This window comes from Rhodamnia argentea, chromosome 2 (assembly GCF_020921035.1).
Source record: "Rhodamnia argentea isolate NSW1041297 chromosome 2, ASM2092103v1, whole genome shotgun sequence".
In the NCBI taxonomy this organism is placed as follows: Eukaryota; Viridiplantae; Streptophyta; class Magnoliopsida; order Myrtales; family Myrtaceae; genus Rhodamnia; species Rhodamnia argentea.
The window spans coordinates 22,726,141-22,832,909 of NC_063151.1; the positions used below are offsets into that span (position 1 = coordinate 22,726,141).

General features: G+C 40.4%; 11 protein-coding genes and 2 long non-coding RNA genes across 18 annotated transcripts; 9 read left to right on the top strand and 4 right to left on the bottom strand.

The window, feature by feature from the left end:
- Nucleotides 1-3,927: 3,927 nt before the first annotated feature.
- LOC125313676 lies at nt 3,928-5,366 on the bottom strand. The gene is made up of 3 exons (XM_048273489.1): nt 5,210-5,366; nt 4,384-4,826; nt 3,928-4,156 (listed from the first exon to the last, which is right to left on the bottom strand). Exons 1-3 carry the CDS (start codon nt 5,364-5,366, stop codon nt 4,040-4,042), a joined length of 717 nt encoding a protein of 238 aa, XP_048129446.1. The 3' UTR covers nt 3,928-4,039.
- A 6,582-nt stretch (nt 5,367-11,948) lies between these two features.
- LOC115750683 (protein MITOFERRINLIKE 1, chloroplastic) lies at nt 11,949-13,461 on the top strand. The gene has a single exon (XM_030688194.2). The coding sequence runs from the start codon at nt 11,999-12,001 to the stop codon at nt 13,190-13,192; it is 1,194 nt and encodes a 397-aa protein (XP_030544054.1). The 5' UTR covers nt 11,949-11,998; the 3' UTR covers nt 13,193-13,461.
- Nucleotides 13,462-14,495: 1,034 nt separating this feature from the next.
- Nucleotides 14,496-16,866, top strand: LOC115750706 (L-type lectin-domain containing receptor kinase S.6). Its single transcript, XM_030688220.2, has one exon. It carries the CDS (start codon nt 14,716-14,718, stop codon nt 16,813-16,815), a length of 2,100 nt encoding a protein of 699 aa, XP_030544080.1. The 5' UTR covers nt 14,496-14,715; the 3' UTR covers nt 16,816-16,866.
- Nucleotides 16,867-18,837: 1,971 nt separating this feature from the next.
- On the top strand, nt 18,838-25,690 carry LOC115750679 (imidazole glycerol phosphate synthase hisHF, chloroplastic-like). Its single transcript, XM_030688187.2, has 19 exons — nt 18,838-19,049; nt 19,122-19,204; nt 19,528-19,622; nt 20,076-20,179; nt 20,764-20,933; nt 21,060-21,174; nt 21,577-21,632; nt 21,721-21,759; nt 21,934-22,032; nt 22,408-22,470; nt 22,553-22,615; nt 22,736-22,818; nt 22,968-23,076; nt 23,179-23,232; nt 23,959-24,046; nt 24,415-24,452; nt 24,852-24,957; nt 25,152-25,318; nt 25,444-25,690. Exons 1-19 carry the CDS (start codon nt 18,878-18,880, stop codon nt 25,501-25,503), a joined length of 1,764 nt encoding a protein of 587 aa, XP_030544047.1. The 5' UTR covers nt 18,838-18,877; the 3' UTR covers nt 25,504-25,690.
- Nucleotides 25,691-28,236: 2,546 nt separating this feature from the next.
- Nucleotides 28,237-31,474, top strand: LOC115750680 (serine decarboxylase). Of its 2 annotated transcripts, XM_048274696.1 has the most exons (7): nt 28,262-28,339; nt 28,423-28,729; nt 29,469-29,700; nt 29,798-29,991; nt 30,110-30,246; nt 30,636-31,233; nt 31,266-31,474. In XM_048274696.1, exons 2-6 carry the CDS (start codon nt 28,444-28,446, stop codon nt 31,200-31,202), a joined length of 1,416 nt encoding a protein of 471 aa, XP_048130653.1. In that variant the 5' UTR covers nt 28,262-28,339; nt 28,423-28,443; the 3' UTR covers nt 31,203-31,233; nt 31,266-31,474. The 2 variants fall into 2 exon arrangements, with proteins under 2 accessions (XP_048130652.1, XP_048130653.1); XM_048274695.1 differs by having other exon boundaries at nt 28,237-28,729; nt 30,636-31,229; nt 31,264-31,474.
- Nucleotides 31,475-34,692: 3,218 nt separating this feature from the next.
- On the top strand, nt 34,693-37,527 carry LOC115750704 (disease resistance protein RPS5-like). The gene has a single exon (XM_030688219.2). The coding sequence runs from the start codon at nt 34,774-34,776 to the stop codon at nt 37,525-37,527; it is 2,754 nt and encodes a 917-aa protein (XP_030544079.1). The 5' UTR covers nt 34,693-34,773.
- A 6,587-nt stretch (nt 37,528-44,114) lies between these two features.
- LOC115750682 (abscisic acid 8'-hydroxylase 3-like) lies at nt 44,115-47,258 on the bottom strand. The gene is made up of 10 exons (XM_048274697.1): nt 46,565-47,258; nt 46,169-46,487; nt 45,929-46,081; nt 45,578-45,844; nt 45,407-45,493; nt 45,251-45,329; nt 45,056-45,162; nt 44,852-44,970; nt 44,404-44,591; nt 44,115-44,335 (listed from the first exon to the last, which is right to left on the bottom strand). The coding sequence occupies exons 1-9, from the start codon at nt 46,768-46,770 to the stop codon at nt 44,501-44,503; spliced, it is 1,428 nt and encodes a 475-aa protein (XP_048130654.1). The 5' UTR covers nt 46,771-47,258; the 3' UTR covers nt 44,115-44,335; nt 44,404-44,500.
- Nucleotides 44,952-45,923, top strand: LOC125313866. Its single transcript, XR_007197550.1, has 2 exons — nt 44,952-45,671; nt 45,758-45,923. It is a non-coding gene; the product is annotated as an uncharacterized LOC125313866 (long non-coding RNA).
- A 1,017-nt stretch (nt 47,259-48,275) lies between the features above and the next one.
- Nucleotides 48,276-64,147, bottom strand: LOC115750677 (exocyst complex component SEC5A-like). 2 transcript variants are annotated; one of them, XM_030688183.2, is made up of 21 exons: nt 63,542-64,147; nt 62,983-63,134; nt 62,535-62,626; nt 61,495-61,689; nt 61,201-61,328; nt 60,945-61,103; nt 60,027-60,131; nt 58,347-58,421; nt 57,859-57,996; nt 57,580-57,768; nt 56,197-56,340; nt 54,067-54,193; nt 53,783-53,993; nt 52,089-52,204; nt 51,766-51,991; nt 51,203-51,296; nt 50,886-50,963; nt 50,728-50,784; nt 50,347-50,496; nt 49,348-49,563; nt 48,276-48,865 (listed from the first exon to the last, which is right to left on the bottom strand). In XM_030688183.2, exons 1-21 carry the CDS (start codon nt 63,989-63,991, stop codon nt 48,644-48,646), a joined length of 3,324 nt encoding a protein of 1,107 aa, XP_030544043.1. In that variant the 5' UTR covers nt 63,992-64,147; the 3' UTR covers nt 48,276-48,643. The 2 variants fall into 2 exon arrangements, with proteins under 2 accessions (XP_030544043.1, XP_030544042.1); XM_030688182.2 differs by having other exon boundaries at nt 57,841-57,996.
- Nucleotides 64,148-65,079: 932 nt separating this feature from the next.
- Nucleotides 65,080-72,225, top strand: LOC115750678 (ubiquitin carboxyl-terminal hydrolase MINDY-3). Of its 2 annotated transcripts, none has more exons than XM_048275330.1 (7): nt 65,080-65,770; nt 67,138-67,216; nt 68,770-68,921; nt 69,952-70,075; nt 70,206-70,391; nt 70,871-71,037; nt 71,077-72,225. In XM_048275330.1, the coding sequence occupies exons 1-7, from the start codon at nt 65,361-65,363 to the stop codon at nt 71,912-71,914; spliced, it is 1,956 nt and encodes a 651-aa protein (XP_048131287.1). In that variant the 5' UTR covers nt 65,080-65,360; the 3' UTR covers nt 71,915-72,225. The 2 variants fall into 2 exon arrangements, with proteins under 2 accessions (XP_048131287.1, XP_030544044.1); XM_030688184.2 differs by having other exon boundaries at nt 65,083-65,770; nt 70,871-70,942; nt 71,099-72,225.
- On the bottom strand, nt 66,534-78,995 carry LOC125313954. The gene is made up of 3 exons (XR_007197667.1): nt 78,864-78,995; nt 76,220-76,230; nt 66,534-66,544 (listed from the first exon to the last, which is right to left on the bottom strand). It is a non-coding gene; the product is annotated as an uncharacterized LOC125313954 (long non-coding RNA).
- On the top strand, nt 73,508-79,778 carry LOC115750681. 2 transcript variants are annotated; one of them, XR_007197666.1, is made up of 3 exons: nt 73,508-75,469; nt 78,531-78,588; nt 79,491-79,778. XR_007197666.1 is itself a non-coding variant. In XM_030688191.2 (2 exons), exon 1 carries the CDS (start codon nt 74,114-74,116, stop codon nt 75,455-75,457), a length of 1,344 nt encoding a protein of 447 aa, XP_030544051.2. In that variant the 5' UTR covers nt 73,509-74,113; the 3' UTR covers nt 75,458-75,469; nt 79,491-79,778. The 2 variants fall into 2 exon arrangements, 1 of the variants encoding a protein (XP_030544051.2); XM_030688191.2 differs by lacking the exon at nt 78,531-78,588 and having other exon boundaries at nt 73,509-75,469.
- Nucleotides 79,779-92,825: 13,047 nt separating this feature from the next.
- LOC115750685 (trihelix transcription factor DF1-like) lies at nt 92,826-95,964 on the top strand. 2 transcript variants are annotated; one of them, XM_048274770.1, is made up of 3 exons: nt 92,826-93,362; nt 93,994-94,316; nt 94,443-95,964. In XM_048274770.1, exons 1-3 carry the CDS (start codon nt 93,118-93,120, stop codon nt 95,612-95,614), a joined length of 1,740 nt encoding a protein of 579 aa, XP_048130727.1. In that variant the 5' UTR covers nt 92,826-93,117; the 3' UTR covers nt 95,615-95,964. The 2 variants fall into 2 exon arrangements, with proteins under 2 accessions (XP_048130727.1, XP_048130726.1); XM_048274769.1 differs by having other exon boundaries at nt 92,827-93,362; nt 93,994-95,964.
- The last annotated feature ends 10,805 nt before the right edge of the window (nt 95,965-106,769 follow it).

Below are 106,769 nucleotides of genomic sequence, written 5' to 3' on the forward strand. Positions count from 1 at the left end.
CTCCTCTTCTTCTTTATGTAGCCACAGTCGTCGCGTCGTGACCCCGTCATCGGCGAGGACCTCCGGCACACTCATGTTTGGTGCCATCTCTATCGGACCGGCAACTTGTGCGGTACCCATCACCGAACTCAATGGCAACGCATTAATTGATTACTTCTTATCTCTATGAACTTCAACCGACAATCTACATTTTTATGGGGCGCCACTCCGATCTATGACACAGTTGCCTCGGACTCGAGGCACGATCTCAATCTAAGGCGAGCCACCTCCTAATCAAAGCGGGCAATCTCAAATATGAGAACGTGCATCTCTAATTGGGGGCACTATGGAATTCGGGTGCGTGTTGGTGACCTTTGGTGGTCCGATGTTGTGGCACTAGCAGCTAATCGTGTTGTCGCTATATATTTGGGCCTCGGTGGATATTAGCATATCCAGTTCAAAAGTTTAAACTTATAGATAGAAGGAAACCACTTATATATATGGAGCACATAAATCCTGCAAAGAAATAATATGAGGTATTTTAACACTTCTTAAGTGCAAGCCGGATTGGGAATGAAATAATGCGGAGTGTGTCACACATGTTTCTATAAGTTTAAACTTGAACCATTAGACACAACCAATAGAATATTTGACAAGCTTATCATGAATGTCATAGCAATAAGATTGACACGTAAAAGCCCATCGATGGCATGCTGGTGAGCTCAGCGATTTCCAATTTCTAATAAGCTGAATTTAAGTGAAATACATGGCACGGGGCCAGAAACAGGCGCATGAGCTACATATTGAGTTCCCTTAGCCAAGCAGTAACCCTGAAAAAAAATCGATCGTAGTTACAAATCATTCCTAGAGTAGCGGGCAAGTCATGAAAGTTAAGAATTATTGGGGGAGAAATTCAGAACGTGTAACATAAATCAAGACATTCACAAGCAATCAAGACATGAAAAACCCACGAAGAGCACATTAGATGTTGAAGATGAGAAGATCATTACTAAAAAATAAAATCTAAATTAGATTTTGGCTAAAATTTGGATTTGAAATGCGAGCTCGATTATGTTTCCTCGTTCAAACACTTGTCTTATATTTTAAAACCTTTCTAGTAATAGGTTGTAAGCTTTTTTTATCTTCTTCTTCATTGGTCTCCATTTATATTTCATGTTTATTTCAGTGTTCGAGCAAGCATGATATCTAATAATCTAAGTCATCCGATGTAATTTAACATAATTTTCATGCAATTTCATCGTTGTTTTCAATTGCATTTCTGCTTACCATTTAGTAATTTGAGTTTTGCAATGTCCTTGAGACTTCGAGGCATATTAAGAATCTTTTTCGTGTGATAAATTAGATACTTTAATTGGTTACGCGGTTACTAATCGTCATCGGTTGTGTTAACACCCAAAAAGACTAGCTTTTGGTTATTATTAACTGCTATCAAACTTAATAGACGAGAGTAGAGTTTGGTCAACAATGAACAGAATAATTAATAACTTGAAGGGAATCAACAACTAGCCAAGGAAGTCATTGACAATGTCCTAAAGTTATCGATGAGTTAAGACTTAGGAAGTTGATTGACAAATTCATCGACAACGAGCAATCGATACAAAAACTTAATTGTTAGATAAATATGCTTATTGCCGCTATTTTAGGATTTTTATGATTTGTTGTGGATAAGTGTTGCTAAATAACTTTATGGACAAATGCTGCATAGAGTAATTTCTCGTAACCGTGGATAAGATTATGAAGTTATTTGTTTATTTGAATTCAAAAATTGTCATTCCACGTTAAACTCTTTTATAAAAGACCCCCAATCAATCAAAAAACTCAAAGTCGTCGTAAATTTTCTATCTTTCATCTTTATTTTCATGTATTTCATATCACTTACGACTATTGTGTCATTTCTTATCATTTGCTTTTCTATCCTAAATCAGCAATGAATCGTTCACAACCTTTGTCAATCCATGATACGAAGTGGATGGCTGGTATGCTATCTCCCATTATTTTGGCTGGAAAAAAACAAAGAAAGAAAAGAAGCAAAACAAGAACCCAAACAATAAAAAATCAAATTTTTAAAATTGTTCACGTCAATGTTGACCGTATCTCATTGGATGGCTGGTATGCTATCTCCCATAGTGATTTCCAGCCAAAATTAATAAAAAGAACTAAATTGGCAAATCGTTAAAATGAATAAGACTCAATTGTCAAATTATTCAAAGATTTATGACTAAATTGGCACAATTGAAAGGTTTAGAACTAAATTGGTAAATCGTCGAAAGAATTAGGACTATTGACATAATTAAAAGGTTCAAGGTTAAATCAACCACCACACAATAGATTTGGGATTTTTTGGTTATTATCCCGAGTATTTATGCATCCGAGCTTACATATTCCTTTCACGATGAATAATTTGGACTGTGTGATTACATTTTTAATTTTGTGTTGTTTCATTTTTTATTTTGCAAAGCATCGTGTGTGCAAAAATTGTAAAAAAAAAAAGTCTTAAACTTATTGCGCTTTTGCTAGTTATGACCTAAACTTTTTTTTTATTTTGTCAATTTAATCATAAACCTTTTATATTTGTGCAAATTCAGTTCTGAACTTATTTTATGCCAATTCAGTCCTAAATATCTTGTATTTGTGCCAATTCAGTATATCCAATCAACTTTGGCAGGCTAAGGCTGATGTGAAAAATTGCTAATTATATTTTAAGATTGTTTTGGATTATTTTTTATTTTCCTATTTCTTTTCTTTTCTTTTCTTTTCTTTTCTTTTCTTATTTTTCTCTTTCCTTTTTTCTTTATTTCTTCTACCTCCAGCCGGTCGCCGGCGATGGCCAATCTCAAGCGAGGCTCGCCGGCTGCCGGTGAGGCACAACCTCGCCCGGATCTCGCCTGGGCAAGGCCAGCCGCGTCGACCTTAGTCTCTTGCCGGTCACCGACGGCAATCGGCTAGAGGCGTAAGAAAGAAAAATAAAGGAAAGAGAAAGAAAAAAATGAAAAAAAAAATTAAAATATTATTAAAGATTGTCTACGTAATCGATGGCGTGCACTCCGACCAGCATCCATGTGAGCGCTGGCCGGCCAAAGTTGGACTAAATTGACACAAATACAAAATGTTTAGGACTGAATTGACACAAAAAAAAAAGGTTTAGGACTGAATTGGTACAAATGTAAAAATTTTAGGACTGCATTAGCAAAAGTGGAATAAGTTTAGGACTTTTTTGACAAATTTTCGAAATCAGAAGAAAAGAAGGCCATTGAACATTAGGGGAGGTCCATAAACCACATAGTTTATATCATGATATATTTTGATGGTAACATTGAGTAGCATTTTGTGTGGCGAAAAAAAAATCTCAAAATTATTTGGAAAAAAATCGCCGAAAGATTGGCTAAATCATGAATTGATTACATTGTATCATTAAGTTGCCCGATTATCATGGAAATAACAAAAAGTAATGGTTATACGATCTCTAGCGTTGATTAAACTTATGGTTATTTGGTAGATATACCAATATAAAACTAGCTCTTTCTCTTCCTAACAGCACACGTATAGACGCAAATTCCTTCTAAGTCGGGAGATTAAGAAAAAGGATTAGAGAGAGAACTCGGTTTTCTTCCGGATTCGACAGAGGTGTCATTATTTACGCATTCAAGTACGTTTTTTTTTTTTTTATAATGCTTTCATCGAAATATTCAGCTTTGCAATAGCCGAAAATTTTGTGTAAAACCTTACCAAAAAAAAAAAAAAATTTGTGTAAAATGATGATATCGCAATGAGATGTTCTAACATTTTGTGCGAGAATAATGCGGAATTTATCGACTTATCGAATGTCCTCTGGCCCTCCTGGAACTGCGTTTGAAATTTAACTATCAAATCATTCTATATGGAATCGGGCAATCACCAAAAGAGATTCTGGAACTTTTCGAGGCAATATTGCACTTTCATTTCATTACAAACAAGACATTACAACGACATCGACAATCACGGTCGAAAGCGACATCATATGAAAGCCAAGATAAATGAGTCGGGACGATTGCCTCGAAGATTATGTAATGACAATACTGGTTTTTTTTTTAATCTTACTTAATGTTTTATTAGGAGCTATCCTTTCACCAGGGACCCTGAGCGTCCCCTTATTCTTGATGTTTATCGCGCCCATATCCTGCAAAAATATCAGAATAATTAGTTTTATAATTTTTCTACCATCCGATGCTCAAGAAATCAATTTCCTGTTATTTTAAACAGTGAATAATGCATGAAACGGAAGCGCGTTGCATGATGGAATAGCGAAGTCGTAATGTTGTGACTTGCGTAGCGACTAAAATGAGCTTTTGACACTGGACGTGTAAACATAGGGCTTCGATTGAGTAATTCTTTAGAGTATCTCACCTTGCGAGTGATAAAGCACGTGCATTCCCTAGTCGTCTCCACGCCGAGGAGGAGGAGGAGATCTGACCCTGGGGGATGGTGGTGGTGGAGACCTATTAACCGGAGGCAGCGGTAGGGGAGGCCTATTAACCGGTGAAGGTGGCGGGGGAGGAGGAGGAGGAGGGTTCCTAGGTGGTGGAGGTGGCGGGGGTGGAGAAGATGTGGGTGGTGGAGGTGGCGGCGGCGGAGGAGGTGTGGGTGGTGGAGGTGTCGGAGGAGGTGGTGACTTTGGCGGGGGCGATGGCGGAGGAGGCGTGTGGGGTGGTGGTGTTGGAGGAGGTGGTGACTTGGGGGCGGCGGTGGTGGAGGAGGCGTGGGATGTGGAGGTGTCGGAGGAGGTGGTGACTTGGGGGCGGCGGTGGTGGAGGAGGCGTGGGATGTGGAGGTGTCGGAGGAGGTGGTGACTTAGGGGGTGGCGGTGGTGGTGGAGGCGTGGGTGGTGGAGGCGTCGGAGGAGGTGGTGACCCAGGTGGTGGCGGTGTTGGAGGAGGTGGCGGCGGTGGCGAAGGTGGCGGAGGAGGTGGTGACCCAGGTGGTGGCGGTGTCGGAGGAGGTGGCGGCGGTGGCGAAGGTGGTGGAGGAGGTGGTGACCCAGGTGGTGGCGGTGTCGGAGGAGGTGGCGGTGGTGGCGAAGGTGGCGGTGGAGGTGGCGGAGGTGGCGGTGGAGGTGGCGTGGGTGGTGGAGGTGACGGAGGAGGCGGAGGAGGTGGAGACTTGCCAAATGGAAATGGCGGTGGCAACCATGGACGAGGAGGCCTTGTGGGCGGTGGAGGGGGTGGAGACGTACGTATCGGTGGTGGAGGCGGAGGCCGCAGCCACGGCCACCATAGAGGAGGAAGATAGATGGGCGGGAGCGGCCGGATAATACCAAGTTCTTCCGCGGCTTCCGTTGGCAAGCTAAGAGACGCCAATACCACCAGTAGAGTGGCCACCAGAGAGGCCATTGAGGACCTCATCTTTTTTTTTTTTTATCTTTTTCTCCAAGCTCGCCAAAACTTGGATTTTGGTGATGCCATTGCCAAAGCTCTCCCGCCCTTTATATAGCCTTTGCCATCACCTTCAAAATTGAGAAATGCCAAAGGGGTAGAATTACCCAATAAACCTACAAGAAGTCAACTATGATGAGAGCAAATTAAGTGCAATTAGTATCCGTAATCTCTCTCCTTTTTTTTTTCCCGTTTCTTCTTCATGTTTTAGAGGTTTGTCAATAATGTGTATTGTTATGTGTGTAATATCCTACACAAGGAAATTTAGGAAATCAAATCTCTATTCTAATGTTAATACTAGAGAAATGCATAGGCCCCGTCGAAAACACTTTCATCACATTTAACGGCTTTAATCCCAAGAAAGAAGTAAACTCTCCCTCTTATTATCATGTGGACCCCCATCATGTGACTCGATTATTGAATGGGAGATGGTATATCAACGACGCTAATGCTCTGTTAGTTTCGCAAATAAAAAAATGTGTGATTTGGAAAACATTTTCCAGAATGTGAGCACTCGCTTACAGAAATGGATGGACAAAAAATATTTTCATTGTCTATGCAAATGTTTTGACACAAATTGTCATCTGTAATGAAATTATTTTCAACTCATTAATTATTTCAAGCGATATATAGTATCATGTTTAGGAAAATATTTTCCAACTCACTCATTTTTCGCGAAATAATTGGAACCTAAATTCATTGATTGTCAAAGCTGGCTTGAGTTTTTTTTTTTTTTTGGTCGAAAGCTTGAGTTTGATAAGTACATATTATAGCTCATGCTCTTAGATATAGGAAGTTTGGGAGGACACCTATACGCTTAATTGATGAATTATAACGGGGTAAGCTGCATGTAAATGGTTGACGGGTAAAACTATAGATAAGTTTCTTTGTCTTTGACAGAATTACACTTCAGTCAAGGAAGTCATTGACAACGTCCTAAAAGTTATCAATGAGTTAAGACTTAGGAAGTTGATTGACAAATTCATCGACAATGAACAATCGATACAAAAACGTAATTGTCGGGTAAATATGCTTATTGCCGCTATTTTAGGATTTTTATGATTTGTTGTGGATAAGTATTGCTAAATAACTTTATGGACAAATGCTGCATAGAGTAATTTCTCATAACCGTGGATAAGATTATGAAGTTATTTGTTTATTTGAATTCAAAAATTGTCGTTCCACGTTAAACTCTTTTATAAAAGACCCCCAAATCAATCAAAAAGCTCAAAGTCGTCGTAAATTTTCTGTCTTTCATCCTTATTTTCATGTATTTCGTATCACTTACGACTATTGTGTCATTTCTTATCATTTGCTTTTCTATCCTAAATCAGCAATGAATCGTTCACAACCTTCGTCAATCCATGATACTTTAACAGTATTTCCCCCTTTTTTAGTGAAACGGGTTGGACTTTAATTATTGAAACCATTTTGAGATTTTTTTTTCAAATCGAAAAGTTCCCTCTTAATCGGAAAATTAAAACCCACCTGGCTCAATTTATTTTACGAAAAATGAGTGATTTGATAAATATTTTTCAAAAGATGATCGTTTATAGTCTCGCAAATTTCAAAACTTTACAGTTGAGCCCTAGTAGTATTATTTTATTTATATAACAAAATCTAATACAATCTCCAAATGTTCATGGAGCGGTAGCATCTTGTGGTGTTGAGTCTCTTAACTCAAAAATTACAACTAGCAAGGAACTTCGACAAAATTATCAACAAAAAAATATATATATCCTAAACCTATTGCACTTATGTCAATTCATTCCTAAGTCTTTCAATCATATAAAGTTAGTTCTAAAACTTTTGAGGATTTGTCAATTCAGTCATAAATCGATTGTGCCAATTTAGTTCTAAAACTTTTGACGATTTGCCAATTTAGTATTTCTATCCAATTTTTGCCAGAAATTATTAACGTGGCGATCCGGTCAGCACTAACCATCTTACGTGGCATGACCAATGATGACGTACATAATTTTTTTTATTTTAAATATTTTATCTTCTTTTCTTTTCTCTTTTTCCTAGCCCTTGCCTCGTGGCCCATGAAGGCGTGTAGGCCCTCATCTGTGGGCGGGGGGGCCACAACGCCCTCACCTAGACCAGAAGAGATTGCTATCCCTCGCCTGTGGCCAGCGAGGGTTGACCAATGGCCTCATCGGCCCAAGGTTAGACAATGAAAGAGAAAAAAATACAAAATTCAAAAAATCTAAAATAATTTAGTATAAAATTAAAAAATCGACAATGTTGGTGGTGCCATGTAAGATGGCCAATGCCGACTAGACTGTCATGTTAGCGATTTCAGGCCAAAATTAGCCGGAATGACTAAATTGACAATTCGTCAAAAAGTTTTAGGACTAAATTGGCAAGTCGTCAAAACATTTATAACTGAATTGATAAATGTTTTTGTTAAAGAATTGATAAATGTTCAAAAATGCAATTAACTTAGAACTTTTTTGGTAATTTTCCTAAAGGAACTTCGTTTCTTTAGATGAAGGAATACAGGGAATCCTAAATCCAAATTTTTGTTTAAAGAATTTTATTATTTAATTAAACAAAGATTATATAGAGTTTTTTTTTTTGCTCGAAAAAGATTACATAGAGTTTATGAGTAAACTAATTTGCTTTTCAGATTGATAAGTACTTCAGAGATGTTTTATACTCAAAACTTTAATATGAAAGTTAGGACAACAAAAATTTGCAACAGAGTATCCTACGAGGTCACAAGACATGAAAGATGAATTATCACTTAGGTAGTATTTATTTCGGGAAAAATATCATTATGAAAAACATATATACTTTCCAGAAAATTATGTTTTGAGAAAATATTTTTCCCTTTTTCCAGATTAGGGAAATAATTTTCTTAATTTCAAACATGCCTATTTTCTTAACTAGTTCGTGGAAAAATTTTCACTTATACAAGCACTTCCTAATATATAGACGATGAGAAGGCCCCCTACGTGATTAATATCAGAATGAAACTCAGATTAGTGGTCTAAGAATGAGAATGTTAGTACTTGCTAGCATAAAGAAGAAATTCGTGCCGTTTCGCTTAAATCATGCGTCAATTTCATTGTTCATTAATCACTAGAATTAACTCCCACGAATTTGGTGAATGAAAAAGGTGCAATCACGAGTATGTTTGACCTAAAAAAAAGTGTGGCGTTTGCCAGTTTTTTCTGGCAAGATTGCCAAATTATTGAAATTGAGACACCCCCAACGCGTTAATACATAGTGAAACGAAAGGATCTTATGCCATAACATATTAAATGTTGCACCCCGTCCTATCGACACATGGCGGAACGAACCTTAGTCTATGGTACTACACGGCACATTGCACAAAGGGACGGGCCTGGTGCATTCTCTAACTCTGTAGATGCCGGTCCTTTTTCTCCTAACAATTTCGCACATCTCTTATGCTAGGGCAGTGTAGATCTTATTAAGTCGAAGTAGCTTGTGGTCGCTAACTATGGATCTATCTATCTGTCTATAGATGTTATTCTCCTACTGTATGTATGTATGTATGTATGTATGTATTGTTGCTATATATGTGTTTATGTTAAAGAAAATTGGGGACTATATTTGACTTCAAAAACTAAAAATGAGGACAACACATTGGTGGCTATCATGTCACGATTCAATCTTAAGAGAACAACTATATGTCACAAAAATACCAAAAACGAAAGCCACGTGGAATGTGTCATTGCGAAAATATATGTATCTTGCTCTAGTTGGTTTCAAGGTCATCGGTATATAGATGTCAACACTAGTTAAAGCTAGGTCAAATTACGGCCTAACTGGATTTAAATACCAAGATACTAGGCTTCAGCTAGGAAGAGCCCCAAAGGAAGGTAGTTAAATTAAGGGATGATGATATCGCGAATATCTTAAATTTCGTTGGTTTTTAAAATCGAGCACCCAAATTTTATTTTCTTTCAATCACATGCCTCGATGTATCAAATCATCCTCAATGTGGTGGTTATGTTAATTCGACGGACGGAAATCACTGACTTGGCACTAACGTGCAGTTAGGTAACCGTTTAGAATGATGACGCGGCGTGCTTGCAAAGCCAAAACTGTCCAAAGATGCAAATTAGGTTGCCAAGTAAGACTAAAAATAATTAATATTTTTTTCTTTATTTTCTTTTTCCCTTCTTTCGTCTTCCTTCTCTGTCCAGACATGGCCCTCTCCTCTCCTTCTTTGTGTAGCCACAGCCGTCGCGTCGCAACCCCGTCATCGACGACGACCTCCGGCACACTCATGTTTGGTGCCATCTCCATCGGATCGGCAACTCATGCGGTACCCATCACCCCACGCAATGGCAACGCATTAATTGATTACTTCTTGTCTCTATGAACTTCAACCGACAATCTACATTTTTATGGGGCGCCACTCTGATCTATGACGCAGCTGCCTTGGACTCGAGGCACGATCTCAATCTAAGGCGATCCACCTCCTAATCAAAGCGTGCAACCTCAAATATGAGAACGTGCATCTCTAATTGGGGGCACTATGGAATTCGGGTGCATGTTGGTGACCTTTTGGGGTCGGTGGCTGTGGCAATAGCAGCTAATCGTGTTGTATCCAATTCGAAAGTTTAAACTTATAGATAGAAGGAAACCACTTGTATATATGAAGCACATAATTCCCGCAAAGAGACAATATCAGATATTTCTTACGTGCAAGCCGAATTGGGAATGGAATGTGGGGTGTATCACACATGTTTCTATAAGTTTAATCTTGAACCATAAGACTTAACCAATATAATATTTGACAAGCTTATCATGAATGTCATAGCAATAAGATTGACACGTAAAAGCCCATCGATGGCATGCTGGTGAGCTCATCGATTTTCGATTTCTAATAAGCAGAATTTAAGTGAAATACATGGCACGGGGCCAGAAACATGCGCATGAGCGACATATTGAGTTCCCTTAGCCAAACAGTAACTCTAAAAAAAAACAAATCGATCGTAGTTACGAATCATTCCTAGAGTAGCGGGCAAGTCATGAAAAAGTTAAGAATTATTGGGGGAGAAATTCAGAACGTGTAACAGAAATCAAGACATTCACGAGCAAGCAAGACATGAAAAACCCACGAAGAGCACATCAGACGTTGAAGATGAGAAGATCATTCCTAAAAATAAATTTAAATTAGATTTTGGCTAAAATTTGGATTTGAAATGCGAGCTCGATTATGTTTCCTCGTTCAAACTCTTGTCTTATATTTTAAAACCTTTCTAGTCATAGGTTGTAAGCTTTTTTAATCTTCTTCTTCATTGGTCTCCATTTACATTTCATGTTTATTTCAGTGTTCGAGCAAGCATGATATCTAATAATCTAAGTCATCCGATATAATTTAATATAATTTTCATGCAATTTCATCGTTGTTTTCAATTGCATTTCTGCTTACCATTTAGTAATTTGAGTTTTGCAAAGTCCTTGAGACTTCGAGGCATATTAAGAATCTTTTTCGTTTGACAAATTGGATACTTTAATTGGTTACCAATCGTCATCGGTTGTGTTAACACCCAAAAAGACCAGCTTTTGTCTATTATAGACTGCTATCAGACTTAATAGACGAGAATAGTGTTTGGTCAACAATGAACAGAATAATCAACGGTTGGAAGGGAATCAACAACTAGCCAAGGAAGTCATTGACAATGTCCTAAAAGTTATCGATGAGTCAAGACTTAGGAAGTTGATTGACATATTCATCGACAACGAGCAATCGATACAAAAACGTAATTCTCGGGTAAATATGCTTATTGCCGCTATTTTAGGATTTTTATGATTTGTTGTGGATAAGTGTTGCTAAATAACTTTATGGACAAATGTTGCATAGAGTAATTTCTTGTAACCGTGGATAAGATTATGAAGTTATTTGTTTATTTGAATTCAAAAATTGTCGTTTCACGTTAAACTCTTTTATAAAAGACCCCCAATCAATCAAAAAACTCAAAGTCATCATAAATTTTCTATCTTTCATCTTTATTTTCATGTAGTTCGTATCACTTACGACTATTGTGTCATTTCTTATCATTTGCTTTTCTATCCTAAATCAGCAATGAATCGTTCACAACCTTCGTCAATCCATGATACTTTAAAAGTATTTCCCCCTTTTTAGTGAAACAGGTTGGACTTTAATTATTGAAACCATTTTGAGATTTTTTTTCAAATCGAAAAGTTCGGTCTTGATCGGAAAATTAAAACTCACCTGGCTCAATTTATTTCACAAAAAATAAGTGATTTGATAAATATTTTTTAAAAGATTATTGTTTATATCGCTTATTACAAAATGTATGAACAATTAATATTTTCATCTCTACGCAAATGTTTAGACAATTTGTTATCGATGATAAAAAAAAATTATTGACTAATTATTTCAAACAATACATGTTATCATTTTTAGAAAAATAATTTTTAAATTACTCATTTTCTATAAAAACAAACTGAGGCGGTTCCTTTTTTCCACAAAGCAAAACGACTTCGTATTGCAAACCTACGAAAACGCAGCGTTTGGGTCGTACCTCCCCTGAGATGACTCCGTCCTCTCGCTTCCCACCAAACCCGAGCGCAAGAGAGAGAAAATGGAGGGAAGGCTCTCTGCATCTCTCGGCCTCCCATGTCCGAACCCCAACCGCCACCAGATTCCATCCGAGTTCACCAGCCTCTTCACTCACTTCAACTCCCTCGTTGCGCCTCCTCCCTCGAGACCCCTCGAGACCGCCGTACATTCCGCCGCCGGCTTCAATTTCTCCTCCACAACCCTTTCCCTCGACAACCCTAATCCCCTCGCTAATTTCTCGAAATGGATCAAACCCACCTCAAGAAACAGCCCCAAAGTGCAGTCCCTCATGAAGAACCTCTCCGTCCTCGAGCGAGCCCTGATCGGCGCCGGGGGAGGCGGGATCGCGGGCGCGTTCACCTACGTGTGCTTGCACCCGCTCGACACCATCAAGACCAAGCTCCAGACGAAGGGCGCCTCCGAGCTGTACAAGAGCACGTTCGACGCGATCGTTAAGACGTTCCAATCGAGAGGTATCCTGGGGTTTTACAGTGGGGTCTCTGCTGTCATCGTCGGGTCTACTGCTTCTTCCGCTGTTTATTTTGGTACTTGTGAGTTCGGGAAGTCGGTTCTGTCGAGAATAGAGGATTATCCTGCCGTGCTTATCCCGCCGACTGCTGGTGCAATGGGGAATATCGTGTCTTCTGCTATAATGGTGCCCAAAGAATTGATTACGCAGAGGATGCAAGCGGGCGCGAAGGGACGATCGTGGGAGGTACTGCTGAGGATTTTGGAGAAGGACGGTGTGTTGGGGCTTTATGCTGGGTATTCCGCTACGTTGTTGAGGAATTTGCCTGCGGGCGTTCTGAGTTACTCTTCGTTCGAATACTTGAAAGCTGCGGTTTTGAGTAAGACCAAGCAGGCCAATTTGGAGCCTTTACAGAGCGTTTGTTGCGGGGCGCTTGCCGGGGCCATATCGGCCTCATTGACCACGCCTTTGGATGTGGTTAAGACGAGGTTGATGACTCAGGTTCACGCTGAAGCCAAGAATAAGGTTGCAGCGGTGATGTACGGCGGGGTTACCACAATGGTAAAGCAGATTTTGAAGGAGGAAGGGCTGGTTGGGTTCACCCGCGGGATGGGGCCGCGTGTCGTCCACAGCGCGTGCTTTTCTGCAATCGGTTACTTTGCATTCGAGACGGCTCGGCTAACAATTTTGCATCAGTACCTCAAGCACAAGGAGTCCCTGGAGTTGGAAGCTGTGGTTCCTCCGTAGATTTGCTTGTTTTCACAAGTCAGATTTAGTCTGCAAATTTTTCCCCGGGAACACAAGTACAACAAAAGTTCAATTTAAAAATGCCAGGGCTTCTCCACTTGCTGCGAGGGGCGAGCTCTTGAGCGAATGCACTGAGAATTCGTTCGCGGCTCACGCCGCTGTCAAATGGTAGAATAAAAGGTTCTGGAGTTGTATGTCTTCCTAATTTCCTGTAAGTTAGTGTATTCAATTCTAGCTGGTTGTGACCATCTCCAATCTTTTTTTGAGTATCTGATCTCTGACCATTCCAATGTCTTTCTAGCTGTTATCTATGTTGTGGATGATCAACTAAGAACTCCATGAAAGCTACCATTCTGTTGTTCTTAAGCCACCCGGTGACCCGCTTATTCAGGGCTTCTCGCCGCCATGTTGTTGGACTTCCTCTTTCTTCCTGTTGGCCCCCAGTCTGAACATAGACGAAATGCTGCTAAAGGGGCAGTAGAGTACTGCCAACAATCTAAACAAAGAGATAATGTTGTCGAAGACTTGCAAAGCTCTTGCTTACCCTTCCCTACCTCGCCTGTTCTCAAACTAATAAGCGGTCTCACAAATTTATCCAATTCACTATGGTTATGGAATTTTGACCTAATTTAGATCGAAGATATCTCTCTCGATCGCGATATTTTCTTGCGTTGAAAAGCATTCGACTTCTAGCTTCATAGTTCGCTTTTGGGCCTATCTCGGGTCATATTTAACTATTGGAAATGGGTCTCGAATGAAACGATTCTATTTGCGGTCGCTCCGATGTCCGACACAGTACATAAATTGGAGCCACCACAATCAGCAACATAAGGCAGCTTGGAGTATATCATCTATGTAGAAGCCAAATACAATGTCCATGAAACGGAATCCATTACATACAGAAAAGCAACTGAGGAGGTTCATTATCATGTGAAGTAGTGGCGCACGTACTTATAAAGTATGTAGGCGGTAGGACTATTTAGTCGGATATGATAAAGATCGGATTGAATAGGATTTCTTATGTCCAGCACTCTATTTGATAAATGGGTGGGAGTGATAATGAAGCAAATTTAAGGTGAATCAAATTCTGGGTGTATGTAGTTGTATACGTACTTGGGAAATTTGAGGTAATTCCACTCAATCTTGTAGAAAAATTTCATCCAGACCCTTTGTTCGTACCTATGAAAATGAAATTCAGCAATTGAGTTAGAAACATATCTCCATCGATCAAGATCACGAACTGTGAGATTTCTGAGTTAGAAACATATCTCCATCGATCAAGATCACGAACTGTGAGATTTCCTATCTCTCTGTGCTCTCTAGAATAGGCGAGGGAAAGGAAATGGGATCAATCTCGAAGACTGTTTTTCTCGTTATTCTGTTTCAATTTCCCGCTCGATTCTTGCTCGTCTTCTCTCCTCTCTCTGCTTTTGTTCACGTTTTCCTTCGCTAAAACCCATCGCAGATCCAATCTTTATACATCGTTCCGCTTCTGCGTATTTCCCCTGTTTGCTGTACAAGCGATGCCTTCTTGTTTTGCCCAACCCATCTCTTTCTATCTCTTCTTCCTCGTCCTCCTCCTCTTTGCGCCGCCGCCCTCGGTTTCCAACATATCCCTGAGCGTCCACAACGTCACTCTCTATGGCGAAGCTTCCTTCGGCGACCATTCCATAATCCTCACGCAAAACCTCAGTCACTGCGCTCCTTTTTCCTCTCGCTCTCACTCTCCTGCTTCCAGCGGCATCAGCAGGGCGTTCTACGCGTACCCGGTTCGCTTTCTTGATCCTTCGTCCAACTCTTCCGCATCTTTCTTCTGCCGCTTCTCGTTCGCCATCCTCCGCAACCCCTCGTGCCCTTTCGGCGATGGCCTGGCGTTCTTGATCACGTCCGACACCGATTCTTTCAGCCCTGTGGATGGGTACTTGGGCCTCCCCGCGCCGGCATTCGGATCCCACGAATCGTCCTTCGTTGCTGTTGAGATGGACACGAGCTTCGACCCTTCGTTCGGGGACATCAATGGGAACCACATCGGCATTGACGTGAATTCGGTGTATTCCCAGGCTTCGGTCGACGCGGTCTCGAGAGGGGTCGATCTGAGAAGCGGGAAGCAGATCACTACCTGGATCGAGTACAGGAACGCGGTCAAACTGATCCGCGTTTGGATCAGTTATTCCCACATCAGGCCGGCGAGTCCTGCACTGGTCGCACAGATTGATCTATCCAAGCACTTCAAGGAGTCTATGCACGTTGGGTTCTCTGCTTCGAATGGCAAGGGTTCCGCAGTTCATATTGTTAGTCACTGGAGGTTCAGGACTTTCGGGCTTTTGCCGGCTTCGATTTCGGATAATGACAATGTCCGCGAAGGGGAGTGTTCAACGTGCTTGACCGAAGATTCAATCATTGATATGGACGGTTCTGAGTCTGATCGCCAGGACGCGGGAACAAACACGAGGGACATGGCTCTCGGACTCGGAGGTTTAGCAGCTTTCCTAGTTTCCTTGATCTTGATTTTGAGTGTGGCTAGTTATTATCTGATAAAGAACTCAGGTCAGAGAAAAATGAGAACCGAAGCAGCCCCAAGATTCCAATTGAACAAGGTCCCAACCAGACTCTCACTTGCCGAAATCAGAGCAGCCACAATGGGATTCAGCAAGAGCAAGATCATTGGCGAGGGCGCGTCGGCCACCGTCTACCAGGGGTGTCTGCCATCCGGCGGGGCTGTGGCTGTCAAGAGGTTCGACCGCGAGAATCGGGTCATGAATTGCCGGTGCCCGTTCACGACCGAGTTTGCGACCATGGTTGGTTGCTTGCGGCACAAGAATCTAGTCCAGCTTCAGGGTTGGTGCTGTGAGGGGAATGAACTGCTCCTGATATATGAATACATGCCCAATGGGAGCTTAGACACGTTCCTTCACAAGAGCTCAAAGTCAGCGAAGTTCCTCTCCTGGGAACAGCGGAACAAAGTTGTCCTTGGAGTCGCCTCGGCCCTTGCCTATCTACACGAAGAGTGCGAGAGGCAGATCATTCACAGAGATGTGAAGAGCTGCAACATTATGCTTGATTCGGAGTTCAACGCCAAATTGGGGGATTTCGGCTTGGCGGAGGTGTACGAGCACAGCTGCAGGACCCGTGCGGTGACGATACCAGCAGGGACAATGGGGTACTTGGCGCCCGAGTACGTGTACTACGGCGTGCCCACGACGAAATCCGACGTGTACAGCTTTGGGGTGGTGGTCCTGGAGGTCGCCACGGGGCGGCTGCCGGTGGACCGAGGTGGGGTCATCCTGGTCGACTGGGTGTGGGCCCTGTGGGAGAAGGGAAAACTGATCTCCTCCGTTGACCGGAGGCTGAGAGGGCAGTTCAACGAGGCCGAGATGGCGAGGATGCTGAGGGTGGGGCTCTGCTGCGTGCAGGCTGACCCCGAGAAGAGGCCTACCATGAAGGAGGCGGCTAGGATTCTGAAGGGGGAAGATCCCGTGCCACGCTTGCCACCTCGGAAGCCGACGGTCAGCATCCGGTCGGTCCTGCCGGAGCAGTCCAAGGAAATACTGACAAACGGAGGGGATCAGAGCCCCGGGTTCGACGACTTGCCGTATATGACTCCTAAAAGCCATTTTGGTTAAGTTCTTTTGCTTTGTGTCCTCTGTAACTTCCTCAAGAGAGAGAGAGAGAGAAGCAGATTGGAATGTAATACACTCGTTTCACTTTTTCATCACAAGAGCAGCAATGGACTTTCAGGAACATTACTTTGAGACGGACAGACATTGTAAGAGTTTGGCCCCTGTGGAATTGGTAAAAAAAAAGCCCAGAAACTGAAATTGAGTTAATGATCTGCAGCAATCTTCACATTACTTGGATTGTGAAGACAGACCGAGAGATTTGGATCAGTTTTCTCCATGTTTTTTCACCCTTAACGTAGGCCGGGAATACCTAATAATTCTCAATTAACTTGGCATATGTACACATTGCTTTTTACCATGCAATTATGCCTACACAACATAGGCTCCAGTCACCACATATGGAGTGAGGGCGATTCATGATAAATGTGTAAGCTGCGATCATTAACCTTAAGCGGCAACTCAAAGATTATCGAGTTTAGATATGCGAATCGCAATAATAAAGCAGAGAAATTTACAAATCTTGTTTCGGATCCATCATTCTTGACGTGAAATTGCCACGAATCAATGCTCGCTCAAGTGCTTCTTCTCTATAACCCCGCTTTAGACATTGACTTCAATGAGACGCCCCTCATGTGTTTGTTTTGCGGCGATTCTTTATGCGTGCTATAAGATCTAGAATTGTAAAGACATCCCTGTGTTTCATATCATCCAAAATGAAAATATTTCCAATAACCTTATATGCATGTCCAAAACCACCTTCATCGGGCTTGCTTTTTGATCGAGAAACTATTTGTGGATTTGGCAAGTCTGATTAGATAAAATAGTATGATAAGATCAAAAAAGAAAATCCGACACAAAATACTAGGGTAAGTATTTCATGGTCACATTGAAAGAAATAAGTAACATAAGTAAAGCATCATTACTAATAAAGACTTGCATACATCCATACAAAGACTCGTTTGGAATAATCTCTTTATCAAGAGATCCATGAAGACTTCTTGTATTCATACATATCCTGGTCGGTATCATTTAAGTCTTATTTGGGATATATAAAAAGTATCAAAATTGACTTATAATCACACCAATAAAATGAAATGAGGATTCATACTATTACAAAAAAAAATGAAGCACGTGGACCAAATTTGAACGTCCAACAATACAAGGAGAATGCAATTTTCACTTGGAAGTTTGTACAGTAAGACTCGCGTAACAATAGTTGGTGCTGTTTCAGCAATTTTCAATAAGTTCAAATGAAAATTTTTGATTTTGACCAAAAAAAATAAAGTGAAATTTTTGATGGAATCATTCAAATTGTCATCGGAGAATAGTACAAGAACTACAATTTTATTCAAAGCGAATTCTCTGACAAAGTCTTTTTTTTTTTTTTTTTGAGTCGAAAAGCTGAGCAAAATGTCTGTTTGCATCAATTAAAAGCAAATCCAACACAGGCTTCGGGTTGGGATCAAGTTCCTTCTTGCGTTAGACAGCCAATCTGCCACCGAATTTGCGTCTCTGGAACAAAAGAAAATCTCGACAAAGTCGAGTTGGGCTACAAGTGATTTGCATTCCTCAGTCCCCGTCCGCGCCTTCCAAATCGCCCATAAAATTCCGGCAATCTCTTCGTTTGCGACCAGTTTATCTCTTGCGTGGAAAATTTCTGATACCCATTTGTCTATTCGTGTCACTGACGGATTCGAGACATGGAGTTTTACTCGAGGGTCACTCCATGCGGACGGCCGTTTATGGACACAGGAGCAGGGTGTGTTCAATTGACTCTGGCATGAGATTTCCGACCGGGCATAATGGCTCAGGTAAGATTCGGCGCTTGCCGAGATTTTCTGTCGGAATTCTCCCGCAAAGTTGGAAGGATGAAAAATGCAGCTTTTCCTATTATGAATTTCGTACTTGTTTTTCCTAATGGGGCACGCGAGGAGCAAAGTGTACAGTGCCCTTTTGACCAATATATTTGCATAGTCCAACGTGACTGTTCTGCTCTTTCAAGTATACTTGAAGCAAAATCAAACCAAGCATCTCAGGGGCAGAGTCCAGACAGCTTTTACAGCAAATGGAGGCGGCGCCGTTTGGCTCAGCGTTCACATCTAAATCGCTCTCACCACCATCTTCATCCTTTTCTACTTCACAATCTCTCCTTTACTTTCGCTTCAACGAAGCCCGCCTCAAGCTTAAATCACCCGGAACCTTCGCTGTTCGCGCCTCCTCTCGGGGAGGAGATTCTGGTGCGCACAAAACATCTCTCTCTGTGACTATATGTTTCTCGGTGTTTTATGCTTGTGTTGGTGTTGTTACAGTGGTGACTCTGCTTGATTATGGTGCTGGCAACGTCCGTAGCGTTCGGAATGCAATTCGCTATCTCGGCTTCGACATTAAAGATGTAATCTTGTTGTCTTCTCTGGTTTGGTCTTTTCATTTGATGGAGATTGGGTACTTGCAGTGTTTCAAGTAGAGCGCCCCAACCGCAATTACTTGGCGTAATGTGCTAGAATTAAAGTGAAACACATCATGAATGGCCCAAAGATTTAATCTTTATCATTCTCTTCAACCTTTTTTCCTGTGTAATGTTGGGTTGCGTCGTCAGGATTCTAGTCTGCTAAATTAGGGATCACGCGAGTGCTAAATTTGGGCTTTGGTGTTGACATAATCCTTATTCTGAGACTTGCTGTGTCTTGAAATTTCTTATCCTTCTTTCATGTATAGGTGCAAACTCCTGAAGATATTTTGGGTGCAAATCGCCTCATCTTCCCGGGCGTCGGAGCATTTGCTTCCGCCATGGATGTGTTGAATATGAAAGGGTATGCACCTACTTCCACTTTATCTCCTAATAGTTATACATTGAAGATTTGAAGGACCACCGTTCTTTTTTAGCATTTCGGAGGTATAGTTTAGGTAGCTTGTGTTCTTTGTGAGAGCATTTAAATATTAGAATGCACCATAATCACTACTCCAATCTATGAGTTTAATCTTTAAGATTGATCAGCAATGGTTCGCAAATTTTTTCTTTTATTTGACGTAACAGACATAGTAAACTTTCCATTTGAAAGACTGCTATCAAGATTATCTTGACTATGGACCATTTCGTGTATTCTTTCTGGAGTTTTCTGTCTTAATTATTGTGCGAGTTGTGTGTGCGTGTGTCTTCCCAAATTTTACGCAATGAGTATTGAAGGTTAGCTTGTATTCATAAAATTACGTGACTCAGGTGTTAGGACCAGAGAACCTTTTAACATTGAGAAGTTCAATTCCAGGATGGCTGAAGCTCTCAGTACTTATATTATGGAAGATCGCCCCTTCCTAGGCATATGTCTTGGACTGCAACTACTCTTTGAGTCAAGCGAGGAGAATGGCCCAGGTCAGAATACTGTGCTTTTGTTATTTCTTTTCTCTTCCCTTATGTTTCAGATGGATTTTGTTCTTAGACAAATTATAGGGGATGGTAGTCTTGTCATTAATTGTAACGCTTTAGATTTTAAGATTGAGAGCAGCATGGCTAAACACTAGAATTCAGTTTCATTCTTGAGTTGCATTGCATAAACCGTGATAACTAAAGAGCATACCAGTTCATAGTTCATGGAACAGAGGTGAATGGTGAGGATGAAAATCAAACAGCTGTGGCGAATGTCTCAGAGAAATAAATTGGCTTAGTTGAGTATAGATATGATTATTTAACTAGATCCGAAAGTTCATAAGTTTTAGTTCATGAGGTCATTGAAGCTGTCAGGTGTAAAGCTGCATGTTGGAGGAAGATTGCTATCTTTAAACTCTTTATTCTACCTTAAACACAAAGGATTTACCCCTAAGGTATTGAGCAGCGGTGTAGCATCACTTTCCATTCCCTGAGACAGAAGATCTTTCTACCTTGTGTATTATTTTTATGGCATATTCAACGATATAATCTGTCAATACCCATCTTGATGATGGCTACTTTTACTACAGTCCGTGGTCTTGGAATAATCCCTGGAGTGGTTGGTTGCTTTGATGCTTCTAGTGGTTTGAGAGTACCTCACATTGGCTGGAATGCCTTGAAAGTTAAAGAAGGCTCTGAAATTTTGGATGATATTGGAAATCATCATGTCTATTTCGTTCACTCCTACCGTGCCATACCAGTATGCTTCTCTTCATCTTCTGATTTTTTCTGTGGTGCATGTTGCTAATTTTAAAGGGTTATTGCGTCAGATTGTCTTAACTTATTTCGCTTTCTCCATGTTTTGTTTTATGGTTTTGGTGGGTAGTCAGAAGACAACATGGATTGGGTTTCCTCTACTTGCAATTATGGAGACAATTTCATAGCCTCTGTAGGGAAGGGAAATGTGCATGCAGTGCAATTTCACCCAGAGAAAAGTGGAGGTAAATTGTAATTGGTCTTGAGTTGCTGCACTTTAATCTTTTAATTTATAGTGTCTGTATTTGCGATGAGGGAATGTCCTAAGCTGCAATCTTTCTCCTAGGAATGTGTAGGAAACTCAATATTAGGATCTTTACCTTTCATTCATATTCTTGGACTAATTTATGTGCATGGACAGAACTGAATGGCTAATTTGTGAAATTCTCTTACTAAGCTATGCTGATGACTTATCCTTCCAGCACTAGCTTCATCCATCATGGTAGTTCTAACAGCAAATAGAAGATCTCCTTAATTTTCCATATCAAACCAGCATTGACAAATTTAGTCTGCATGATGCAAAAATATGACATGGTAAAGGCAATCGCATGTGCACTTACCCTATTCCTTTGATATGGAATATTCAGATGTGGGTCTGACGGTATTGAGAAGATTCTTGTCTCCAAAGTCACACAGAACGAAGGTACGCTTGTGCCTACGAAATCCGCTCATCTAATGTGTTGACCTTATCTGTCAAATTATCTAACAACTGAATAATTATGTGAAGACAGAAGCCTACAGAAGGGAATGCCTCAAAACTTGCAAAAAGGGTAACATTCTTTGACTTGTGGATTTCTGAATGGCTTTGCTTTTCCCTCTTTGAAATGACCGGTGAACTATGCAACTTGCTGTCGCCTTAGTTTGTTGCAAATTGTGTGGTTGTTGAGCATTGTATCTCTGTTATGATTGTTTCTCTTATCTGGGTTAGTGACAACTTTTCTCAGGTAATCGCTTGTCTTGATGTGAGGGCGAATGACAAGGGAGATCTTGTCGTTACCAAAGGCGACCAATACGATGTAAGAGAGCGTACAGAAGAGAATGAGGTGTGAAAACTAATCAGCTCTCCTTTTCTGTTGATTGAAATACATATCACTTAAACGTAAGGGGGTAAATTCTTGCACAAAAATTACGAGGAGAAATAAACAAAGAAAAAAGAACCAACACATAAACAGAAGCCTAGTTCACCAAATAAAGAGTAGTATTCTCTATATTTCCATACAGACATCAAGGGTTACATTACACCTTCAAAGGGGGATACGGACTGCAAGGCAATTTGACATTCCTTATAATCTCCAGGGATTTTAGCAGAAAGTCTCACTTTGCTGAATTATACATGCATGGCACTTTTGAAGGAATTTTATGTGGTAGAAGGATCGCAGATTGCTACTTTTAGGCATTCATATTCCATTTTCTTACAGGTGAGGAACCTCGGCAAGCCTGTGGACCTTGCTGGGCAGTATTACAAGGATGGAGCAGATGAAGTATGATTTCTTAATTGACGATGCATTTTGATGCTTATAGTCCACTATTTGAGTAGTAATTCCTTTTGAATATTGGTGGCAGGTCAGTTTTCTGAATATAACTGGTTTCCGCGACTTCCCCCTGGGCGACTTACCAATGCTGCAGGTTCATTTCTTTGATATGACTCGCGGTTGCTGTATTCATATGGAATGCATGGCAGATTTCTTGTTTTCCCCCGTCTGACACTGTCTTCTTTTTTTTTTTTTTTTTCACAATGGGCTTTAGGTATTGAGATACACATCGGAAAATGTTTTTGTACCACTAACCGTTGGAGGTGGAATTAGAGATTTCACAGATGCAAATGGCAGGTAGAGTAATATACACTTTTTAGTGTGTATCCATAACTATGCATGTATTCCCAATATTCTGAATTTTGGGCCCCTGGTCCAGGCATGTTTCAGTTTTACTGCAGTTAGAAAAATGTGACATTTTATATGACATATCAACGACTTCTCAGGTACTATTCCAGTCTAGAAGTGGCTTCAGAATATTTTAGATCTGGGGCGGATAAGGTTTCTATAGGCAGTGATGCGGTTTATGCTGCTGAAGAATACCTAAGAACAGGAGTATGTGACATTTTCTAAGTTTTTTGACCTCGAGCATTCTTGGTAGAGACTGATACATAAGCATGGTTCCTCCACTGATACTTTGTGGACCACCTTTCATAGATGAAGAGTGGAAAGAGCAGCTTAGAACAGATATCTAGAGTATATGGGAATCAGGTAATTGCTTTGCTTAATTACGACACGTAGTTGTGTTATTCTCAAAACGGATTTGTATTTGGCCTTGTTGTGCGTACAAATGATTGGGATCACTACTATGAACTCCAGGAGATTCTGTTTGTGGTCATATTTGTGATCAATACTTTGACTGATAAGTAGCCAGTATTGTAATTGAATTAACTAAGGATTACTCAAAGGTGCAGCGTTATGATCTCAGTATGTATTACTCATGAATATGGAAACACTCATGTCGATGGCATGTTTTGAAGTGCACTGGAAAGTCATTTGATAGAGCAACCAATGTTGAACTGATTGTACATTTTGCCTTTGACCTCGTGTTGGGTTTCGTTTTTTGTGTTGAATCATCTGTAGATGTAAACTTATATAACAATAGATCAGTTAATCCCTACCAGCTTCTTTTATTTATTGGTTAGTTACTGCAGCAGCAGATTGTCAGCCAATTACCATCATCTGTTAGAAGAGATTCTTAAAAATCTTCTTCTGCTTCCTTAGATTGTTTCAATACGATCAAATAGGATGGTCAGATGGTGGATTCTATTGTTGTCTACCACTAAGAGCCTGCCCTTTTGTCCCTTCTGTTATTTGAGTGTCGTTGCTAAACGGAGTACAAAAATTTGGCAGTTGACAGTTTATCGAGTGATATAGCATTCGAGCATGTACACTAATGTATTTGAAGTAATTTTTTAACTGTTTCCTTTTGGCCAGGCAGTGGTAGTGAGCATAGATCCTCGTAGGATGTACATCAATGGCCCTGAAGATGTGGAGTTCAGATCTACAAGGGTAACAAATCCAGGTATACGCCTACTTCATAATGCACCCTTTCAAGTTGACTTTTGAGTATGCAAATCATTTGATTGCACGAAACCCTGTCCACTGTAATAAAGAAGATAATTCGCCTGATAGTTAATTAGGAGATCCTTCTCTGTCTTCGAGTCACCCGGAACCACCCAATAATGGAATTGTGTCGTCGTTGACTCTTTCGAGGTTGACCAAGATTTGATGAACTTTGTATTCCCCTACGCAGTAAGAAACGTTTGTGTTAATTGGTTCTCTGTCTGTGCATGTGGCTACCTTAGGGCTAGGGTAGTAGGAATGTTCGCCTCCATAATATGTTTGTTATTACTTCGATATAAATATCTTGGTCCTTCAATGTTGTCTTAGGTCCAAATGGAGAAGAATTTGCTTGGTACCAGTGTACGGTAAGCTTTTCTTTGCCTACTTTATTGTCACTTGTTAATATTTAGCTATCTAGTTTGAAGTACATTTTTCTGTTTATTTTGGTCATCATATACTGAGCTAGAACGAATTGAAGATTAAGTTGGAAAATGTGTGCAATTTCAAAAGGCGAACATTAATGTAAGATGTGATGACCGAAACTGGCAAGAAAGTGATTGAAAACTGATTCTACTCAATATGGGCGAGCTCGGAACAGATGGAAAATTAGAATTTCTTTGATATTTGTGAACGTCTTAAATAAGTGAAGGCAAGTATCCTGCCAAGGGTTAATAAGCATTGTGCAATCCTTCTAGTGATGTTTAAGGATGTTTGCTTAGTGTTATTCGCTCAATTGATAGCGAGTTTTGACTGTTTTCCCAAAGGTCAATGGAGGACGAGAAGGTCGGCCAATTGGAGCTTATGAGCTTGCAAAGGCTGTTGAAGAGTTGGGTGCTGGAGAGATATTGCTTAACTGCATTGATTGTGATGGTGAGAAGTCTGTGCTCTATTCGATGTGTTATTTAGATCCGTTCAGAAGCTGGACTGATAAGCAGTAGAAGCGTTTCCTTGGTTATCGGTCTTATTTGCGAATTTGTATTCTGAGTCCTTTGCTTAGTTTCTGAGGCAACATTCTTTGTTTTGTTGTGCTCGTGATACCAATGGTCGATTTGCATCCTTCTCAGGTCAAGGAAAAGGATTCGATATCGATTTGGTGAAGCTGATTTCTGACGCTGTGAGCATCCCTGTGATAGCAAGTAGTGGCGCGGGCACTGTTGAGCACTTCTCGGAGGTGTTCGAGAAGACCAATGCATCCGCCGCGCTTGCTGCGGGAATATTCCACCGCAAGGAGGTAAACTCGCGAAACACGTTCCCCTTTTTATCCGGATTGAGAAGATAGTTTTTGAATTTCATGTGCATCTCGATTTGATCTTCTCTTTTTCGTGTCTTTTCTTTTCTTCGATGCTGTGATTGTAGGTGCCGATCCAGTATGTGAAGGAGCACTTGCTAGAGGAAGGCATAGAAGTAAGAATCTAGAGGGAGAATCGCAGGCGGGGTGGCGAGTATTTTGCTCAGGCGTGGTCGGACAAAAAACCATTTAGAACATGTCTTATATTGCATCGTTATTCATGTTCCTCGTTCAAGAGACGGATATGGTTAAGATGAATGGTTGATTGATTGCACTCTCGCATGACATGCAACGAACCAATTATTTTTCACGTCACCTTTTGCTTAGCTTATTCCCATTAACACTTAAAAAACTTAAAAACTCACAATTACCATTTACGTGATTAATCGTCGACGATAGAAGCTCTACAAGTTAAAGCTCCGAGAGCCAAAAAAAAGAAAAAAGAAGAAGGAAGCTCTAAATGAATCAGCTCAAGCCTCAAAGTTTCGCAATTACCATTTTCGTGATGTGATGACATAAGCTCTATACCATCGCTTATCAATGCTAGATCGAGGCATGCACACGAACGACTCCGCCAACATAATTTCATGCATGTTAACATGTGCAATCTGCCTAGACGAAACATATGATTATTATGTAATGCATGTCTTGTATATTTGAATTGCCGTAAAAAGCTTATCTGAGACATAGGAATCAAACTTAAGGTGCAAGAGAAACCAAGGCACACAACTCTCCGGCCGCACTTGACTTGGGATAGACGGGTCAAGTGACGTCATCCGGGTTGGGTCCGGCTCTGAGCCGGGCCGACGTTGCGGTGACGTCACATGGTATTATTGCTGGGGCTTGGCGGTGCGTCCGGCCTCCTCCGACAGTGATCCACCCACGGTTTTTCTCATCTCGACGAGTACTTTCCGAATATGTGATCATATTTGAATTTTACCGAAAATAAAATATCGAAATATACCTAAATTGTGATTCAAGATATACAAATGTGTAGACTCTTATGCCACATGTAAGCTACAATTATTAACCTTAAGCAGCAACACAAGATTATCACGTTTAGATATGCAAATCATAGTAATAAAATAGAAGAATTTACAAATCTTGTTTCGGATTCATTGTTCTTGATACGAAATTGTGATGAACGAATACTCTAGAGCTTCTCCTCTATAATCCTTTTAGATACCGGCTTCAATAAGACGGTCCGTCACGTGTTCGCTTTACGATGACTCTTTATCCGAGCCTATGTGAACATTATGATTTAGAGGAGAGATTTGAGCTCTATTTATAGAGTTTGTAACTTATCCTCTTACTATAGATAAAGTTTAACTCAGCTCACACTATCCAACCCCATATTAAGTTGAATTAGGAAACTTTATATCTTTTCTTTATTAGATCAATAATTAATTTAGCCCATATCAAAAATGACTTCTACAAGATGAAGATATTTTACATGCTAATCATGGAAAACGATTTGTTTTCATATGACGGATAGTTCAGGAGAGTGATTTCCTTCTTGCCGAAAGAGAATGTTGTTCCCCCCACGATTAAAACTTGCTATTTCCTTTTCGACCTCTTAATTATTCTTACCTTTTCGACCAAAAAAAAAAAAAAACACATTATTCTTACCTTATTAAAGAAGGAAAAACCAATCGGAGCCAGTCTTGAAAGAAACGCAAGAAGAGCCGAGGAAGACAAAGATAGAGCCAGAAAAAGAGGGGGGGGCTCCACGTCACCGCGGGTGGGGTCCATCCGATTGAGATTCGGGGCTAGAGCAAAAATCGGAATCGGCCACCCCACGAGCGCGGGACCCACCGGAATCTGATACCTCTCTGTCAATCAATCCGTTGCCGACACCCAGACCAAACCCGCTGAGCTGTCCGGCTCAGGGCAATTAAGATTTCCGATTCCTCCGTGTCGTGTAGCTCCCACAGGCGACGTCGTTTCGACGTGGCGACTTCATTCGACATTCAATTTCTCCACGTCTCCATAGAAATCCGTAGCTTCTGAATCTGATAGATGACTCGGCATGAGCACGTGCGTCACGTGTCCTAAAATTCTTGCAAAAAGGAATGCAGTTGATTCGTATTTGGTTTAATTAGGCGAACTATAGAGATCCTAGCGAGAAGTTTTGACGGTCTTTCTTCGGAAGGAAAAATACCTCGAACGAGGTACGTCCGAACTCGAGAAAATATCCCAAGTCCAAGACTCGGAAGAGGGGGCTTCCGAATTTGGTTTCCAACCTTGTCACATTCATCATTTACATTATGCAACGGCCTACATCAATGTCCAATTCGAGAGGGAGAAGATATTTATTTTCATATGGATTTTGCTAAAAAGGACTTAGTTAACAATTTCCAAAAACCCAATTAAAAAAAGACGCATAAATCGTGAATGAATATATTCATCAGCCTACTTTGTATAATATTCTGTTAATTTTTAAGTAGCCGTTATTTCGTGAGATTGTTCTATGAATCTTCAGGTAATCGAATCGTCGTGCCCGTACCCATAAATCATCCGACTAAAATTGAAATTATGTACGTAAACGTTCATTTAAACTGTAAAACAGCAGGAGATAATTTTAAAGAATTAGATCTCATTTACTGCGACCAAGCCCAAATTAAACCAACCCAATTTATGCACGTGTGGGACCACCTCTTCGAACGGCATGTAGAATTGTTTGCAGGAGTCATCCCGAGTTCACGCGTATGGAACCTGCTGCGAAAGTTGGACGGTCCCTCGGGGCGGCGGCGGCGGGCGGGCGGGCGGCAACTGTCCGTTAAATGATCGGAGAAGGGCAAAAATGTGAATAAGCCAAACTCGAAGGGCTTCAATTTTCCTGCCTCTATAAATGCGCGAGCAATCTCGGTTCTCTTCTCTCTCACATTTTCTCTCTCTTCAATTGGGAGCACCAGAGAGCAGAGACCAAGCTCGCGATTCCGCCGCTCACTCCCCCCATAAAATGTCTCCTCTCTGAACGATTCTTCCTTTTCCTCCCTCTCCTTTTGGCTTGCATTATTCTCTCTGATCCTGATAGACGATCGCAGTGCCGTGCCTTGAAGTGGGAAATGATGAATGGCGGCGCGAAGGTCTCGCCGGAGGCGTTCGACCCGGCGGCGGTGGCCGCGGAGCCCTTGCCGGAGGTGGTCGAGCTGAATGGGGACGTAGCGGGAGCGGGGAAGGTCGGGAATGGGAAGAGGGAGATCGTGCTGGGGAGGAACGTGCACACCACGTGCCTTGCCATCGAGGAGCCCGACGCCAACGACGACTTCACCGGCGACAAGGAGGCTTACATGGCCGGCGTCCTGGCTCGTTACAGGAAGACGCTGATGGAGAGGACCAAGCACCATTTAGGTGCTCGCTCTTGCCTTCTCTGATCTGGCGCTTTTGCTTGTGTATTTCCCCCTCTTGCTTTTGTTTGTGGCTAAGGTGGACTTCCGACGTTTACTAATGATCGATCCATTTCAGGAAAGGAAACTATGCTACTTTTCCCCATTCCTTTTGATTAAATCAGTCTACCCAAAAATTGCTTTTTCATTGTGTTGGTTGTCGCCGGATTGTAGGCGCTTGATCTGTCAAACGGGGTTTGATTCGACGAGTCACTTTAATTTCGCCGACCACAATATCCTGGGCGAACCTTTTGTCTTCTCCATATGCATGCAGCAGAATTTGTTTCTTGTACTTGTTTTCGGGGGTGATGTTTTCCTTGCCAATTGTTTACTTACTGTTGGCCATAAGTTGTCGTCAAATCCGTGTCTTTGGCTAGCCTTAGATGCAACTGTGGGCTACAAAAGCATATTTCTTGGCTTCAACGATAGCATTCTTTTCTGAGCTGAACATTGTTTATCTAATTTGGATGTCTAACGGTAGAAAGTGACTCTGTGTTTGGAAGTTCTCTGATTTCTCAGGAGAATACTCTTTTACTGTAGTAGCATGTTGTTTGGGAGACAAGGCCACGTTTAGTTTAATAAATGAACGCTAGTGAACATTCTCGTAATGATTGCACTCATATTCTCTGCATTGTTTAGAGACAGAACTTATGTACGAATGTGGACTATGTCCAGTTCTCACTGGCAATTTAATGTCGATGCAGGCTATCCTTACAATCTGGACTTCGATTATGGGGCTTTGTCACAGTTGCAGCACTTCTCGATCAATAACCTGGGGGACCCTTTTATTGAGAGCAACTACGGAGTGCACTCAAGACAGTTTGAAGTTGGTGTGTTGGATTGGTTTGCTCGTTTGTGGGAAATCGAGAAAAGTGATTACTGGGGTTATATTACAAACTGTGGGACTGAAGGCAATCTCCATGGGATCTTAGTGGGGTAAGTAAATGTCAAATTTTTTTTGCTGCATTATTCATGCTGTACATAAAGCAAACTGGATGAGAAGACTGAAAAGATGACAACCTTGAATGTGCAGGAGGGAAGTTTTTCCTGATGGAATTCTATATGCATCACGAGAGTCACATTATTCTGTTTTCAAGGCAGCACGGATGTATAGGATGGAATGCGTTAAAGTAGCAACGCTGGTTTCTGGGGAGATTGACTGTACTGATTTTAAGGACAAACTACTTGCTAACAAGGATAAGCCTGCTATCATCAATGCTAACATAGGTATCTATATTCTCTCTATCTCCACATGTAGGGTTCATGCATTCCATAGATGAGGTGCATGTTGTTGTAAACATACAGATCATAAAGTTTTAGCTGAATGATTAATTTTCTTTTGAAGGAACAACTGTCAAAGGTGCTGTAGATGACCTTGATCTCATTATAAAAACTCTTGAAGAAAGTGGGTTTACACAAGATCGATTCTACATACATTGTGACGGAGCTTTATTTGGACTCATGATGCCTTTCGTCAAACGTGTAAGTGATTTGATTTTCACGTTACCCTTTTTGAAGAAGACTTGAAGGATAAGAGTTGTTTTACTCTTTTTAGACAGGGAGAGATTGTATTACGTCGAAGAGAGATTTGCATGTTACACGTTATCGATTCTGCATAAGTTTTTGTTTTTTGTGTTTGTGTAGCTTTGCTTTCTCTTTTAAAGATTTACATGATTCCAAGTTGTAAGTAATTAAATACCTGGTGTTTATGGAGATTTTACCATTTCGAAATAATTGGTTGTTTTGCTATGAGTTGTACGATTGGACTGGTTTTGCCTTCTTTTCAGCCAGAATTGGCTATTCATGCATAAAGAGCTTTCTTTTCCTTGTACGTATTCCCATAACATTGTCATTTTTATTTTGTTGACCAGGCACCAAAGGTTTCCTTTAAGAAACCCATTGGAAGTGTAAGTGTTTCTGGCCACAAGTTTGTGGGATGTCCAATGCCTTGTGGTGTTCAAATTACAAGGATGGATCATATAAATGCTCTGTCAAGGAATGTCGAATACCTTGCTTCCAGGGATGCGACGATCATGGGTAGCAGGAATGGCCACGCTCCTATCTTTCTTTGGTACACGCTCAATCGCAAAGGTTACAAAGGGTTCCAAAAGGAAGTACAGAAGTGCCTTAGAAATGCCCACTACCTGAAGGATCGTCTTCGTGAGGCAGGGGTAAGTGCCATGTTAAACGAGCTAAGCAGCACGGTTGTATTTGAACGGCCTTCAGAAGAAGAGTTTGTGCGCAGATGGCAACTGGCTTGCGAGGGAAATATTGCTCACGTCGTGGTCATGCCTAGCGTTAGTATTGAGAAATTGGACGATTTCGTGAATGAATTGATTGAGAATCGGTCGACTTGGTACAGCGATGGAACAGTCCAGCCTCCTTGTGTTGCTGTAGACATAGGAGCTGAGAATTGTTGTTGTGCTCTGCATAAGTGATCGACTTTTGGTAATTTAGATTGTGGTTGGTTGGTAATTTAGATTGTGGTTGGTTGGTTGGCGTCGTCGTCGATGTTGTTGTTGTGTTTGTTAGGAAATGTTTCAGACTTTCTAGCTGAGTTTGATCGAGGCATATTTCCTTCTATAATAAGCTCCTGCAGCTTTATCAGAATGGCCTCATATTCTCCTCCTAAAACTTATGATGGGAAGACGGTAAATATGTGCTCGTCCACCTCTGCTGGACGAGGGTATCGTCATTGTGCCCACTTTCATGTTTTCCTCCTCTTCATTCACATTGATGATGGTTGTGGATTCTTCAGGCCACCACAACGATCATTCCCTTCTATTGATATAAATCTTTTGTCTGCAACGAGGCAACCCGTGTTTCGCGGTCCTCTCCTATCTCAAGGCGCTTAACAGTTTCTACTCTGCGCGGATGCTGCGCACCGTTTGTATTACGCAAATGATGGGCTGCCGACGGTGGTTGTGTCTCAGGGTCCATTTTTATCTTCCATTCCTATCTTCTTCGCGATCTCTGTCCCAAAATTTAGAGAAGGATGTAATGTGCATGGATGATGGTGCTTTGTAGAGTTATCAAATTTTCAACTCGTCCAAGCCCAATAAGCCCAAATTCGCTTGACCTAAGCAAGCAATTTCCTTTTTGGGCTTGACTCGCTCATGCCATCTAAGCCCAATTGTTTTATTAAGAGATTATTATACTTATCAAATCATGAGGGGCATCGAGTCTACTTAGCTCGGATCCCACGCTCAAGCTCGTCACCCGCCCTTTAATCAGGTCAGTGAGTCTTCTTGTACTTTCATAAATAATGGTATTACCGTGTAAAACTTCTAGTAAAATGTAGTACCTCACTAATTTTATGGTAATTATATATCTCTCGACGAGTTGGCAATAATTTTTTTTTTACGGATTAGCATTGTTTCATTTCTTATGGTAAATGACGGTATTTGACTATATAAACCGATGGCCATGAATCATCTAATACATTCAACAAATTTACCGAGCTAATCGCTAATTATGTCTATTATTTATTTGGAGAAACTTACAAATAGCGTTGCAAATCAAGACTATCCTACATATAAATTGCAATGTAATCTTCTTAACATTCCTATTTTTAATTAATTAACTGTAAACTAGATGGATTTATGTGACGTTACTTGACTAATTTTTCATCCCCATAAGCCAAGTTTATTTGACAACCCTTTTTTCATTTAAATCCGTGAGACATTAAATTTATGGAGTAACAAATGAATAAAGGAAAACAAAGTTGTTGAGTTGATTGCATGCAACTCATGTTTAAATTCCACGCAGTCCATAGACGAAAGGAAAGAAAAATTAGTCGTTCTTAGCTTCCGGACACCATTGATCACATTCCACTCAGTCCATAGACAAAAAGAAGGAAGAAGAACATGAGCATTGCCTCGTATCGAAGAAACATAATAGGTCACTGACATTCTTTGCCTTACTTCATCCTCCTCTCTGGGAACTTCTAAATGAGACTTGTCATCATACCTTCCTTCTTTTTTCTCTTGGCTCAAAACTTTTCTTGGATTGCATTTCCAAAGGGACAAGTTCTTTGCAGCTTGACGCCGACGAAGAGGCAAGAAGAAGAAGAAAAATAGTTCCATTTCTCTTCCTGAAGTAAAGAAAAGGTTCTGATATTCTTTCCTTCGTCTGCTGGCCAGAACAATTGAGATAAACATAGCAGTGCTTATCAAACTCCACCCTTTGCTCGCTTTTCGACCATCTAAACGGTTGATTTTCCGATCTCTTATTCCTGAAAAAAAAAAAATCTATGGATTGTGCATATCCTGTTGTAGAACTCATCAAAGAGTTATAGGGCTTGGCCAGCAAACCTTTGGGCTACGTTCATTATCTCAATGATAATGCCCGCTCGTTGGAAGAAGCAAATGAAGACCTAAAGGTATTTGTGGTATTCTTATTCCCACTGCAAATTATCACGATTTTATTTTATGAATAAGATATGTTATTTGCTATTTAATTTTCAAAGATTTTTCTTTAACTAGCGATGAAATGAATTTGTATTAGTTTGCTTTCAATTTTCTCTTGTTCTTTCTATTTGTAAATTCAAACTTAATAAAGAAATAATCTGTTCAAAAAATTTTCTTCTTGTCAATTTACAGTTCAAATGTAATGAGGAAACAATTCCACACTTAAAGTTGAAATGTTATCTTCTTAACGTTCAGAGTTTAACCAAATCTAATTGTGAATTAACGCTGCTTTACTAATTATGTTCTCCATAAGCTGTATATATACAAAAATATTTTTACTATAAAATCCACGAGACATTAAATTTATGGGAGTAACAAATGAATAAAACAAAACATAGTAGTTGATTGCATGCAACTTACGTTTAGATTCTAACTATTTATGATAGAATAACTGTAAAATAATAACGATTGCGAAAAATGTCAAGACAATTTTCAATAATTCAAAGAGAGAAGTAAAAGTGACTAGTATGAAATGGGTGACCGGGCAATTTTAAGGACATTGAGTTATTTAATCGAAGTCTGCAGAATGACATGTCCAACAAATGAAGTGAGTTGTCTCTTGCAAATTGGGTAGGACCAATCCTGCAAATGGAAATCTTTAAATTTCAGAAACTTATTGTATGTATCTATGTCAAAAATTGAAGATGACTGTCAAAGGTTTCAAGCTTTTTACATTAACAAAAGTGAAGTCGGGTATCCCGTAAGATTGTTTTTTTTTTTTTTTTGGGGGGGAGGGGGGGTTAGAAGGGAACTTTCATGTCACTTAAAAGAAATGTACGTGGCATCAAGACAAAACCAATCACAAAGCGTTACAATCCAGTGCAAATCTGAAAAAATAGATCAACTTGGCTGCAGCAACTCCCTCATTCCACAAGAATGGATTTGTCATAACATCATTCGGCGCCGTAAGAATTTGAAAAAGCAACAAGTAAATGCTAAATCAACTCTAATTTTAATTAGAATTAGAGAAGGCTTTTTGCGGATCGCTTCACTAGTTACCCAAATTGCAGAATTACGAATAATAAATGAACAGCTGATTAAATTTGATATACATTATTCTGCATCTTAAAAAGAAATAGAATAATTCTTTGCTTGTATCCAAAAAAAAAATGATGCTTTGCTTCCGGACACCATTGATCACATCCCATGCAGTCTAGAGACAAAAAGCAGGAAGAAGAACGTGAGCATTGCCTCATATCGAAGAAACATTAACAGGTCACTGATATTCTTTGCCTTGCTTCATCCTCCTCTCAGGGTGCTTCTGAATGAGACTTGTCATTACACCTTCCTTTTTCCTTGGCTCGAACTTTTTCTGGATTGCATTTCTGAATGGTAATATTCTTCGCGGCTTGACGCGGACGAAGAAAGAAGAAGAAGAAAGATATTGCCGTTTCTACTTCTTGAAGTAAAGAAAAGGTTCCTATGTTGTTTCCTTCGTCTACTAGCCGGAACAATCCATACTTGTCCAACTCCACTCATTTGCCCTCTTTCCAACCTTCCAAACAGTTGACCTTCCGATCTGTTATCTCGGAAAGAATCCATGGAAATCGCAAGTTTTGTTCTGGAAATCGTCAAAGATTTATGGGGCTTGGCCAGTAAACCTTTGGGCTACATTCGTAATCTTAATGATAATGTCCGCTCGTTGGAAGAAGCAAATGAAGACCTGAAGGCCATGAGCGAAGATGTGAAGGACAGGGTGAAACGCGAAGAAGAAGAAGCAGGGGCGCAGCGCACCGGACAAGTGGCGAACTGGTTAGGCAAGGTGCAAGAATTTGTCGGTGGAGTAGATCAAGTTCTTCGGGAAGCCGGGGAACGTGACCGAATCAAATGCCTCAGTCGTTGTCTTCCGCGGAACTGCTGGTCGAGCTACAAATTGGGGAAAAGAGTCGACCAATTGCTCAATGATGCGAGACAGCTCCAACATGAGAAAGGTGAATTCAGAGATGTCACGTCACCGCTGCCTCCTCCTCAGGTGCTCGAGATGCCTATGGTCAAGACCGTGGGGCTTGATGTTTTCCTTAATAAAGTGTGGAAATGGCTCGTGGACGAAAAACAAGTAAGAGTGATTGGGTTATACGGAAAGGGCGGTGTGGGAAAGACCACCCTCATGAAAAGGATCAACGAGGAGCTTTTGCACGCAAATCATGGATTTGATATCGTTATTTGGGTGGTGGTATCCAGACAAGTGAATGAAGATAGCATTCGAGATGCCATAAGGAAAAGGCTGCACATTCAAGATGAGAGCTGGAACAGATGGTCCCAGGAAGAGAGGGTCAATCATCTGTGCGATGCTTTGACCCGGAAGAAGTTTGTCTTGTTGATTGATGATGTATGGCGGAGGCTGGACCTTTCGAATATCGGAGTTGCTCATCATAGTCTTGAGAACGGATCCAAAGTAGTGTTCACAACTCGGTTGGAGCATGTGTGCGACCAAATGGAAGCCGATAAGACCTTGGAAGTACAGTGCTTGACACGGGAAGAAGCTCTGAAATTATTCGAGAAGAACGTCGGCAAATCGCTTGTAGATTGTCATCAAGAAATTCGAGATCTTGCAAAGGACATTGCCGAAGAGTGCAAAGGGTTGCCACTGGCCCTTATTACTGTCGGGCGAGCCATGGCCAGAAAAGACAATCCCCGTGAGTGGAGGCATGCGCTAACGACGCTGAGGAATAATCCGCACAAGCTGTCAGGTATGGTGGAAGAAGTGTACCACATATTAGAGTTCAGCTATAATTGCTTAAATGACTCTACCCTCCAAGCTTGCTTCCTTTATTGTTGTCTCTTTCCTGAGGATTATCCCATAGGAACGGCCGAGCTTATTGGGCTCTGGATTGGAGAGGGATTTCTAGGATACACTGATGATGTATACCGTATGCGGGATGAGGGAGAGTCTATCTTGGGGGATTTAAGGAGGGCTTGTCTATTGGAGAGTGGGCGTCATGATGATGATGAGGAGGGACAATACGTAAAGATGCACGATGTCATCCGCGACATGGCGGCTTGGATCGCTCGTGAGCGTGGGCAAAAGGAGAACAAGTTGCTAGTGATAGAGGACCAAGAAAACTTGTCCTTGGAGATGATCTCCAAATGGGAGGAAGCGGAGAAAGTATCTGTATGGGGAACACGGATTAGGAATATCGACCAAACACCACCAGAGTGCTCCCAGCTCGAAACTTTGCTTCTAAGAGCAACTTACGTAAGGTTCATGCCAAGAGGGTTTTTCCATTCGATGAAGGCTCGTTTGACGGTCCTAGACCTATCCGAGAATGCATCTATTGATTTATTCCCAATAGAGATTTGTGATCTGATTTATCTACGGTACTTGAACATGTCGCACACTTTTATCAAAGAATTGCCCCAGGAAATCAAGAATTTGACTCGTTTACGGTGGTTGCTGCTAGATAATATATCTCCTTTTGTCCTAATTCCGACTGGGGCAATCAGAAACTTACCATTGAATGTGCTTAGCCTGTGGACAAGTTATATAGAGAATGAAGAAGAGATAGTACAGGAACTGGGGGGCATGCAACATCTCACCGACTTATCTATCATCGTGTTCAAGTCATCCTCTGCCCTGAAAATATTCGAGTCCCCAAGTTTACAGAGAAGCATACGGAGAGCGAGAATCACCGGTTGCAAGGGCTTGACCCGCATCCTAATAAGTCGGTCACCAACAGGCAACGGCGGTTTCCCGCGTTTAGAAGTGCTTCATCTATACACTTGCTCCGAGCTGGTGAAGGTGGAGGTCAGTGAAGGAATAGGACGAGCGCCCAACTGCTCTTCTTGCTTCCCTAGTCTCGTTCAAGTTGATATCTACGACTGCGGGCTTTCGGACTTGTCCTGGCTAGTGCACGCCCCGAAACTCCGGGAATTGAAAGTCGACAAGTGCTGTTTGATGAAGAGACTCATTGGAGGTGAATTCACAAGAGAGGAATTAGCTGCTTCAGGACTATTCTCAAGTCTCGAAACCCTGACCCTCGCTGATCTTCCAAACCTGACGAGCATTTGCGACCGGGCTCTATTTTTCCCTCAGGGGGTAAGCTTCCGAATATTGGGGTGCCCTGGTCTCAGAAAGTTGCCGTGGGACTCGGACAGCGCGAGGGGAAGCAGCAGCTTCTCGGTCTATGGGGACTCAGACTGGTGGGCCACGTTTGAGTGGGACCCCGCCGCCCGGGTCACCTTACAGGGGAGTGATGGGAGTCCCGGAGAAGAAATGACATATGGAGAGGCATCACGTAAAATCAAAGACCGGCCCCTTTTCGGGGCCAAAATTGGATTCCTACAGAGTGAGTGAAGCTGAGATTTCAAGGGTGATATAATTGTTATTAAATAAATAAATAAAGTTCTCTTTGGGTTGGGTAGCCTAGCAATGCATCTAGCTTTTCATACTCTCCATGTATTAATATTTTCTGCTGGTGCATGCAACCGAGAGGTTTGACTGATCAAAAGGAATATCATGAGCAATCTGTAATAGTTGTTACTTGCTACTAGCAAAGACCGTATGCAATTGACATGCAATGTTAATAGCTTCTTTATTTCATTCTTTCTTTTGAGCATCTGGCCTCTAATCGCTATCATAAGACTCCGTCGTTCCGCAATCTGTTGCTGTTCAATTCAAAACAAGATGCAGTATTCCCTGTATCTGGATTTTGATTTTTGTCAGTTACTTGATCCTTGGTGTGCACCTTCTTAGGTGACCACAAATTTTGCAGCCTGAATGACCGAAATTGTTTTTGCGAATAGTTGGAGTATCGAATTATCGTCCAAGAGCTGCAAGGAAAATTTGGAATTGGTACTTATACGCATCGATGTTTTTCCTAGGCCTATCCCCTCTTATATACTGAGTTCATGATAGTGCTTTCGCAGTTACTTGATCCTTGGTGTGCACCTTCTTAGGTGCCTTTTCGGTGATTTAGCTTTTTTAGCAAACTCGCGATCTTCGGTACAGATTGAGTTGGATTTGCTCATGACATTCGGAACCTTATGATTCGGGACATGGTGGCAGGCGTTTAAGCAAGAAGTAATTGTTGACCTTGTCGGTCAGTGTCCTTATCAAGAGCGTGTCATGCTTCTTGTGGATCACACAGCATAAGAACTTCACTACAATGTTCTATTCAAGCTTTTGCCGTCAGATGTTATGCCCCTAATTGTTCACTCTACTGACCTTCAGAGGCGAGGAACTTCTGTGTCTGTGATTGGCATTGAATGACAGTTTGCGGCGTGCTCTTTGTCGACATGATAACATCGCCAAACGGGACTCCGCTGACCAAAGCAGGAGTGACAGAAACCCCCAGCTTTGGCACCAGTGAACGTGAATCATGGGGATGGATGAATCTGAAGACGATTTTGCCCAGCTGGCTCCCAGCTCAATGTTTTACATTCTCTTTTTGGATATCATGTTTTCTTTTCACTTTGAGTTGCTTTTGAGCTTCCATCGTGCAACAGTTTCATCTGATATGATTGGTTCTGCAGAACAGTATGCCACTTTCTTTTATTTGCTTCTGGAAACTTAGATTAAGACCATGAGGGCCCTGTTCTATGCCTTTCAGAAACACGGTCAGGCATAAATTTCTACGATTGAGGGAAGTGATGACAACTTTCTAACGTCGCAATGGTGTGGAGATTCCTGTTTTCTTCCGCACTTACTCTCTTGCTTCCCTAGACACTGACTGGGTTTTGTTTTGCCAGCACGCTTCGTGTTGATTTGTGCTATGTTCTTCCGTTTGAAAACATTAGCAAGAGAACGCTCCTACTCATAGAAGAAAGTCTCTCCGTGCCGGTGAAAGGTAATTTTCTTGAGTGTCAGTTTCGAGATCTCTGATGTTGGCTTCTGTAACCTTACGGAGGATTCTATGCTGAACGATACCCTGTATACTCTCTTTGAATAAGGGAAACATCAGACCTGCAGCAGTTGAAGTTTGTTCCTTGATGCATATTTCCATGTCTCATCATGTAGTATTCAACATTGTTGCAGGTGGTCGAAAGATAACGGACACAATGGGATTCAACCATCGCCAATCGGCCCACTTCTTCCACCTCCGCCGTCATCAGAGAGACTAGTTGCCAGAGAATCGGAGATTCAAGCTCGCACGATTAGCCCAGCAGCGATGTATGCAAATTCAAAGAATTTCCCGCCACAATGGGATCAGCACTGTCTTGGGTTCCTGATTCTAACACGACATGTTCCATGTCATCTACTCCATCTTATCCCCATGCTTCTTCTATTTTGGGCTTAGCCTACAAAATATCTGCTCGCTTTGTCTAGGAGAAATGTCGTTGTCCTTTCACTGTACATACGATTCCAGCGAAGGTTCTCAGCTGAACAATACTATCCAGCTTATTATATATTTCATGCCTAGCTGTTTTTGGCTCACTAAACAGGTGAAGACACTGTTTTGTTTAGCATGCTTACAGTCTGAGAAGAAGTTCATCACATGCTAAATTGCTCCGTACCCTGTTCGTCAAAATTCAATGATAAGAAGCTATAATATGGGACATAAGGACACCAAAGTGAGCGCCGTACACAAATATTAACATCGAGTCTACATAGCTCGCACTAGGGGTGAGCAAATTGGACTGGACCGGGACTAGCTCCGACCGGCCGTGTTGGTCCGGTCCTTGAGGGGGGCGGTCCGATCCCCGATCCCAATAAATGAGATTGATGATCGGGCAGCCCGATACTCGATTCCATGTTGATGGGACCGGACCGAGCCGGGCTGCTCAAAATATATAGTACACATGTATTGTCATACTTATATAACATCCATTTTGGAAATTCAGTTCCTATGTCATTTGTATTTGTATCCAGATTCATTTGCAGACGTCAAGATTTTGTAATGGAACTATCATGTAGCTATCTGATTATGTCGCATCATCTTCCTTTGGGGTTTCTAATTGAAGATGAACAGAGGGGGTATCAGCACAACTATGAACTTTGCAAGAATTTTTGTTCCTTGGGTGAATAAATGCTCTGTTCATATATCATATAATTTACGGGCATGAGTTTTCGGGTTTTGCTATATAAACAAGAACCTATTAGGCTTTTTCCATTTTATCCATGTTAAACAATTTCAAACTAGTAACATTACATGTACATGGTGTGCCTCAGAGCAATGCCCTTTATGGTTATCGCATGGATGATCCACTGGGACCGGACCGGGATCGAACCGTCGGTTCCGGGCGAGTCCGGTCTTGGTCCGGTCTCCGGTCTCGAAAATTTGGGGACCGGAACTACGGGTCCGGTCCCCGGTTCCATTCTAGGACCGGACCGGACCAGACCATGCACACCCCTAGCTCGGACCCCACACTCAAGCTTATCACCTGCCCTTTAATCAGGTTAGTGAGTTTTCTTGTACTTTTATAAATAAAAGGTATTACAGCGTAAAACTCAAGCTCGGTGAATTTCTAATAAAATTTAGTACCTCACTAATGTTTTACTAATTATATTTCTTTCAATGAGACAGCATAACTTTTTTTATGGATCAGTATTGTTTCGTTTCTTGTGGCAAATGACGGTATATATGACTATATAAACAAATGGCCGTAAACCATCCATTACATTCAACAAATTGGCCAACTTTGGTTGTCACTTGTCGGGGTTTCCAATGCGGGGCTCCTGTACGATGCAGGGACAGTCATGGGCTCCACACGAGGGGATTTGAATCATCTAATATTGAAATTTCCTTAACATGCGCAGTATTATTCAAATCAGGCTGTCCAAATGAAAATGGACGGTCTGATTTGAGCCACGTCATGTGTTGAAAGGGAGGGAAAAAATGTGGACGGAAATTTTTTTGGAGTTTGAAAAATTTTGAATTCCAAATGTGGCTCAAATCAGGCCATCCATTTTTATTTGGACGGCCTGATTTGAGTAATGCCATGCACGTCACGAAAATCTCAATGTTAAGCGACCCGGATCTCACACGAGGAGCTCTCTCCATGCTGACGTGGACAGCATCTTTTTTTTTTCTCTTTTGGTCAGACGTCGACCACAGTTTGACTCGGCAGTGTCAGGAGCTTTTCCGATGCTAATTTCAATATGCTTCATAATAAGTATTTCCACTAGAGAAAATTATAAATAAAGGCTTAAAGTATCCTTCATTTTCTTAATATGTATTGTTCAAGCTTTTTGCAGTTAGATGTTAAGTCCCTAATTGTTCACTTTACTGACCTTCCAGAGACGAGGAACTTGTGCGTCTGGGATTGGCATTGGATGATAGCATTGCCAAAGGTACTCCACTGACCAAAGCACAAGTGACAGAAACCCCCAGCTTTGGCACCAGTGAATGTGAATCATGGGGATGGGATGAATCTGAAGATGATTTTGCCCAGCTGGCTCACAGCTGAATGTGTTACGTTCTTTTTTGGATAGCATCTTCTCTTTGCACTTTGAGTGGCTTTTGAGCTTCCCATCATGTGACAGTTTCGTCTGATATGACTAATTCTACAAAACAGTATGCCCACTTTCTTTTGAGTTGCTTCTGGTAGCTTAGATTAAGACCATGGGGGCTCTGGTCTATGCCTTCAAGAAACATGGTCAGGCATAAATTTCTACGATTCAGGGAAGTTATGACAACTTTCTACCATCACAATGGAGTGAAGATTCCTATTTTCTTCCGCACTTACTCTGTTGCTTCCCTAGACACTGACTTGGTTTTTTTTTTATATGTGTTATATTCTTCCGTTTGAAATATTTGCAAGAGAGCATGCATGCACTCATACTCGCAGAAGAAAGTCTCTTTGTGACAGTGAGAAGTAGTTTGCTTGAATGTCAGTTTCTAGATCGCAATTCTTGTCCTGCCTTTTGCAGCCTAGCAGCAATCCTAATCGGCTTCGACGATCGCTTGGTATATGGCATATAAGTGATGTCATTCTTCTTAGTCTACTAATTTTATTTTCATTCACCAATCACAATGGAAGCCTGGACTGTCGACCATTTGATTTATGCAGGGAAATATCAAAAGGTGAAACCTGCGGTTTATGGTATGGTGAATTACTGGAGTAAGATGCTTCTTTTGCCCCCAAAAATGATTGAGGCTGTTGAGACGAGATGCTCTTCATGTTTGTGGAAAGGTGTATCAACTAAAGCCAGGGGAGCTATGGAACACTGGTTGTATTCTCGGGAAGTTGAGAACACAAAAGCCTTTCGCGAAGAATATTTTAGGTAATCGTCAGAATACTTCACTTTGGTATGACAGGTTGCATCTTCTTGGCATATTGGCTGATGTATTTCCTTCTAGAATCATCTGTGACTCAGCTCTGGGTTCTAATGCTACAGCGGCAGATTTATAGCTGATAATGAATGGAGATGGCCTCCAGCTCGTTGTGATGAGTTAGTGGAAATTCAAGCTGCCCTTTGTGGTAGCTGATAGAGTTGTCTATACAGACTATAAGAATGCCTTGTTTCAGCAACATGATCTGGGGGATCCAGTGATGAATAGGGGAACTGTGATCGGTGGCATAGGTTGATCTGGTTCGGTCCTAATGTCCCTAAATTTGCTTTCAATAATTGGTTGGTGGTGCATAACATTGCATACCTTAGATAGAACGAATAATGGTGTTGCATTGATGATGAAGTCTTATTCTGCCGATCACAGGAGGTCTAGAGAGCATCTGTTCTTTTGTTGCTCCACCTCAAAATCAATTCTTTAGCACCTTTTATGGTGGAATGATTGTGCTAGATCAGCAAAATAGTTGGATTGTGGAATTCCCTTTGATTCTGCAGGCTGCTCATGGGGAAAATTCCCTTTTGATTCTGCAAGCTGCTAATGGGGAAAGCTCAAGAGCTTCAAATTAAAATGGGAATGCAACCAAGTTTGGCAAGAGAGAAATGTAGTTCTAGATGATCGGGTTTTGTCTCAAGCTAGAAATGTTATTCACAAAATTATGTTTGCTGTTAGAACTTCTTTTGGTGGTCTTTTCCAAGATAATCGAAGGCTTCTCTTTGAGGATGTGAAGAATCTCTGTAGGAATTGGCTAGGGAGCTATTGGGTTAGCCTGGGATGGAGGAAGGTCTATTGCTGTTGCTTGGCTCCTGAATGAGTTAAGCTTGTTTGGTTTGTGTGGTCTTGGCACATTCGTTTCAGCTGTTCATTGTTTTGTAGACACGTACTTAGTCTTGTCTTCCCATATTGATAGAGTTTCAAACAGAAGATAAATTTACTTATCGAAAAGAAAAATTATTCTCAACCGTGCTGATGCCATCTGGGATTCTAGACAAGTGAAAACAAAGGCCCTTTTCTTTCAGTGCTTTGTGGTTTGTCTCTCTGCTTGGAAATGGGCTTTCCCCAAGTTATGTTTGCCTCTCTTCATTTGCCTCTTTTTGCTATGTTGTCAAAAGAAGTACTTGAGAGAGTGGAGGTGAGTCATCTGCTGTCTTCTTTTTCAGTTATCCAACCACTTAATACCGACGGGTTGTTATTTTGACCTTCCTGAACTTTATATCCGAGACTGCATAATTTCTGTTAGCAAAAAGAAAGAAAACGTTAATTGCTGGAAATTTTTGAAACCTATTTAGGTGTGGCATAAATTTGTTGAGATTACTCCCTTTTGAAGTTAACAGTACCTTTATCAATTTGCAACCAGGCAAGTGTTTGAATCAGAACACCCTTCCCATCGCGACAGATTATCTGTTAGTACAATAAAAGCAGGTTTGCATGCCTCTGAACGTGCATCACATGTTTGTCTCCTGCTAAATGGGAACTATCCTTCCGGACTTCTGAATTTCTGTCCGGTTCAAAGACGATACGAACTTCAAACTTCAGTATGCTGATTTAAAATATCGCTAGCACCTTTATTCTACATGGTGAACTGGCCAGCCTCTCCAATTTGCTTATGTCCGTGCATCAATGGATTAACTTTCATACACATAAGACATTTCTCCAATCTTTACTTATTTTTCCACTCTCTGCAATCAAGATGGTTGGAGTTGCATTTGTTGGTTTGATTGACTGGAACAGAGTAATTGGATTGTAGCCAAAGGATAGTTATTCAGGAAGAAATAGACTAACTCAAGAAGAACGAAAACTGCTTCATACATTCTTATTTCTCACCAACTCAAGAAGAACGAAAACTGCTTCATACATTCTTATTTCTCATATTCTGTCATACAATGTGCTCCTGGGCAAGTGTTCGCTTATGGCTACCAATTACCCAGTGAGTTTGTCATTCTAGAATATTGGTATTGCATTGACAATCAGTCCATGCCGCTCCTTTTCCTCGGCTACTATGGCTCTGTGCCATATTTCCAGGTGAAGCAACAAATACATCTACAGCGGCTCAATGAGAACTGGATACTTGTTCTTGGGCATCCTTACTAGGGTAGGCTGGACTGAGTCATCTCTCTCCAGAGGAGTCCACCTGTCAAGAAGATCGAGATTATCGGAGTAAGTTCTACACTTACAATGAACGCTTCAGAAATTCATCGACCGTAGTCGCTGACACGGACATAGCAAATTTCATCATTCCTTTTCCTTTCTCTTTCATTTTTCGCTTTATTTTCGAAAAAGACTAGCTTACAAAAGTTTGTCCCCTTGGCTGGTTGACATGTTAGATGGCAACTAAAATGTTCTAGCAGGAAGATGAGACTGTTTATCAAAATGAGCATGTTCTGTTCTTACTTGTATCTGCAGGCTAAGTGATGAATGAAAATGGAGATCTCCATCTTTGCCAGATTGATCCCGGGGCACATACGTGGTCCACTACCAAATCCAAGGAAGCTGAAAGGTTTCAAATGTTCCTGAGATCAATAATTAAAAAAAAAGTCAGCTGGAAATAAGAAATAAAACGTGGGCTCTAGGACGAAGAGACAGAAAGATGCTGACATCAAATCTGGAAGGGTTAAAAACTTCTGGCTGAGGGAAAACTTCAGGGTCATGGTGAATAGAAACAACATCCAGGTTCACTGACCAACCTTTCTTGATCTTATATCCTGTAAAAGACCAAGAGCCAGTACTAGTAAGCATTTGAGATTGCATTTTTCTGATTAGCATGTTTGGTCTTTTTATCGAGATGCATACCATCAATCTCAAAATCCTGAGCAGCTTTCCTTGAGAACCAAGGTAATACTGTGGCTCTCCTTAGAGTTTCACTTATTACCTGTAATACCAAAGATCAAAAAAATTCTACGTATTCCAGTAGGCTAATTAATGCGATGAAGTTAACGTCTTGCTTACTTTAGCGGTGTAAGGCATGTTATTAACTTCACTCCAAGATAGATTCGCTCCGCCCTTGCCTCTCCCTTGAATTTCCATATGTTCTTCCTGCATACGAAGCATAAAACCCGTTCTTCAATATTGTTAGGTAACGATTTCAGTTTAACAGAGTTCATCGCGAAACGGGAGTACCCTGAGACGTTGCAGAACTTGAGGGTTCTCTCCGAGAAATTTGATGAGCCAAGTCAGAGCAGCAGTGGTGGTGTCATGACCAGCAACCAGAAGAGTTAGTACATTGTCCTTCATTTGCTTGTCGGTTAGCTTCTCTTTGTTGGCTTCCCCGTCTTCTGCTTTGCTGTGCTTGATTATCAGGGACTCCAGGAAATCATTTTGGAAGCCTTGTCCTTCTCTCCTCCTAGAAATGACGCTGTCCAACATGCTATCGATCCTTTCTCGAGCCTGAATTTGTTGAAATAGGGAAGTAACTAGACGAAGTCTTTCGTTCTATCGTGAGGATATTCCGAGAACACGATAAAAAGCTACCTGAAGTCCACGATGAAATGCAGTTCCTGGCACTTTAAACGGCAAGGACGCAAATGAGGAGGACATTATCTTGAAATTGGATCGGAACTTCTCCTGCTCTTCGCCTTTAGGTTCTAAGCTCATGATCATGTGGCCAATTACCTTGAGAGTGAACTGCAGACACAATATATCTTACTATTATGTTCTAGAGTAGGACTATTAAAGCAGAATTTCTGAAGATCTTTTCCGTAGATACTTAACTGTAGAAACCTCCTCAAGAATCAAAATTTTTCGTCCCTGCCACTGATCTAATGTTTCTATAGCTTGGGCGTTGATGAACTGGAAGTACTTCTTCATGCCATCGATGGAAAGCGGTTCCGCAATGAGCCGCCGAAGCCGCTTGTGCTCTTCCCCATTCGTCTGGAGAAGACTTGTGGGGCCGAGAACCTGCTGCCCGGTGTAGAAGAGGTTCAAACTCACCATCCCGTCTTTGCCCGTCAATAGAATCTTGCTCGCTTCTCTCCCGGTCATGAAGACGGTGAACCTTCCCAAGACAAAGGACTTGAACACCTTCCCATACCTGTTGACAAATCATGTTATGTATTCTGATTTCGAAGCTTCGATAAGCGGTCTCGCTCTTGGTCCTTGATTAATTACCTTTCTTGTCTCTTCTTCATGAAGCTGTAAATACCAGATGGACTCGAGAAATCGGATATGAAGGAGAAGCTTTCGCCGACAATCGGCCAACCCAAGGTTCCTGGGATGTCCTCCATTGCTTTTGGTGATTTCCATGATTGAAGAAAAAATGCTGAGACTACAAACACGACCAGAAGCACCAACATCGCCAGGATGCTGAACTCCATAGCTAGAAATTTTGCGAGCTCCTAGAACAGGAAAACACTTGCAATTGTCAGAGAGGAGCTAGAGGGGCCTTTATAACGATCAGGATAAGTGCTTGCTTTGGTATATTCTCCCTTGTCCTTGCCATAGAGAATTTTGGCAACATGCTTTTGCGAGGGACGATTGGGTACATTCTGGAAACGAGGCTAATTCCGCCTAGTGATGAATGACGACGTGAAGCGATTGGCAGGCGGTCGCTCCGAGCATTATTGTCGAGGCCAAAGATGCCGGTTTTCCTTCGGCATTTATTCGTTTCCTTGGGTGATTATCCATTCTTGTCCCCGTCCTCACATCGAAAACAACGTCCCTTTCTCGGCACTCGATCTCGCGGCCATGTACTACCCATCTAAGCAAAGCACTAGGCAAATAAAAGAATGGCTTCGAGTGCTCGACTTGCAATGGCGTCTTAATCTTGAGTCATTGGTTGTGTCATGTCCTTTTGTATGCTGTCCTTGGACTGACTGGCCTAGCGGAACATATATGTGACATTAAGATAAGAAAAGTCCCTTAAATTAAAAAAAAAACACACACACACACACACACACCAAGCCTGCTCTCTTTCCTCCATTGGGCGATCACATACAGCCGGTGGAGTCAATATCTAGTTTTTTGTTTTTTGGTGTCAAGGAGAGAGCTGTATAGTCCGCTTGATGTTGTTTATTTTCCTTGTTCTCACTTGGGAAAAAAAGAAGGAAAAGGAAACGACGAAGATAAAAAAATCCTCCGATGACCGTGCCCATCGACACGTGTGATGATCTAACTCGTTCGATGGCGAATGTGTGCATGACGACATGAGTTGGTATATGTGCAAATTGATGAATCCAATGGATAGAGACTCCCAAAATATTCTCATGATAAAGGAATCATGTGAAGCCATTTTTCAATTTAACATAGGCACGTGTGGAAAGGAATGATAGTTGAGATTATTTATTCTTACCAATTATCACTTCGTTATTTGAGGAAAAAAAACTAAAAGGTTATATTTTTTTTTTTTTCTCATTTCGTGAAGTTCTTTATCAGATACTAGGAGCTAGATGTCCAGGTACGAAGAGCCTCACGAGAAGTTGCTAGACCGGATGGTCAAAGAAAGGGGAGTTGAACTCGTCAATTCGGCCTCCCTTGGGTTCATCTCTTGAAATTGCAAAACCCAACCTCACCCCAGCCAAGCCTATGCAAATTGCTCAGGCCAAACTCGTTGTTGCAGCTCCTAGGGTTACAAACCACGGGACGAGCCGAACATTTCCTTTGAGCCAGCTTTCATGCAGATTGAAAATGCTTATCGAAAAATATTTTGATGAATAAGCGGAGAAAAGCGGAAACAAACATCGGGAAAGGAGGCGAAGCTGGACGCGAAGAAGTAATGACATTCACAAACTGTTCAGGATAACTGAAATGATCTCGAGCCGTCATCAGTGGTCAGCTCTTCGATAAGGCAAACAGAAGAGACATAGCGGAAAGTCAGAGGATCGAGCACAATGCCACATTAAATAAGAAACAATGTGGACAACCACTCTGGCAGACTCTTGAGAGCATCAAAACCAACTTCTTTACAAACTACGATGAATTTGACCAAAAAAGAAAAGCAGAAATGTACAAGCTATGAGGGCTTGTTCTAGCGTGTCCTTTTAAGTTAGATATAAACAGCAAAACAGACGCTTGGCAGCAAACGACTAAAACAAATCAATCAGAACAGAAATGGGCATCAGGCGATGGGGAAAGAGGCTGCTTATGAAAGAATAAGGTATCTGCCAACCATATACAGACATGGGAAAAGAAACACATTACAACAAAGTCTCAGCTCCCCCCAAAGAAAAAATTGGGGTAGCTGTTATGAACCTATCTACGCCTCTGTCGGGAGTAACTCGGTGACCCAACCACAGCTGTGCCTCTGTAGTTTCTGCTAGGTGAATTCACAGGCCCCTTAAAGGGAGAGTATGCAGCTCTGGCTGGTTCTGGCACCGAATCCAATGCGATAGACTCAACAAAGCATGCTGTGTTGATCCGAGTCCTCTCGAGCTCTGCTTGTAGTAACTCGGAGCTATATTGCTGTGCAAGAGCCTGTAGCACTCAAAAGCACGGAGAGGAAGCTTTTATCAACCAAACTACTTCAAAACCCAGAAAGTCAGAAGATGAAGAGAACAAGAAGGGAAGTGAAACAGAACTATTATTGCACCACCGATCCTTGACTCTGCAACCAAACCGTGAAATAGTAAGACAGATGATGACTCTCAATTTCTACACCAAATTTCAGTCCACTACTTGGGTTCCACATCCACTTCACATGACCTTCATGCATAGACAGGCTTTAAAGGTAAAGTCACAGTATCAGATGTTAATTAGAGCTTCTGTGGTCTTCTAGTGTAACCCAGAAATTTACTATGAGATGGATTTTCAAATTTCATCCATGAAAAAGGGCTCACATAAATAGCTCCAGGAACTTCGGCAGAGATTAGCTGCAGGAAACATGATAAGAATCCAAAGAAAAGCACAACCACGTCCTCCCAGTGGATAAACATAAGGAGGCCACTATTATTCCTTACAATTAAATCATCTGGTGAGACACCCATCCCCTGCTGCCTTTCATCTGCAAGCGCGTCTTCACTTCCACGAGTTGAGCGCCGGTTGTGGCCTGGATTCTCAGCAGCCTCTGACATGCTCTCAGTGGCTTTCTCCAACAGCACCCCTTGTAAAGATTTCAAGGACTCCCTTGCATCAGCCGTAAAATATGGATTCAACACGAACTCAAAATATTCAAGCTGCAGAAGACACGTAAGATAGGTTGGTTCAGCAAATCGAGTGTTTTTCCCATGATCTCTACTGATGTATAAGAAGAACACAACCGAAAATGCCACGGCATAAAGAACAACAAAGAAAGAAGGAATTAATGAGGTAGAAACGCTGAAGAGAGAGAGAGAGAGAGAGAGATGATGGTGATGGCTGCAGCGACTGTGGTGGTGGTGGCAGCTGGTAGTGGTCAGGTGGATGTGTAGGAAATATCAGAAATTGGAAAATGAGAGAGCGACTCAGAGAGAGTATGAAGACAAGTGTAATGGGAATTAAAAATCATGAAACAAATTTACATATTGGTAATGGACCACTACCGTTGCAGGTTGCTGCACAAAAAATAACATACTACATCCCTCTTTGCAGCCTAACATAGTCCAATAGGACTAAGCAAATGGTAGCAAAAGCGGCTAGGTACAGAGGCCATATGCAAAAGCAAGTAACAGGAAGAAAAACAAGCTTTGGAATTAAACTTATGATTATAAGCTCCATTATTTTGTTATCCTCTACTCCAATTATCCTCCTGCCCAATTATTTTTGGATGTAACCGCATTAGCACATCCATGGGGTGACTGTTACCAACAGTCTGTTACGGAGAGCAGCGTTACCTCTGCCTTTAACTTTTACAATGAAATGAACAATAAAAACTGATGCATCATCACAAACTCCATGTCTTGACTTGACCATATTAGAAGAAACAGCCAGCAAGCCTAACGTAAAAAAGTCGCAGCAGTCAGCTCCTAAATAAATCATACCTCAAGCATGAGCTGGCAGAAACCATTTGCATCAAGTGATCTAAGTTCTTTGCCTGTGTTCTCATTAAAGAGACTAAGAAACGTATCAACCAAACCTTCCACAAGAACACCAAGGATCTTTTCCAACAGAGGCTTAGCCCCCGCATAAACCTGTTTTGAGAAGTACAATAAGAAAAGCTTTATTGACGGAACTATAGATAACTAAGTACAAGATACAATAAGTTCAGATTGTCAATTCATGTGAAATTCTAGCCATAGAGATCACATCTTATGAACAACAAAAGTAGAAGAGATCAGATACTATAAACACTAGCCATGAAAAGCAGTAGGTGGGAACAAGGAGTAATAGAATTATACAATCATAAGACAGGCTTTACATACCTCAGCATGAACAGCTACCAACGTGTGCATTAACTCCACAGCTGCATCCCGCACACCCTACAGAGTATCGCCCCAATATTACTATGGATCTTTACGAGAAGTTCAACATATAAAAATATTAAGAAAAGTTGCCATCCTATATTAGTTCAAAACCTCACTTTGACTGCAGGTGCTGAGCCCCAATGAACGCCAGAATCCAACAAATAGCTCACAGCAGCTTCCCTGATTAAATTTGCCTGCACAGACACCAAAATTTTCAGTAACAGATCAAAAAATACATTTATGGCAGGCAGCAAGCCAAGCAAAAGTATCACATGATTCACGATGTTATGTTTGATTTGCACATCACCTCACTTCCATGACGTCACAATATCACATTGAGGAAGTCCCACTGGTGATGAACATTGACATTTTACACACACACACACACACACACACACACCAAGAATCACCATGGGTGAATGTGAAGCCATACCTTTGCAAATGTATACTGCTCAAGAATTTTCTCTTCAAGCCCTGAGAAAGATATTACCAAATCTTGTATATCACTGTCCCCTTCGTCCTTTACCCTGAATCAAGACTAGATAAGCATTTTCCATAGCATATACATTTTAAAAAACATATAAAAAGGCAAGAGAAGTTCTATAATAAACAAAGGAATGCAAGAAAAAGGGCATTGCTTTGTGCATTGACTGATTTATTACCAGGATATTGCTCTCCATCTAAGCAAATGGAAAGGAGCCGGACTCAAAAAGTAGGACGATAAGAAGTGCCAATTAAAAAAGTACCACATAAGCTATAATTTCTCAAAACAAGTAAATTATAATCCAATTTGCCAGAGTATATGATGTGTACTTTTTGAAATCAATCAATAGGCCAAGTTTAAACATAATAATACTTGAAGTGTGAGCTAATTTGGGTAATGAAGCAGACTTAAGTTTGTTTCCAGTTTTACACTGCGCATACTGCCATAAGCAATTTAAGACAGCCCTATCAGATAAACGTGTTCTTCTATATTTCAATATGGAAAAGACATACATAGATTGAAGCCAGATTTGTCTGTATTTGTTGTACAACTCGTAAGAAAGCTCATCCTTGCAATATCCAATATTACTGAGGACAATTAATAACCGCTGATGTGCACTTCCAGGGAGATCAGTCAAGATATTTTCTTCCAGTTCATTTGAGTAGCCATTCTGCAAGTAGGGACTCTCTTTGCCTGATTTATTCTGTGCTAGCTCACCACCAATGCGCTCTAGATGACCTGATTGATGCATGCAAATGAATAAGAATTACCAACTAGGATGTTTGTAAATTTTGGAGTATGAAAAGTGATGCAATGACCACTAAATCCACCATACCAGCAAAATCAAGAAAACAGTTCAGAAATGCAAGTCTAACAGATTCTAGAATTTCTTGGAGCTGTAGAAGCATATCTTCCGACTTTGTTGCCTCACTCTTCATGGACTGAATCATCCTGCAAAGGAAAGCCATGAACACAAAATTAGAAACATATGTTAGAGCACATGTGGAATCATTTAAATAAATTCAAGATAATGACATGTGCTTTTGTCTGCTTGTAGCAATCAGTTATCCTAGGGGCATGAAAGCAAAAGATTTTCCCCCCACACAGGCATAATACTTTCTTTAAACTACTTTTGGAGAGATTCTCAGCAAAACAGATGAACAAGAACATGTGCTTTCGCGTAATGATGATTTCTGGAACACATTCTAAGAGTGTATGGGCAGTTCTGTTTTATTTCATCACTATTATAGGAGGGAGTCAAATGTGAAGACCCATTTCGTCAAGACAGCATCTCAGATGATACCATATTTGTAATCCTTCTTTGCTCGGTTAAGGGAAAAGGATGGGAGAAGGGGACCAAGCAGCATGACAACAATTAATATGGGTGGCCTGCACTAGGAACATATACAGCCCACCCACCCACCCACCCCACATGTCTTATTTCGGCATCACACCAGGTGCCCAACTTTACTTTAAATAGAACCCATAATTGAGAGAATGGACAGAAAACTGACCAATTGGGAGTTCTTTTATCAAAAGGGGATGTTTCTACATTGAAAAAAACAAAAAAATTGAGTAATACCAGTATTCCTATTCCCCACATCCTTCTCCAACAGATTATGGAATTTGCAAAGAATTTCCTTTGGAGAAGTTGAGCAGATGGATATTCTGGCATCTCAACAGGGTTTTCATATGCTCCCCTTAGACTCACTCGCATATGGCACTGTGAAGGGTGGATGGGAAAGGTTGGTTAAGCCTCTAGAAAAATAACAGAAAGGTAAATATGTGCGTGCTGAAAATGTTAATCTCTCTCTCTAGGATTTGTCTGCTATTGCTGTTGAAAACAAGAGATGGTAGCTGATGTTTCAAACTGGAACATGTTGCGGACTCATTGTTTTAAAACACTAAAGACTGGAAAGAGGAAAGCCAAAGTTTCTATTAATACTTGGTTTGCATAAAGGTATAAAATGTCAGTGAAGTTTGAGATTGGATGAAAACACCAAGAGTGCTTCTTAATCAAACTTAAAAGAACTGTGGCTCATCCTAGACCTATTCAACTAGTCTGAAAGCAGATTTGGAGGCATGAGTTCCCCTTTTATATTCCATGGACTGCTGCGAGAAATCAGATTTGGAATATACAAGTGGAGATGAGGAGAATCTTTGTCGTTATCAATCTAAAGGCTACTATTCTGTCAGTTTGTGTATGTTTTTGTCCGAGTAATGTTAGTCCTCATAATTGATGTTCCTAGTTCTGCCAATGAACTTTTCTTTCATCAGAATGGATGTTCCTAGTTCTGCAATGAACTTCTCTTTCTCCTTTAGCACCTTCTGGATAGAGCATAATAAGGGTCTCCCCTCAAGAGAATTCCTAGGAAAATGAGGAATAACACCTCAAACAGACCCACATCAACTTCCATCAAAGAAAGGCACTCGAAAGTCCTACAAACCAGGGGCTAATTAAAGTAGGCCAGTGCTGAGCTGCTTATGTATAAGCCAAAGCATCGACATGGAGTGCAATGGATTACTTACATGTTTATCTGATCCATTGCTGAACTCACAATAGAGCGGAATGCCAAAGGCAAGAAGGAGATAGTGTATGGAGACTTATTTCTTTCAAGAATAGACACCGGAACCCAAGTTTCTTCCCTAGATGCCTCTTCTGTCATTGCCCGCATCCATGAGCATAGCCTTAATATGTAGATCTTTGTGATCTCAGAATGCAATGCACGAAGAGCTGAAACTGCAAAGAAGCAAGGATGGTCAGAGTACTTGGAGACGTCAACAGAATGAAGCTAGAGGAGTAGAGTATATACCAGCACTGGGAGGAGCTGATTCTTTAACTTCAAAACTTCGGCATGCTTTAGATATTTCATTTATGGCATCACTCATGTACGACCCGAGAATGTTCGATTCTCCAAGTTCCCGGAAGGTGTTATGTACCTGGACAGACAGTGAACGCACAATTCTATTGAAAAGCTCCCAATGAGATAGCAGTACAACCTAAATGCAGATTAAAGTTCTGATAAGTATTTCACAAAGCAAAAGGAGCAGTAGCGTAAAAGCAGATCTCGCTATTCCTTTTGTAGAATCTAAGAGCCAGTACCATTAGAAGATTGAGGAACATGATCAGGCGACGAACAAGGATGTTTTTTTCCAAACAGGTCCCACCACTAAATTAAAAATACTTTTTTCGGAATAAAAGAATTGACACTTTTTACTATAGCCATCAAACATCGAGGCCTCGTTTGATTGGCAAGAATGAAATAAAAAGTATAGATTGGAAGAAATAGGAATGAAATTGTGTAATTCAAACGGAAAGTAAAATCTGAATCACCGTGTTTGGTATAGCATCAGAATCAGATAGCAATCTATAAATGGTATGATATTCTGTTTGTCACTTGCTATACAGTTTATGTAGATTAATATCCTTTAATCCACATCATATTACTACTCTTTTTGCAAACTTTCCTTATTATGAGTTCACAACTCAATTAGACCTGCCCCTAACCCATGTCCCTCCATGTCATTGAAAACACGGTACAGAGCCCTTTTTATTGCCAAATTTCACCTGCCATTCCCTTTAATTAGAGGTGACCAAACAATCTAGGAGAAAGCTCCCATTCCCTTGAGTTCAGTCCATGTAATCAGACAAGACCTAAAGGTTTCAACGTCCTCCCATTAGCATTCTCAGCATGCACTGAATGTCCACATGCATCTTCGTATATCAATTAGATTGTTAAATCAAATGCTATCCAGTGTAAAAGTAGACCTTTTCTATGCCCTCTCCACAAACTGGTGATGCTGCCATCATTGGAAGTCACAACTCATTCATGCCATAAATTGAAAGGATCCTGATCTAATCTACCAGCATCATCCTAAATGACTCCTTTAGGATCTTACGTTATCATCAGAATTATCGTCAACTGAACAAAATTGTCACATCTTTTTTGTGATATGATCTTTAATCCAAAGATGGCCAGCAATGCCAGTATCGGAGAATTTCCAGAATGATGCTTTCATGCAAAATTTACCATTAATATTTCATTCAAGCAGAGGCTTGGATTCCCGATCCAAAGTTTATTGAACTCCTCAATCGAAAGTTATATATATCTGATTCTCAATTTTTGTGTTTGTGGGAATCCACAGTTCCATGAAAGTAAAGATGCCACATAGGCTCACCACCATTATCAGACCAGCTCTTAACATTGCGCTGTACAAGCCTCAAAGACTAGAATTGAACAATGGTGTTCTACATAATTTTCTTCTTTTTTTAGCTGCAAGCTCATTATCACCAATGCAACTCAAGATGGAGGGAACAATCCTTGCTCAAAAATATTATATCACGTGTAAAATAACTTTTTATGCTTAACAAGCTGCCATGAGGTAAACAGTAAGCACAGCATAAGTATTTTCCTTTTTAGTAGACTCAAATATCAATATAACCCAGAGACAGACAATAACTTTCAACTAAACATAAAATATGTACATTATTATGAACAAAATGATTGTTTATCAGAATTGATTGTTCATAAAAACTTTAAAAAGTGTGCACATCCATGTGGTTAGCTACACATCAAATTACGTGAAGTAATCAACTTTCAAAAATGATAAGAATGAGATTACAACCTCCAATACGTAAAGCAATATAGCACTAAAGCAGCTAAGAAGTCATTAAGACAACATACAAAGCAAGTGTGCTTTCCTGAAAAAGTCTTTAAATAAAGATTCCAGAAACCATTCCTTAAATTTAGAAAGTCATATGGAAATATTATATATATTCAAAGATTGAGATCAAAGTATCAGCTACAGATCAGTGTCGACTGAAACGTAATATTCATTGCAATACATGACAATCTCAGAGCAGGGGAGAACAGAAAGCTGATGTCTGTCCAAAATGTTCAGGAACTTGCCAAAAATTCACTATCAAAATGCAAAAGAAATACCTTTGCTTCATAGGCTGATAAGGTCTGCCGTATCATCGCAGCAACTTCCTCAAGAGAATGGCTTGAGTACTTCCCTTCTCCGACTTTTTCCTCAGGTTTATTTCCCGTGCTGTTTATGTTTGAATCAGCAGAAACTTGGGAAGACTGGGATAGCAAAACCATAATAAAGTCAGTCCTCAAGTCAATTCAAACAGACAAATTACAAAGTTTCTATTATAAGTGACCAATGGCTACACAAGGAAGCTGACACACATGCCCATGTCACATTGATGAGCACATGCACTGACGTGCAAATGGATGCACCATGACCCATGCCTATTTTTACACCTGCAGAGTCAATTCCACACCCAAACCACCATGCACCCACAAACATAAACAGAGGGAAAGAGCAACTGGGGAACAGTTATAATAACTTCTAAGCAAAATTTATTTCCTCTTTTGGCTGCAAAGCACAACTACTGAGAAACAATCGTAATAAGGTCTTACGGGAATTGGCTAGCCACGGACTCCCTGATCCAAGAGTTCTTGAACAAGTTGAAGTGAGAGTTCTAAACCAACTCTCAAGCTGATGCAAGAATGTTCTAAATGACGCTGGACACAAACAAGCATTCAATCCAAAAGCCCATTCACGTAAACATCAGCGATGAGAAAACCAGAAAACAATGTCATTACAGACAGAAATTGCCATAACCATTGTATCAATATCTTATTAAATAATCTAATTGTGCTTTGCTATGAATCTGTAAATAATCATAAAAAGCAAAGGGTATGATCAACCCGCGGTTGACCCAAGTAGGTGGGAGAAATTCCACCAGAAAATGTTCCATTCGGATAAAACTTCAACAACTTAAATTAGCTCGTTAAGGGGCTCTTCTTCTTACTCGGAAATGGATTCCCTTTCACCTGAGCACACTGCTATCTGCAACTAGCAATATACTTGCCAGATTTTACAAATTCTGGAGCAGTTCTATCAGACAAAGGTTACACTGTTGAAGTATGTCTAATGGTGTTATTCATCAGCTAGTAAATAAATACTAAGCGAGGTAGTCAGATATATCTTTTACTCTCTCTACATAGAGCATCTTATGTATTCTTGTATTTGAGTAACAATTTAGTTGTCTTTCTCAGACCTTCTCTCTTGCAATCCTTAAATATTGACGTATGCAAATATAGATAAATGCTGAAACTCACTAGTTACGCATTGTCATCCATAACGCGACAGATCTACAATTGCATAATTCCACTTCTCAGAGAATACGTATAGGACACGATGCTGGAATTGAATGCCAAGTGATGTATAGGAAAACTACTAAATCGAGAATGTCCCGATGTATTGACCCAAATCACACATAGAATCTCAACTGAAGATTAGAAAAGGAATACCTTTGCAAATTTCCCGCTGAAAACAGAAAGTGCTACTTTCCAGAATGCTGGTACATGATAGACAATAACAGAAGTCAACCTATGGATATATTTGCCTCTGAGAGCATCAACTTCTTCGCCTGCCAAGTCTAGTGACTCTGCATCTACTAACATGTTGATGTTGCCAGGATTGGGACTACTGTCATCTGACTGTAAGAAGTGAAATCATCATTAGCAACAAGAACGATCTCCTCTGCCACAACATGATGATTAGTCGAGTACTTCAGATTGTGAGCTTACGGGCTCATTCAGATTTTGCTGAATGTGCCTCCATCTTGCATCAGAAACAGCCCTTTCACGCAGCTCATTTTGCAGATTCTCCCTCCTTGCTTCATGGTCTAAAGAGCACTTCTCTAGCAAACCCCGAATTCTTTGATTCTGGAATAGTCAGAAACAATGCTGTTGAGGGGAAAGAGCTCACTTTTCCAGAGATACAGAAGGATAAATCTAAACAGAAAGTGCACAATTGTTGATTCCCTCTTTGCGCTCTCTATCTATTATTTTGTTTTGGCTACATAAGGGGATTGGAAAGTTTCGTCAGGCCTGTTGATAAACGGCTAGCAGAAACCCCCTTAAGGATTGGCAGAAAAAGAATCTCCAGAGTTCTAGACCTCAGCAAGTCAAACTGAATTGTTGTCTATGAGTTCACAGGAAAATCATCATTAGGAAATGCTTACAGTTTTCACAAAAGGAAAATCACATTCTAACATGGACATAAATATACAAACCTGGATATTCAAATAATGCCATACAGGGTCAGATTCAGGTTCCAGCTCTAGCAACAATCTCACTGTGTTTTCAAGCTACAAAAAACATTACAAACCATCAGCCAAGAGAAAACCAATCAACAGATCAACACCTTAAAGAACAGTCATTTGCATAAACCAGCAAAAGACAAGCTGAAAAAGTTCCAAAAGTATTGGCTGACGATTGCTAATATCAAATTCTTTACTGGTCCCAATGGCAAAAGACATGCTAGGACAAATTTAATTGTCTTTTTCTTGTCCAATCAAAATATGTGGATGAAAGCCGCAGCAAGTACTCTAAAATGGCAATATGCGATTCCTTATTTAATGTAATCAAGAAATAGAATGAAATCATATTATATGTGATTTGTCATCTAATATCATCTACCAATAAAATGAAATCGATAATAAATACAAGTAGGTGGCGTATTCATGTGATCGCACCACATGACGTGAGCATTACCCACTACGTTCTTCAAAATCAGAACTCTTTCTTACTCAAATTAATACTCAACGCTCATAAAGATATTATTCAATTGTTGTTGTTGTGTCACTTTATATCTTCAAATCCACTGTTTCAGGGATAGAAAAATAACATGCATTTAAAATTAAATACATACCATAAAACAAAATTATCTCTGATTTATCTTTGGTTTATTCAGTAATACATGTTATTAAAAAAGTGAGTAAACAAGCATGTCATCCTACATGACAAAATTCAAAACCATCAGGCTGCGAACAATAAACGAATGACATTGATTAATTGTTCTGTGACTAAAACAAACATAGTGATTCCACAATGATGCACCAACAATTTCCCAGTATTGATGATATGAAGTGGATCATTTAATTAAATGAAAAACTTAGAACAAGGTTTATTAATGTTGATATCTTCAAGCTAAAAATTTGAAAACACTAATTTCAAACTGTTAATCACATGAGTTTTCTAGTTTCCTTAATGAAACCATAAGTTCAAATGACACAAGGGATGGGAGGACACAACCTGCTATGACCTCTGGAAAGTCACACCCAATCTTAAAACAAGGGGCAATTGAAATAGCTAAAATATCCCCACAGCTGAGAGAACCATCAGCCAAACTTGGCCTTGCGACTGCAATCCCAGGTCCATAATCATTTCACACCCATGATCTCACAACTGTAGAAATTACCACGATAATCCAACTCAACTAAGCTCACTACCATACAAACAGGCTAGACTAGATGTCAAATACTTAGCTATTCTGCCATAATTAAGCCAAAATTGTCATTCCCTAGCAAGGTGAATGACAATATGACCATGGTACCTGAGCAAGGTATAGACGTATTTTTTAGTATGTCATTTGACTATGTTATTTTCTGATTGGTATGTCATTTGACAGTGTTGATACCAAAAAAGACAGCTTTGTCTCAGAGGTTGTCCTTTCTACTGACCAAAAATTTTTTTCCACCGATCACATTTATCCGAGAAGAGATCTGAATTTCTCTATTTTCTGACTACGACAACAAAGAAACAACTTTTTTTACTTTCCAGTATGATATCAGTTGCTAAGAAATGCAGAAGCCAAGTATGCATGTTATTTAAGCATTATCCATCCTCACTTGAGTTTGTAGCTTCTTACTTGGAAAAGATAAAATAAAAAAAAAAAAAAAAGAGGAACTTACATTTGCTAAATCAATGTGAGGGTCTTCCATAGACTTGTACAGTGTACCTTTGAACTCCTGCATCACTTTTTCAACCTCTTCAAGTACACGTTTAAGTATTCCCACCTGTAGGCATTGATGATGAGATATGGTTCAGTTTTATTACAGAAAGCAAGTCATTCAAGACCACAAAAGAGCAAGTCAAATAGGCTAAAGCTGCATATTTCTGGTTTGTGGGCATTGTTATATGACCACATTATGATACTGTCCTGTTTAAGTGCTATACAACCTTGGACATGTAACAAGACGCAGCATAATGGATGGAGACAACATCTTGCCTCTAAATCAGGCTCCATCAACAGTTTGATGCACGTGACTCTTTTTTATGACAACCCACAAAAGCCGCTTTCTCATGAGAAAGCAGCTTGCAAGAGCGCTATCAAGTTTAAACTAAATGTTAAGGATTATATAGGGAGGGTGGAAGGAAGATGTGTAGAGAGAGAGAGATCTTGGTCAAAAATTGTAGCACAAGTAAACAAGCAAGATATTTATGCAATTGAAACTTTTCTTAAGAATATCACAAAGTACTTTATTATCTAAATCCCAACTACCATTTTATCCTTATTAGGGGGAAAACAAGCACATTTTTATAAAGGAGAAACTAAAATCGAGTTCAAGAGTTCCTCACTCAACCATTACAAAAGTAGTCTCTCACACTTTCAGAAACGTCAAACTCATATTTTGCTCTTTTAGATTATCTCTTGATGACTTCCTGGCACACACTTCTTTTCTTATCATCCAGTTTGTAGCACACAAAAATAACAACACTCAACCAGACACACTTCTTCCTAATTGTGGAACTTGCACTTCACAAAAAGACCACCCAACTAGAGAGTAGATCAGTCCGGAAAAAATAACATGGCTCCGTAAAAATCTTACATGAGATGGTAGAGCAATTGACTTTGCCTTCTTGTATTCCCTAACTGCCAAGTCGTACTCACCCTTACTGATGCTCCCACGAATTGTACTAGGCAAGTTGAAAAGAGTTCGAAATCTTTGAAGCATTCCTTGGACAGAACGAATTTTCTCAGCTTGAGCCTAAATTCCAATTGAACAAGTCATTGATCACTTACAGTACCTCTCGCAACAAAGTGTATGCATGCAGAAAGCATGAGCGGTAATTGTTGCTACTAACCTGTCTCTCAAAGAGAGGCTCCAAAGCGCGACTAGCCAATGAGCTTACATCTTGAATAGTCTTAAACAGGTGAGCAGTTCCTGTGCCTTCAGGGTCTTCTTCAATCCGTTTTAGTTTTGACTCAATGTCTGACAAAATCAACATTTGACTCGTCAAATAATAAATAAATAAAATCAAGAAACTGGCAGGCAGAATTACTTTAACAAGTAATATAATCCCCATCGCAGCAAAAAAATAGTTAGTAACTTGACAGAATCAGAAATAGGCCCTCAGATTGGACAGGATCATCCATACCATCAATTGTGGTTTTGCACGAGACAAAGCAATCAAAGTTTTCCTTAACCAATTGCTTTCTCTGTTGAGTCCTTCCTCTGAGATCAGTTTTCAGAGCAAGAGCACCAGCCTCTAAGTCTGCTGCACTTGTCTCTTGGTGTATCCGGGATAAAAAAATCTTAGCATCAAAATTTTCCGAGAAGTACATCAGCTTCTCTGCAAGGGTTGGTGTCAATCCCGGCAACTAAATTAAGATCCAAAAAGCAACTCAAAAGCACCAGTATTGCTCAGACTTAAAAGAAGCAATGGATGAAAATTCCAGAACAAAGATAAGATGCAAGAAAATCAGAAAAATAGCCAATAATACATCAAAGAAATTTCTGAATCCACAAAATATTTACACATACAGGATCACCTGTGAAATGACAAGTCAATCAGGCGAAGCAATAAAGCATTGTAAGTTTGACAAGCAGATTTACCATAAACTCTGTACTAAACTTAAATCCCAATGATGTGACTTCCCTTTTTAGAAATGGCCTTTTTGCTTCTACTGGGAGCAAATCATGAAAATATAATATATGTTGAGGGGTTCAAGAATATAATACATGCAAACTCATATTCATGGTTCAAGAGATACTTTACTTAACATGGACGAAAGCATGATTCACCAAGCCACTTCTAACTATAAGACTTCTAGTTCTGCTGGACATCTTTGCCAGGGAGATAAACGTGGACGATGTGATGGGTGTATTGGACAAGGCCTACTAAAGAAGATCGAAGCATGCTCAAATTGCCGGTGGTTTGTTGATGCCATATGATAACGACTTTGAAATAAACTAAAGATTTAATAATGTCGGAAAATAAGGTCTGCCTAGATCCAAGAGTTGCTTCCCTAACTGGTTCCTTTTTTGTCTGGCCAGAAGCTAAACGAGGTTAACTATGGGGAACCTCTTCCATCATTCCACTCGTTAATGTATCAAGTTATCAGTACAAGCCAAGGTCTTGATATCTTTTGTTTTAGCAGATAGTCATGCTAAAAGGTGATAGATGATAAATAGTACCACGAAGGTTATCAACATTCTCTTTGCCACTCTTTGACGGAGAACTTTCTGATGCTTCTGTAATCAACCGTAATGATTTGTTGTCTATTATCCTGTCAGAAAAAATGAACAAAAGGCAAAAGCAATCAAAGGTCTAGATCACAAAAATTTATATTATGGGATAGCCAATATCTACATGGATTTGTCAATCTTAATGCCACTGTAAATAAGTAAAGGTAAAAAGCAATAACATGCAGATTCAAATCGCCTTTAAATGTGATACAAACAGAATTTGCTCGCTCCAAAACAGGAGCAGAGCTGTGATAGTGTCTTACCAACAACAAGCCACTTAACATCAGATAACATTGACAACTAAACACCAAGGGAACAAGCCAGAGTAAAGCCAGCACAATGCCAATTACCTTGGGGGCCTAGAAAAATTAGACACAGAGAAAGAGCAGAAAACTACCCCAAGCCAAGTGGGTCAACACATTCCATGCCACGAGGGAATGACTGCAAAGTGTTCAGCCCCTTTTTACCCACTACTGATGCCTTCTTTTCCAGTTTTGGAGCTACAGGTGCTGCCCTTGTTTCCCGCATTTCACGAACCCTACGAGCAAGCTGCCGGAAAAGAGTAATTTATTCTAATGATGACTGAATCATCATTTCTGTAATTCTGAGAACCCTGACAGTTAGGGGCAAAAATTTTGACCCAAAACAAACATTTTCCACTACAGCGCAAGAAACAAAAAATAACTAGATATTGGACATAACTTTAGTTTAATAGCTTCTGATATCATTCAGAATAGCTGCAAGCCTGGATAAATATCGCAAACCCGAGAACATAGACCAATATATTGCCTAGGGAATTTATCTTGGATATATTCTAAAGATACTTTAACATTTTTCAATTAAGGCTGCACACAGTGAAAAAACACCCAATGGGAATCATTTGACATCTGCGAATACACTTGTCCTTGAAAAAAGAGAGAGAGAGAGATAATTAAGGTTTACCATCTCGAACTCACCTCGTCTTCGTCCACGCGCTTCCAGGAATCAGGTTCCTCGCCATCCCACACTCTGTCATCGTCCCTCCCGGCCCTGTAACCAACACTCACACCACCTCTGGCCCTCGACCCCGCGCGATCCTTAGTAGAATCCTCGTCCCCGCTCGATATACTCAGCATCTCAACCTCCGAATCGTCATCATCGTCAACCACCCTCCTATTCCCATTGCTGCTACTCCTGTTCTTGCCGTCGCCGCCCTGCCGCTGCCCGCTGCTGTAGCCCGCCCTCGCGGGCGCGGCGGGAGCAGAGCTCCTATGCTGGTGGGGCGCGGGAGGGGGCTGGACGTAATTCGCGACCGGCTTGCGGGGTTTGGAGCTGGGCTTCTGGTAGCTGACATCGCGCTCCGCTTGCTCCTTGAGAGCGATCTGGAGGAGCTCGTCCTCGTCGAGGTCTTCGCTGTCGCTCGACATCCCCGTCGATCCGAGGTGCAGTGAGGAAGATCTTGCTCGCCCTCGGAATCGATTAGATCAGAAGGAGATTCGTCGAGTCCACTGGGGCGGCTCAGAAATCTGCGCGTCGTGCGGAATTGAGCTCGGCTGTGCCCCTGCCGATGACGGAGAGAAGGAAGGAGGTGAAAAGGAAAATGGTAGATAAATAGAAAAAAGAAAAGACGCTATTATTGACGAAAATTAAAAAAAAAAAAAAAACAATAGTGCATTTTCCTTTTGGCCAGAAAATAGGATTTGAATCCCATTTACTCTTTATGAAATGTAAAATGTGAACTTAGGTACTCCTTTAATCTATCTATGTTCTTTTCAATTGAAGGAGCAAATTTTCTTTTTTGATTTTAATCTCCAAGGAGAGTAATGAAACCGACCATTACGTTACGTCCTCGTTACTCCCACTTGCAAAAAGCAAATGAAACTTTGAAGGAGGCGCCTCTCGGATTGCGAATCGGCCCGTTGACTTTACCCAAAAAAATTCACACAAAAACTACTTTTTTACAGAAAACATGTGACGATCGTTGATTTCGATCCGACACTTGCTCCCGAATGATTACAATGATTCCGTCATTAAGATCGATTTCTAATGATTCCGTCAAATTTAGTGCATTTAAAACGCGTAAAAATCGGTTATTCCGATCTTCTTACCCATGAATGATTAGAATGATTCCGTTACTAAAATTTGGTTTCTCATGATTCTGCACAGAAGTTACTTTTTTCAGAAAACTTGTTTATGAGTTATTAGAATGATTCCGTTATAAAAATCAAATCCTCACGATTCCATCATGCCTAGTGCAGTATTTAATATCCCGAAGTCTGTTCTTTCACAACCATCCTTCGAGAGCACGCGCCGCGCGCCCGCTGCGAGATTGCTTTTTCGAGACCCGGCAATTTTATTTATTAGTTAAACGCTTAAGATGATCGATTATAGATTCTGTGAATCAGTTTTTCATTTCTATTTACAGAAAAGAGAAATAATTTAGTCTCCATTTTCACAAGCGTAAGTCCATTTTTTGAGCTACTAGTCCCCCCTCTTCTTTCTCAGTGCCGTTGCCTCAGGCGGAAACGACGACGCTTCTCCCCGGGGCTGGCACGAGAGAAATGAGAAAGCTGCGATTCCTTTCTTCCCCGATGATGCAGAGGTTTTAAATCGGCGGATTCCAAGTCCTCGATCAGAAGCTTTCGATCCTCTTCGATTCGGAGCCATTCCACCCCGCGATCTCCCGTCGCTCTCCGCAGCCGCGGTCGACTCGATGACGCTAATGAAGTAGCGGGGAGCCGAAAACCCTAATCGCTTCTCGCTCTTCCGAGATCCCTTTTCGCGGGCTGTCGGCAGATGGCGGATCATGAGGACGAGGACCTGAAGATGGCGCTGCGCCTGAGCATGCAGCACTCGCCGCCGGAGCCCAAGCGGAGCAAGCCGAGGGACGCCGCCGGAGCCTCGTCGCCGGAAGACAGCCGCCGGCTGCAGAGGGAGCTCATGGCCGCGGCGGCCGAGAAGAGGTTGCTGGCTGCGAGGAGCGCCGGAGCGTCGTCGCCTACTCCGTCGCCGTCGCCGTCGCCAGTGTCGACGCCGAATAATGAGAAGCCTAAGCCTCTATCGAGAAGAGAGGGCCAATTCGGAGTGGAAGATGGCCGAACTGGGAGAGAACTGTCGAGTGAAGAAGCATATCAGTTGTTCTCGATGGTTTTTGGGGGCGACGTTTCGAAAGGAATTCTCGCTCAGTGGAGTAATCAAGGAATAAGGTATGGGATGCAGGCGACTGAAATGTGCTGAATTCTTTTCTGATTGTTCTGTGCTATCGATCATAGCTAATCCCAGGAACCCTAATATTATTCTCGTGATTCGATGTAATTAGGAATGGTTTTTGTTCTATGAGTACAAATCTGTGAGTTTGAACGAGTTGTATTGTTCAAATCCTAATAATGTTTTATAACAGAAATGGCATTGGTATTGGATCTATTCATTTGGATTTCTTTGTCAATTTTTGCATATATGTTTCGCATTTGGTTTATAAGCTGAGTATGGAGTAAGCATATGATTAGACAGTGCGACTAAGTAGTTGTTTAGAATTTGGGAGTTCAACATCTCTTTGTGGTTCCTTTGTAGCCATAGTTAATGTTTATTATCTGCTCACTCTTCCTTTGAGGTCAATAAGGAAACATAAAGTTGACTAAGATAGTTTTGTGATGTCTTTAGAACTAAGAGAGGCATCATAGTGATTGCATTGGAAGTGAATTTAAAAATTGTGATATGCCTTGAGTTGGTGCGCTTGCATCATTTGCATCAAACATCTCCTCATGTTGATTATGCATCATCAATTCTGTGTTTAAAGGAAAATCAGGCAATGTGCTTTAAACGATTCCTCGGGGACACATTGTGGATAATTGAAAGCTGTATTTCTGTCGCTTTTATTTGCATGTCGTTTTTTCACTTAGCAATAGAAGGGAAAGAAAAATGTTGCTAGTCGGTTTGTGAGCTAAGTATGGAGTATATAAGCAAAGATGCTTATGGATAATCTTTTAAAGGCTTGATGTCGACTGCATTGCTTTGTTTTTGCTGCTGCCATACTGCAGCATTAGATTGTAAGTTACCTGCTCTACTTATGCTTCACTTGATGTCAAGGCAATAAAAAGAATAGTAAGGTGGTTTTAGGATGTGTCTTTGGAAGAAAGAGATCATAGTGGTAAATCAAAGTTGGAATGCATTTTTGACTCCAGTTAGCAATCCATGTTGACATGCCTATCTGCTTTTAAAAATCTTGTTTTACAATTCCTTGTGGCAAATATGGAGCGAAAGGAAGATATTTAGTGGAAACGAGAATTAACTTTTTAGTGATGGGGGCTCTTCTTTTGTTGATTATGTCTGAGCAGTCAGCTGATGATAATTTCTTGTTTTACTACCTTTATAGTGATCCTAGTGAAATTGACTGCTCTAATATCTGTACAGAGTCTCATTGGTTTCCATGTTGTTTTCACTAGATAAGTATGTTTTTCATTGATTTTCCTGTCTGCATTTGCATCATCTATGCTGCTTGTAAAACTTATATTGATAATTTATTTTAAGGATCTTGTGCACCTGGCTGACTAATACCATCGAATCCTCACTTCAGGTTTAGCCCTGATCCAGAAACATCCATGGGCTTAGTGCAGCATGAAGGAGGGCCCTGCGGTGTCTTAGCAGCTGTACAAGTAATGCCTTGTTTTCTCAACATTGCAGATAGCTACTTTAATTGTTGCATTTAGGTTTTATAAGTGTCAAATTCATTTTGGGAGATACAAGAATATTGATTTATGAGCTAGTTCTGCTGATAAGTTCTTAGCAAGTATGCCTTTCAAAATCTTCTGTGCGTTTGACTCCTAGAAATCTGAAGCATATCTATTGGGATCCTAATGGCCCAATTTCCTTACGAAAACCATCAACTTTAGGTTGGGTCTTAATTCTGGCATGAACTATTTTTGGTCTCATATAAAAGCATTAACTTAAGGTTGGTCTGAATTCTGATCCAAACCATTTTTTGTCTCATAAAAGAGCTCCAACTTTAGGTCTGATCCAAATTATGGCCTGAAATTTTTTTGTCTCATAAACAATCACAAACTTCAGGTCTGATGTGTCCTTCCACTTGTAGGGAGAGAGAGAAAGAGAGATAGAGAAATGATTCATTGGATCTTTAGTGGCATCACTGGATGGAAACTTGAGGGTGCCAAATTTAGGTATTGACTGAAAGTTTGTGATATTTTATGAGGGAAAAAAAAAGTTCAGGTCATTATTGGGATACGACTTAAAGTCGGTGCTTTTTTACAAGACAAAAGAGAGTTCGAGACAAAAAAGAGCTCAAGTCAAAATTGGGACCCGACCTAAAGTTGGGGCTTTTCTATGAGAACAATAAATTGAGCCAAAAATGGGGCCTAACCAAAAATTGGTGCCTTTTAAGGAAATTGAGCCAGATCCTAAGAGTGTTAGTTGTTTCCTCACTTTAGTTACTATGAAGTGTCAATGATACAAAGCTGTTCAAAGGTCTGGAATAATTCTCAGAAAAATTCCTACTTTAACATTCTAGATAAGGAAAACACGGTATGACGTTCCATGTCTGAATGCAGGAGAAATAAAGGCCCGGATCCCGATGTTTTACAGATGGTTTTTCCTTGAATATTAGGACAATGTCAAAGAGGATGTCTTGGATTCATTTAGGAAGTTAAATATCTTGAATGCAGCCTTCATCACTATGATCTATTGGCAGGCAGGCACTACAGCTTATTGTTGAGTTTGCAATACAGCACTCTGCTGGGCCGATGCTGGCACTGAGAGGGCATCGCTCTTTCCTTTGTCCTTACCCCCTATTTTTGCCCTATCACTAGTGATTAATCCCGATAACAAACAGCAATATAACGACAACAAGGATATCAATCCTTTTGTTAGTGAATGCAGTAGGCTACATGTTCAACTTACAATTTGGCAGTTTGACAAAGTTTCAATCTATCCGGCATCCATCATTATATTCTTAAGTTGTAATATTTTATTGACTATTGGTTTTAGTGGTGAATAAATATAATGTATTGGGTTGATACTGGTGATGTGGTGTTGCATGTTGGATGCATTTTGCGATAACTTTTTTGAGATGGTATCTAGGACAGGTTTATGGCTTTGTCAACATGTTAGTGCCTATGTTTCATTGTCTGCTTTTATGATCATGTTGTATTCTTTTACTAATGTTGTTTGCAATAATAAAAGTTTCCTTGTGTAGGCTTTTGTTCTCAAGTGTCTTCTTTTCTTTCCGGACGATTTGCGTAAAGGGGCATCAACTATTTCGCCAATCCTCGGTCCAAAAGCATCACCTCGAAGACAATTTCAAGGTTCAGATAATTTTTCCTCCCTTTCAGACAGTGAAAAATTGAGGTAATTAATCTATAGAGAGTTAATTGTTTTCTTGGTTGTTGCCTTCCTTTTGATTTGGTTCTGCCTTGACGTGTTGCCTGCTGTTAGTCGAATGCTGTGTCTGCTTCTGTTAGCCATAATTACTTACTCATTTTTTTTTTTGGTTGGGTTCATTACATCGTCCTCGTCAGGAATCATTTTTGGTTTGTTTGTTTGATTTTTCTCCACATATGTTATGTATAAACTTATTTCATTGTTCTTTATCCAAGAAGAGAAAAGGGTGATATGACTATTCATTTAGTTCTCTAAGCTATTGGCTGTCTCTTTTGATTACAGCTCTCTTGTTGCTCATATTTTAGAGTAGATTGATTGGCATATGCATAGAATGCCAAAACTTTTGAAAAATTGAAGAAATTACGAGGAATGCAAGGGCAAGGATCTGCTCCCAAACATAACCTGGACATGTGATAATTGTAAACTAAGTTTGTTGATTAACATGTGATAGTAGCAAAACCTGGACATGTATATCAATTTTCTAAATGCTTTTGCTATTACTTGATCAATCTGTTATTCCCTGTCGCAACGCATGCATCCCTTTGTTGGCTAGGGTAAAGATAGGTTTTGGGCATTGATGATGAATAGGTTAAAAGATATCACTCCAAGACTTCCTGTTTCCTAGGTTTACTGTCGTTATGATTTATTGGATGTAGACCATTGGCCTTCAGTACTAGAAATTTCCAAATATTCTCTGACAAGGACTGATTTTGAGTCACTGCAAACCAAATCCTTTTGATTAACTGTACAATTTTGTGAACTTGTTTTACTCTACAAATGAGCTAGGAGAGATAACGGAATAACTTCAAATATTTTCTAAGCCTTCAGATGGTTAAATGCAGTATGTCGTTGGTTGGAAGGTTGTTTGTATCACAGTTTTGTTGTTGTTTTCTCTGTTTGATCTGTTTCTATTTGCTGTGCTACTTTGATATGCAACTTGGAATAGACATTGACTGAGATAACTAGCAATATCTTTTTTCCTTATTATCAATGACAGGGCACTGATAAGAAGTATGAGTGAGATTTTATTTCACTGTGGAAGTAATAAAAGGGCTGTTATCGCCACTTTAAGTGTTACTGGTAAAGAACTTGAGGTGCCTGCAGATGGCTCAAAGGATGAGGTAGGCGATAGGTTGGTGTTTCATGTACTTTAAAGGCTGCAATAGTAGGTTTTGATTCTACTGTTTAACTTGCTTTTGGAAGTTTCTTTTCAAATTATTTATACTAATTGCAATTGTTTTTTCTTCTTAGGGTACTATCAAAGCTCTGGAGGGACTTCCGATAGAATCAGCTTCTGATTTGCAGAAAATTCTAAGAGTTGAGACTTATAGTGTGCAAGCTACTGTTTTCCGAAGGCTTGAAGCAACACTTCCCTTTTTTCAAAGTCGAATGGGAGCACTGCTATTTCTTATCTCCGCATTACTTTCTCGGGGACTGGTATGCTATCTCTTCCATCATACTAATTATCCGGCAAGAAATATTCATGTATATTCCCGTTTACTTTGGTTGCTATTCAAATCTCACTATTTCTTTGAGAGATAAAATATATTAACAGTTTTATCTTCATAGATTAAGACACGTATCTGACAGAGCCATGTTTCATTTCCAGTAGCCTTGTTAATAGAATTTGTCGCAAAGCAATGGTACCTCATTAGTCAGAATGGTTTTTCATTTTTATTAATTACTATTATTTCTTGCCCAAAAGTCAGAAAACTCAGAAGTGATCAAATAGTTATGTTAGTTGAAACTTCAAATCATGTTGTCTTGTTAGGCCACAGAAAGGATGCTCGGATAATAACCAACAATCTAAAAAAAGATAAGAAATTTGATCCACTGGAAAACTAATGTGAAAGGAAATGTAGTTTATGATGAACAAACAAAAGAAATAATAGTGTTGAGGCATTCTTTAATTGCAGGATGCCGTTCAAGCTGACAGAGATGATCCCAGTCTTCCTCTGGTAACTGCACCATTTGGTCATGCATCGCAGGTAACTATCATTGCGTCAAGAATTTATTGTTCCATTTGGTGGTTCAACAGTTACAATGCTTCTGACAAATGCCTTGTGTCTTATTTACTGTGCAAATGCTATATGGTGAAGATGTGGAGAAAATTTTGATGTAAACTTATGATTGTTTTTTGGCAGGAAATTGTAAACTTGCTACTTTGCGGGCAGGCTGTGCCCAATGTTTTCGATGGAAGGATGGATCTAGGTGGCGGTATGTTTCTAAAGGGTGTATCAACATGCGTGGAAGTTGGGTTTCTGACTCTGTTAGAATCGCTTAACTTTTGCAAGGTTGGTCAGCATTTGAAGTGCCCTAACTGGCCTATATGGGTTGTGGGAAGTGAGTCCCACTACACAGTCCTATTTGCTCTTGATACCATTGTTCAGGAAGAGAATGAACTAGAAGAAAGGGAATCGCAGATTCGGAGGGCTTTTGATGCACAAGATCAGAGTGGAGGAGGTGGTTTTATTGGTGTGGAAGGATTCCATCAAGTATTAAGGGAAACTGACGTCAGGCTTCCTCCTGAAAAAGTTGATCAGCTTTGCAGCTCGGGCTTTATCGTGTGGAGTGAATTTTGGCAGGCCATTTTAGATCTAGACAGCAGTATGGGAGGTCTAAAGGACTCTTCAGGATTGATGGGCAAAAAGGTGTTTGATCTTTACCATTTCAATGGAATTGCAAAATCGGATTTGAATGGCCAAGCGAACTCGGGAAGTGAGGCTCCTGTTCAAAGGCCTAGACTTACTAAATTGAGAGTTTCTGTCCCACCACGATGGACCCCTGAAGAATTCATGGCGGCAGCGCCTTCTGGTTCAGGTGGGGATCAGTCGAGCTCGAGGGATGCTGAAGTGGCTAAACCCGAGCCTCCTCAGCATGCACCCCTTGTGGACTGCATACGCACTCGGTGGCCTCGTGCTGTTTGCAACTGGGTTGGGGATCCTCCAAGTATCGTGTGAAGGCCAATTGAGCATTCAATTTGGCTTGACATGGCTCGTGCGATTCATAGGAACTAAAAAGCGGTGGACGCCATCCGCAATGCGTGTAAGATTGTGCCAACATGTTGATTGACAAGAGGAGGGAAATCGTTTGGGCTTGTTAAATCGGGACATTTAATACTTTCTTTTTGGTCTCAAGTATATCCATTGCCTTCCTTTACTGTGTGTACTGATGTATCTATCTCATCCTAATTGTTTCTTGTCAGCAATTGAAGGGAAAGGCGGGACATATTGAATTTTTATGGGTCAAATCACAATGTACCATTAATTTACATGTAGCTTGGTGGATAACTAGCCAATTTTTCGGCCTCTCGGGAACTGTTCATAAGGAACACTTTATCTAGTACGCTGGATCGTTTTTACTTCCATCATTTGTTGACTCGAGAGGCTGATCTCTTTTGTTGTAGAAGTAGCGAACTTTGGGTGGTATTAGTAACTTCTTGGGTCAAACTTACTTTTCGGAATTCGTCGATCCAGGCAATTCACCTCTTGTTCTGAATCACATAACACTTGACTCTCAATATAGTATTTTCGAGCACGGCTCCTGGTCTCCAATTTCAAAAAAGAGAAGGGAAACGCACGTCATGATCTTAGACTTGTTTACCAAAATAACGGGAGCAATACTTAGACGGGAGCAATACTTAAGTAGGAACAAGAAAACTAAAGTAGGAACAAGAAAAAGGTAATGGTGGACCCAATCTCAATATTCTCTACTTTTTGTACCACATGCATGAACTTTTCGGATGAACTTTTTCCATGAGAGTAGGCCTTTTCTTTTGTTTGGTTTTTTTTTTTTTTTCCTTGATGAACCGACAAAAGAACGCTAACGAGGGCGATCACGGGTACTTGGATACAACTCCACACGACCATGTCTGGATGGACTGCCGAGATGAAAATGGAAAGCATTGGTAATTAGGGGTGTTCTGTGGAAAACTAAATCGAGCCGAGCCGAGCTGAGCCAAATCGATAAGTGCAATCTAGCGATTTATGGGATCAGTTTTTGCTTAGGTTTTTCTTCTTGGTTTATTAGGTTGGATTGTGTTCATAATTATAGAAACCGATGAAAATCGAATCTAACTGATAAGTTTAACAGATGTGTTTTTTTTTTTTTCAAGCGTCAACTAATCACACAACATTTTGAAACCCCACTTGGAGGACAAGTTGCCACACAAGAATATGTTAATACACCGCAAATGGCTTGTTCCCCAGCTAATCACTGTGACGGGGTGGGTTCCACATTCCATAATAAGTGAAAAAATGTTCATTTGCGTTGTTTTCTTAGTGCCCAGTTGTCAATCAATTACTATAATGCTGGGCGTTGTCGACAGAACACGATTTCGTCTGACGAGGCATGGCTGATTGATGGGGACATCGACAGGGGACCCCCAACGGATCGTTCCTCGTTCAATGAACCTGCAGAGAGAGAGAGAGAGAGAGAGAGAGAGGGGCTTTCAGAAAATTCATTGATGCTTTCAGAAAATTCATTGATGCTCAACACAACACAATCGAAAAGGTCATAATAAAAAAAAAAACACCGTGTTGGAGTTGTGTTAACGTAACGCCTGGTGAGCACACGCTTCCCTTTCCTCGAAAGCTTTTCCTTTTGAGCCTCTGAGGCCAGGTGGGTCCGGCTTTTGTGAGGGTCCGTTCTGGGTTCCTCGCCTGATTTTCTGGAGAAGCTCTGTACTGCTGTCAAGCTGTGAAGCTTTGTGCAGAGTTTTGCTCAGATAAGTCACTGTCTCCTCTCCGCTGAACAACATTTTGGATTGTATCTTCAAAGTTCGCATCTTGGATGTGTTTTGGGTTCAATTTGTGGGGATTTTAGTACTGGGAATCTGTGAGAGTTTAGCTGCAATTGGTCGGGTTAAGCTTGATCCCGGTGATTTTCTGGGATGCTTGTTATAATGGTTGGATTGGTGCTTCTGTGATGTGAAAGATGCTCGCTTGAGGATCTGAAAACTGTTGGAAGGATCCCAAAAAGTGGGTGGAATTTGCTTGAGCTGGGTCAAAAGAGAGATGGGTTCGCTTCATTTTGGCCCTCAGGGTAAATGAATTGTTTGGCAGGTGGCTATGCTCTATGCTCGCTTGAAAAGCTTATAAAATAGGGTTTTAAGTGAGATAAGCTCGAGTGTCTTGATTAATTGTCTTTTGGGAAAAGCAATGGAAGGGAATATGTCACAAGGAGGTATGATCCCAGGTAATCCTGCATATGGAGGTCTAGATTTGCCGAGATCAATTCAAATCCACAGTCAAGCGCAACAATCACACTGTCTTCATCAGCAGCACCACTCTCATCCTCGCCAAACGACGGGGGTCCACCCCTCAATCCATGAGGGTTTCCCACTTACAATGGGAACGTTGCCTGGTTGCGATCAGATGATCTCTGTGGGAGATTTTAACAAAGGGGAGAGGTGCAAGAACTCAGCGAGCGATGATGATGATCCAAGCTTTACCGAAGATGGTATTGATAGTCATAATGATATAAGCAAAGGGAAAAAAGGGTCACCATGGCAACGGGTGAAATGGACTGATAAGATGGTTAGACTTCTGATTACTGCTGTCTCCTATATTGGTGAAGATTCGGGTACAGATAGTGGGGGCGGGGGACTAAGAAAGTTTTCTGTCTTACAGAAAAAGGGTAAATGGAAGTCGATTTCGAAGGTTTTGGCTGAGAGGGGTTTCCATGTCTCACCTCAGCAGTGTGAGGATAAGTTCAATGACCTTAATAAGAGGTACAAGAAACTCAATGATATGCTTGGTCGGGGGACCTCTTGCCAGGTGGTCGAGAATCCTGCACTTTTGGATGTGATAGATTTCCTTAAAGAGAAAGAGAAGGATGATGTCAGAAAAATTTTGAGTTCAAAGCATTTGTTCTATGAAGAGATGTGCTCTTACCACAATAGCAATCGGCTACATCTACCTCATGACCCAGCCTTACAACGCTCTCTGCAGCAGGCTCTCAGAAGTAGAGATGACCATGAAAATAATGATGTTAGAAGAAACAACCATGATGACTTTGATGAGGATGATCAAGATGTGGATAATGATGATCATGACGAACATGAGGAGAATCACGCTTCTCATGGCGATGAAAGGGCAATGTGTGGGGTTTCGAAGGCTTCTGCAAAGAGGATGAAGCAAGTCCAAGGCCATGAAGATTTCAGTTTTGGGACTTCCTTGAATGTTCAAGAGTTCAACAAAAGCTCCCATTCCCATTCTCACGTTGTGCATCCTGATATGAATCAAACTCTTTCAGAGAATAGGACGGGTTGGTTACAGAAGCAGTTGAATGAATCTCGTTCACTTCAACTTGAAGAGCAGAAGTTACAAATTCAATACGAGATGTTGGAGTTGGACAAACAGCGCTTCAAATGGGAGAGATTTTGCAGGAAAAGAGACCGAGAATTAGAAAAGATGAAGATGGAAAATGAAAAGATGAAGCTTGAGAATGAACGTATGGCTTTAGAATTGAGACGAAAGGAGATGGGTGTTGACTTTAGTTAGACGGATAGCCAGGTAATGCAGCTTTCCTTCTGTGGCTAGTAGCCGCCACTAATTATCAGTGGAGTGGTGTGACTCAAATTCCAGTAGTAGATGTTTATTGCCAAAAAGAGAAAATATTCCAGTAGTAGATGAGTGGCGACATATGATGGTCTGTCTCTTATTGTTGAGCCTCATCTTGTAATGTCTCTCATGTACTTGGTTTTAACTTGTGATATATCTTTAGCTGCAGGATTTTTGGCTTTTCTTCTCTCCTTAAATTGTTCTAAGTGTGTTCAAATCCTCTGTTGCATATTTTAGCTTTTGGAATGTATGAGTGCTGTTCAAGTGAACACCTTTCTGTCAATCAATAATTTGGTAGTGCAACTTTCTGGATTTCTTAGCAGTGTAAGTTAGGATGGAGCTGACCTTGAATTAGATCTGTTTCTATTCTTTCAATTGAGTGAGTCTCATGCACGTTGCTTCTTCGTGGGGGGAAAATATTTTGTCTTGCAAGCTTGTGATCAAATTAAGTCCTTAATAGGTTGGTTGAGGGATAACTCAACTCTTTTCGTTATTCAGAAGATGAGAAGTCCTTAGAAGAGTTGCTGTTGCCTATGGGTTAAATTGTGCATTCTCTGTCATCAATCGTTTTGACTTTTCCACAAATAGAAAACTCTAATATTGCCCCATGATTCTCTTTTATCTAGGAATTTTTCCGTTGACTATTGATAGGAAAACTAGGGGTTTGAATCCCTATCAGCAAGGATGTAAGTCTTGCATCACATAACTTGAATCTCTCTTGAATATTTCTGCATTGTCTTTTGTACTATATTGTTGTTGGTAGTGTTATTTAGATTGCTTGGTGGGGGTGTGCATTGGTCCAGTCCATCTTGGGAACCGGACCAGACCAGACCGGGTCCAGGTGGTTTTGTTCGGAACCGGTCCGATTCCCGGTTTCCTTTTTTGGAAACCTGCACTATTGGGTCCAGTTCCCAGTTCTTGAGTCAAACTAGACCAAACTGGCACTAATCAACACATTAGCTTTTTTTTAATCAAATAGCCTAGTATATTATAATAATCCATAAAATATAAGAAACTCCCACTAGACGATGTGGGATCGCATACTTTGGCTCTATTTTATCTTAAAAGTAACAAGGCAACATGTCTCCTTCCTTGCCGATTGATGTGGGACTGCAAGGAAAAAGGACTTGCTGCCTTTTTAACTTTTAAACCCTTTGGAGAACAAATGGTGGACAGCTATGCTTAGTCTCGGATCCCAAGAACCGGACTGGTCCTTATCAGTCCAGTTCTAGTTCCAAAATTTTCAAACCTGGAGCCATAGGTTCAGTTCCAGTTCCAGGCCAAGGACCGATCCACCTCGATCACCCAATGCTTGGCTTTGAATCATGAGAGTTGTCGAATCTTCCAAAACTTCTAACTTGGGAAAGTTGTGTGTGTTAATTATTCTTCCTAGTAAACTGGTTGCTTGAAAGTATCAAATTCCATGGTGCCTCTATCTTACTTGTTGTCTGATCATCCGCAAGTTCAAGCCTGGGAAATGTTCGTATTTAATACTTCACATCATGGATATCTAGTTGAGTCAATAGGTTTGTCTAATCTTTCCATAAGTCCGAGGTTTATATGTATGTGTGCTGGACATGGATGTTGTTTCACAAGCTGCCTACTGTGTGGACTACGAGGTTAAATGGCTATAAACAAATGTGTTTATGGATGTTAACACAATGGTGCGTTTTCTTGATGCTCCATTACTGCACAACATCCCTTTCCCTTTCAAATTGTTTTAGTTTTGGCTAAATCTTTGTCTAGGAAGCTGGATTTCACCAAAAGTTTTGTTCCAAGTGACTCTGGCATTTTTTTTTCTAGGAGTACAGTGAATTCTATTATTCTTGTCGCATCTTTGGTAAACCTTGTGTGAACTGAACTATACTTTGCAGATTGGTCCCTAATTATTTTTTTCCGCAAGTTGTCAATTTACAGACAGAAAGATTGGCACTAGGATGAAAATGCATTGGTGATTCTATTAGTACTCAAGAAAAGATAACATCCTGAACGAATATAGTTGAGAAAAGATTGATGTTATCTCAATTAAGGGTAGGATGAGAAAAGCTTGTTTGAGGAGGTCAGGACACATGAAACGTCTTTTAGAAGCTCTGGTGTTTTGTGGGGGCATACTTTTGAAAGGGATAGGGAAAGGATAAAAAATTATGGTTGGGAACTGTAAGGGAAGATCTTGAGTTTCTGAATCTCATTGAATACTTAATATAAAATAATGTATAATGGTGTGCATAGACTTTCCTGTTACATGTGTCATTTTGTCGCTATTGATTCTTGGGCTCTTACCTGCCTAACAATCTGGATCCAAGCTCAACTTGTTTCCATGATCTTGGATGCTAATAAGTTTCGCAGTCTATTTGATGTCTACACTGATGCAACATTTCCATCTTTGTCTGCGAATGATATGAGCAGTCACGAGATTCGAATTGTTTTAGATGTGAATAGCAGTCAATTTGAAGTGTTATAGGCTCCTATTCTCTGATATAGTGCCCTTCTAAGTCATCACTGAAATTCTCAACCCAAAAGAAAGAATCATCTCTTAAATTAGTTAGCAGATGCTAGAGCTGAACTGTGATGTTGAGACGGTGTTGTGGAACTGTAGGGGAAGATCTTGAGCATTCGAATCAAATCGAATACATAATACAAAACAAATTATAGGGGTGTGCATAATTTGTGTCGCTGACTGCGGACCTACATGGGAGAAAAAAGCTTGCTAGTAGTTGTCGTCATCTGAATATGGGACTTTCTTGTTACATGTGTCAGTGTGTCGATATTGATTCATGGGCTCATACCTGCCTCAATCTGGATCCAAGCTTAATTTGTTTCCATAATCTTGGATGCTAATAAGTTCCGCACTTTCTTTGATGTCTACATCGGTGCAATAGTGCTATCTCTGTCTGCGAATGATATGAGTAGTAACCAGTGTCTGATTTTATTAAATGTGAATTGCGGTCCATTTGAAGTGTTATAGGTTCCTATTCTGTGACATAGTGCCCTTGTACTTCTTCTCCGAAATTAGTTAGCAGATGCTAGAGATGGTGTCCTGGACCTTGGTGGGACGTTATTGGATTGCAATCGAAAGTATAACAATATCTTAAGCTTTATTGAGGGCCTTTTTGCTGAGTGTAACAAGCACGCGATTTTCATGTATTGTTTTCATTCCACGTAATTACCTTAGTAATGGAAGAAATAAGCTTATACATGGAACTCTTTATATTGGAATTGTGCCCAGTGAGGAAATAGTTAGGTGATAAACATATATTGAGTTTGGCTTCAAATCTTACTGCTTCACTCTAGTGAGGCACATGCTTACAGTTAGTAGCTTTGTTGCCTGATGTTTTATTGAACAAACGAGAGAAACAAATGAATCTTGAATTGTGATGGGAAGATCTAGAACATTAGTCAGTTTAAATAGGTAGAAATGGGAGTGCAAGGGTTGGAAGTATAGAAACTAATGACTGAAAGGAAATGCATCCAGTGTTTTCTTGCCTGTAAGTTCTCAACGCTGGATGAAGTGGGTTATGCTTCTTATGCTGGGGAGAGTTGGACAAGTGAATGTCAACATGCTTACCAAATGCTGTAGCGTGGATGAACATGATTGCTAGATGGGAGCGTACCAAGGAAGAAGTCGTGACTGGCAGGGCATGGGACAAAGGTGATATTGTCCGAGGAGAATGAGACACAAGATTTTTTGTTTAAGCTGGTTTGGTCATGTGAGACAATGACCCCAAAACGATTTTGTTAGACTATGTTACTATAGCGGGGATTACTGCAAAGAATGATGTTGGCAGAAACCTTGAGGAAAGAAAAATAGGCACGACTGTCGTTGCTGCGGCACCTCTGGCTATTTGCGCTTGAAAGATTTTACTGCATGTTACCTTAGTTCCGAAAACTCAAAGCACTTTTTGCGTTCGAGCACTGACCTGCGTTATGTGCAGTCTATAATTATATTAGGTAGAATTACTGCCGTTGTTTGCAGGACCTTATGGCTTGTATGCTGCTTGATCAAATCTATCTGCTTCTCGAAGCATCAAGTCGGGCTATGGAGGACTTCTGTAATCCAATCATATCTAAATTGCAAAAAAGAAGCATTTATGCTACAACTGGAAATTAATGGCGTTTTATGTTGCCGGTGTTTCTGGAGATTGATGCGAGTTACGATGTACAAAGATGTGAATACCCAGTTCTTCTCAAAAGTTCTAAGGCCAGACAACTGTTGCAATACCGCTCTAGCTGTTATTTCTCCTGAGAATTCTCGCTTTTCTTTTCTCTGACAAGATGGTTTTTTGAGAGGCGCATACTTGAGTTCATGTTCTTAAGCTATAGGGGTGTTTTTATTTTTAAACCTGATCAGATGTTACGGAGCTGGACTTCTGGCAAGCAGTGTTTGCAATTGCCATCAGATGAACAGGAGATGATCTTCACAGAAAAGCTTTCGGACATAGGACAAACTGAAGAAACTTTGCCTTGGTAGGAATCTCCTCTGATGCAAATCACTAGGATTTGCCTAGTCGATTGCTTATTGTTCAAGTGGACAATTCGGTGACAATGACCGATGAATTGCTTGGCTGCATGATCAAATAGAGTAGTATGCAGGATTCAAGGTGGACAGAAAGAAAGATATACCCAAGTTGTAGATGACAAAGTTCTGATTCTAGGTTTAACCAACTGGCGTCGTCGGTGACTATCCGTGCGTACATTGAGTTATGGTTCATTAAGCACTGTGTTTTCATTTTTTCACTTGTTTTCCTGGATTTCTCAATTCATCAATAGCATTTTGTGATCTAGTAAAAGGTTAATTTGATTGTAGATCTGTTGCTGCGTCAATTCTTCTGGACAATACAGAGCATAGGTAGATCTTACAACATTCGATTGATAACGTGATGTCTTGGAATGACTCGTCTAAAGTATGCTCTTACAGATTGGCGAATTTTGCCTGCTTAAATCGAGTATCTGCTTAATGTCGCCGTGAGATGCTATACCTCGGGTATTGTCATCTTCCATTTCCCTGTCGTGCGACCGTGAGACGTGGCGTTTGCATTCGGTGTGTGCATTCTTCTGCATAGATGAACCTCCTTTAGTCGAGTATGAACCCGATTGAGTCGACCGGTTTTATATAACTGCATGATTAGACTGATCAAAACATTTTATCAGCTAATAGTTTCAAGGAATTTGGTTTCGGTTCCTCCATGTATCGAGAAACTTAGCGATCTACCGGCTTATTGAGCTTTGATATACCGAAAAGAGTGATCAGATTGGATTGTGCCACCAAAATTGATGTTGTGACATCCATAATCTCACGGTTTTTCTCGTAGGCCATGGAGGCTTGCACTGAAATTGTCTATTCCTATGTGTATATATGCCAATGCCAACTGGGTCACAAGCCTTGAGAATCAACCAAGATGCGATTCATAGAAAGTGGAAATATTCTCTGGGACTAGGTTCTCCATAGACGTTTACATCATTTGTAAAATATTTTTTCTACAGATAAATCGATTTATCGCTTACAGAAATGAACGAGTAGGAAGTATTTTTCATCGTCCACGAACATTTTTAGATATAAATTGTTATTAATAAAGAAGACATTTTTATTGACATATCATTTTAAGTGATGTGAGCGATCATTCTTAAGAAGATATTTTTTAAATCATTCATTTTTCACAAACCAAACAAAATTTAAATGTATCATCATATTTTGTCCGTCGTAGCCAAATAAAAGAGGCAATGCCCATCACAATTTCAACATAACATTTAACTTAAAATGTTATTAAAAGGAATTTATTTTTATTACTAATATAAAAACACACACACACACACACACACACATATATATATATATATATATATCTGAAATTGGTAGCAGAAGCTTGTGATACATGCATGTAGTGGTGATGTAATTTGGACCTCATTGTTTGTTCTCTCATTCCTTTGTTAATCGATGATCTAGGCTCTATTTATTTCGTAAAAAATAAATGATTTGAAAAATATTTTCCTAAGAACGATAGTTCGTATCTCTTAAAATGATTAGCCAATAAAACTATTTCCACTATCGACAACAACTTATGTATGAATATTTTCGTGGATAATGAATGTACTTTTCCGTTCATTGATTTTTGTAATTAAGGATTTTAGATCTTCTTGCGAGTAATTTCTTTTTCTTTTACTTTTTTACTTTCGCTGTGCAATTTCGAAGAGCAGTTTAGAATTTTCAATTTGCTCTTTTAGATAGTTGTCCTTTATTCCGTGAAAAGTGTCAGAAAAATTATAAACATATTATATTGATGCTAATTTAGTCCTAAATCTTCTAATTTTCAATTTAGACCTTAACCTTTTAACCTATAGTTAATTTAGTCCTTCGGACTAATTTTGGTCGGATACTACCTTTGTAGACGTTGGATGGCCTACGTGACCGGTTGGCGCTAACGTGAATATTTTTTAATAATAACTTAACAAATTTTTTATTTTTCGCTTTATTTTATTTTATTTTTATCTTTTTTCCTAGGTTCCCTCCGATGGCCGATGAGGGCTAGCCGTCACACGGGCAAGGTCCGGGTGGGGCAATGGTCCGCCTCGCCCGGGCGATGGCCGGCCTTGTTGGCATTCACCTCACCCCGACAAGGCGGATTGTTGCCTGTGGCGGCGATGGCCACCCTCACCGACCACTAGAGGGGACCTAGAAAAAAGACAGGGAAAAAGAAAGAAATAATAATAATGAGAATAAAAAATTATAAAAATATTATTTGAAAAAAAGTCAATGTCGGTGTTGGTCGTGCCACGTAAATTAACTAAAGTCCACGTCAATAACATCCGACCAAAATTGGTCGGAAGGACTAAATTGGCTCTAGTTTATGACTAAATTGATACTAATATAATAGGTTTATGATTTTTTTCGACACTTTTCCCCCTTTTTTCCCCTCAAAAAATTCGCCACCATCATCTTTCGTGAGTCCAACGCTTCTCATGCATCCACACCGGCCAGAATAACCACCATTAATCAAAATTCCAACTTAAATTTCAAGTTAACGAGAAACTGATCAAGTAATTAATTAATTTGTTTAAGAAATACCTACCTTACCAGCGTTGAATGAGGTTATACTCATTGTCAATTGCAGTTTTGCTTCTGCTGAATTGGTATATTTTCCTGACTGTCAACTGTACCAGAAACCAATCCACGAGCTGCCGAGAAAATGACCATTGATCTAAGACTACCGAGTTTATAAACCGACAACGGAACTCATAAGGGTCGTGATCATTATTCCTCCGACTGGCTTTTGAATTGACGGGGTTGCAAATACGGACACCACCCACCAATCAAATGCATGATTGGACGAAATGTCTTCCGATCAAGACAGGAGGAAAATATAGCTCGACCTAGAATAGCTGCATGATCGCTCTTTTACAAAGCACCGTTCATGATCCGTCGGCAATAAATGAAACCTTCCCCATCGATCGGCATCGGATAGAGTATTGCGAATTCGAAACATTCGAATGGCTCACAATCATCCCATTTCACACTAATTCTCCACACGAAATCATCTACATCTAAATCACTAGACGAATTACATGGGTTTCGCTCAACATATTTTGTCCACCACATGATCTGTAGAATAGATTTTATGAGTTAGGCGGGTAACTTTCTTCCACCGCGTATTCTCTTCGTCGTGCCATCTTTTTATCAGAGAATGAAAGTAGGGTTTCTCTAATTTATTGAATCAAGGACAAGCCCAATTAATAAAACATTGAACATCCGCATATGTTGCTTGGGGAAATGGACATGCACATGTCCCCATGTTCCAAGAAGGATCTTCCCTTAATTGATGGTAGTTAATCATTTGACAGCTTTACGTCCCAAACTCTAATCCTTATGAAAGAAAAAGGGGATCCCTTGGCACACGCACATGGTCGTTGTTCCATGTGCTTTTGTGGAAGAAGCTTACTTAGGAAAATGTTTGGTACATATGTGGAATTTACTTGGACACTCATAAAAAAAAATTAAATCTTGATAATTGCTTTCATTTGCTCAATACATATGAATATCTGGGCATTTCTCCAAATTTAGTTTTTTCCTCTTATTTTCAGGTGCTGTATAAAGACATGCAATGATTGTAGCAGGGGGTTGCCAGGTACCCAACTTGATAAGATTCCGCTGTTGTTTTTGCCTCACGTCATGTCAAATTTTGACGTGTCTCCAACACAACGTCTGCTGACCTTTTTCTCCTGCACAGGCTTCAAGTGGGGCTGTCCCACTATTTTTTTCAACTCTGTAATCCATCAAATCTAGCGGATGGAACAGCATTATTTACTGTATAGAAGTGGCTTAATTACGACGTAATTTAGATAATCCTTTCCTACGTTACGTTGAACTTCAATAATGACGCACGATGTGTAGAACAGGCAGGAGGAAAGTTCTGTGAAGTGAGGATTAGGGGGTAACCGAGTCTGAAGTGGCCCCACCAGCACCAAAGGCCGGGACCGACCATGGAACCGCTGCTTGCCTGAGGTGCGGAGACGTGATAAGCGATACGGGTGGCGGTGTCGCTCAGCTCCGACGGAGGTTGGCGGAGCGGGGTGACGATAGTGGGGTAATGTGGGTAAGGGGTGCCATTGTCAAGGGGAATAGAAGGGCGAAGTGTGACAAAAGGAAAGACGGAAAAGGAGAAAAAAAGGAAGAGGACAAAAAGATAGGGAAAATACATATGGCCCATCCGAAGGAAAAATTGTACCGATGTGTCAACTTTTCCAAGCGGTATGAACAAATTTAAGATGTAAATTTGTTAATAACTCGATATGACATTAATTTTTTTATGCGAAGAAAACCCATAATTAGATGGGAAAATATATAAAATAAGAGTAATAGGATTTAACAACAGATAGACAAATTGCAAAACGAACCGGCTTTTACTTTTATTCTTTTCAATAACAAAGAGAACATACTAGTTGGAAATTTAAGATTCATGAAAAAAAACTCAACTAATCTCATGAGTAACGTAAAATATCGAGTTGGAAAACGTCCAAACATTTTATTATTTACATTTGCACACGAGAAAAAGCAAATAAAGTTTCGCGTACCTTTTTTTTTTCTTTTAACATTGATATGTCTCGGACAAAGATATATATTAAGAATAATGCTAGAATCAAGTGAACCCTTCATGGAATCCATATATATTCATATCAACGAAAAAAAAATGTGGGTATTCTCAAAAGTAGGCCACGAAACCTAGAAATTACTTCAGAAAATCATGGCCGCTTTACATCGAAGGTGTTATCTTTTTACTTAAAATAATTCGCGCGTAAATCATGCATTTTTTCTATTGTTATCTTTGCGCGACATTTATAGATAATTGAGACTCCGCGATATTAATATTTCACGGTACCTATAATTTTATCCTTAGCTCAATATGTCAAGTAATTAAGAGATGAAAATCGTAACAGTCTCTGTAAAAAAAGAAAATGAAAGACAACACAAATGAAAAAAAAAAAAAAAAGGAAGAAGAAGAAGAAGAAGACGAAGATTGAAATGGGGACGAAGAAAGGAATCCACGTGGGGTGTGGCTAAGTCGGCGACAGATGAAAAATCAAAAAAAGGGGTTGCATAGTTCCAGATCCACACATGGTGGACGTTGCCCTTTCGCTAAGGGTTCATTCACATCCACATGCCCACCATGTGGTGTGAACTCCTTTTTGTCTACATATATAAATAATCGTGTCCATAGTAAATATTACTATATGTATTCTCCATTATTGCATGTAACTTTTTCGATCTGGACCAGTAAATTAAAGTCATTGCTTACGTGTTTAATGAATGCCCCAGAAAAAATTGCGGCTTTTTCTGTCGTCTTGGCTACATGAGACAATGTATTCAGGAAAAAAAATTTATTAGGACAAACTTCTTGTTAGCTTGAACAAAAGAGGAATGGGAGTTGTCGCATGCTCTCACTCGAACCCTTCTCAGAAGATCAAGGTTAGTCGGTGGTGCACTCATGGCATCATTTGTTATTAGCTTGAGCAAAAGAGGAACGGGAATTATCGCAAGATATATATAGTGAAGATTAGAAAAAAATAAATAAATGGTCGTATATTTATTGAAGAAGAAATTGAATTCCTCATCACTATTTATATTTTCTCATGGAGTATACCTTTGCTTCCCTAGCTTGTCATTTCCATGTCCCAGCAATTGAACGCGGCAAGAGTAACATAATTTAAGGTACCAAGGATTGCTACACAGAATCAATCACATTCCTAAACAACATAAGATGGAAAAATTACCAAAACAATCCTAAATTTATTATAATTGAGTCAATTCGGTTCTAAATTTTTTTTGGCTAATTTAGTATTAAACCTTTTACATTTGTACTAATTCAGTCCATTTAATAGGTCGGCGCCGACATGGCGCTGTCGGTGCTAACGTGACAAAATTTTAATAATGCTTTAATGGTATTTTAATTATTTAATATTTATATTTTTATTTTTATTTTGTCTTCCCCCTTTGTGGCCGACGAGGGTCGTCGCAGCTCACGGGTCGGTGTCCTCCTTGCCCAAGTCTAGGTGTGGCACGCAAGGCCATGGGTGAGGCTGCCTCGCCGACCGTGCCTGCGACAGGCGAGGCCATGGCGGCTTTTGTCCGTGCTCGACGAGTCACGAGCGAGACCAGCCTTGGCTAGATCTAGGAGTCCCATCGCTAGGCGGGGCCCCGAGGAAGAATAAGGCCAAGCCCGCGAAAGTCATCATTCAACCTATTCTCCGGAATCCACACGACCGCTCTAATAATGAGGAAGAGTAAGGCTGTCACGCACCATAGCATCCTAGATCTAGTCGAGGCTAGCCTTGCTCAAGACTCGCCCGCCGCGAGCAAGGACGCCTTCACGGTCAGTGAGGCCATGGTGAGGCTGCCCTTGCCCAAGTCCTTGCAAGCCTCGCTCCGACACGGGCGAGGGTGTCGACCGACTCGTCGGCAGGCGGCGAGGGCTTCGCGACCCTCACCCGGTGGCCCGCAAGCTCCAGCGACCCTCATCGACCACAAAGAAGGAAGACAAAAAAAACATACAAGAAAAATAAAAAAGTAATTAAAAAATTCTAAAAATATTAAATAATTAAAATACCATTAAAGAATTATTAAAAATTTACCATGTCAGCGCCTGTCAGCCGGCCAATGGCTTGAATTGACACAAATTCAAAAGGTTTAGTACTAAATCAACAAAAAAAAAAATTAGGATTGAATTGACATAATTATAATAGGTTTAGGACTGTTTTGGTAATTTTCCCAATACAAGACTTATGTGGTCATCCCATTAAGGCTCCATTTTGTTTCGCAAAAAATGAATAATCCAAAAATATTTCTTTAACGATGATTGCTTGTATCTCTTACAGAAAAAATAATAAACGAAAAATATTTTTATCGATCACCAAAATATTTAAACAGAAAATATTGTCGATAATGAATAATATTTTTTATTGATTAATTATTTCAAACGATCCACAAACAATCATTTTTAGGAAAAATATTTATCAAATTATTTATTTTTCGCAAAATAAACGAAGCCTAAATGGCATTGACTCATTTGCATCTTTTGCAAAAGCGAATGTAACTAAATAGGATTATTAATCTTTACTGTGCTTTCGAACAAAATCTCTCGCGGCCGAAGTACTTTGACAATTTTATCTTTCCACGAATTTGATACAACACATTAAAATCAAAAAAAAAAAAAAAGGAAGAAGAAGACGAAGAAGACGAGCTGGTCTGATCATTTCTTCATGGGGATGAGAAAAAATCAGTTTTAATCGTTAACGAGAGAGAGCAAAACCCGAGATTATTGTACTTTGGGAAATGCTCGAGGCAAAGCAGAAAAAGACGAATGAGTTGGTACGGCCACTAAAGGACTGACGAGGTAGTTTAATTGGCAAACCTTACAAATTTTTGGCGATCCACATGCAAAGCCCTCCTCATTAAATAACCAAGTTGTTACCGCCCCTCGCATGTGAATCTGCACATTTTCCAGACAATCTTCCGACAGATTCCAACGCCACCATCATCATTAATCAATCCTTTTTCTGCAACCCGACTTGATGTCTGAGTAAGCAATCTTTCCCATGAATCTGAGAGGCGTGGCAAAACATAAAATTTCCTATAAACCCTTCTCCCCTTTTTTCGTCCGAAATTAACGAGTGCTTTTAGAAGAATAATACCTAGCGTATTTAATACAAATCAATGTAATTTCCAATATATATATACACACATATTTATTCTATCTGAAATGTTACTACGCAGAAAATTACGGACTTATGTAATTGATCGAATACATTTACTTGTATTCTTGTGGTAAGATATGAAATTAATCGTTTGTATGCCAGACACTAGACTCTGCATCCGGTGATCTGAATTCTTGCATGCTTTTTTTTTCCTTTACATTTGTCTAAACCTGCCACTTTCGTTGGGGTCACAGATAAGGTTGTTTTTTTTTTACCCCTCGAAGCATATGGGGGGTCCAGACTTTTTAGGGACATTTCAATGGAAACCTTCTAATTTAAAAGCTAAAATATTGCAATGCTAATGTTTCCAACTTCGAGTGATAACATATTTTTGTACCCCCATAAGTATTGTATTTACAACTAGATGCAATTTTGGAACTATTAAGTATTGGATATGTTGCTTATCACGAGAGATTTGAGGGAATAATTCTATGGTTAAATAAAGAATTACCTTATGAATCTTGTGATCATAGTCGTGAACGGTTAAGATTTATTGAAAATATTTCTCTGTCGCGAAGGGTTTATTTAGTGAAGAACATAGTCCCGGGTCCATTTATTTCGAGAAAAAAAATTCTTGTAACGAAAAGGTTTTCCTCATTTTTCTCGAATGTGTGTTGCATAATCTGTTTGAAATACATGTAACTAAATGACTTTCATATTATTTGTGAAGCGGAGCCAAACTTAGGATAATGAAACAAGTTCCTTCGAAAAAAAAAATTCCACTAATATTAATTTTTCGTGAAACAAATGGAGTTTGATATGAAAAAAAAAAAAGAAAAAAAAAGCGTGGAGCTCATAAACAACGGCGGAACATCCCAGCTTAAGCGTCATGAATTCTAAGAGCACTAATGTATGAGGATGCAAAAGACGGACATGTCAGATTGATTCACGAAGTTGGCATCTTTCCCCGCAAAACGATTAGCCAAACCGTAAAGGACAACATTGAAACGAGCGAGCCATGTTTAGCCAATTAAGGATAACATACAACATATATTTGTTTTGCTGGAATTTCTCCGCGATAAATAATCTTTCTTCGAAATTCATTCTTCAATTTTTAAATACGATAAAGGGTCATGTGGTGATTCCGGACAAAAGAGATCCAGATAGTCAGAAAATCAACACGTAAATTATGTAAAGACTCCAATATAATTACACAAACATAAATCCAATCGGAGTTTGACTCGACGGAAAGGCTTAGTAGGTACAATTCAAGAGAAATCGATATACATGAACTTGGAAGAAATTATACAGACGTAGACCAAGCCAGAGTTGGACTCAATGGGATGACTTAGCAAGCATTTTTTACCAAAATAATGAACCAATGCATCCAAAACTACGTCGGAGTTTGACTCGACGACAGAGCTTGAATACTCTTCGATACTAAACTGGAGTTTGACTCGACGAAGTAGAATCTAAGATAAAAATGAACGTTGGAGCTTAACTCGAAGACGAGAACCTAAAAGTTACAGCTAAACTAAGTAAAGCACAACGTGATAAATAATTATAAGATAATTTGTTGATTTGTTCGGGGGCTCTTCTGTGGATACTTGGTGGTATTTATAAGGGTTGACTAGATAACTGTCCTTCGACGATTATCGCTTTTGGTGCTTCGATAGCTGCCACGTCCATTGTTTCCCACGAACTCTTTTGACCAGGTCCTCAAACAGTCATTTTGTTTTGCACAAAGCTTCATGTAACTGCTGGACATCCTCAAACCCTTATATTGGTCTAATCTTCTTCTCTTATTGCTGGAATTAATCATGCCAACGTCTTCCACTTTTAAAGACCTTCTGATCCGAGTCTTCAGGAGGTTATTCCAACGCCCAAGTAATTGTTGATTGTCTCATGATTGCCTGTATCAGCTCAACTCCCTTCTTCTTTTGTTCATACGGCTGCACTCACATTCTCTGCTCTTTAAGGACTTTCAAATCACATCTTTAGGAAGCTGTTTTAGGCCACAAATAACTGTCGATAACTGTTCTCCCGCCAAGTATTCAAAGGTAAATATTTATCTTTTTTTGCGTGCCTTTGGAAAACATTCGGATCTTTGGCGGGATCGTTCTTCATCGGCTCCAATATTTGTAGTTGCTTTGTCCATCTTTAACACACATTGCTGATCAAGACACGTGACATTAACCTGTGCTAATGTCGATAGTTTTGCCCAAAGTCTCCTCATTGATCGACACCTATGGAAACCTCACGTATTTTGCACGCGACGTCCTTCTTCACGTATGCAGCATGTGTATCGATGGGCATGCTATTTTGGGTGCCAACAATATTGCAAAGTGGTCATGCGACCTCGTCATCTTCATTGTTATCATCAACATCAGTGAGTGCGAACCATTGGAAATTCAGGATGTGAGATACAGTTTTGACACAGAGATCTCCGGTTATACTTGTTAGGCTGTGAAAAAAACACGTTAGGGTTTCGTAACTCTCTCTCTCTCTCTCTCTCTCTCTCTCTCTCTCTCTCTCTCTTAAGCTAAGGGAAAGCTCGAGCCGTACAAACGAAGGCATCCATCACACTTCACTTCCTTCCACCTCAATGACCTGCGACAGCGGAGCACCACGCACGGAGACAACGAAGCACGGAAAGAAAAGACGAAAATGGAGATGCATGGCCATTGCCTTGCGTTGCAAGCGAAGATCCACATGATCCCCATCACGCTTTACCCTTCAAAAAATATTAACGAAACCCTAATAATCTGACAATCCTCTATATATTAAATTTTCCCAATTGCCTTTGGACCCCATTTCTCACCTCGGTTCAGATTGGGGATGGACTTCTTTATGACGTCATGGCTCTCAGATTTTTTCCGGCCTTCAATTCCATCCACAATTTTGGACTTACTCTATAATATATACAAATACACACACACATATCTATTTCAACTTTATAAGGAGTCGTTTTCAATTGCAAGTGCATGGATAAAGGACTCGAGTTAATTGACAAAGAAGTACAGCAACTTGCGCCAACGGCAATTTCCACCTCTCTCTCTCTCGCTCTCTCATTTATTCTCGCCGATGATGATAGAGAAGAAATGCCCCCCCAATCACTCATCAATAGTGCTAACAATGTCAAATTATTTAAATCGTCTGAATGCGATCCAACTCTTTTTTTCCCTAATAATTTTGTAGAATTTGTTACTCAATTAGAAGAGTAATTCTGAAATTGGGTTTTTTTTTTTTCATATCCTATCTCTCTTACGCATTACTGCTCATCATTGGTCGTTATGCCCCCCAAGTGGGCTAATTTAATGGCCGTGGAATTCCCCAATAATTATCATGTCATAAAGCCGTTTTAATAATTTAATACCGTATGCCACGGTAGGTCCACGACCTAACTGAAATTGCCCACTATTCACTTCGATTCATAAATGGGGGGCATGGCCTCTCAAAAATTGACCCACCATCTAACTAGTTTAATTTCAATAAGTGGATCCCACTTTCTTTTTTTTAACAATAAATATCTCCTCTCTCAAGATCAGCTGCTCATATGATTATACTTGTCAAAGCTGCATGGGTCATGATCAGTGTAGGACCCCTGTGCCCACAAGTAGAGTATCACATTCTAACTCCTCTTATTAATTAGATAGTGTAATAATTAACACGGTTTTTTTTAATATGATTTTTTTTTTTTGTGCCAGTTGAACTTGGAGTTACCAGCTATAAATTATTGGGAGATGCGGAAACGGACTCGGATCGCAATCAGCTGAAGCCGATCCGGTATTATTGGTTCTTTAATTAGTTAGCTTCAATGATTAAGTGTCTAATCGGATCCACGCTAGGGCTAACCCCTAGCAGAGTCGTTCGGATTCCCCTCGTGGATCCGCCAGCTCTTGAATTTCTGAAAGAAAGTAAAAAACCTTGTTTATCGAAGTAAAAAAAAAAAAAGATTAGCTGAACTCCAAATGATGCGACCATGTATTTCATTAATGCCAATGAGATGAGATCCATCGATCATGAAGGCAAGATTTATACTCTAGAGAGTTGTCTTCGTGATACACTTTTCTAAAAGAAGGAAATTGCAGTTTTAATCGATTTTTATTTGGTGCGAAATTTGTGAGAGAAAATATGTACACTAGTCGTGTCCGGTACACGATAGGTGTCAGTTGCAATACCTTTATGAATTTAGCGCGGCACATGTGACACATTTAGAATAATTTGTGTTACTCCTTTTATATAGGTTGTCTCGCGAATATCGATTCATTTAAATTTTAAAAAGGATTCGCAAAGCACATAATCACTAAATAATTGAAATTAAAATTTCTTGTCTTCTTGATAATAGATAGACATCCTATTTGTCTAGATCAAAAAAGGCGGTTATCGTGGCTCAAAGAATTTGCCTGGCTACTTCATTTAGTGAGATGAATGTTATACACCAAAAAAGGAAAAGAAAAGAACTACACCGTTTTTCGAATCATTACTTTCGCGATTTCATCATATGATCTCAAAGAAAGATCGATTCTCATGTCTAATTTGAATGGTGTGTACATGAGCCCTACCTTCTTCGATCCATTCGAAATGTGCGATTCCTTTTCTGTCGATGTGACTTGCAATTGAATTTCTTTTGTGTATCTGCCCGTTCGGTTAATTTTACATACATACATACATTGTAAGAAATACTCTTTCTTTTCTTAAGATTTATATTTTTGATCGCATCGATTCGGGGATAATTATGTAATATAAAAAAGAAGACAAGGAAAGTGGAGAGATAATAGGGGGTGGCCCACATGGGCCGGCTTTTAACTCAATTTAGCTGGACAGACAAAAAACCAACTTATTATCACTATTGTCTTCATATGCAGCTGTTTGACATAAAATAAAAATAAAAATATTTTATTTTATCTTATTTTCATCAACACCTTGTATTTTAAATTCTTACATTTATGCAACCTTCTGTGCCGCTTTTATAGTTTACTGTAATTTCTCCCTTTTTTCTTTTCAATTTAAAAAAAAAAACTACTATCCCAAAAAAAAAAAAATTTATTCTTTTAAATCTGCAGATTCCGCAGCTAAAAGGAAAAGAGAAAAAGCGTACGCTCAGATTTTTTTTTGTGTTTTTGTTTTGTTCTTCTCTCTTTAGCTTAGCTTCTTGAGATCGACAAGCAGATCCACCCCACCCAGAAAATAAAAAAAGTTACTGAATTCACCACAAACTGATCATCCTCTCCCTCTCGCGCAAACCCTTTGCTTGGATTATTAACCCTTGTCTCTATTTTTTTTTTTTTTCCTCTTCTGTGGTAGATTCGTCTTCCTTTCTGTTTTGCCCTCCATTGCGTTTTCCGTTCAGCTGCCACACAGAGAGAGAGAGAGAGAGAGAGAGAGAGAGAGAGAGAGAGAGAGAGAGAGAGGATCCTATGCTGGGAGAGACGCCAGGCGTGCCGGGAGCCTCCGGCGATGTGGCGGCAGCCGCGGCGGCCGAGGTCAGCAGCTTCGCGCCGAATTCGGGCGAGGAAGACGGAGGGAGCAGGAGGAGGGAGAAGGGCGGCGGGAACAGGTGGCCGAGGCAAGAGACGTTGGCGCTCTTGAAAGTGAGGTCGGACATGGACGTGGCCTTCCGGGACTCGAGTGCAAAGGGTCCACTTTGGGAGGACGTCTCCAGGTGATTCGATTCTTGATTCATCGTCTTCTCAGCTCTTTCTTTTTCGGACTTATGTATGTCGATCTGCAGTGGAAACTTGAGCTTCTGCGAAGCTGCTGGTGCACCAGATCTGCGTTCTTTCGAAAATTTCCTTGCCACTTTCCGAAATGTTTCAAGAATTTCTCTAGGAGTCTAGGATGATGATTTTGCTTACATATGTACTTCATTTTTGTCTTCTTTTTCTTGTTGGGTTGCTCAAATGAGGGTAAAACCTCCAGTGAGCGGAGTGAGTTCAGATCGAGGTAACTCATTTGTTTGTGCCTGTCTTGTCTTGTCTTTATTTTCTGCTGGTAGTAAACAAGAGAAATCTTTGTTAAGCTCTTAGTTCAGATGAGTTCCTTTCAATTATCTTTGTGCCTGCTCTCTCTCTCTCTCTCTCTCTCTCTCTCTCTCTCTCTCTCTCTCTCTCTCTCTCTAGCGTTGTTTTTTCGTGCTTGATGATACGATGTTTATGTCCGGTTTGCTTATTCCTAGGTTAATATCCAGATTATTGTTGGAAAATTCGAGGAAGATGCTTTGAGGCTGTTCATGTTTTTGTTGCGTGGATGTGAGTGCGTGATTGTTTATTCGGGCAACTGTTGTTTTCCACCAGGAAGCTGAGCGAGCTTGGGTATCATCGAAGTGCCAAGAAATGCAAGGAGAAGTTCGAGAACGTGTACAAGTACCACAAGCGCACCAAGGACGGTCGGACCGGCAAGCACGAGGGCAAGACCTACCGTTTCTTTGATCAATTGGAGGCCTTCGAGAACCACACCCTCCTCCAGTCACCGCAACCACCGAAGCCTCCAGCTCCGGCAGCAGCGCAGCCACCGGCAATGCAGGCGGTGGTCCGACCTCAGATCATCCCCAACGTCCCTACCGCCGCAGTTCCGTCATCCACAACCCACACGGACAACAACCACAGCAACAACATTGGTGTTATCCCACAGAATAACTTGGCCTCTTGCTCCACTGTCCCACACTTCACGATGCCTTCCTTGCCACCACCATCAAACCCTACCGTCGTCATTCCTCCGCCTCCGCCTAACTCTGGTTTCCCAGGGGCCGGCCTGCACGGAGAGCCCGCCTCCAATTCGACCTCGTCATCGACGTTCTCAGATGAGGGGCTGCCACGAGGAGGAGGAGGTCCAAACAAGAGGAAGAGAAGGTGGAGGGAATTCTTCGAGAGGGTGACCAAGGATGTGCTGGACAAGCAAGAGGAGTTGCATCGCAACTTCCTGGAGACGATGGAGAAGCGAGAACGCGAGAGGGCTGCACGGGACGAGGCATGGTGGATGCACGAGAAGGCTAGGATCACCCGTGAGCACGAGATCCTGGCCCAAGAGAGGTTGGCCACCGAAGCCAAAGATGCGGCGGTCATGTCTTTCCTGCAGAAGATAGCGGAACAGCAAAGCCGCAGGTCATCGCCGCCCCAGAATAATAACCCGCTGCCCCAACAGCTAGTGGCAGTGCCAATCCCGGCTGCACCAAAACCATCCGCACCGCAGCAGCCCCCGCTGGCGGCGGCCCTGCCATCTCAGATAAGGAGCATCGAAGTCCCAAACGCCGACAACGGGGTGCATTTTGCAACCACAGGAGGAGGCCGGGTGGCGAGCTCTTCTCGGTGGCCGAAAGTGGAGGTCGAGGCACTGATAAGGCTGAGAACGAATCTGGAGGTGAAGTACCAGGAGAACGGGCCGAAGGGGCCGCTGTGGGAGGACATATCGACGGCAATGAGGAGGATCGGGTACGAGCGGAGCGCGAAGCGGTGCAAGGAGAAGTGGGAGAACATAAACAAGTACTTCAAGAAGGTGAAGGAATCCAACAAGAAGCGCCGTGACGACTCCAAGACGTGCCCCTACTTCGAGCAGCTCGACGAGATATACAGAGAGAAGACCAGCAAAAGCCGCGACCCCAGCTCTTCAACTTTGTTCCCGTGCACTACTCAGTTCAGTCCGGTGATAAATCCGACGGCCCCGCTGATGGTGGCCCCAGAACAGCAGTGGCCGCCTCCTCCTCCTCCGCTGCAGCAGCAGCAGCAACAGCAACAGCAAGAGATGGATGAGATGGAGGGGGACCGCATCGGCGAAAACCAAGAAGACGAGGACGATGACGAGGACGAGGACGACCGCAGCATTGATCGGGAGGAGGGCGAGGATGAAGACGGAGACGAAGATGGGCGCGAGTTCGAGATCGTGCCGAGCAAACCATCTTCAGTGGGCGCAGCCGAGTGAGACTTGGATCACTTCCTTGGTCCAGTTAAGTATTTGCGGAGCGTACGCACATCGGTCCTCCTCACCGTTTATGCGGGTCAGGTTGCGAGAGTCCGTCGGATTGATAAACGGGTCGGGTTCCGTCGGGTCGACGTGGGTGGAATCGGGAGTGCAGAGAGAGAAATGGGCTTGTAGAATTCAAAGGTGAGCGGACTTTATGTTCATTTCTAATTTATCAACAAATTTTTATTTTCTTTTGGGGTTGAGAAATAAAAATTTTCACATTGGGGATAGAGATACATGTAGAACAGAATAAGATTTTCATTTCTGGTGTAAATGATGTGGTTAATAGAAAATTTGGGTCTGCTGTTGCTTTCCTAGCATGAACAATTTTTGACAGGGAGTTCTGATGTTTGGTTTTTATCCATTCTAAATTAAGTTAGATTTCTTATGAAAGCTTTACTAATCACGTGTTAAAATAATTAATTACCGTTAGATGGATACTTGCTTATAATGAATATTTTTCAACCATAGTCAAAAAGTTACTTTCCCACGTGAAATGACTAATCATTTGCGGTGGTTCAACTACTTCTTGGTACAAATCAAGAAGTGGTTTAATTACTAATCACAGTGGTTGATAAATTACCACATATTAAAAAAGTGAATATCATCTTCAGTAAATAATAATTTTGTTACAGCGTTAGTAACTTTAAATGAAGAAAAGTAGCGATTGTTAAAAACTCCTCGAGACTTTATATAATTATATTATTCTGGGCCCTCTACATTATGCCACTCGACAAATACTAGAGATATATACTTTCGATAATGATTAGTTCGCACACTACATATTTCAAGGATGATCTTGCGTTAGTTTTTGACCGTATGTACAGGCCATGTTCTCACTCAGCTAGATCATGTAGTATTGATTAGAAAATTGTTCAATTCCAATTGGAATCAAAAGGAAAACTGTCAAAAAAAAATTGTTAACTTATTATGCGGCGGCCAATTCAGTCTTAAACTTTTCGGTTGCACCAATTTAATCCTAAATATTTTGACGGTTAGCTAATTTAATCATAAATCTTTTGACAATTTGTCGTTGTAGTCCTGTTAGTCAATTATCTAAATAATAGATTCGGGATTAAATTTGCAAAACTTCAAAAAATTTAGGACTTGACTGACACAATCGAAAGGTTTAGAACTAAAATGACAAATTGTTAAAAAATTTAGAGCTAAATTTGCACAATTAAAAGGTTTAAGACTGAATTAACTGCCGCACAATAGGTTAAGGATTTATTGGACAATTATTCCTAGAATAAAAAATGCGATCATTCTGGCAACAGTAATCACGTCTTTGCTTCACTCTCTAGACTGTAATCTCATTGGTTTTGGGTCTCTGTCGCTATTGTAAGTCGCATCTACATACGTCCGATTTCGCACATTTCGAGTTATTGTTGTATAAATACACACACACACATATATATATATATATATATATATGTGTGTGTGTGTGTGTGTGTGTAATCATCATCTCCTTCCACTTGCCAATACCCTACCATATTGTGTCCGCCTTTGTGAAGTTAAGGCAATGAAGGGTGGTCCAACGAAGAAGTTTGCCCCCACAAACTCGACTGGCCATGGTCATAAACATGTAGATGAATGATGTTGGACTTGGACAGCAATTGTACAACCTAGCGTAGGGAAAGACTCTTCTCGGTTGTTGCCATCAATGACTCTGCTCCAGATCTCCTTTTATCCTTCTAGCTGAGATCTTTATCACTATCCACTTCACTTCTTCTTCTTGTTTTGCAGAGAGAGAGAGAGAGAGAGAGAGAAAATTATCTTTCACTATTTTAGAATTAGGGGTGAGTATGAATTCAGGATAGAATTAAGCTGATCAAAATAGAATAAATTTTAGGGTATGTAAGGCAAGTTTCAAATTTCAAAAAATAGAAAATCGTTTTCGACAATTAGATTTTGAGTTCCAAAGATCTTACTTAGCAGTTAGCATCATGCGTTGCCGCCAAACAACGATGGAGGATCTGGCCATTTGGAGGAAAATGCGATCGGACAGCTCGTACCTCGTTTCATTCACTGAGCAGTTGAAACGCACACTGACCCTCGGAATCTGCGATTTTCCTGTGAATTTTATTTCTGATGGGACCTTGAAATGAATGATGTCGTTTCGGGTAATACGAAGCTTCATTTGGGCCCGCAAAGGAATATGGACTACATGTAAAACAAATCCAAGTGTTGTTCATTTAAATCTTTCCATTTCGTGAACATTGGAAATTTCTAATTCGCAAGATGCATGCGCTCTCGAAACAACGAAATTCCAATGTTCCGTTTTGAGAGAAATCGAATTTGTTTTTCACACGTGCAGTTTCCAATAAAATGCTGGTAAGTATAAAAAAAAAAATAAACCGTCCAAAAAAATAAACCCCGTGACTTTTCTTCTTCCGGCAAGTTAATGGTAACTTGCCAACACTTCAATAATCTACAAGTTAGCAATTTATGTACTTACTTATCATTTTTTTTTATTTGCATAATTTGCTACCGCTTCGAATTTACTAATTTCTATAAATAAAAAAAATCACCAACATAAAAAATAAAAAATAAAAAATTCAAACGTCTACTCTACCATGTGGACTTGCTTGCATTTTTGTAAAGAGGTTTAGGACCACATCAATTTCATTGGAAGCTTTTACATCTTCATTGCACTCTTTATAATAGGTTTAGAATTCAACGATTCTTGTTCTTTACACTTCTTCCTAGCTGCTTGGCCTGTAGTAGGTATCTAGTTTCGCAGTAATTTTCTCGAGTTTCGACACCGACAAGCTCTCTTAGAAATTTGCCCGTATCAAAGGAAACTGTTCTATTTTTTTTTTTTCAAACACAACGTTAGATAGATGTCCCTTCAATCATCATTTTTATTTTGAACAGATTATACAGAGGCGCACCGTTGACAAACATATATTTTTCTTAGGTCGTGACTGTCCTGTAAGCATCCCAATACAACAGTTTCACTTGGTCCCTAGTGTAATGTTTGGCATACTCGAGAGTAATTGCTCGAATTCAGCAGCATCAGCATTTTAAACGGAATAGGCAAATGATGATGACCTCCAAGCAAAAGCACGGTCGACATAGGTTGACCTCGAATATACTCCCCTTGAGGAAATAGCAAGCCCTTCTTATTAAGTTTTGGGCCTTCATTGGCCCACAATGGCCCGCAATAATCTTGTCCATAATAATAATAATAATAATAATAATAATAATAATTATTATTATTATTATTATTATTATTATTATTATTATTATTATTATTAAACTTCAGAAGATTATGAAGGTATGCAATTGAAATGGTAAGGAAAAGTTGGAATTTAGAGCTCTTTCTTCTACGATAACTTTGGAACCTACATAGGGGTATGGTGACATTTTGGAGAAAAGTTGAAATTATACGTGAATGATATGATTAATTACAACATTACCCGGCATATCTGTATAGTATACCTTTGTCGGAAAAAAAAAAGGCACTACTTAAGACATATTAGACGTACCCCTTACTGACCAAAAAAAAAAAAAAACCGTACCCCATGCGTTTGCGTAATATATATATTGAAATTCAAAAGATTATGAAAGAACGCCGTAAGATTTACAAAACGTAATGTCACTCAAGTGGACGCGAGGGATTAACCGATTTAATTTAGTAACATTTGAAACCCTTATATCTGCAGATTGAGAGAAAGAAGAAGAAGAGGGGATTAGAAAAGAAAGAAAGAGACCTTGTGGCCTATGATTGAGTAGACAATCGGAGCCAACGATCTAGTTTGACTACTATAAAGTCTCTTGCTAATGATGTAAATTGCTTACATCAATTTTGTAAGGTCAATTTTAGTGATTTTACCGTTTACGACGTCGCCATTGTGAATACATAAAATGTGTACCCATAGACACGTAATAGTAACTGAAGATGATTGCTTGCTTCGCAGAAAATTTACTGTCAGAAAATATTTCCTTCATTTTTTAGCGTTTCGATCGATAAAGAAAATGAGCCACCCGAAAAGTTGTTTACAGTCAATGGAAATCCCACATTTAAATTAAGAAAATATTTTTAAAATCAGAAATTATTTTCCAAAGTACGACTAACTCCGATACTTGGAACCACGACTCAGGTCTTCTGTGGTTGGCCTAGGGACCCCCCCCGGGCGAGCTCGAGTCCCCGATACCTATGACGAGTTCCTTGAGGCTTAGCCCACATCCCCAATCAAGGCAGGTCGCGATAGATTAGGACTAGGACCCCGACACCTGTGTCTAGGATTAGACGGCCAGGCCAGGCCTGGGACCCCGACAACCGAGCCTGTGTCCTCAACACCGGAATTTTGAACCTGGGGCTGAACTTAAGACTTTTTTCTCAAATGCGTGTTTCATAAGTTGTCTGGTAACAACTGGTGATGGTGAACAAGGAGGAGGGTTCATTGATAGAGTAGAGGGCAGTGATGTAGAGGAGCTTTTCACAAGATGGACAAGGAGGTGATCGCGTCGGACGAGGGCATGGTGGCGATCCATAAGAGGTGCAGGTGCGAGCTCTACTCGGCAGAGCACGACGTTGTCCGGTCAACGGCTATTATCGCCATTGTCACATCCTGTTAAATATGTTTCGAGTTTAAATTGTTTACGGATATAGATGGGTTTGTTAAAATTGCAAGATTTTGACCGATCAATATATGCTGCAGTGGACTTCCTGATTTTGGGCAAAAAAGGTCAAATATTTTCTTGTTTGACCAATTCTTGATATTGCGTACAAGAGGAGAAAATTCTTCTTTAGCAAAGAAGAGAGTCACTAAAAGACAAAAGAGATGGGCTTAAATAAAATATTTTATTGTGGGGCCCATGGAGTAAAAGAAAGAAGGGTTTGCTTTTATTCATCCCTGACATGTGCCTATAGAAGTTGCACAGAAGAAGACGTAAAAGGGAGTTATTTCTCTCTGGACGAAAACTGTACATGCATAGAAAGTCCATCAACGAGTCTCTCGAAGAAGAACGTCGCGCATAGAGGACAGTGAACGTACCAAACGTTCTTGAGTTCAGTCGTACGAAGTGCTTCAGACACAAACGAGGATTTTGTGCTCGGGAGTTTACATCTAAGTTGTTTTATTATTTATAAATACTTAGGGCTTGGGTGTAATTTAGATGCAGAAAATACGAGTGTATTAAGTGATTATAATTCCGATTCTCCGATTATAGTGGATTATTCGATTTGGCTCTCACGTGGATGTAGGTCTCGATATTTAGACCGAATCACGTAATCTTTGGTATCATTTATCGTTCATCGTTATTTCTCTGGGCTTTTCGCATCGATTTATTTGTAAGATCCTGATTAATTTCTACGCGTTATATTTCAACACACCCGACTAGATCGTTGTCGCTAACTGTGATCTAGGGTTGTGCCCCCATGCAAAACTTCTCCCAGTAACTCTTTGTTCTCTCTTGCACTGTGCACTCCCAGCGAAGATCCTCCTTAAGGATGGAGGAGGCGGGGTTGGAGTGGCGTTCTTCGATGCGAGCTCAATATGATTGGTGAAGATGGTTCATAACTTTATCGAGGGGAACAATGAGAAGCAATTGGTGGGAAAGTGCAGCCGCAGCTGCTGTATTTGCGTCAACGGCATTAGCAATAACAGTTTCGATGACGAATTAGACAACCTCGACGGCTTCGTCAAGTCGGTGACCGACTGATTGTTAGGCAACTCCTCAAATGCTCTTAAGGGGAAAATGCCATGTCTCTGAGGCTACCATTCCTTCCTCTGCATATCCAAATGGGGTAAAACCTCCTCTTTCCCTACTAGCACCTCTCTCTCTCTCTCTCTCTTCAAGTGATGCCTCACCGATCTTGTGCCCCTTCACACCAGAGTAGACAATGGTCGGGAAGGTCTCGATGATGGCGATGGCGTGCTAAGGAAGTGAAGGGTGGTGAGGTGGAGAAGTGAGCAAACAGCATGGCTAGTCGAGCCTTCGAGGCCAGAGGTGCCGTGGTGGATGTCGACGAAGGAAGACCACGACGAACAGGCAAAGAGAGAGAAGAAAAATAAAATAAAACACAAAATGTTGTTCACATTTGAATTTAATGATATTAATGGGTATGATGTGCTAAAAAAGCAGGATCCACAAGGCTACAATAGCAAAAACAAAGGAGTGTGTTAATCAAGGAGGGAGAGGAAAAGGTGCGACCCTTTTCCAATTGATGTTTAATTTTAATGAATCAAGCAGAAAAGTAGTTTATAACAACATGAGCTTGAACAAGAGACGGAAAAATGATAAATGATGACTTCTTGTGTTGTTTATTTGTGACATGTAGCACCGGGAGATGCTCGTCTTTTTATTTGTCTAGTAGTTGTGCACCGCCACTAAAAGAAAGTTTACACATGGTCACTTTCATAAGGTCGTGTCGGCTTGGCGGTCGCCACGGGGGTGGTCATCGGAGCTGCAGCGGTGGCTGGTGTACGGCTGTGGGATGGAGGGAGGTAAATGGGAAGGGAGAGGTGACCGGCATTGGGGATTATTACGGTCGATTAAAGATTATGCAGCTTGACGACCAGTAATTAACACATTGTGGATCGAAAGAGAGGAAACAGAGTCTTCAGGTTAGGTCATCATTAATCCATATCCAAAACACAAGCATCCAATTGATTTTGCTTGTGGGGATATATACCTAACTCTGTATGTAAGTGGCCATATTTTATCAAGAACGACACTTGCAAAATCACATTAGTCTCCCAATCAATTTTAGTGCTTAGGTCATGCTGTGTTCTTCTTCTTCTTTTTTAATTCCTGTTGCGTGTCGACTTTGCATTCCTGCAAAAGATATTTTACCTGCTCTTGTTTGCTCTGTCCGTTCTATAGTTAAAAAAAAAAAGATGATTCATTTCGAGGTGGGCTTTGTGGGATTCTCTCGAATTTTCAGAGAGATTAAGGAAACGTAATCATATCACACGTGGCGCCGTATTGTCGTTATCTTTCTAATTTTCATTTCATCATCTATCTACCTATTGTTCGAATAGTAAGAAAGATAGACATCTTCGGAAAAACAATACCACGTGTGTCTTAACACGCACGGAAACTAGTATGGATGTGGAAATCCTAACTTAATCGGGGTCTTACAAAAATTAGATGAATATTGCACGGTTAGAATTTGGAAAAACAATCTTGATCGAGACCGAGATGGGTTGTGAAATCAAGGATCGGATAATGATGGCTTTTAATAATTTTGAACGATTTTTCGCCCTGATTTGAACTAATATCGATGCCATTAACTCGGTGTTTGTTCGTTTTAATAAAGTTTCTATATCCATCTGCTTCTTCTTTTTTTAAGCAATGGACCTAACTAGTACGCTGAAAATGAAATGGAAGCTTGATCTATGAGTTAGCAATCAATCATTGGCTTTGACTTTCGGATTATGCATTATTCATGAAAACGAGAGATGGATATTTTTACGGGAAAAGAATAAATGAAAATAGAAAAAAAAAACAAAAAACAAAAAAGAGAGAGGAAAGAACACGTGTCGTTAGGTTTGGAAGATTAGCCTAATTAAATATCCTGGTAACCTAACAATGTTCCGTAGACAAAAATAAATTGTTTTCCTCGTCTGAGGTTTCTCCTGCTCCTAAAACCCATCGCCGTGGGTCATTTATTTATGATTTTACTCCAACATTTTCTGCGGGATGCATTCTTTCGCTTTGAAATTGCACTTTGCATCTTTCTTTTATTTTGACAAGATTGTAATTTATACCTTCGACGTTGGAAATAGTAACGATTTTGGATGAGGTATATTATTTCCTTGATATATTAAGTGAACGAGAATCGTCCTTCGCGAAACGTGCCGTCTCGAGCGGCCTGTGTCTTCATCTTTATTTGCGGCATAAGTTCCTGTTACGCACAATCCTAGATTTGTTTGCCCGACGCACCAAGCACGACGAAACAAAAAAAAAAAAAAAAATCCCACCTCAAAGCTATTGCTGGTCTCCGTCCAAGCTCCCCCGACCACCGGCCACTCCCGGCCCCAAGAGTGATCCGATACAATGTTGGAGTCTCCATTTTGCACGGCGGTCACGAGCCTCCGCGCCCTATTTCCTTTCGCGGAGGTTGTGGATAGAGATCCACCGGTGCAAAAATGTTGAGCTCGACGTCGGCTCAAGCTTGAGGAGAGAGGATTGGGCAGAGAAGTTATTTTTTCTAAAAAAAAAAATAAGTGTTTAATGCAATCATCGAGAAATTTTTGGAAAATTATAATGGCTAAATAGTTTTTCGTTGTTTCCAAAATATTGAAAAGGAATCCCGAAGCTTGCACAAGCAAAACCCTATGCATAAACAATTAGTAACTTCTCCTGTGAAGTTAATAAATTTTCATTAGATAAAAAGAACTAAAACGATGAACATATAATACGTATCATTTTCATGAATTCAATTATTTGGCAAAAAATAATAATCGGTAAATGAATAATCGATAATCATTCTATTTTATTAAATTCTTCATGTCATTTAATAACTTTTAACTAATTTCTCAGTGCGATTAGGATTAGCGACTTTGTATATTTCAAATTATAATATCATATTTCAGGCGATTCTGTTTAAGTTTTGGCAGCTACCGAAAAATATGAACTTATCTTCTGAATCAATGAAAAATCGAAAAATTATCACTTTTGCTACGTGCATAATGCTTTTCATTTCCATTGTATGGTAATCCATACGGAAAAAAAAATTACATCTTCCCGAATCGAAAACAACTTGTGAAGTTGTACATTATAAGTCAATGACCTTCTTGAATCAAACAAAATTAAGACTCTAGTTTTTCTCTCTATTGTCAAGAAAATGTTGGTTAGTAAATTCTGTTTAACTCTTTGCCAAAAAAAAAATGCTATTTTTCATTATAAGTCAATGACGTTCTCTCTATTGTTAAGAAAATCTAAATCATGACTTCTTGTGTTGTTTATTTGTGATATCCGGCACCGGGAGATGCTCGTCGTTCGACTTGTCCGGTAGTTGTGCACGGCCACAAAAAGAAAGTTTACATATGGTCAAGTCACCGGCACCGGAAGATGCTCGTCGTTCGACTTGTCTAGTAGTTGTGCACTGCCACAAAAAGAAAGTTTATATACGGTTATGTCATCGGCAGTGAAGCCATTGCAGGTTGCCATGAGGGCGGTCATCGGAGCCACGGCGGTGGCCGGTTCACGGCTGGCCGGGGAGGTAAATGGAGCTGGCGAGCAGCAAGTAAAACATCTCGGATTAGAAAAAGAGGAAGATTTTCAGGGTTAGGTCATCTTATGTTTCGCTTTTTTTTTTCCTGTTGCGTGTCGATTTTGCATTCCTGTAAAGGTATTAACCTGCTCTTGTTTGTTCTGTTCATTCTATAGTTAAATAAAATATTAAAAAAAAAGGTAATTGATTTCATGGTGGGCTTTGTGGGATTCTCTCGAATTTTATGAGAGATTAATGTAACGTAACCACCAATTTGGAAGCCAGATCACACGTGGCGCCATATGATAACTTATTGTTATCTTTCTAATTTCCATTTCATCATCCGCCTACCTTTTTTTTTTTAATAGTAAAAACGACAGACATCTTCAAAAATCAATACCACGTGTGTTTAACACGTGTGGGAACTAGTATGAATTTGGAATCCTAACTTAATCGCGAGGCGTCAGTATTTGGAAAGAGCAACCTCAGATCGAGGTGGAGGTGGGTTGTGAAATTAATGATCGGGTAATGGCCACTTTCAAGCTGATTCGAGCTGATTCCGACGCCATTAACTCGGTCTTTTGTGGTCCTAATTAAGCTTCTATATCCATTTGCTTCTTGTTTTAGCAATGGATCTGAATAGTAGGTCATTGTCGGGGTTAGGAATATGTTAAAATGCATGAGAAATGGAAGCTTGATCCATGATGAGCAACCAATCGTTGACTTTGACTTTTGGATTATGCATTCGGAAAAACCAGAGCAGACAATTTTTACAAGAAAAGAATAAATGAAAATAGAAAAAAAGAAGAAGGAACATTTGTAGTTAGGATAATTCAATTCTAGATTACGGTGGACAATTAGGCTAATTAAATATTCTGGTGATTTGACAATGTTCGACAGAAAAAAAAAAAATTGCTTTCCTTGTTTGAGGTTTCTCCTGCTCCTAACCCATCGCCATTGGTCATTTATTCATGATTTTACTCGAACATTTTTTTTTCCGGGATAAATTATTTCGCTTTGAAATTACACTTTGAAAATTTTTTTTTTGGACAAGATTATAATTTATATCTTCGACATTGGAAATAGTAACATTTTTGGATTTTATCTTTTTCCGGAAAGCGGGTAACTTTTGTGAAGTATATTATTTTCTTAATGTATTAGATTAACGTGGATCATCCATCGCGAAACGTGTCGTTGCAAGCAAGTTGTGTCTTCATCTTTATTGCTTCGTAGATTTTTGTTATGGACAATCCTAAATTTGCTTGTCCGCCGCACCAAGCACAATGCCACCATGACAACAAAAAAAAAAAATGTACCACCTCAGCTCTGCTGCTAGTCTCCATGCAAGCAGCTCGACCACTAGCCCCTTGCCGCCTCGAGATCGAGACGATCTGATCCAATGTTGGAGTTGCCATTTTGTATGGCTGTCACCAGTAGGGGTGAGCACGAGTCGGATTCGGACCTAAACCCCGAAACCGACCTTGTTATAATCGATTCCCAATTTTTGGAACCCGAGAACCGACCCCGTTTGTCTTGGAACCTATTTTGAAGCCAACTCTGTTTTTCGGTCCGGTTCCGTGGTCTACCCGAGAACCTATTTTCCTTTTTTTAAAATCAAATTAATATAAGTATCGATTAAATAAGCAATAAAATTACAATCCACCAAAAACAACAATCCAAAGTATAATAATAGACATATCACGAGATGGGAAAAAACAAAGGACTAAGAGGAGGTGAAGACCGTGAGGCAACCAAAGGGCAAGCGACGCTAGACTGGACACTAGGGTTTCTTTTTTTATTTATTTATAAAAGTAACTAAAAACTGGTTCTAAAATCGGTTCGGGTGGGTCTCACCTAGAACCGGAAACTGGATTGTTTCAACCGGTTCCCAAAAATTGGAACACATTCCCAGACTAGTTTGAGCAGGAATTGATCCCCGACCCT

Excerpts from the sequence above, each read along its gene's own strand:
- LOC125313676 (XM_048273489.1), bottom strand. The coding sequence starts at position 5,366 with ATGGCCTCTCTGGTGGCCACTCTACTGGTGGTATTGGCGTCTCTTAGC. Across the intron at positions 4,827-5,209 it reads TCCGCCTCCACCACCGATAC|TCACCACCTCCTCCGACACC; the intron begins GTACGTCTCCAC and ends CCACCCCCTAAG. Across the intron at positions 4,157-4,383 it reads CGTGCTTTATCACTCGCAAG|GATATGGGCGCGATAAACAT; the intron begins GTGAGATACTCT and ends ATATTTTTGCAG.
- LOC115750683 (XM_030688194.2), top strand. The coding sequence starts at position 11,999 with ATGGAGGGAAGGCTCTCTGCATCTCTCGGCCTCCCATGTCCGAACCCC.
- LOC115750706 (XM_030688220.2), top strand. The coding sequence starts at position 14,716 with ATGCCTTCTTGTTTTGCCCAACCCATCTCTTTCTATCTCTTCTTCCTC.
- LOC115750679 (XM_030688187.2), top strand. The coding sequence starts at position 18,878 with ATGGAGGCGGCGCCGTTTGGCTCAGCGTTCACATCTAAATCGCTCTCA. Across the intron at positions 19,623-20,075 it reads GATGTGTTGAATATGAAAGG|GATGGCTGAAGCTCTCAGTA; the intron begins GTATGCACCTAC and ends GTTCAATTCCAG. Across the intron at positions 23,077-23,178 it reads AAGAATACCTAAGAACAGGA|ATGAAGAGTGGAAAGAGCAG; the intron begins GTATGTGACATT and ends CACCTTTCATAG.
- LOC115750680 (XM_048274695.1), top strand. The coding sequence starts at position 28,444 with ATGATGAATGGCGGCGCGAAGGTCTCGCCGGAGGCGTTCGACCCGGCG. Across the intron at positions 29,701-29,797 it reads CTCCATGGGATCTTAGTGGG|GAGGGAAGTTTTTCCTGATG; the intron begins GTAAGTAAATGT and ends TTGAATGTGCAG. Across the intron at positions 30,247-30,635 it reads TGATGCCTTTCGTCAAACGT|GCACCAAAGGTTTCCTTTAA; the intron begins GTAAGTGATTTG and ends TTTGTTGACCAG.
- LOC115750704 (XM_030688219.2), top strand. The coding sequence starts at position 34,774 with ATGGAAATCGCAAGTTTTGTTCTGGAAATCGTCAAAGATTTATGGGGC.
- LOC115750682 (XM_048274697.1), bottom strand. The coding sequence starts at position 46,770 with ATGGAGTTCAGCATCCTGGCGATGTTGGTGCTTCTGGTCGTGTTTGTA. Across the intron at positions 46,082-46,168 it reads TTCTTGAGGAGGTTTCTACA|TTCACTCTCAAGGTAATTGG; the intron begins GTTAAGTATCTA and ends TTGTGTCTGCAG. Across the intron at positions 45,163-45,250 it reads TCAGGATTTTGAGATTGATG|GATATAAGATCAAGAAAGGT; the intron begins GTATGCATCTCG and ends GGTCTTTTACAG.
- LOC115750677 (XM_030688182.2), bottom strand. The coding sequence starts at position 63,991 with ATGTCGAGCGACAGCGAAGACCTCGACGAGGACGAGCTCCTCCAGATC. Across the intron at positions 53,994-54,066 it reads ATCAGCTCCTCCCAGTGCTG|TTTCAGCTCTTCGTGCATTG; the intron begins GTATATACTCTA and ends GCTTCTTTGCAG. Across the intron at positions 52,205-53,782 it reads GCAATGGATCAGATAAACAT|GATGATTCAGTCCATGAAGA; the intron begins GTAAGTAATCCA and ends TTTCCTTTGCAG.
- LOC115750678 (XM_048275330.1), top strand. The coding sequence starts at position 65,361 with ATGGCGGATCATGAGGACGAGGACCTGAAGATGGCGCTGCGCCTGAGC. Across the intron at positions 70,392-70,870 it reads CATTACTTTCTCGGGGACTG|GATGCCGTTCAAGCTGACAG; the intron begins GTATGCTATCTC and ends CTTTAATTGCAG. Across the intron at positions 71,038-71,076 it reads GTGTCTTATTTACTGTGCAA|ACTTATGATTGTTTTTTGGC; the intron begins ATGCTATATGGT and ends ATTTTGATGTAA.
- LOC115750681 (XM_030688191.2), top strand. The coding sequence starts at position 74,114 with ATGGAAGGGAATATGTCACAAGGAGGTATGATCCCAGGTAATCCTGCA.
- LOC115750685 (XM_048274769.1), top strand. The coding sequence starts at position 93,118 with ATGCTGGGAGAGACGCCAGGCGTGCCGGGAGCCTCCGGCGATGTGGCG. Across the intron at positions 93,363-93,993 it reads CTTTGGGAGGACGTCTCCAG|GAAGCTGAGCGAGCTTGGGT; the intron begins GTGATTCGATTC and ends GTTTTCCACCAG.